At 30.6% G+C, this 144,179-nt stretch overlaps 16 protein-coding genes and 2 non-coding genes across 21 annotated transcripts; 4 read left to right on the top strand and 14 right to left on the bottom strand.

Annotated features, from left to right (window-relative positions):
• Positions 1-705: 705 nt before the first annotated feature.
• TRNAN-GUU lies at positions 706-777 on the top strand. The gene has a single exon. It is a non-coding gene; the product is annotated as a tRNA-Asn (tRNA).
• Positions 778-7,420: 6,643 nt separating this feature from the next.
• On the top strand, positions 7,421-7,493 carry TRNAN-GUU. The gene has a single exon. It is a non-coding gene; the product is annotated as a tRNA-Asn (tRNA).
• A 10,535-nt stretch (positions 7,494-18,028) lies between these two features.
• LOC124942999 (putative disease resistance protein RGA3) lies at positions 18,029-19,225 on the bottom strand. The gene has a single exon (XM_047483566.1). It carries the CDS (start codon positions 19,223-19,225, stop codon positions 18,029-18,031), a length of 1,197 nt encoding a protein of 398 aa, XP_047339522.1.
• A 112-nt stretch (positions 19,226-19,337) lies between these two features.
• Positions 19,338-20,186, bottom strand: LOC124942998 (putative disease resistance protein RGA4). Its single transcript, XM_047483565.1, has one exon. The coding sequence runs from the start codon at positions 20,184-20,186 to the stop codon at positions 19,338-19,340; it is 849 nt and encodes a 282-aa protein (XP_047339521.1).
• A 7,520-nt stretch (positions 20,187-27,706) lies between these two features.
• Positions 27,707-31,564, bottom strand: LOC124942997 (putative disease resistance protein RGA3). The gene is made up of 2 exons (XM_047483563.1): positions 28,019-31,564; positions 27,707-27,866 (listed from the first exon to the last, which is right to left on the bottom strand). Exon 1 carries the CDS (start codon positions 31,562-31,564, stop codon positions 28,028-28,030), a length of 3,537 nt encoding a protein of 1,178 aa, XP_047339519.1. The 3' UTR covers positions 27,707-27,866; positions 28,019-28,027.
• A 15,219-nt stretch (positions 31,565-46,783) lies between these two features.
• Positions 46,784-50,221, bottom strand: LOC124942996 (putative disease resistance protein RGA3). Its single transcript, XM_047483562.1, has one exon. The coding sequence runs from the start codon at positions 50,219-50,221 to the stop codon at positions 46,784-46,786; it is 3,438 nt and encodes a 1,145-aa protein (XP_047339518.1).
• A 7,897-nt stretch (positions 50,222-58,118) lies between these two features.
• On the bottom strand, positions 58,119-64,788 carry LOC124942995 (putative disease resistance protein RGA4). Its single transcript, XM_047483561.1, has 6 exons — positions 61,730-64,788; positions 61,282-61,319; positions 61,127-61,192; positions 60,033-60,140; positions 59,537-59,686; positions 58,119-58,222 (listed from the first exon to the last, which is right to left on the bottom strand). The coding sequence occupies exons 1-6, from the start codon at positions 64,786-64,788 to the stop codon at positions 58,119-58,121; spliced, it is 3,525 nt and encodes a 1,174-aa protein (XP_047339517.1).
• A 2,608-nt stretch (positions 64,789-67,396) lies between these two features.
• On the bottom strand, positions 67,397-77,539 carry LOC124942993 (putative disease resistance protein RGA3). Its single transcript, XM_047483560.1, has 4 exons — positions 77,144-77,539; positions 76,189-77,037; positions 75,591-75,758; positions 67,397-67,612 (listed from the first exon to the last, which is right to left on the bottom strand). Exons 1-4 carry the CDS (start codon positions 77,537-77,539, stop codon positions 67,397-67,399), a joined length of 1,629 nt encoding a protein of 542 aa, XP_047339516.1.
• Positions 77,540-77,668: 129 nt separating this feature from the next.
• On the bottom strand, positions 77,669-79,108 carry LOC124942992 (putative disease resistance protein RGA3). Its single transcript, XM_047483559.1, has one exon. It carries the CDS (start codon positions 79,106-79,108, stop codon positions 77,669-77,671), a length of 1,440 nt encoding a protein of 479 aa, XP_047339515.1.
• Positions 79,109-85,313: 6,205 nt separating this feature from the next.
• On the bottom strand, positions 85,314-87,092 carry LOC124942991 (putative disease resistance protein RGA3). The gene has a single exon (XM_047483558.1). The coding sequence runs from the start codon at positions 87,090-87,092 to the stop codon at positions 85,314-85,316; it is 1,779 nt and encodes a 592-aa protein (XP_047339514.1).
• Positions 87,093-87,199: 107 nt separating this feature from the next.
• Positions 87,200-87,949, bottom strand: LOC124942990 (putative disease resistance protein RGA3). Its single transcript, XM_047483557.1, has one exon. The coding sequence runs from the start codon at positions 87,947-87,949 to the stop codon at positions 87,200-87,202; it is 750 nt and encodes a 249-aa protein (XP_047339513.1).
• Positions 87,950-95,144: 7,195 nt separating this feature from the next.
• On the top strand, positions 95,145-99,923 carry LOC124941936 (arabinosyltransferase XEG113). The gene is made up of 13 exons (XM_047482322.1): positions 95,145-95,551; positions 95,650-95,919; positions 96,000-96,205; positions 96,321-96,426; positions 97,127-97,383; positions 97,657-97,792; positions 97,878-97,972; positions 98,065-98,118; positions 98,376-98,489; positions 99,019-99,117; positions 99,229-99,348; positions 99,425-99,511; positions 99,587-99,923. The coding sequence occupies exons 1-13, from the start codon at positions 95,392-95,394 to the stop codon at positions 99,752-99,754; spliced, it is 1,872 nt and encodes a 623-aa protein (XP_047338278.1). The 5' UTR covers positions 95,145-95,391; the 3' UTR covers positions 99,755-99,923.
• A 1,649-nt stretch (positions 99,924-101,572) lies between these two features.
• Positions 101,573-104,725, top strand: LOC124942786 (pentatricopeptide repeat-containing protein At4g19220, mitochondrial). The gene has a single exon (XM_047483341.1). The coding sequence runs from the start codon at positions 101,671-101,673 to the stop codon at positions 104,503-104,505; it is 2,835 nt and encodes a 944-aa protein (XP_047339297.1). The 5' UTR covers positions 101,573-101,670; the 3' UTR covers positions 104,506-104,725.
• Positions 104,726-105,470: 745 nt separating this feature from the next.
• Positions 105,471-108,077, bottom strand: LOC124942529 (annexin A7-like). The gene is made up of 3 exons (XM_047483050.1): positions 107,940-108,077; positions 106,650-106,954; positions 105,471-105,954 (listed from the first exon to the last, which is right to left on the bottom strand). Exons 2-3 carry the CDS (start codon positions 106,936-106,938, stop codon positions 105,686-105,688), a joined length of 558 nt encoding a protein of 185 aa, XP_047339006.1. The 5' UTR covers positions 106,939-106,954; positions 107,940-108,077; the 3' UTR covers positions 105,471-105,685.
• Positions 108,078-111,618: 3,541 nt separating this feature from the next.
• On the bottom strand, positions 111,619-119,739 carry LOC124941403 (AT-rich interactive domain-containing protein 4-like). Of its 3 annotated transcripts, none has more exons than XM_047481720.1 (16): positions 119,583-119,739; positions 118,902-119,118; positions 118,434-118,622; positions 117,712-117,765; positions 117,352-117,440; positions 116,855-117,131; positions 116,499-116,555; positions 116,328-116,359; positions 115,611-115,746; positions 115,327-115,500; positions 113,850-114,455; positions 113,455-113,592; positions 113,273-113,371; positions 113,073-113,173; positions 112,819-112,909; positions 111,619-112,179 (listed from the first exon to the last, which is right to left on the bottom strand). In XM_047481720.1, the coding sequence occupies exons 2-16, from the start codon at positions 119,037-119,039 to the stop codon at positions 112,081-112,083; spliced, it is 2,280 nt and encodes a 759-aa protein (XP_047337676.1). In that variant the 5' UTR covers positions 119,040-119,118; positions 119,583-119,739; the 3' UTR covers positions 111,619-112,080. The 3 variants fall into 3 exon arrangements, with proteins under 3 accessions (XP_047337676.1, XP_047337677.1, XP_047337678.1); XM_047481721.1 differs by having other exon boundaries at positions 119,587-119,736; XM_047481722.1 differs by having other exon boundaries at positions 119,526-119,724.
• Positions 119,740-120,690: 951 nt separating this feature from the next.
• On the bottom strand, positions 120,691-123,063 carry LOC124941404. Of its 2 annotated transcripts, XM_047481724.1 has the most exons (5): positions 123,015-123,063; positions 122,563-122,721; positions 122,212-122,319; positions 121,064-121,128; positions 120,692-120,948 (listed from the first exon to the last, which is right to left on the bottom strand). In XM_047481724.1, the coding sequence occupies exons 2-5, from the start codon at positions 122,650-122,652 to the stop codon at positions 120,801-120,803; spliced, it is 411 nt and encodes a 136-aa protein (XP_047337680.1). In that variant the 5' UTR covers positions 122,653-122,721; positions 123,015-123,063; the 3' UTR covers positions 120,692-120,800. The 2 variants fall into 2 exon arrangements, with proteins under 2 accessions (XP_047337679.1, XP_047337680.1); XM_047481723.1 differs by lacking the exon at positions 123,015-123,063 and having other exon boundaries at positions 120,691-120,948; positions 122,563-123,002.
• Positions 123,064-124,947: 1,884 nt separating this feature from the next.
• LOC124941553 (F-box protein SKIP31) lies at positions 124,948-127,656 on the bottom strand. The gene is made up of 9 exons (XM_047481893.1): positions 127,431-127,656; positions 127,093-127,344; positions 126,929-127,002; positions 126,595-126,670; positions 126,252-126,362; positions 125,721-125,895; positions 125,526-125,644; positions 125,358-125,415; positions 124,948-125,262 (listed from the first exon to the last, which is right to left on the bottom strand). The coding sequence occupies exons 1-9, from the start codon at positions 127,509-127,511 to the stop codon at positions 125,192-125,194; spliced, it is 1,017 nt and encodes a 338-aa protein (XP_047337849.1). The 5' UTR covers positions 127,512-127,656; the 3' UTR covers positions 124,948-125,191.
• A 1,967-nt stretch (positions 127,657-129,623) lies between these two features.
• Positions 129,624-134,336, bottom strand: LOC124942722 (ABC transporter G family member 14-like). The gene is made up of 6 exons (XM_047483274.1): positions 134,125-134,336; positions 133,655-134,044; positions 132,452-132,860; positions 131,601-131,780; positions 131,326-131,513; positions 129,624-130,449 (listed from the first exon to the last, which is right to left on the bottom strand). Exons 1-6 carry the CDS (start codon positions 134,260-134,262, stop codon positions 129,805-129,807), a joined length of 1,950 nt encoding a protein of 649 aa, XP_047339230.1. The 5' UTR covers positions 134,263-134,336; the 3' UTR covers positions 129,624-129,804.
• Positions 134,337-144,179: the final 9,843 nt, after the last annotated feature.

Raw genomic sequence — 144,179 nt, 5'->3', positions numbered from 1 at the left:
GGTAAATTTGAACATACAGACTTCAAATTACAACTTTTTATGAAAATTGACGTTTGAATGCAAACAAGCCTTGAACTGGTTGTTCGGTACATTCTGTCCAATAGAAATAGTATACTCAAAATTTACGATTTTCCAAACTAGTCAATTTAAAAGTGTTGGATCATCCAAATTTTGAGTATTTTTGAAAATTGGCGTTTAAACTACTCTCTAAGGGTCATTTCTGAAAAGTGTTTCTAATTTTTGTTATCCCTGTTCAATAATCAAGTATGATCATCATACTAGACCAGGAAGACTTATTTTAATTTTGTAAAAATAAGATGTCTACATAATGACCTTACAAGCATGAGAGTTTAAGTTTTAGCACCAGCATATACTATTTGATTATGTATCTTCTACATTGAAAATGAACAAGAGGTGGATATTCCTAGCCTTCCTGAGGTCCTGGGCTTGAGTTCGTCAGACGGCCAGTTTTGCACATGCTTAAATGGATAAGTGTGTTTGCGGGCTATATGTTTAACTCGCGGAATGGAATTGGGATATGGATGGAATATAATGAACTAGAGCCACTTTGAGGTTCCCTATGAAATGAGGCATTAAAGGGAGACACTATGAGGAAGTTCCGGGAGTTACGAAGGAAGTTTCGAGTCATATTGGTAATGGGTTGAGAACGGGAAATGAACTCTATGAGATCAAATCTCTTGTTGTTCCTCAATAGCTCAGTGGTAGAGCGGTCAGCTGTTAACCGATTGGTCGTAGGTTCGAATCCTACTTGGGGAGATTTGATTCATTATGAATTCTTTAATTCAGAATGGAATGAAAGGGCTCGATTTGACCAATAAGAGGCAGGATAAGTCGATAAGTCGCACTCTAATAGAGAAGTGGAATTCAACTTTCTCATTTTTTTGAAATATTGTTATATTTACGATAAAAAAAGGAGTTAAGGTAAAATATGGTATATTTCAAATAATGTTTTGAATATAAAGATATTTTAATAAATAATTTAACTTGAAATTGATAATGAGTTTGTAAAAAAAATGAATAATATCACAAAATATATCTATAAACATGGTTCGAACCAAAATGACGTCTAATTTATACGTTAAATAATGGCATGGGAATGCACTGAATAGCAGACGATTTAGTTAAATCGGTGACACAAAAGAATAGTTTGATTGTTGCCTTTGATATCTGAGACAGAGTAATTCCATAGCCAGGGTTATGAGATCCTCATTTCAGTTTATATTTAGATAATTTAGATGGATCCCTTTCATTAAATTTACAAGTCATTGATGGTGGATGTGTTTTTGCTGAAGAAATATGATGGGAAAAATAAACATTGTCAAGATTGATTACAATGTCACCAACAACTCTTTTGGTGATTTACCTTGTGAAACCTATTTCTTATTCAAAAAGTGTTAAGAAAATAGTTGGAAATCGATCATGACATGCTTAATTGGTATAATTTAGAACAAGAGTAGGTTGATGGAATTATTGCTCATGATATGGAAGATTTAACTCAAGTTCACACTTCCTTCAAAATCTCGTCTGTCAATGTTCTGCTTTTTTTTAATTAATTCTAAGAATCATCAAGAAAAAGAGAAAATAATCCGTGAATAGACTAGTTTGATAAATTTTTTTTTGATAGAAACAATTTAACGTTATTTTATTAAAAATTCCTAAAAAGGAAAAAAACCAAATGAGTTTCAGTATTAGAAAATTTTAGTTCGTATCAGTATAATGAATTACACGTTTAATAAACAAATCAAAAACGTTTATCTAACTAAAAAGTTTTCCTTTCTCGTGATTTCTGTAAAATTGTTATAAACAGAAAATGGTCTTTAGTCTAATCTCCCGATTTTAGGTTTTGCAAGAACAATTTCCTATTAAAGGGGTTCAAGTTGATGCTATAATTCCTTCAAGATAGATTCATGATCAAATATATGTTTTTTTAGTATGTAACAAATCACCTTAATTTCTTTCGGAATGTTTTTTGGCTTGCAATGTTAGAATATGGTTAATACTGATACATTTATTTTGTGTTAGACAATTTTAGAAGGATTTGAGTCTGAATTCAAATTTTGTGTTTTTTCTGTGATTAAAAATGAGGGAGGCAGTGGAATGATGGAGAAATAGATCAAATGTTGAATGGAGTTGGCAATGAATCTAGGATATTCTTGCGTACTAAACGTGGTTGATGAAGGTCTTTTTATGAAAAAATTACAATCTTTGAAACTAAATTACCTTTTTTTTCCTTGAAAGAATATCTCATTTACAACGATTTATTATTACTTTAGGACAATGATGATCTGACTAACTCACTCATTCAACATGGTTGATTCTCCACCAACAAAAAATGATGATCATGTTGTTGCATTGTTTGGTGTTTGATCTTTCATAAGTTTTTGTGTATTTATTTTTATTTAATATAATTAATATATTTTTTTCTGATATAATTTCTTAATTTAATTTATCTGAAAATAAATTTAATAATGTAATAAAATATTTATTGGATATATATATATATATATATATATTAATGTTAATTTTTATTAATATAAAATAAAATATTAAATAGGGATAATTTTAATATTTTAATTAATAAAATGATTGATTAAATTGATGATGTGATAGTTGAAATTTGAAATAAAATCTTTTTATTTCAATACTTAAAGATCAAACAAGGCCGCATTGAAATTTATTCGTTACACTCTTCCTATTAAATTGGTCAGGTAAAAACATCTGTGCTGTAGATTCAATGGCCTTCATGCATGATTCCATGTGTTAAAAATGATCAGTGTAATAATAAAAACATATTTCCAGCTGTAAAACCCTAATTTAAACTGTCATTCCCGTGACTTAAATTGAAATTTGTTGGGATGCATTTTAACTCAATTATAAGAAATGACCTAATAGTCCTCCCGGAGAAACCGATGAAAAAATATTTGTTTTCTATCTAAAGACTCTCTCATACTCCAATTCTCTTCTCTTTCACTACCACTAACATTGCTCTGTTCTTACTATTTCGCCATGATGTAAGTGATTTTTTTCCTTTTGTTATCATCATAATCTAGGTTACATTCTAAGCGATTATGTTTTTCATTAACTTTCTGGGTTTTTCAGTTTGTCCATGATGTCTCCATTGCTGCCGGATGAGATTGTAACAGACATTCTCTCTCGATTGCCTGTTAAGTGCCTTCTCCGTTCAAGGTGTGTATCTAAATTTTGGCTTGCCCTAATCACTAGCCCATATTTTATCAAATTGCATCTGAACCGATCTGTTCAAACCATGGACAACCTTAGTCTCTTCATGTGGGATGAGTATCTTTACCGTTTGAATTTTGATTTCATCGATGACCACGATCTTCCTCCGACTATAGTCGATTACAGTCCTTTTAGGTTTAAGGATGGGTCCATACTCCATGGCACCAGTAATGGATTGGTCTGCATGTCAACTTCCATGGACATTTTCTATATATGGAATCCATCCACAAGGAAGTCTATACAACTCCCTTTCTCACCACTTCAGATGACAGAACATCCTCACATTTTTCAAGAGCTTACTTACGGATTCGGTTATGACCGAATCAATGATGATTATAAGGTGGTGAGACTTGTGGTGTTTAAAACGGATATTAATGAAGATTTCATCAATTTCGAGATTGAGGTTTATAGTTTGAAAACTAATTCGTGGCATAAGGCGCAGAAATTTCGTCACTATCCCTATCCGAACTTGTGCGGAATTGGAGATTCAATAGCCGGAGGAGCTATGCATTGGATCTCAACTGTCCCAACTGTGGAATCAGAATCGGAAAGTAAAAGTTTGATTGTTGCCTTTGATATGGGGACAGAGAAATACAGAATAATTCCACATCCAAAATACAACCCAGGTCCTCTATTCTGTTTATGTTTGAATACTTTAGGAGGATGTCTTTCTTTAAGTTGTCATTACTGCTCAATGAATGTGGAGGTGTATGTGCTTAAGGAATATGGTGGGAAAAATGAACAATGGTCTAAAATAATTACACTACCGCCATCAAATTTTTCTGACCCTTTTCACATCGTGAAAACTATTGCTTATTCAAAATGTGGTAAGAAAGTACTGTTAAACATTGATTTTGAGTGCCTGGTTTGGTATAATTTAGAACAACAGGCACTTGAAGAAGGTGTTAGGGATCATGACACAGACCAATTCTTTGAAGTAGTCACTTGTTTGGAAAGTCTAGTCTCTTTCAATGTTCCAGAAGCTGTAAATAATGCTAAGAATCATCGAGAAGAAACAACAAACATGTGAGTAAATAGATATATGATAAATTTTATTTACAAATCCAAAATGGGTTTCTTTTTAATCTCCAAATTTTGGGTTTTGCAGGAAAAATTTCCTATCAAAGGGTTTCAAGTTGGTTCTGTAATTCCTACAAGGTATATATGTATTTTCCTCTGTATACAAATGTATTTGCTCATTTTTTTTTCCAATTGTTGATTGATGTAAAGCTAATTTTGATAATGCATTATCTGAAAACACCTTTTAAGTATTTCCAAATATGTTCAATTGTTGTCTTATACAAGTCCTGGTTTTAGAATATGATTGATATTGAGACAACATGAAACAAGACAGAGGAGTTGTTTGACTCTTAATTCAAGATTTGTGTTTTTTTACAGAGAGATGAAGAAACTGATTAAGTATTGGAGGTGAACTGTAAGATGGTTGCTTTGGCAATAAATTGGAGATATCCCGAATGAAGAATTTATTTTACCTATTTTAAAGTTGAGTTATTATAACCTTTCTTATTATTTGAGAAGATGTTTTTTACTGTGCTATTCTGAGAGAAAATACATTTATGGGCTGAGGTGAGGTGGGTCAAAAAAAAATGTTTACCTTTTTCAATGCATGTGTCTTAATTTATACATAATTATAGCTTAATTTTTTTTTTGAAATGATAAATTTAACGAAAAAAATTTGAGAAAACAAGTTCATTAATCTACTTGTATGCAATGTGGGTAGTAATGAGGAAATTTTAAAAATGTAAATATGTAGGAGAGAGAAATAAAAATATCTCAAAATAAATGTGGGACTTGCTTTGCTGATTTTTTCCCCTGAATTCCTCGTATTTATTCCACTACTATATAGTTGTCAACTTAATTATTATTTATTTGATATTTAAAATTGATTTTTATTTTTGTTTGATTGAATGTAAAACTTAAGAAATTTATCACGTTACCTATTACTTAATTTTTTTTTCATCTTTACACTCTAATTGTTTAATAAAATGTTTATATAGTTTTTTTTATCGTTACATTTTAATTGTTCAATAAAATAAATACTCACTTAATTTGAGTAGTTAAGTTTATCTTAAAATTCAATATAAACATAATTTGAGAGTTAAATATTTAATTATTTGTCCAAATAACATTGTATAATAAATGATGTATAAATAGATAAAAAAAAATATAACATCAATCTACTTAAAATATATATATATATATATATATATATATATATATATATATATATATATTTATATCTTATTTTTTTAGAGATATTATTAAAATAATGGAAGTCCTTCACCCATTCTCTCTACCCTCCAAAACTAATTTATTGAAAATCTTATAATTTCATCTTTCAATCTAGTGAAATTTTTTATCATTGTCCAAATAAAAGAATTAAGGCTAGATTACATTAATTCAAGTTTATCCCCAACTCTAATATCTAGATCTATTCTGTTGTAATTCCATAGTTTAATTCATAATAATAAAAATCAAGAAGTAGAAGATATTGTAAATGATTTGGAATGAATTGTGTTGGATATCCTCTTTTCAAGATGAAAAAAAGAATTTATATTAGTATGAACTTCATCCAACATGTAAGATCTTATGCATTATGTTTCTTAATCTGATATGAAAGATGAATGTTTTATTATGGATACTAAGAACTCAAGTGATGGCTTTGAACAAGAATTCGTCATGCGACAATACTGGTCGATGGATTTGAGAAAACATCACCTAACTTTGTTAGAAATACAAGAGGTTTGTAATCTATAATACTCCATCCCACAAATTATGAAAATATTTCAAAGGAGATTTTGAGTGTTTTAAAGAAGTTCTATATTTTAGTGTATTTGAAGTAAGTCATGATATGTAATATCAAGATTTACATTACGTGGATGTCTAAAACATCTTAGATACTTACAAAATTTTCTCATATTAAGGTAAGAACATTACCTAATAGTATTTGTGATTTCTTGAACTTGACTTTCAATCTCGATTATTGTAATAATCTTGAAAATTTGCCCAGAAATATTAAAGACCTTATTAATATGCATCATTATTCGAATGATTATAATAGAATAAAATACATGCAGAAAGGAATGTATTGAAAAATCTCAAGATGTTAAGATTGTTTGTGATAGGCAAGAAGAAGAGAGACTAGATGAATTAAAGGAATTGGAGATTGACAAATCATTGAAAATTAAAAACTTTTAGAAGAGTTAGTGATGCATCTATTACAAGAGAGGTAAGTGTGACTAAAAAGTCAAGTGTCATAAATTGGATTTGGAATGGACATATGATGATAAAAAGTTATGTTGACTTGAGTTGACTAAGCCTCGAATAACTTGGTTTGACTCGGTTTTTGTCTTTTGGTTTTTCGAAAGCCTTCGGTACAAAATTGCCAACAACAATATTATACTCAAAATTAATATTTTTTCAAAAGGTGAATTTGAACATACAGACTTCTCAAATTCTAACTTTTTATGAAAATTGACGTTTGAATGCAAACAAGCCTTGAACTAATTGTTCGGTACATTCTGTCCAATAGAAATATTATACTCAAAATTTACGATATTCCAAACTAGTCAATTTAAAGGTGTTTGATCATCCAAATTCTGAGTATTTTTGAAAATTGGCGTTTAAACTACTCTCTAAGGGTCATTTCTGAAAAGTGTTTCTAATTTTTGTTATCCCTGTTCAATAATCAAGTATGATCATCATACTAGACTAGGAAGACTTATTTTAATTTTGAATTGTAAAAATAAGGTGTCTACATAATGACCTTACAAGCATGAGAGTTTAAGTTTTAGCACCAGCATATACTATTTGATTACGTGTCTTCTACATTGAAAATGAAGAAGAGGTGCATATTCCTAGCCTCCCTGAGGTATTGGGCTCGAGTCCGCCAGACGACCAGTTTTGCACCTACTTAAATGGATAAGTGTGTTTACGGGCTATATGTTTAACTCGCGGAATGGAATTGGGATATGGATGAAATATAATGAAATAGAGCCACTTTGAGGTTCCCTATGAAATGAGGCATGGAAGGGAGACACTACGAGGAAGTTCCGGGAGTTATGAAGGAAGCTTCGAGTCATATTGGTCATGGGTTGAGAACGGAAAATGAACTCTATGAGATTAAATCTCCCGTTGTTCCTCAGTAGCTTAGTGGTAGAGCGGTCGGCTGTTAACCAATTGGTCGTAGGTTCGAATCCTACTTGGGAGATTTGATTCATTCTGAATTCTTTAATTCAAAATGGAATGAAAGGGCTCGATTTGACCAATAAAAGATGGGGATAAGTCGATAAGTTGCACTCTAATAGAGAAGTGGAACTCAACTTTCTCATTTTTGAAATATTGTTATATTTACGATAAAAAAATGAGTTAAGGTAAAATATGGTATATTTCAAATAATATTTTGAATATAAAGATATTTTAATAAAGGAAAAAAGCTCACTTAGACGTATGTACTTGTACAACTAGCTCACTTAAACGTATGTACTAATAAAAACTCATTTAAACATATGTAATATCAAAAATTGGTTAATTTAGTCTCATTTAATAACCATGGTTAACTTTTATTTTTAAATTTATATATTTATTAATTAAATATTAATATATTTTCTCTCTCCTTCTTTTTCATTAATTAAACTAGGTAATTTATTTTATTCTTAAATTTTTTATTATTTTAATATTAATTTCTCTTTTATATTTCATCTTTTTTTTATTAGTTTTTATTTCTTATATTTCTTAAATTTTCATTTTTTTAAAAAAAATTAACAACTTATTTATGAATTTTATGTTTTACTATAATATTTTTTTAAAGATTTTTTCTTATTTTATTTAATATAATAAAAATGTAAAAGGGTTTTTTCTTATTTAGTTTAATATAAATAAAAATGAAATTAATAATTTTTTATTTAATTTTTATTCACGACTTACTTATATTAGTAGTAAAGGAATTATTTTGTAATATTTGATTATTACTCTTTTAGTGTTTGATGAATGAGTTTTTATTATTATTCAATTATTAATTATTAATTAATTTATTTTTGTTTTTGAAGGATTTTTATTGTTGAAAGAATTTTCATTCTTATATTCAATTATTGGGATCAAACAATTTTAAAATAATTAATAATTAATGTGAATATAAAAAAATATATAAAATATAGAGTTAAAATAATTAATAATTAATGTGAATATAAAAAAATATATAAAATATAGAGTTAAAATAATTATCGATGAATTAAAATTAAAATAATCAATCATAAATACTCATATAGAAATAATAATAAATTATAAAAAAAATAAAAATAGAGAATTCATTTATTAGTAATAAATGAAATAATAAATGAAAAGGAGAGGGAAAAAATATATTAATATTTAATTAATAAATATATAAATTTAAAAATAAAAGTTAACCATGGTTACTAAAATTGTAGTACATACGTTTAAATGACCTTTTATTAGTACATACGTTTAAGTGAGCTTGTTGTACAAGTACATACGTCTAAGTGAGCTTTTTTCTTTTAATAAATAATTTAACTTGAAATTGATAATGAGTTTATAAAAAAAAATGAATAATATCACAAAATATATCTATAAACGTGGTTCGAACCAAAATGACGTCCAATTTATACTTTAAATAATGGCATGGGAATGCACTGAATAGCAGACGATTTAGTTAAATCGGTGACACAAAAGGATAGTTTGATTGTTGCCTTTGATATCTGAGACAGAGTAATTCCATAGCCAGGGTATGGAGATCCTCATTTCAGTTTATATTTAGATAATTTAGATGGATCCCTTTCATTAAATTTACGAGTCCTTTGGTGATTTACCTTGTGAAACCTATTGCTTATTCGAAAAGTTAAGAAAATACAGTTGGAAATGGATCATGACATGCTTAATTGGTATAATTTAGAACAAGAATCAGTTGATGGAATTATTGCTCATGATATGGAAGATTTAACTCAAGTTCACACTTGCCTTGAAAATCTCGTCTGTAGATGTTCCAGCTGCTGCTTTTTTAATTAATGCTAAGAATCATCAAGAAAAAGAGAAAATAATCTGTGAATATACTAGATAGATAATTTTTTTTTTTGGAAAAACGACTTAACGTTATTTCATTAAAAATTCATAAAAATGGAAAAAACCAAATGAGTTTCTGTATTAGAAAATTTTAGTTCGTATAAATATAATGAATTACACGTTTAACAAACAAATCTAAAACATTTATTTAACTAAAAAGTTTTCCTTTAACAAACAGAAAATGGTCTTTAGTCTAATCTCCAGATTTTAGGTTTTGCAGGAACAATTTCCTATTAAGGGGTTCAAGTTGATGCTATAATTCCTTCAACATAGATTCATGATCAAATATATGTTTTTTTAGTATGTAACAAAGCACCTTAATTTCTTTCGGAATGATTTTTGGCTTGCCATTTTAGAATATGGTTAATACTGATACATTTATTTTGTGTTAGACAATTTTAGAAGGATTTGAGTCTGAATTCAAATTTTGTGTTTTTTCTGTGATTGAAAATGAGGCAGTGGAGTGATGGAGAAATAGATCAAATGTTGAATGGAGTTGGCAGTGAATCTAGGCGTACTAAACGTGGTTGATGAAGGTCTTTGTTATGAAAAAATTACGATCTTTGAAACTAAATTACCTTTTTTTTTCTTAACAGAAGATCTCATTTACAACGATTTATTATTACTTTAAGACAATGATGATCTAACTAACTAACTAACTCATTCAACACGGTTGATTCTCTACCAACAAAAAAAATGATGATCATGTTGTTGCATTGTTTGGTGTTTGATCTTTTATGTGGAATGTATATTTCTTTAATAACTTTCTATTCTTTTATTATATTGACATATTATAGATACATAAAAGGAGAGAGAGAGTTTTAGAAAATATCTCTTTTTCTTTTTTAGGTTTTTTAATTAGGAACAAAAAAAGTTGTGAGTAAATTTGTTGTATAAAATACTTTTTTTTTTAGATTTAAATTAAAAATAAAATTTGCCAAAAAAAATTACTTTAAAAAAAACGCAAAACAAATGCTGGAAACAAACTGCAAAAAAGGTTAAAAGAATAATGTCGGTTAAAAATTATTGTTGTAAAATAAATACTTTTAGCGACGCTTAATGTAATACGACCGCCGCTAATATATGCGTCGATAAATTTTCGACTATAATTTTAGCGACGCTTAAGAAAACGTTGATGAATTGTTTAAGGACGTTTTTTAGCGCGGAAGAAAGTATTATAGCCTCCCCTGCGAAGGTCTACAATATGGTGTAATTTTCTTCTTTAACTAGGTATAAATTCGATTTTAGGAAACTGATAGAACTTTGATTTTGTTATTGAAGAATTTTGCATGTTTGAACATGTAAAATACATTAAGTTTTATTTTTAAGTTTCGAAATCATTATTCAAGTGACATTCTAAACTCGACGGTTGTCATTTTTAGATGAAAACATATATCGACAAACATCACAATTTCAATCAGATCATAAAAGATAACAGCCCATTTACATCAATCAGATCCATCATAATAACATCCCAAAGAAAGTTTGATGGCTATCAATTACAAATGAAGAGTCCCAATAACAACAAACAATTTTATGATCAACAGATAGATCTAACTATATATGCATGAAATCAAATATGTAAAAATAAAAATTGAAATCCAATTAAAGATGACAAGAAAATTAGATCAAATCCTTGTATAGAACATTTGACTTTTATCTGTTGCGGTTTGGTGCATCAACAACTTTCGCACTTTCTACCAGCAGAAAATTCCTGATGCAAGAGATTATATCAAATGTTATATAACTTTCCTAAATTGTTTGACATATAACCACTAAGTACTAACCCATATCATAAAATGAATTTACAATAAAATAAATTTACAGCGAACTAAGAAATATTCCATCATTGACTAAATATTTACTCACAAACAAACTAATCTCCTTCAATGTATATGAAAATCCTTCATTCTATTATATATAAACATCATCACTGATTCTTCAAAAGAAAATTATCTGTAAAATATGTATATTAAGTTAGATTTGAATGTATATGAAATTAAACACAATTCTCTGAGAGAGACTTAGATCTTCTACACCTCAAATATCAAACAAAAACCTAAATTAGTAACACAATTTAAACCATTTAAATAAAAGTATCTATGGAGAATGGAATAAAGCTCAGGTATATATTGTAGCTCTATAAATTAATCACATCACAGTTCTTCTGTTGAAACAGAATTAACGCTTAAAATTGTAGATTATCATCATTTAAAGTAAATGAATGTCTAAAGTCGTCTAAAAATGATCACAGTCCGTTATTACGCTCAGAAATATAAAACATCCCAAATTATTAAACATCTAAAAGTCTAAACCGTCTATTTTACAGATCTGAAACCTAATAGCTAAAAGTTTAGATGTTCTAAGAAATTTGTGGCTATCAATCATAAATAAAGAGTCTCAATAGCAGCACATTTACATCCTCCACAAAACAAGTATTCTAACTGTAGACATTTCTGATCAACAAATTGATCTACTATATCTATGCATCAAATCAAATATGTAAATAAAATTAAAGCCGCGAAAAGAATTAGGACAAATCATTTTATAGAACATTTGGCTTCTACCTGTTGCGATTCGTAGTTTGGCGTATCAACAATAACTTCCCCACTTTGTCTAACAGCCTGAATTTTCCTGATGCAGAAGATCAGATAACATATGTTATACTGTGAATATGGCATTATATAATGGAAAGTGGAAACCAGATGATGAAATAAACAACCGAAAGTTAGAATTATCTTTTAGTAATTATAAATATTTGGTTTAAAAATAAAATCATAGAAAGAATGCTCTGCAATACAATGGAAGAATGTAATTGTTTAGCTACATACCAATTTTCTTATATGACCACTATGCTCTTCCTCTTCCTCTTCCTCTTCCTCTTCCTCTTCCTCTTCCTCTTCCTCTTCCTCTTCCTCTTCCTCTTCCTCTTCCTCTCCTACATCGAAGTTCTCACGACCAAGTCTGGTTCGAAGGGAACGAAGGAGTTCCATAACATCGTCCGCATCTTCTGAAGACACCAACTTAGGACAATTCGTGATCCTCAAACTCTTTAGTGAATTATTAGTATTGAGGATTCCAAATTCCTCAAGTGATATCATCAACTCGGGACACCCGTAAATATCCAATTCCGTGAGAGAGTTGATGAGACCTCTTGTTCTTTCTGTATGTCCTTGAAGATGACGATGATGGTTTTGTTGGTTCTGGCAGGCACTAATCTGTAATGTCTCTTGCATTATCATTCCCTCATCAAACAAACGCCTTAACTTGGGGCACCACTGGATAGACAGGGATTGAAGAGATTGGAAATTTGAGCGTACTCCTAGTTGTGCTTCATTACTATTATTGTCCGCAATGGTTGCCGATGATGATGGTATCTCATCATCAAACATTAATGCCTTACCAGCTCCAAATAAAACACTTCTTTCACCCATAAAACTTAGAAAGAGACGAGTGAGAGCACAAAGATTTGAGATGCTATATAACAATTCATCCGAACATTCACCCAACACAGTTACATGTTTGAGTGATTTGAGATGCGGTGGCAAGGCCCCTAGCTTTGGGCAATAAGATATGTGCAGCGTGCATAGATTATGGAATGCTCCAATACTCCAACAGCTAGGTGACACCAATTCCCTCAAATTCGTCATGCCACCAACAACAAGTTCCTCTAACAAAGGGAATAGTACTATCATTTCATTGTCATCGCTGCTACTAGCAATAGTATTCACATTGTCCAAGCCCTTAAGCACAAGGAGTGTTAAGGAAGGAGATGACTTTCCCACCCATTTAGGGATATTCACACCTTTGTAAGAATACATTGTCAATTTCTTCAGCCTCGCAGTTGAAACTTCTAGAGCTTCACCTATTTTCTCATGTCTAAACTCATTCTCATCAACTTGATTGGTAGATATCCATTCCAGATGCAATTGATCAATTCTCGACATTTTAGACATACTTACCCCTCTTGCCATAGATGCATCATGTTAGAGTTTGTGGCCCGAATTCTTGTTGGGTCAGCGGGCTTTGCCCGCACTATATGGACCTGTAGTCTTAATGGGTTTGCCCCCTTTTAATTTATATCATATTCTAGGGTTAGACAATATATAGAGATTGTGGCCGTCTTTTCTCTTTCGAACAGTTTTACGTTGTCCACCAAAATTCTGTACAATCTTCGTTATAGTGAAATCCTCTCTTCTGCCCGTGGTTTTTTCACCCGTAAAGGGTTTTCCACGTAATCTTGGTGTTCGTTCTTCTTTATCGTTTTTTTATCCTTGTTTATTGTGGTTTAGATTCTAACAAATTGGTATCAGAGCCAAATTTGTTTGTTTTATTTTTTGGTCATGACCACGATGAAATACGACATTCCGCTGCTGGATCGTAACACCAGATTTGCGTTATGGCAAGTGAAGATGCGAGCTATTTTGGCACAGATGGATCTGGAAGATGCGCTATATGGCGCTGACAAGATGCCGTCTTCGTGGACTGATGAAGAGAAGCAACGAGCAGATCGTAAGGCTCTATCGCAGATTTATCTGCATCTGTCGAATCAAATTCTTCAAGACTGTTTGAAGGAAAAAACAGCTGCTGCACTCTGGCTAAGATTGGAGCAATTATGCATGACGAAAACGCTGACTAACAAGCTACACTTGAAGCAACGCTTGTATTCCCAACGTATGTCTGACGGTACGTCTTTAGAAAATCACTTAACTGTTTTTAAAGAAATAGTCTCTGATTTGGAATCTATGGAGGTTAAGTACGATGAAGAAGATTTAGGGCTCATATTATTGTGTTCACTACCTCCTTCGTATGCTAATTTTAGAGATACCATTCTCTATAGTCGTGAGACTTTGACTCTGGATGAGGTTTATGATGCACTCTTCTCGAAAGAGAAGATGCATAAACTTGTTGGTTCAGATAATATGGCTGAAGGCCTTGTTGCACGAGGCAGACAGCAGGAGAGGTATTCTAGCAGCAATAACCGTGGCAGGTCAAAATCCAAGAACAGAGATAAGACGTGTAGGTACTGCAAGAAGAAAGGTCATATTGTTGTTGAGTGTTATAAGTTACAGAATAAAAATAAGAGGGCTGGTGAGGATCATAAGAGCAATCAACCAGAGAAATATGGCGAAGCTGATGTTGCTGAAAAGTACAATGATGGAGAACTTCTTGTTACGTCTGATATTGATTCGAAACAGAGCGACGAATGGATTCTTGATTCTGGATGCACGTTTCATATGTGTCCTAATCGGGACTGGTTCTCTACATATGAAGTGGTCTCTAGAGGTACCGTTGTGATGGGTAATAATGCATCTTGCAGAATTGCTGGTATTGGTACGGTTAGAGTTAAGATGTTTGATGGCACTATTCGAACACTTGGTGATGTAAGGCACGTTCCTGACATGAAGAGAAATCTGATCTCATTGAGTATTCTTGATTCTAAAGGGTACAAATACACTGGTGAAGGTGGAGTTGTGAAGGTCAGTAAGGGGTCTCTTGTTGTGATGAAGGGACTCAAGAAAACTGCCAATTTATATGTTCTGCAAGGCTCTACGATTACAGGTGATGTTGTTGTTGCTAGTTCGTCTTTGTCTGATTCTGATGCAACAAGATTATGGCACATGCGTCTAGGTCACATGAGTGAGAATGGCATGATCGAATTGAACAAGAGAGGGCTTCTTGATGTGCAGGGTATTACGAAGCTGAAGTTTTGTGAACACTGCGTTTTTGGTAAGCAGAAAAGAGTTAGGTTCTCGGCAGGTATTCATAATACGAAGGGGACACTAGACTACATTCATTCTGATTTGTGGGGGCCTTCTAGAGTACCATCTAAAGGTGGTGCGTTCTATATGTTGACTATTATAGATGATTTCTCCAGAAAGGTTTGGGCATTCTTTTTGAAACAAAAGAGTGACGTGTTTTCTACCTTTAAAGAGTGGAAGTTAATGATTGAGAAGCAGACAGGGAGGCAAGTGAAGCATCTCCGAACTGATAACGGTTTGGAGTTTTGTTCTAATAAGTTTAATACTTTATGTAGAACTGAAGGTATTGTGAGACATCATACAGTTCGACATAATCCTCAACAGAATGGAGTTGCAGAGAGGATGAATAGGACTTTGATGGAGAAGGTGCGTTGTATGCGCCTTAATGCTGGGCTACCGATGTCGTTTTGGGCTGAGACCGCTGCGTATGCATGTCATCTCGTTAATCGCTCTCCTTCGACTGCTATTGATAAGAAAACTCCACAAGAGGTATGGACTGGTTCTCCTGCTAGTTATTCTGATTTAAAAATTTTCGGATGTCCTGCGTATGCTCATGTGGATAATGGGAAGTTAGAGCCTCGTTCGGTGAAGTGTGTGTTCATAGGGTTCAAGCAAGGTGTGAAGGGATACAAGTTATGGTGTCCTGAGACTAGTAAAGTCGTCATCAGTAGAGATGTTGTTTTTGATGAGACTAGCATGCTTCAGGGGTCTCCATCTTCAACTCCCTCCAATGGAAATCAACAGAAGTCAAGTATTGAGGTGGAGCTTGAGATTGGGTTGAAACCTACACCAGAGCAAACTCTAGAGCCTATTCCAGTTTTAATGGATGATGCTAGCTCCTCAGAAGCACCTCCACAATATTCAATTGCTAAAAATAGGCCTCGTAGAGAAATTAGACGCCCTCAGAGATATGCAGAGGCTGATTTAGTTGCGTATGCATTAAATGTGGCTGAAGAGATTGATTCAGAAGAAGAACCTGCGACATATTCAGAGGCGATTACCTGCGAAAACTCTGGTATGTGGATGATCGCTATGCAGGAAGAGATAGAATCGCTTCACAAGAACGCTACATGGGATCTAGTGAAGTTACCAAAGAGCAAGAAGGCTGTTCGCTGCAAATGGGTGTATAAGAGAAAGGAAGGTACACTGGGAGTTGAAGAAGCCAGGTATAAAGCCAGACTTGTTGCAAAAGGATATAGTCAAACTCCAGGTGTTGATTTTACTGATGTATTTTCTCCAGTTGTGAAACATAGTTCTATTCGGGCTTTACTAGGTATTGTGGCATTCCACGATCTTGAGCTTGAGCAGTTAGATGTAAAAACTGCATTCTTACACGGAGAACTTGAGGAAGACATCTACATGCAGCAACCAGAAGGATTCGTAGCCTTAGGAAAGGAGGACTATGTATGTCAGCTGAAAAAGTCTCTTTATGGTTTGAAACAGTCACCGAGACAATGGTACAAGAGATTTGATACATTTATGACCACTCATGATTTCAGGAGGAGCAATTACGATAGTTGTGTCTACTTTAAAGTATGTGATGATGGGTCGTTCGTTTACCTGTTGTTGTATGTTGACGATATGCTAATTGCCGCTAAAGATCAGAGAGAGGTCAGAAAGGTGAAAGCACAGTTGAGTAGCGAGTTTGAGATGAAAGATTTAGGTGCAGCAAAGAAGATGCTTGGAATGGAGATTCTTAGAGATCGACCGGCTGGTAAATTGTACATAAGTCAAAAGAGGTACATCGAGAAAGTCCTTAGTAGGTTTAACATGCAAAGTGCCAAGCCGGTAAGTACTCCATTAGCTGCTCATTTTAGACTTTCGTCTTCTTTGTCACCACAGTCAGATAGTGATGATGATTATATGTCGCGAGTGCCATACTCTAGTGCTGTTGGCTCCCTTATGTATGCTATGGTTTGTTCACGACCTGACTTAGCATATGCAGTTAGTGTTGTTAGTAGATATATGGCAAACCCTGGTAAGGAACATTGGAAAGCAGTTCAGTGGATTCTCAGATACTTATGTGGTTCTACTGATGTTTGTTTACAGTTTGGGAAAAGTAGAGATGGAGTTGTCGGTTACGTTGATTCAGATTACGCTGGAGATCTTGATAAGAGAAGATCATTGTCTGGTTATATTTTTTGTGTTGGTGGTTGCGCTATTAGTTGGAAGGCTATGTTGCAGGCTACAGTTGCTTTGTCTACTACAGAGGCAGAGTACATGGCGATTACAGAAGCTTGCAAAGAAGCAATTTGGATGAAAGGCTTGTTTGGCGAACTTAGTAATGATTTGTAGATTTCTACAATATTTTGTGATAGCCAGAGTGCTATTTTTCTGACAAAGGATCAGATGTTTCACGAGAGGACTAAGCACATTGATGTACGGTATCATTTTGTGCGTGATGTGATTGCTCGTGGTGATATTGTTGTGAGCAAGGTGAGTACACACAATAATCCTGCAGATATGATGACCAAGTCACTTCCTATTACCAAGTTTGAGCATTGCTTGAACCTGGTTGGTCTTCATTGCTGAGTTATGCCCTTAGGGGCTTTGGTGGAAGAGGTTTGATTTTGTGGTTATGCTATCAAAGATTGGAATTCGTTTCAAGGTGGAGATTGTTAGAGTTTGTGGCCCGAATTCTTGTTGGGTCAGCGGGCTTTGCCCGCACTATATGGACCTGTAGTCTTAATGGGTTTGCCCCCTTTTAATTTATATCATATTCTAGGGTTAGACAATATATAGAGATTGTGGCCGTCTTTTCTCTTTCGAACAGTTTTACGTTGTCCACCAAAATTCTGTACAATCTTCGTTATAGTGAAATCCTCTCTTCTGCCCGTGGTTTTTCACCCGTAAAGGGTTTTCCACGTAATCTTGGTGTTCGTTCTTCTTTATCGTTTTTTTATCCTTGTTTATTGTGGTTTAGATTCTAACACATCACTAACTCTTTCAAGGTTCTTAATTTTCAAAGATCCGCCGATATCCAATTCTTTTAATTCATCTAGTTGGCAGTTTCTCTCCTTGTTGCCTAACACAAACAAGCTTAACGTCTTCAGATGTTTCAATTTCCCCAACCCTCTAGGCATATATTTCAATCCATTACATCTCTCCAAATAAAGATGCCGCAAACTAATTAGGTCTTTTGTATTTCTGGGCAAACTTTCAAGCAAAGGACACTGATTGAGTTTCAAAGTCTGTAAGTTAAAGAGATCACAAATACTATCAGGTAATGCTGTTATCTGATTATTCCCGGAAATGTCTAAGTATCTAAGATGTTTTAGATATCCCATATAACGCAAATCTTGAGTTTGCGCATCGCAGTTTAGTTCAAGGACACGTAAAGCCGGAAGTTTCTTCAAGACACTCAAAAAAATATGTTTTGTGATATTTCCATCAACAACTTTGCCATTGACCATTAGTGATTGCAACCCTCCAATTTTCTTAATAGAACGAACTGATGTTTTGTCACATCCATCAACCATTGCCGTTACATGACGAATTTCTCGTCTTAAATCATCACTTGAACCATTAGCATCCAACGTATAATATTCATCTTTCATAATAGATTGGGCAAGATCGTGCATCTTACATATTTCATAAAGTCTATACCGATCTAATTTCTCGTCTAGAAAAAAGGATCTCCAACACAACTCTTTCCAAATTGCATTCCCAATATCTTCAACTGCTTGGTTTTTAACTGTAGGGATTAAATCATGGGCCATCCACAATTGGATTAATTTATTCTTTTTGATTTCAGCATCCTTGGGAAATATAACACAAAACACAAAGCATCTTCTCAAATGATAAGGGAGGTCATAGTAACTCAACCTTAAAATAGGTAAGAGATCAAATTCTTCATTTTGTGATATCTCCCATATCTCATTATCTCTTATTTTACACCATTCGTTTATATCACTTTTGAAGCCCAACTGACTTCCTAATGTCTTGGCAACTAAGGGAACACCCTTACATTTTTTAGCTATTTCTTTTCCAATATCAACAAAGTTTGGAGTTTTTGGTGTTCCACACATAAATGCACGCTCTTCAAAGAGTAGCCAACAATCATCCTTAGAGAGCAATGATATCTGAAAATGTTGAATCGTTTCCATAATTCTTGCCACATTTCTTTTCCGTGTCGTGGTAAGGACGAACGCACCATTTGATCCACAATCAAGGATATATCTCAACTGATCCCATGCCTCAACGTTTTCATTCCAAACATCATCCAATACAATCAAAATATCTTTTCCCGCTCAATTTTTCTCTAACTTTTTTCTGCAATTCTTCTGAGCGTGCTTCAACCGTTTCTTCTAATATGGCTTTCATCACCAATTTAATATCAAATTCATCAGAAACACAAACCCATATTTTGGTTTCAAAATACTTAGCAATCTCCTCGTCGTTGAAGACCATTTGGGCAAGTGTTGTTTTACCAAGACCCCCAATTCCAACAATGGGTAGAACAGATAGTTTTTTATCAACACAAGCACTAGATGTATTATTGACTAGAATATCAACAATCTGTTTCTTCTCCTTATCTCTCCCATATACTTGATTACAACTAGAAAGAGACATGGTTTCACGCCAATTACTAGTAAACTTGTCTATTTTTGAGTCATGAATAGATTCACTCAAATGTAAATTTTTGCGCTCCAAAGAAATTTGGTCTAGTTTCTCTTGAACCTCTTTAATTTTTTGACCAACTCTTCTACGCGTCCAAGTATTGCTAATAGGAAGGGCGATACAGTTTGTTACCTGGATCCGGCTTGAAGAGGAGGAGGCATTACGCCTTTTGACTTGAAGACGAAGATCTTCAAAGCTGCACTCATCCATGATGTCTCGAACCTCGTACGCCACATCTTTGAGTTTCCGCAACCAATCTTCCGATTGTTTGTCCTTCTCCTGCACATTCTTTCTCTCTGCATCCTCAAGTACGGATCTAATTGAAGATAGGGTGCTCGATAGCTTTTGAACCTCCTTCTTAAAATTCCAAAACAACGAGAATTCATCCTTAATTAGAGGTACCAACGACTTTGAAAGCAAACCACTGATTATAGCTGCATCAATCATGGTGATATTTTTTTTCTCTCAAATGAAATCTGAGAATCAAAGTTGAAATCAATCCATACAAAAATGGCTGCACTTTGTGACTTGTTAGCATGTGCTGATGCTGCATTTTTTACTTGTCCCCAAGCAGTAGAAACATAAATAAAATAGATCTATTTGCAAGTGGCTTGTTCACCAAAAGAAAATTAGATTGCAATGTATACAAATTTGAAATCCGGGGACTTTTCATAAAATAAAAATTAAGTCATTTAAGCCAAAGAAAAGCAAATCCACTTTCTAAGAAGGCATAGTAAAAATCCACTTTATATCCCTAAATAGTAAATACATGCAATTTAAGAACTGTTAATTACAAAATAAATTAAATGAATAAGGTAACAAAAGGTGCTGCTAAGAGTCCAAAAGTCAAGAATAAATGGAGTAGGCCGAACACATTTTTTTTTTTTAATTTGTGAAGGTAAAGTGTTAACATTACCACAAAGTCACACCCTCTATTTCAGCCTAAGACGTTTTAAGTTAAAATCGAATCTCTCTTAGACACCGATTCTTATTATTTGAACTATGTCGGTGGGTTATGCCAACTATTGTTAATTGTAAAAATACTTCTTTTACCTTTTTTTTCATAGTAGGAAGTTAAGAGGGCACCTCTTTCTTGAGACTTTCAAATTTAATTAGGTATACCATCCATAAGTAAGACTGATTCACAAGTAATCATAAGTAAGATTTATGTATATTCATATATAAATAAAAGATTAATGTCACTAATTTAATTTTTGAATTTCAGCAAATTAAGGGTTTTGATTACCGATTTTCTAAAATTCGGTAGTCAAAACTCTCAATTCGTTGAAATTATGTAGTTAAGTTAGTGTCATAAATATTTTATTTATTTATTTATAAATACCCATATATAATAAGTTAACTACGTTTGAAATTGTTAAGATAAAATCTCGTTTTTGTAAAACTTTAACAATAATGAGTCCATAACTGTGAGGTGGAAAAGAAAAAGTTTAATTTAAAATCTCAATTAATCCAATAAAGAGCACCAATTTTATAATTTGACAAAAACAAATATTTATATGTAGTTTTCTCTCAATTCAATGCATCGACATGCGGCACGAATCAATAAATAAGAAATAGACCACAATCTTTGTAGAAAAATTAAATTGCAATGTATAAAGCGTTTAAAATCTGAGATAAATATTAGTCTAAATCAAACTTTTCTAACTCGTAATAAAGCTTTAAGGGTCTAAAGGAATACAAATACAAGATTTAGGAACGTGTATAATAAAAAATACTTATTTATAGCTTCTTCTCAATTCAATGCAACGACATGCGTGGAACAAAAAAATGACAACACTCCTTCATAGAAAAATCAAATTGCAATGTATAAAGAGTTTGTCCCAAGACAAATATTAGTCTAAAGTCTAAACCAAAGTTTTATAATTGTTAGTAAAGTTGTAAATTAAGGCATCACATGATATAAAAACAAAGTTTAGGAATTTGTATAATAAAAATACTTAATTGTACTTTTCCTTCATTCAATGCTACAAGCACATGCCACATGCATGCGCGGACCAAGAATTGGACAACCATCTTTATATAAAAAAATTGTCATGTAAAAGTGTGATAGTTAATAAATATTTTATTATATTTCCTCTTATGTTCAATGATATTCATTGCTAAAAAGTGGATGGTCATCCCTTTATATTATTTTGATGGGTGATGGAACTGAAAAAGAACAAAGATATGCAACCGAGGTCAAAATCGAGAATTTACGTAAAATTATTACCCAATTGTAAATTCGTAAAGAGTTTACTTGAAATCGTAAGAGTTTAATTTGAAAAAACAATAGTTATATATTATTATTATTATTATTTATATATATAATTAAATATCTTATATATTTAATCAATTTTAAAATTTTATATATTTAAATATAAAATTAATTAAAAAATAATAATAAAAAAACACTATAAAAAAATTATACTTAAAAAATTAATTATATTAACTAATTTATTTGAATAAATAATAATTTTTTTTTTAATTTTTAATTTTTAAATATAAATATAAATATAAATTTATTTTTTAAAACGTAAAATCATATAGAATCGTAAAATCGAAATTGTTTATAAACTTGTAAAATCGTAAAATCTTATTATTGTAAATTTAAAATCGTAAAAGTTTACCTATTTAAGAGTTTACTTAAAATCAGACTCGTTGACTTAACGTGAGATCGTAAAATCGTAAGATTTTAAGAGTTAACTCGAGATTTTAACATCCTTATATGTAACCAATATAATATAAGAATAGTTTGAAACAAAATAAAAACTTTTCAAAATATTTGAGAACCAAATCTTATCGGAGAATATTAATTCACTAATAATAAGTCTTATCGTGATCTAAAAAAATATCTTCAATTCAAGTTGTGTTTTCACATCCTCTACTTTTTGTTTTTGGTTAGTAGAAATTAAACTATAGGTCATGTATCCAATTTCTTTTTCGTTTATGTTATTATTGTGATGAATTATTCTCTCACGAGTTTTTGTGTGTTCGCAACAATATTTAATGAAATTATTATATCTTTTTCTAAAAAAAGGCATCATTTAGAAATATAATAACATAAACAAATTTTTGATAAGAGATCAAGATCATAATAACTTAACTTTTAAATAAACAAAGTTATTATTTTTATTTTTTCATGTGGTATATCTCCCATTTATTGATATCTTTCATTTGGATCATTATGGATCCAAAACTAAAAGAATATTTAAATTTTCTAGGTAGTTGTTTTTGTGCCCTCTTACATTTACATTAGCACAACTTTCCTCCATCATCCTCTTTAAAGTTAGAATGTTTTAATTTTTTTTAGACCATTAACATTTCTTAATTGGACTATCATATTGGAATCTTGCAGCATGATGATTGTGTTTACACTCAAGAATCACAAGAGGGTACAAGTTCTCAAGAAAGCCCGGAAGATCATGTCGTTCTCACTTGTTGAGATAATCTTTTTGGATTTGTGTTCATATTTAATATATCAGAAGTTATAACTATGGAAAGATCGTTGATCTGTCCTTTTGAATTCAAGATGCTCTTCTAGCTAGCATTGCAGAAACATAGGAACATACGGAATTAGCTACACGGGTCTCCACATGGAAACAAAGAATAAAACAACATTTGGAAGAATATGTTTGTTTTATAGACGAAATCTTCAACTTTTTAGAAAGGATGAAGATTATTATAATAATACTTATACATTGTGAATGAATCGCGTCCAGAATTTGATATGAGAGAATAATCATTCAAAAAATCCATTACTTTCTTCTCCCTCACTATTTGGAGAAGGAAGAGATATGTGGAAGAAGAAGATATGTGGAAATAGAGAAGATGTCGGGGAGGAGGAAAGTAAAAAAATAAAATTATGATACGTTTGAATGAGTGGAATTGACATTGGCATTGAAATTTCACCATGTTGGTTTCTCAATCAAACAATGAGATGAATAAACTTCTCTCAAATGTTATCTTGGAACTTTAACATTCAATATGTGTGCCAACTGGCTGGCTGCCTAGGAACACCCCGGGTACCCCAGCTTTTTATAAACTATTATATTGAGGTTTGATCCTAGACTTTACTAAACAATAATTTTTTTTCTTGTTTAGGCATCTCAAACTTCGGACCAGGACTGCCTTCACAGGTGTAGACCATAAAAATATAAAGGTCTCTCATAGCATGCATTAAGATAATAAAGTTACTTTAATAATGGTATGAAAGGAATCCTATTCTCACATGGACTAAAAGTTTATAATTGAGGTCCAAAATTTAGCATTTTGATATTAATACACACCTGACTTCTCTATTCTTCTTCTTTCAGTGAAAATTATTACCCTAAAAATGAAAACGGAATAATAAGAATCGTAGTGGAATACAGAATAATAGCATAAAAGTAAGAAAGAACGAAATAACGACACAAGAATCTTACTCAGGTTCGGACCAATAATGTCTGACGTCCTGATTTTGGAGAATCAATTTAATAGAGTTATAATAGGGATTACAAACTCTAAGGGTGTGTTTGGTTCAGATAAGGGAATGCGAATAGGAATGGGATTGATAAAGGTAGAGAATAGGAATGTATATGATTGATTGAAGTGTGTTATTTGGTTGGAACTAGTTAATTATTATTATTATCATTGATATGATAGTGTTTGATTAAAAAATAAAGAACACAATTCCACGACTACTACCACTGATTATCAATAGAAGTACCAGCTCTGGTTCGAAGACAACATGGACAACAACTTCCTCTGCCATCTCTTTCGCCTCCAGGAGCCGCCGTATCAGGCAGCGACTCCCGCTGGGATTCAATCAAGAAGATCAGATCTGACTCTCCCTCCGACCAACTCTCATTCTCAGACCTCCGATTCCTAAAATGCTTCGGTTCTGGCGACATCGGCACTGTTTACCATGCCAAAGTAAAATCCTCCGCAGCTTCCGATGCGCCTTTATTTGCGGCCAAGGTAATGGACAAGAAGGAAGTAGCGAGTTGTAATAAAGAAGGAAGAGAGAAGACTAAGAGAGAAATACCCGAAATGCTTGAACATCCATTTTTCCTACACTCTACGCCGCATTGGAATCACCAAAATGGTCATGTTTATTGACGGAATTATGCCCTGACGGAGATATCTATGTTCTTCGGCAACGTCAGTCTTGCCGCCGGTTTCACGAATTTGCAGTTAACATACCAGCTAAGTTTAGGGTTTGTGTTATGCTCGTGCCAAAGGTAGAAATATAAGGAGAACTGATCAGCTGAAGAAAATGATTATAATTCTAGAAAGGAAGTTAGAGAAAATGATTGATGAAAAGAAGAAGGCGAAGAGAGAAGAAGGCTCGAAAATGAAATGGAAAGGAATGAAAGAATAAAAATTGGATTACCCCCAAATAAGAGAGAATTGACCGAATCCTTGAAATAAGGGAATGATTTTACTATTCATTAATTATATATACTATTACCAAACATCACTTATTATTTCTTTTCCCATTTAATACAACAACCCTTAAACAAGCATACCCTAACTCTTTGTTTGTTCTAGGTTTAAGTGTCACACACTCGTTTACAATATATATATATATATATAGGCTTTTAGAATTCATAATTAGGGTAAAGATCATGTGATATCATTGACATCTCCACCATAATATGATCTCGGCACGATTTAGTTGACATTTCTATAATAATACGTTTTGATTGACATCTTCACAATTATGTTATTTCATGCATTTTTGAATCCAACAAATAATCACAAATATCTTCTTTCCCTTTTTTTACTTAACATTGAGGCACAACAAATTTGGCCTCAAAACTTTAGATCCAATTTCACAAATTCTCCACATTGTCTCTGTGTCTATTGTTAAACAAATGAGTCTAATTTGCATATTAGTATAACTTTATAAATTTACTTTATGTTAAAGTTATTTTATGTATTAATTCATGTTGTAATTATAGAAGGATGGAATTATTTATACTAATGGTCTAACAGTTTCATCATGATTAATTCATATCATTTAGGGTTGCTAAGATGTGAAAAGAGTTACATATTGAGATGGATTAACTATGTATTCCATTTGATCATCCTAAATCCATACACAAACTACATATGCTTGTAGTCTTAGTCCTAATCAAAGGAGAAATTCTTCAACAAATACTAACATTTTGGCACACAACCACCACCCAAAGACTTAGTCATTTACTTAATTGTATTTATTAATTAAAGTTATATTTTCATCATCAATAGGTCACGGTTTTGATTCTATTTGGAAGCGCTTTAAATGAAAAAAAGGGTCATGGAAGTGGGTGTCGTGCTTGTTCTTCTTATTAAAAAAAAACAGTTTATATTTTCGATGTATATTAAATTATTTTATTTAAAATAGAATTTTATGAAATAAATATTTAATTGATTGACCTTTTAGAATATGAGTAAAAGGAATATAATGTTTTGATAGTTAAAAAATTACAATTTAATTTTTATATTATAATATATTAAAAAATAATAATAATAAGGATTAAAATATATTGAATGGATTTACCGGCGCATAATATTCTTTTACTGGCGTATATATATGTCGGTAAATCTTCTTACCGGCACATACTTGCCTCTTAACGACACACACTTATGTGCTGGTAATATTTTGTGGGACATATATACGCCGGAAAATCCTATTTTATGTGCCGCTAATAAAAGTTTGTTGTTGTGATGAACAAATCTACGCTTAAATTAGCGCCGAAAACCTATGTCGCATTATAACATGGCCTATTTTTAACACTTAAAATAATATAGTGATATATAATATTTTAACGTTAACAATAATTATTGATACCTTGAAAAATTCTCCTTCTTTTATTGCGTGATCGTTTTGAGGGTGTGACGCTACTTTAATGTATAGATTGTATCACCCTAGATTCGATCCCGGTAGTCAGCCTACTCAAATTTTCAATTTTTTTTATAGTGCTATTATTATGATCATAGTTGAGGTACTTACCGGGGTCACGGGTTGTCGGGTGTTTGCCAGATTTGGTGGAAGATCTGATTATTAAAAATGGGCTTTGCTTTTCATTTTTTTTAGGTGTTATGTTTTTTGTTTCGTGATCTCATACTCATTCTTATTTTATACATGTACCGTTTCCTTTTACTTACAAAAGTAAATAAATTGATCATATTGTCCCGGATTTCAAATTCTTATAAATTGCAATAAAATTTTATTTGGATCCACAAGCCACATGCATTTAGATCTATTCAAGTTTTATTTTACTCTACTGGTTTGGCTCCATACGAACAATTAGTAAGTTACGACACAAAACATAAGAAACATAAAAAACAACGAGTTTCAAAGATTTACAGTTATTGAATGTATTGTCATCTACAGCACAAACAGAATTATCATCATTCATATAGAAACAAACATTGAAAAAGCAGGACACACCGAAAGCAATAATAATTGACAATCCAGATTGGATTTGAATTTCAAGACAAAAGTTTATTCTTCTTACAAACAAAATCATTATTTGAAATTGAATATATCAATGGAGTAAGGATTCCATTCAGCTTTGATGAGGGGATTTCCAACAAATTGAAGGACCCAATAACAAATAGCAGCCGGGATCTTACATCACCCAACATCCTGGATTAACGTGAAATTTCAGCAGCAAAAAACATAGATAATGAAAGATTCAGATTGTGGTTGGACATAGACAACTCAAAAAACAGGAAAATGGAAAAAGAAATATTTTCCAAAATCTTTCATTGATAAGAAGTGAAACTAAATAACCAAATAAATAACCAGAAATTGTAGTTCTAAAAGATTCATGGCAATCAATCATAGATCAAGAGTCCAAATAAAAACTCATTTACATGCTTCACAAAACAAGTATTTTAACTATCACCAAACTGTAGACAGTTTCTGATCAACTGATAGATCTAACTATGCATGAAATCAAATACGAGAATAAAATTGAAATCTAAAGGCTGCAGGATATCGAATGCAAAGATCAAATCTGCATAACTTGGCTTTAAGGGTGTGAGTGATTGATTGAGTGCTTTCATGGTTTCAGATTTGGCTGCATCGCTGAATCAGAATGTAAGATCTGCACGCAGTTTGGCGGTATAGACAATAACTTTAGAAATGAGGTCCCCCTGATGCAAAAGATTAAAAAGAATATATAAGGCATCATAAGTTTGAAGGATATATAATGGAAACCAGATATGTTGAAAGAAACAACATATATATATTTGGTTAAAAAGAAATCATTGAAACTATGAAAGAATAAAATTCTTTGTCTACTTACCAAATTTTCTTATATGCTCTGCTCTTCCTCTTCCTTTAGAACATCTACTGTGAAATTCTGAGGACCAAGTCTTGTTCGAATGGAACGTAGGAGTGTGATAAAATCGCCTGCTTCTTCTGAAGACACCAACTTGGGGCAATCCTCAATATACAAACTCTGTAGTGAATTATTAATATTGAGGTTTTCAAATTCCTCAAGTGATATCATCAACTCAGGGCATCTCTCAATATGCAATTTCTTGACAGCTCTTGTTCTTTCACTTTCTCCTTGAAGATGATGATGCTTTGGTGATAGAGACACTAGTTTCTCGCAGCCAATAATCTTTAACGTCTGTTGCATTAATATCATTCCCTCATCAAACAAATGCCTTAACTTGCAGCAGTTCTTAATTTCCAGATATGGAAGAGATTGAAAAGTTGACCGTACTCTCTGTGCTTCATAGTTGTCTGCAAGAGCTGACGGTGATATCTCCTCCTCATCATCAATCCTTAATGCAGATGGAAATAAAACATTTCTTTTGTCCATGTCATAAAGACAGAGATGAGTGAGACCACTAAGATTTGAGATGCTGCATAACAACTCATCCGAACATTCACCTTCAAGGATTACATGTTTGAGCGATTTGAGATGCGGTGGCAAGGCCCTTAGGTTTGGACAATAAGATATCTCAATCTTGCATAGATTAGGGAATGATCCGGTAATATGAATAGTAGGAGACACCAGTTCCCTCAAGTTCTTCATCTCACCAATAACAAGTTCCTCTAACAAAGGGAAAAACACTACTTCAATTCCATTCATCTCATTACTACTAGCACTAGTGTTCATGTTGTTGAATATGTGCTTCACATTATACAATCTTGAAAGATGTAGACGTTTGAGACCATTAAAATTTGAGATGCTATATAAGAGTTCATCAGAACATTCACCTTCAACGGTTAGCTCTTTGAGTGCGTTGAGATGTGGTGGCAAGTTTCCTAGCTTTGGGCAATCAGATATCTTCAGCACGTATAGTTTAGGGAATGCTCCAGTACTCCAATAGCTAGGTGACACCAATTCCCTCAAATTCATCATGAGAGAAATATCCAACTTGCAAAGATTAGGGAATGGTTCGGGACTAGGAATAGTAGGAGACACCAATTCCCTCAAATTCATCATCTTACTAATGGAAAGTTCCTCTAGAAAAGGGAATAATACAGAAGGAGATGACATTCCCACCCATTTAGGGGGATTCCCACCTTTGTAACCACTCATTCTCAATTTCTTCAGGCTAGTAGATTGCACCTCCAGAACTTCACCTATTTTCTCATGTCTAGTCTTGGTCTCATTATCATCATCAGATAAACAATATCTTAACTGATAAGATGTCCATCTTAACTCCAACTCGTTGATACTTCTCATACTTATCCTTCTTGCAATAGATGCATCACTAACTTTTCCAAGGTTCAAAATTTTCAAAGATCCGCAGATATCCAATTCTTTTAATTCATCTAGCTGACCGTCTTTCTCCTTCTGGCCTATCACAAACATGTTTAACGTCTTTAGATGTATCAATTGTCCCATCCCTTTAGGCATATATTGTAATCCATCACAACCTTTTAAATAGAGATGCCGCAGGCTAATAAGACATTTCGTATTTCTAGGCAAACTTTCAAGCTCATAACAGTAATTGAGGTTCAGAGTTTGTAAGTTCAAAAGATCACAGATACTATTAGGTAATCTAGTTACCTTAATATGAGAAAGATTTAAGTATCGAAGATGTTTTAGAGATCCCACGTAACGCAAATCCTGATATTGCACATTACGGCATACTTCAAGGACACGTAAAGACGGAAGTTCCTTCAAGACACTCAAAATCTCCTTTGTGACATTTCCAACATCTCTGCCATGGAGCATTAGTGAATGTAACCCTCGATTTTTCTTAAGAGAAGAAACTGATGTTTTGTCTACCTCATCAACCATTACTGTTACATGACGAATTTCTCGTCCTAAACCATCACTTGAGGTATTAGCATCCATTTTAAAACATTCATATTTCATAAAAGATTGCGCAAGGTCGTGCATAAGATCGTGCATCTTACATGATGTATAAACTCTTTCATACCCATCTTGGTTCTCTTTTTCATCTTGAAAAAAGGATCTCCAACACAAATCCTTCCAAATTATATTCCCAACATCTTCCACTTCTTGGTTTTTAACTGCAGGAATTAAATCATGGGCCATCAACAATTGGATTAATCTCTCCTTTTCAATTCTAGTATCCTTAGGAAATATAGCACAAAACAAAAAGCATATTCTCAAATGATACGGGAGGTCATAGTAACTCAAACTTAGAATAGGCAAAAGATCAGATTCATATTGGGATATTTCTGATATCTCACGGTCTCTTATTCTGCACCATTCATTTGCATCACTTTTGAACCCCAATTGACTTCCCAATATCCATGCAACTAAAGGAACACCCTTACATTTTCTTGCTATTTCTTTTCCAATAGCAATCAAATTTGGAGTTTTTGGTGTTCCATACATAAATGCACGTTTTTCGAATAGTAGCCAACAATCATTTTCGGAGAGCGATGATAACTCAAAATGCTGAATAGTTCCCATGATCTCCGCCACATTTCTTTTACGTGTAGTGGTAAGGACGAATGCACCATTTGATCCACAATTTAAGATAGATCTCAACTGATCCCATGCGTCAGCATTTTCATTCCAAACATCATCCAATACAATCAAATATCTTTTCCCTCTCAATTTATCTTCAAGCATTTTCTGCAATATCTCTAAGGAAGTTTCAATTTTTTCAGTTGTTGCTTCTATGATATCCTTGATCACCAATTTAATATCAAATTCATCAGAAACACAAACCCAGATTTTGGTATCAAAATGCTTAGAAACTTGGTCGTCATTGAAGACCATTTGGACAAGTGTTGTTTTACCTATACCGCCAATTCCAACAATGGCCAGAACAGATAGTTCTGTAGAAACACTAACACTTGATGTATTATTGAGTAGAATATCAATAATCTCTTTCTTCTCCTTATCTCTCCCATATACTTGATTATTAGAAATAGACACGGTTTGACGCCTACTACTAGTAAACGTCTCTATTCTTGAGTAAGAAAAAGATTCACGCAAATGTAACTTTTGGCGCTCGTAAGAAATTTGTTCAAGTTTGGTTTGCATGTGCATAAGTTTTTGACCAATACGTGACCGAGTTATAAAACGATTGGTTACCTGGATCCGGGTTGAAGAGGAGGAGGGATTAAGCCTTTTGACTTGAAGACGAAGATCTTCAAATGTGCACTCATCCATGATGTCTCGAACCTCGTATGCTACATTTTTCAGTTTCCGCAACCAATCTTCAGCTTGTTTGTCCTTCTCCCGCACGATCTTTCTCTCAGCATCCCCAAGTACTGCAATAATTGAATATAGAGTGCTCCATAGCTCATTAACCTCCTTCTTAAAATTCCCAAACAACGAGAATTCATCCTTAATTACATGTACCAAGTTTGAAAGCAAACCACTGATTAGAGCAGTATCAGCCATGGTGTTTATCTCTCAATCAATCAGATGAATAAACTTCTCACAAATCCTTAATGCTACTACTGAAGAACATAAATCAAATACACTTTACAGGTATAGACCACAAAAAAATAAAAGTCTCTCATGGTGACCCATAATTTTTTAATAGAATAAAGTTACTCTCACATGGACTAAAAGCTTATTGATGAGTTCTTAAATTTGGCATTTTTATATTAATATACATCGATCTGATTTGTCTTATATCTTTTAGAGCCGAATAAATCTCATTTGTAATATAAATTGAGGTAATTTTTAAATATATATATTATTTTATATAATGTTTAGTTTTTAGTTGGTCAAATCAAGTATCAACTAATTAATTTTTAAAAATATTTTACAAAATGAACAAAATATATTTAAAAATGCAAACCTATTTAAATTTAAATAATTTAAGTGAATAAAGTTTTATGTATTTTCTTGTTGATAACATTTTAGGTGACTAGGATTTCTTTTTTCAATTAAAAAATCTATCTTATAAATATTTCATTAATGTTTTGTTTGAATTAAACTTGACCATAAGACAATTAGCTCAATAAAAGTACTCAATGGAAAACAAGATGCGAAAATCTTATGAATTGAACATGAGGAATTAAATATTAAAAGTATAGGTAAGTGGAGTTCACTTTTTTTTATTATTCTTGATGATTATGGTGGTCTTTTATCTTTATTTTCACACGACAATTGCGCTCCATTATGCATCATGTGATGGCTTTCAATTTAATTAAAAATCTTTCATGAGTCACAAAAATATTCTTAGATTTAATTTGTATGAGAATCCAAACATTTTCGCTAATTAATTTATCCTACAATTGAAAACATCATAGTTGTAAAACATATTACATAATTTGTTTTTACAAATCAATGACAAAATTCACTGCAAAAATTCCCATACAAAATTACTTTGCTTAAAACAAGTTATCAATGTATTAATATTTTAGCTAGTTTTATACAATGTGCAGTTTCATCCGGTTAATATTAAAGAAATTATGTTTTTTTATTGTATAATACTAAATATGATACGACAATTAAATATTTAATTACTAACTACGGAATAATTAATAACTATTGTAGTTGAGTTCTTCTTTGAGCTCACACTCTAAAAATGGATAGAACCACAAAGTTGATCGATTATTAATATAAAGAATATTATTTATTTATTCTACATCATTTTATTGGATAAATATGTCGAAACATTTTCTTTTTGAAAAATGATTATTCAGAGACTACCAAGAAATTTTAATTTTTCCGGCATAGTCCATTTGTCCTAACAACACGTGGGGCTATCTAATCTTTTTAGATATTACCAAATTGACTCGATTAACACATAAATACGTATTTTTTTTACGAGCAATACTTTGATTTTATTAATTATGTTTGAAAATCCTACTATGAAATTTTTAAGTTGATATGAAATTTTGCTTAACACATCTCATATCTTTCATATATAATTGGAAAATAAGTCTTAGTGGGATAGCTTACCTAATTAATTTGAAGGGGTAAAAAACAAGGTGATGCACTCAATAAAATATATGAATCAAAATGAAAAAGAAATCTCACCAAAAAGAAATTGGAGAACCTTATAACAAATTGGACTGAATATTATAAAAATAAAACAGTTATTGAGAAAATATTGATGTATTAGACAATTTTTTCTATGCCACACAGCACAGAATATATATTAACACTAATTAAACACCAACAAATTTCGGTGAGACGAGCAACCCGACTTCTCACGACTAATATCCATTTGAAGATAAACTTATTTTTTTTAACATAAACCTGCAATATCGAGAGATAACGGAAATCACAACAGAGATCATTATCGGATGAATACACATTAAGAAAATCATAAGGAAGATGATAAAATCCTTAATTTGACTAAAAACATTGATAATTAGTCTTTATTTTGTTTATGCCCTGTTTGACCAAAATGTAAGGTCACGATACTAAATATTAAAAAATATAAATTAAATATTTGATTGACCAAAGTGAAAGTGTAAGGTCATGAGATAAGAGATTCATTCGGAAAATAAATGTAATGAGATATGTGAGAATATAAGGTGTTTTACCGAAATGAATAAAATGTGGAACGAGAACGTTTTATTTTTTAATTATTTTAATATATTATTCGTGATTTTTAAAAAAATTTAAACATTAAATACATATTATTATAAATTTTTTTATTAAATTTATTTTATTTATATTTTTATCTATATGAATTACACTAGAATTTTTCTAGTTTAATAATTTATATTATTCTAAAAAAAAATCAAAGAGACACTCATTAATTTTTAATTATTATGAAACAAATAAGTGAATATGTCTAAAATGAAAGTTTATATTTAAATTATTTTTCTCTCTTTAATTTGTGGCATCATTTTATTTTATACCTAAATAGGTAGAAATAATTATCTAACTCAATCCCTAATGAGTACAGAGACAATGGAAATTATTTTATTCAAATGAGCATCTTTTTATTATTTAAAAAGAAAAGAGAGGATATTCAAATGTGAGAGTGACCCATGGCCTAATTTCTTTGACTTATTAAAGTGATGATCAAATAGTACTACTTAATCATTAACAATAAATAAAGAAATAAAATCATGAATAAGAAATGAAGAAAAAACAAGTAATAATACAAAATGTGGAAAGACTTTAACGAATATGATCTTTTAAGTAATGACATCTTATTTATTTATTTTTTTATAAATAGTCTGAATGTGAATACTCAAACTCATAATATTATCTTCTATTATTGAGTTACGAGTCTCTAGATAAAATAATTACATCTCCACACATCGAGTTTACTTGTGCCGTCAAACCTTTTATACAATCAAGAAAGAGCTGTAAAATTTTCATTTTTGTTATGGTAAAATTCACAAGAAATTGAATGGTAAATAAATGAAATAATAGATTTAGGTTGTAAATATTTTATTTTAGATAAAGAGACCCAAATTACACTCATTGCAACGAATTGGGCCTAAATGACATACCCAATTATTCTCTACATGAATGAACGAGAGTTATTCCAATTTCAAGAGAAAAATCTTCATCGGCATCGTCGGGCTTCGGGGTGGTCGTCCACGCCTTGGGTTATTTGGGTTTGGATGTTTTTTTCTTTGGGCATGTAGTTTCTCGGATATAAAATAGGAAGATCATGTCCAACCTATGGACTCTAAACTTATTGAAATGTTAAAATGAATGTATTAGTCTCCAAGATAACACACAAAAGTAAACCTATAACTCAAATTCACATGTTAGGGTTTTTATTCAAAAAAAAGTTTAAAATAAACAAAATCCGATAAGATATTTCCATATTTAATTGTAATTTGAAATCGATCATTGTATTTTATTTTGTTTACGTTTTCTCGGTTTATCTTTTTTTTTAAGTTAAGGAATTGGGCCAGTTAGACATTTGGGCCCATGGGGTGTACCATTAAAAAATCATTTAATGGTGAAGCCCAAAGCCCCGGACCATCAACTTATTTTTGTTATGTAAAGCTCAAAAAGTTTTCGTTACAAAATTTTAAATTTCATTTTTCATTGATTAATTATAGTGTGGTTGAATTTTTTCTATAAATAATACACCAAACCAGAGTTGATAATAATTTATTACCTACTAAATATATATATTCCAACCTTTTAAATAATTACAATGACTTGTGTTACAAAATTTTTAAAGCACAGATGAGTTTCATCCTCTCTAACTATATATTATTATTTTTCTTTCACTTTATTTAATTCATTCTTATATTTTTTTTTTCAAACTTCATTCTAACTCTGATTATTAGAATATATAAAAAAAAATGATATTAAATATTATTTATTGAGTTAAATAGATTATATTTATTACATTATACTTATAAAGAAATTAATATAATCATATATATATATATATTATCTCTTTTTGTTTAACACTTTAATTTTTAACATTTTTCCAATCATTTTTTCAGGCAATCAAATTGCGCCACGTTAATCCATCTCCCAAATAGTGCACGTTATCCCGTCTCCCAAATTCCTTCCTCAATCATTTCTCTTTAAAATTTTACCATATTTAACGATTTTAAATAATATCTGGATTTTAAAGGTTTATTATCAACATGCATTTTATTTTTATTTATTTAAGTTTGTTTATTTAATTGGATTATACTCAAAGAAAGCCCAGCCCAATGAAAAGTAAAAATAAAAAAGAATGTCTAAACATAAAGCCCAACCCAATGAAAAGTAAAAATAAAAAAGAATGTCTAAACATAAAGCCCAGCCCAATTATTGTTTTTAAAAATTAATTTTGATCTTTAATTCATCGGTAGCCCAAACCAGAAGAAAAAAAATGGGCTAAGAGAAAATGATAAGTTCATACTAATGTGTTAAAATCGAGAATTTACTTAAAATCTTTCATCAATTTTAACTTGTAAAATCTAAAATTTACTTGAAATCATAAGAGTTTATTTAAAAAAAATATTAGTTATATATATAATAATAATAATAATAATAATGTATTTTATACCTAACCAATTTAAAAAATTTATATATTTAAATATTAAATTAATTAAAAATAATAATAAGTAAATAACACGAAAAAAATAATAATTATATTTATAAAATTAATTATATTAATTAATTAATTTAAATAAATAATAATAAAAAATTAATTTATAAATATAATTTTATTTGTTTTTAATGTAAAATATTATAAAATCGTAAAATCAAATTATTTATAAATTCGTAAAATCTTATTATCGTAAATTTAAAATTGCAAGAGTTTTACATATATTTAAGAGTTTATCTAAAATCAGACTCGTTAATCTTATATGAAATTGTAAAATTTTAAGAATTATCTCTAGATTTGAACCGTTTTGAATTCCAGACCATCATCATATTTTTGTTTTGTTTTTTTGGTATGTAACCAACTTTAAAAAAAATCGCATAACAAATTCTGGAAAAAAGAGAGCATAAGTTGAGAATAAAAAAAAAGGGCCGGTTATATTAAAGTTTTGATTATTTGGATATATTTGTTATTATTTAATTTGTCTAATATTTGATAATTTGTAAAAAAAACATATAATGAAGTTTGGTGGTTGATGAAGGTCTTATTATGAAAATAATTATTATGTTTGAAACTAATTACTTTTCATTCACACATCGTTGATTTTCCACCAACCAATAATGATGATCAAGTTGTTGTATTAATTGTTTGGTGTTTATCTTTGATGTGTAATGTATATTTCATTAGTAACATTTTAGGCTACGTTTGGTAGGGGTTACAATAATGTAGATAAAGTATTGATATATATACAGTAAATTAAAAGGATTGTTTGGTTAATTAATATTTATATGTACAGTATTAATTAAGTATGATTTATACCTTATAAGGGGTATAACTTAATACCTACCTAAACTAGTTACAATGAGTTATAAAATTTAATATATTCTTTTAATCTTAATTTTATTAAATTATTAAAATTTTAATTTCTTTATTTTATTTTAAAATATAATAATAATAATAAATTATATTTAATTATTAATTTAAATTTAACAATGTTTAATTTTCAAACTTAAATAATAATAAATATACAATTACTTATTTTTATTTGATTTTTTTAATTTATATATTTTTTAATTTCAATAAATAAAAATTATATTATTTTAAGTATAAAATTTTTTAATGTGATAATTTTTATACATAATTAAATATAATTATTATTTAAAAATAATAATAATGTTAGTTAAAAATAATAGTCATATATAAAATTAATTTATAAAATAAAATTGTATTTCATTATTAAAATAATATATATAAATTAATTATATAAATGACTGATATTATTATTATTATTATTAATTAATACAATTTATATATATATATATATAATTTATTTCTGAAACTAATTTATAATTATAATATTGGAATTTTAAATATTATTTTATTAAAAATATTATTATTGTTTTATACAAATAATTAATATTATTTCAATATACAAATATTTATAATAATAAATAAATTTTAAAATTAAATATTAATTAATATATAAATAAGTTTTATTTATAAAATTATATAAGTTAAATTATAAAGAATTTAATATAAAATAATGTAAACCATGTAATAATATTATTTATTTAAAAATATATTTATACAATAATTATATATTATTTTTTATATAAATTCATCTAATTAATAATACAAACTACTTATAATAAACATTAAAATAATAATTATAAATAATTTTAAAAAATATAAAATTAAAATAATCATTTATATTTCTTACTATTTTCTTATACCACAAACCAAACACAAAATAATAAAACATATATAACTTATACATATATTTTACTCCCGACCAAATACTAATAACCTATATAACTTATACCTCCTAATACTTACTTATAATTTATACCAAACACTACCCTATTATATTGACATATAATAAATGCATAAAAGGACATAGAGGAGCTTTGGAAAATTACTTTACTTTTTCTTTTTTACTTTTTTAATTAGGAACAGATCATTCAATTATAATAAAGCTGTCAGTAAACTGTTCACCTAAAATACTTTTTTTTTTATAGATTTTAATATTATTTTAATTTAAAAATTATAAATACAAAAAAAAAACTAAAAAAAATCGCATAACAAATGCTGGAAAAAAATTGTCAAAAAAAAACTTTAAAAAAATCTAAAAACATTAGCCGGAAAAAAGATTAATGAATAGTGTCGGTAAAATATTATTAAAAATTCTATACCTTTAGCGACGCTTATTAAGTATGAGCGGCGTTAATATACGTCACTAAACTTTCGCTTACCAGATGATGGCGACACTTAAAAAAACGTTGAAGAATTGTTTAGCGACGTTTTTGAGCACCCAATAAAGTAAGTCAGATTTATTATAGTGATCAAAGTAATAATATATATATAAGATTTATTATTTTGAAAAAACAAAATTTAAAGATTATATCAAATGATGTTGACATCAATTTAGATCATATTATTAAGAACAGGGGCGAATATAAGTGGGTCTCGAGTTTGCTGAAGACTATCCCGAAAAAAGTCTATTTTTATGGTATAAATATGACATTAATTATTCTTATTTTCTTACAAGTTTTAATTTAACATTTTTTTAATGTAATTTAAAAAATAAATAAAACTTATCTTTATCTATCTTGTTTCACCCAATAGTTGAGTATATATAGGCTCTGGTTAATTAGGTCTCATAAGTCATAATTATTAAAATGGTTAGATATAATGATTGAATATATATATATATATATATTAATTTACAAAAAATAATTATTAATCTATTATCAATTATGAGAACCCAACTCATCCATTACGTACGGATCAACAATAAATTTCCTAATTATATGTAGGATTAATAATTAATGATAATTATAATTAGTGCTTAGATTTGTGTCGCCCATTATAATAAATATGTAACGTAATACCTAACCTCTTTAATATTATTGGCAGGATTAAAATTGAAGTAATTAAATTAAATATTTATAGTTGTATTCATTAAACTTGTACTAATTTATACTTGTATTAATTATTTTTTCTTCTTCTTTTTCTATGAGATCTTTTATATCATCTTTATAAAAAATCAAAAAATTCTTACCGAAGCTTATTATGGACTGATTTTAATTTCACTAAGCCCAACTTCAAAACCTACTTCTATGCCCAATTCATCTATTTATTTGTTTTTTAATATTTATATTATTTTGGCCAATGGATCAATAATAAATTTTCTATATGGAGGATTAATAATTAATGAGAATCATTAGTGCTTAGATTTGTGTTTCCCTATAATTACTTAAAAACATTTTGTGATTTCTTCACAAAATTAATCTGGGTTTCTCTTTAATAGTATTGTGAGGATTAAGATGAAATATGTATAGGTTCATTCATTAAACTTGTGTTCATTTATTTGTCATTTTTAGAACAACTGATATTTAAAGTATGCAAAAGTAGCTTAACTGTTTTTTTAACAACACCTTGTATTTTGGAACACAATCTGACTTTATTAATAAGATATGATCAGAAGCAGTTGGCATGTTTGAACATTTAAAAAAAAAAAGTTCTTTTTAAGTTTCAAAATTATTCCTCAAGTGACATTCTAAATCGACCTTTATCACCATTTCAATTAGATGATAAAAGATAACAGCTCATTTACATATATCAATCATAAATGAAGAGTCCCAAATAACAACAGCTCATTTACATTATTGACAAAAACAAGTATTTTAACTCTTACAAGACAGGTCTAGAATGATTTTGAAGTCGTAACATTCTGAATAAAAGATAAAAAGCTAAAAACGTAAATGAATTATCTGATTACAATTTTTCAATTCTAGTGAGTTTAAAAAACGGTAAATTCCAGTCCTACAGATATTTCAGTTCTGCTCCGTGCTTGGAATTCTTCTCCACGTTCCCGCGAGGGTGCTGCAATCTGATACAATATATTTCCATAACTCTTCAACACTCTTGCGAGTTCTGCCATATACTCTTGCATTCCGTTCTTGTCAAATGTTATACACCACTACTCCAAAACCGCACTAGAACACGTTTGTTGCAAATCTATTTCCCTTGGCTTTGAGTAGTGCTGCATTTTTTATTTCATTTCATTCGCTCGGGAAACTGATCAGCTCCAGGCTTTTATAGAATCTATCTCAAAACTCCGAAGCAATACAACAGCTCCCGAATAGGTGATCTATGGTTTCTTCATTTCCTCTACATAGAAGACAGCTCGCGTCCGGGATGCTAATATATTTGCTGATACGATCACGAGTGCTAAGTCTTTCCCAGAAGACGAGCCATATGATGAACTGGTGTCTAAGGATAATCTTTGTTGACCATACAAGAGGAGTCCATTCTACTTTCTGCGCTTTTTTCCCGAGTTACCTCCCATATTTTCTTCAATACCAGCTTTCCATTATCCTCAGCTTTCCATTCATGAATATCCGGTCTATCGTGTAATTGTATTATACTTATATGATCAAGTATCATTTGTCCTTCTGGATTTCTTCTCAAGAGTGAGTCTCAATTCTCGTCTTTAATGTCTCTGATTTTCGCTTCTGTGCAGTCCCTTCTGATGCGAGTATTTTAAAACTCCTCCTTATGGATGATAGACTGATTTTCGAACCAGGGGTAGTGCCAGAATAAAGTGCATTTCCCGTCCCCTAGCCGAATGTCATAAAGATCTGCAATATCACTTCTTAGTTTAAGAATCTTTTTCAGAGACTAGCTCATACCTTCATGAATTTTGCAGGTCCAGATGCTGGTTACGTTTGAGTTACTATTACCACCGTTTAAATAAGCCTTGTTAAAAGTCCCTATCTGGAAACGCTTAAATCAGTAGTACCGACGCTTAAATAAATGTTGGTAACTTGCGCCCACCTTGCTTCCTGCGATGCAAGAATAAGTGTCAGTAAAAATTTTGGCGACGCTTTTAAGGGTTGGTAGAAATCTTATTATGCTTCGCCGTAAATTTTTTTGTTGTAGTGAATGAACAACACATATAAGCAATAATGAACAAAATTCATGTCATGATCACAAATTTTCCTATATAAGCAAAGATATATAAATTTGTGAGGGCGGAAAGTTTGAATCATAACACATAACATATTGAAGCATACTTTTCACATAACATCATATTTAGCATTTTTAGAACAACTGATATTTAAAGTATGCAAAAGTAGTTTAACTGTTTTTATTTTTATTAACAACACCTTGTATTTTGGAACACAATCTGACTTTATTAATAAGATATCAGAAGCAGTTGGCATGTTTGAACATTTAAAAAAAAGTTTTCCTTTTAAGTTTCGAAATTATTCCTCAAGTGACATTCTAAATCGACTTTTATCACCATTTCAATAAGATGATAAAAGATAACAGCCCATTTACATCAATCAATCATAAATGAAGAGTCCCAAATAACAACCGCTCATTTACATCATTGACAAAACAAGTATTTTAACTCTTACCAGACTGTAGACATTTTCTGATGAAAATATAGATATAACTATATATGCATGAAATCAAATATGTACAAATAAAATTGAAATCCAATTAAAGATGCAAAAAAAAAAAAAAAATTAGATCAAATCCTTGTATAAAACATTTGACTTTTATCCGTTGCAATTCGTAGTTTGGCGCATCAACAAGCAAACCTCCCTACCTTATACTATAAATATGAAATTATATAAATAAATAATTAGCCACAAGTTTGATAGATAATAGAAAATTGAAACCAGATGGTGAAATAAACAACATAAAGCATAAAAAGTTAGAATTATCTTTTAATTAGTACATAAATATTTGGTTGAAAAACAAATTTGGCATGTAGCAAATGATTCTATATTTTAAATTTGGTTATATGGAGTCGTCTTTCTTTTGGAATAGAATATCTACTGTGAACTTCTGATAACCAAATCAATCAGATTAATTAATTAAGAAAGCATTACAAAATAAATAATTTGTCTAGTTATAATAAAGGTACATACATACATACCTTGTTGAGTCTGCTACTCACTCATATAGGTTATCTGCCTTGAAATTATTATATATGAGGCCAACAATTAATTATTATTTGTTTAATATATATACTGGGCTAGTTAAGATTTGGGTTAATTTGTTTAATATATAAGATTTGGGTTAATATAATAACCTGGTTATTTGAAAAAATAATGATCGGTGATAAATTTGAATAAGTGGGTATTTTGTTTTAGTAATTTGATAGGAAGGAAGAGAGAGGAACAGGGACGTGATCTAGAAATTCGTATTTGGGTGGGATTGAATTTAAATAATAAATTATATGTCATATATAAATATATAAAAAGACGCTATATTATAATGTTTAAATAATTAAGTTGGGATTTACGAGATTTTAAAACATAAAACTCATCTAAAATAAAATCTATAGCTTAACTAAATCTCGTTAAATATAGAGAGTCAAATAGTCTACAATATCCTCTATTTTATTGTGAAGTTTCATATTCTCCTCTTTATTATTGAAAATGTTTGCTTAATAATAACGGTAAAAACATATAATGTTAAAAAATATGAATTAATTTAGTTAACCTAACATAAAATTTTGATCATCCATTTTTGATCAATTGCTGACACAACTCAACAAAGTAGAAACTTTTAAATTTGTGAAAACAATTTTAAATGAAGTTCGTTATTAGAACTTAGAAGAGAAAATTAAAAGATTTTCACTTAACTGATTTTGAATTTTAGACCACGTGAATAGAATTTTCACTAGTTTGATATTTTTTTAAATAAGGATATCAATGTCTTTGTCTCCAGCATATTGATATTGATGTTATAATTTTTTATATATCTATGTTTATAATAAATTTTAAGATAAATTTACTATTCAAATTAATTGATTAATTGAGTATTTTATTAAACAACTGATGTAAGAATTACAAAAATAAAGGAAAAAAAATAAGTAAATATTTTTATCAAATAATTAGAAGGCACCAATAATTAAAAATATAATAAAAATTAATTAATATTAACTTATAAATTCTCAAGGTTATACATTCAATAAAAAAATCAAATGTACATAAAAATCAGTTTTAAATATTATATACATAATTAAGTTAATTATGATAATACTAATTAAAAATATTAAATTAGAAAAGAAAATTAGAAGAAGAAAAATATTAAGAAAGGAATAGATTTTACCTCAGTAAAAAATTATAAAAATAAATATTATTAATTTAGATGGAAATAATTAGTGGAATATGAAATTAGTGAAATAAAATAATATAGATATGATATTAGGGTATATATATATGGGAAATAGCTTATAAATTAACTATAGAAGAAATAAGAATTAGGAAATTTAAATTTGAATTAGCAGGCTATTCATCATATAACACTATACACAAAATTATGGTACATGAAAGAACTAGAATTAGAGGAAGTCGTTGACTTTTTAAATTTATTTTATTTTATATATATAATACATATATAATATTAAAAAAATTAAGAAAATCAGGGATGGGCTTAAGCCCACCTCAGCTCCTACTTCCATTCGTCTATGGGGAGGAGTGATGCGATATTAGTTCGTTTTGGTTATTCAAATAACCCAAACGAAATAAAGACCATAAATGCAATGGATGAGTAATCACGGGATATAATTATTACTTTTGAGTAATCCAGAATGAAGTGTCTATACTAATGACATATTTGTTGTATTTGTATATACACATTTTTATTGTTTGGTTTCATGTTCAAATCCATATTTTATTGTTTGAAAACTGAATCGTGTATAAAGCAAATACGAATTTTATTTGCTTAAAAACTGAAATATTTTCAGCAACATGTGATATAAAACTAATTATACATTCATATAAAACAATTTATATCTTCATATAACATAATTTAGACATGTAATGTGATTTACTACCGTGTTTAAAAAAAAAATTATAACCATTTAGAGTGCTTGTTTTCATGTTCAAATACGTACTTTATTGTTTAAAAACTGGATGGTATAAAACAAATACAACTATATATATAAGGCATGAAAACTGAAATATTTCTAACAAAATGTCATATACGACTAATTATACCTTCATATAAAAAAAAATATACCTTCATATAAAGCCTAATTTTACCTTTATATAAAAAGATTATAATTAAAATAAAAGATTACTGAAATATAAATAATAAATATAAAACACATTCATATATATAAAAAATGTCATATAATGAATAATTTTAAAATTGGCAATTAAAATTGTCATAGGTATTAATTATACATTTGCATTAATTATACATTTGCAGAAGATTTTAATATTTCTTGGCAACTTCCGTTCATCTTTTCCCTCAAATTGTTTATGTTCGAATCCAGGATAGACACCATGTAATTTTCTCTAAGCGTATTTATTCTAATATTGACAACTCCACTTTTTGCTCGATCCTGTAAACGTCTCCGTGTGGTGAATGCAGTAGACACCACAATCAGCAAAAATCTGTGATCATGCCATGGCATTTTCAAGACATTTATTTCGAATTCGGAGACTATCAATATTAGAGTAGTTTTTGCTCTTCAAAAATGTCAAAAACTTGTCCTTCTGTTTACAATGATGAAAAAGAAATGATGTCAAGTAACATATATTTATTCTCAAATGATAAAAAATAAAAGATAAGATTAGTGTATTACCAATTCTATTACCAGCATATATTTATTCTCAATTGATACATTCAATTTCTGGTTGTCAATTATTTGTATTTTTCATTCTGTAATGTTCTAGAATATTAGATAGAAATGTTCGCGGTAACATATAGGAAAAAATATCTGGAAAAATGAAGTATTGAATCTTTTTATAAGAAGTATTGCATCGTTTTAGATGAGATTTACTTACTAGGTTCGCATTGTCCATGTTCTTCTTGGAAATTTTGAGCTTCCAAATTTCTTCAATCAGCGTGGACTCGAATTGACCTTCAGCCTCATATAATTTCTATATGCTTATAGGAGAGTGTGTGTTATACACAAATACAAAATGTATAAACAATATAATGTTAATATAATGTTAGTAGAGCTTACACAAGTTTAGGTGGTGAAGTAAATCTTATGTTTTTCGGGTCTTGTCTATTGTCTACAATTCAGCGTCAACAAAACCGCCCAAGCATACACTATACCACTGTCGACCCATTTAGTGTTCTTCAGGTGAGAAAGTCATAGCACTTCAAATTCACCTTCGCACACTCGAATAATATTTCACTGTAAAACACAATAACATACCATAACATATTTCAGGCTGAACTGAGGTAGACGGTTAATTTTTTCATGTAAAGAAGTGTGAATAGAGAATATTAATTTGGTTTATGTCTTTCTTTAAAGATCAACTGCAAAATAACCTTATGCTTTGCGCTCAATATTTTCACATCCTGAGTCAAATCAGTGTAGAAGGGGATTTCAAAGCCTTAAGCAATTTTATCACCCTTTTTTTTGCACTATGAGGGTGGAGGAGCCGCCATTGTTTCTTTTGGCATTACCAAGATTAGAATCGGTGAAGGAGGACTATTGATGAATTCGTTAGGAGGACTATTGATGTCTTTGTTAGGAGGAACATCCACTGATACAATTGACATGCGCTGTATGGATGTTCCTTCATTAGGAGGATGTATGTCTTTGTGAGGATGTCAACGATGTCTTCGTGGGCAACATTCTGTTTTCTGTAAGGCATTTAGAAATGTTTGTCTAAGCAATGAATTCCAGTTTATGAGCCTGCAAAGAGGTTTAATATGACTTCTATAATTTCAATTGAAGCTGTAATTATACATGGTTAACAAATATGTGTTGTAACATTTCTGTACCGTCTGCCAATATTTGAGTAGCTTCAACAATTCTTTTTATTGTATAGGAAAGAGTTGGTGAAATCCCATAGTAGGCCTATTAGGCTGCTCCTTCTCGGTTATGACAGTTGAAAATGTCTGAAATCTGATTTATTTCAAATGTGTTATGACCATTAAAAATTATGTACATCCCATTTGTTGGAATTGTCAATACCAAGTCTAAGCATATGTAATCGGATATAATCTAGATTGAAAGAATTCTGCAAATGAAAATGATGGATACAAATGAATTTCACATGTTTTAATTCATCTACCTTCTCTTTCCAATGTTCTTTCACTATTGCAGACTTATAGTGAGTAAAAACTTCACAACAAATGTTTTCCTTTTTCAATCTATTGTAAAAACATGAAACAGTAACTTTTATTACCTTGTCCCCCATCGAACATTTTTCCTAAGAGCTGATAGTTTGGCGAATCAACAACAACTCCCCCACTTTTCTACTAGCAGAAAATTCCTGTTTCAAAGGATTATATAACATAAGTTATAGTAGTGTGAATATGGAATTATAACATAAGTTTGATGGATAATAGAAAGTGGAAACCAGATGGTGAATGAAACAACATAAACGATAGAAAATTAGAATTATCTTTTTTTTAGTAAGTAATAAGTATTTGGTTTGAAAATAAAATCATAGAAACAGAGCTCTGCAATGGAATAATGTAATTGTTTAGCTACATACCTTGTTGAGTCTGCTACTCACTCCTTTAGGTTATCTGCCTTGAAGTTATTATATATGACCTTAGTTAGAATTTGGGTTAATGTTATTGGAAAAAATAACGAATAGATGAATATAATTGTTATTATTTTTGTACGTACCTTTCTTCTAATTGATATGGACATGGAAGTTCTCAGGACTCAATCTTGTTTGAAGGGAACTTAGGAATGCGACTGTTTCTTCTGAAGACACCAACTTAGGACACTTCTTAATATTCAATCTCTGTAGTGAATTATTAATATTGAGGTTTCCAAATTCCTCAACTGATATCATCAACTCCGGACAATTATAAATATCTAATTCCGTGAGAGAGTTGATGATACCTCTTGTTCTTTCTGTTTGTCTTTGAAGATGATAGTTTTGTTGGTTCTCGCTTCCACTAATCTTTAATGTCTCTTCTTCCATTATCATTCCCTCATCAAACAAACGCCTTAACTTGGAGCACGACCAGATGCGCAGAGATTGAAGAGATTGGAAAGTTGAGCGTACTCCTAATTGTGCTTCATTATTATCTCCCAGGGTTGACGATGAATCATCAAACATTAATACCTTAGCATCTGGAAATAAAATAATTTTTTTGTCCATGCAACAAATAGAGAGATGAGTGAGAGCACTAAGATTTGAGATGCTATAGAACAACTCTTCCGAACATTCACCCAAAACACTTACATCTTTGAGTGCTTTGAGAAGCTGTACTGGCAAGGCCCCTAGCTTTGGGCAATGCGATATCTCCAGCTTGCATAGATTAGGGAATGCTCCAATACTCCAACAACTAGGAGACACCAATTCCCTCAAATTCATCATCGTATTAATGACAAGTTCCTTTAACAAGGGGAATAACACTACTTCAATTCCATTAATGTTGTTGACGGTGAATATGTGCTCCACATCATTATTCAATTTATAAAGATACAGACCTGTGAGACCATTAAGATTCCAGATGCTATTTATCAATTCATCCGAACATTCACCCCAAACACATACAACTTTGAGTGCTTTGAGATGTGGCGGCAATCTCCCTAGCTTTGGGCATCTTCTTATAACCATCTTGCATAGATTAGGGAATGCTCCGGGACTAAGAATAGTAGGAGACACCAATTCCCTCAAATTCATCATCTCACTAATGGAAAGTTCCTCTAAAAAAGGGAACATTGCTATCATTTCATTGTCATTAGCATTTAGGGAAGGAGATGACTTTTCCACCCATTTAGGAAGATTCACACCTTTGTAACCACTCATTTTCAATATCTTCATCCTCCCTGTTGAAACCTCCAAAGCTTCACCTATTTTCTCATGCCTTGTACTCTTGGTCTCATTATAATTATCATCATCATCAGATGACCATTCCAACTCCAACCTAGAGATACTCGTATTTTTAGCCATACTTATCCCTTTTATAATAGATGCATCACTAACTCTTTCAAGGTTCTTAATTTTCAATGATCCGCCGATATTCAATTCTTTTAATTCATCTAGTTGGAAGTCTCTCTTCTTCTTGCCTATCACAAACAAACTTAACGTCTTGAGATGTTTCAGCTGCCCCATCCCACTAGGCATATATTTTAGTTTATCACAACCATCCAAATAAAGATGTTGCAAGTTAATAAGGTCTTTTGTATTTGAAGGCAAATGTCGAAGATTATCACAATCAATGAGGTTCAGAGTTTGTAAGTTCAAGAGATTACAAATACTATTAGGTAATGTTGTTTTTCCACTCTTGGAAACGTCTAAGTATCTGAGATGTTTTAGATGTCCCAGATAACGCAAATCTAGATAGTGCATAAAGTTACAGTTTACTTCAAGAACACGTAAAGACGGAAGTTCATTCAAGACACTCAAAAACTTATTTCTGATACTTTTATAATTGTTGACATTGAGCATTATTGATTGCAACCCTTCCATTTTCTTAAGAGAACAAACTGATGTTTTGTCTAACTCATCAACCATTACCCTTACATGACGAATTTCACGTATTAAACCGTCACTTGAGTTATTAGCATCTATCGTATAACATTCATCTTTCATAAAAGATTCGGCAAGATCATGCATAAAATCGTGCATCTTACATGTTTCATAAATTCCATACCTACTATTTTTCTCTTTTACATCTTGAAAAAAGGATCTCCAACACAACTCCTTCCAAATTGTATTCCCAACATCTTCAACGTCTTGATTTTTAACTGTAGGAATTAAACCATGGGCCATCCACAATTGGATTAATCTCTCCTTTTTAATTTCAGTATCCTTAGGAAATATAGCACAAAACACAAAACATCTTCTCAAATGATATGGAAGGTCATAGTAACTCAGCCTTAGAATAGGCAAGACATCAAATTCTTCATTTTGGGATATATCCCATATCTCACTATCTCTTATTCTGCACCATTCTTTTGCATCACCCTTGAACCCCAATTGACTTCCCAATGCATTGGCAAGTAAAGGAACACCCTTACATTTTTTAGCTATTTCTTTTCCAATATCAACAAAGTTTGGAGTTTTTGGTGTTCCACACATAAATGCACGTTGTTCGAAAAGTAGCCAACAATCATCGTTTGAGAGAAATGATAACTCAAAATGTTGAATCGTTTCCATGATTCTTGCCACATTTCTTTTACGTGTCGTGGTAAGGAGGAATGCACCATTTGATCCACAATCTAAGATACATCTCAACTGATTCCATGCCTCAACGTTTTCATTCCAAACATCATCCAATACAATCATATATCTTTTCCCTTTCAATTTATCTCTAACTTTTTCCTGTAATTCTTCTAAGAGTGCTCCTACCTTTTCTTCTTTTAAGATAGCTTTGATGATCAACTTAATATCAAATTCATCAGAAACACAAACCCAGATTTTGGGATCAAAATGCTTAGAAACATTGTCTTCATTGAAGACCATTTGGGCAAGTGTTGTTTTACCAAGACCCCCCATTCCAACAATGGGTAGAACAGATAGTCCTTTAGCAACACTAACACTAGATGAATTATTGACTAGAATATCAATAATCTCTTTCTTCTCCTTATCTCTCCCATATAATTGACTACAACTAGGAAGAGACATGGTTTCACGCCAATTAAACTTGTATATTATTTTTGAGTCATGAATAGATTCACGCAAATGTAAGTTTTGGCGCTCTGAAGAAATTTGGTCTAGTTTCTCTTGAACATTCTTAATTTTGTGACCAACTTTGAGACGCTTCTTAGTATTGCTAAAAGGATGGGTGATAAAGTTGGTTACCTGGATCCAGGTTGAAGAGGAGGCATTAAGCCTTTTAACTTGAAGACGAAGATCTTCAAAGGTGCACTCATCCATGATGTCTCGAACCTCATACGCTACATCTTTGAGTTTCCGCAACCAATCTTCAGTTTGTTTGTCCTTCTCCCGCATGATCTTTCTCTCAGCATCCTCAAGTACGGCATTAATTGCAGATAATGTGTTCAATAGCTTTTGAACCTCCTTGTTATAATTACAAAACAAAGAGAATTCATTCTTAATCAAAGGTGCCAAATTTGAAAGTAAACCACGGATTAGAGCTGCATCAGCCATTTGTGATTTCTCTCTCAATCAATCAATCAATTAGATGAATAAACTTCTCTTAAATGTTATTTTGGAACTCTAACTTTGAATTTATTTGTGCCTTAGCCGGGCACCTATATTTTTGTTTGTTTGTTATAATATATCGAGTTTTGATCTTAAACAATAATTAAGATAATAAAGTTACTTTATTAATTGTATAAGATAATCAAGTTACATCAATAATTGTATAAAATAATCAAGTTACTTTAATAATTGTATGGAAGGAATCCTATTCCCACATGGACTAAAAGCTTATAACTATGTTCCAAAATTTAGCATTTTCATATTAATTTACACCTGATTTCTCTATTATTTTTTAGCGGCTAATGTTTGATGTATATTGTCGTTTACTTACAATGAAAAGTATTTAAGTTCTTCATTATAGCTATTTGTTTGATCTTAATTAAAAAAACTATTTGCTTGATAAAAAACCTAACAATGATTATGTATTTTCTTGTTGATAACATTTTTAGGTGATTAGGATTTATTTTTTCAATTAAAAAATCTATCTTATAAATATTTCTCTATTGAGTATTTTATAAAAATTATCTTATATTTTAACTTTTCCATTATTAACAAAAGAATATCACCACTAAAAGGTAAGAAGGTGCTTAGAAATCCAATACTATAGATATTTTAACGTCGGGCACTACTTTATGGGACGCTTAAAAGCGCCGGTAAATATTGTTTTTAAATACAATATGTTTAGCGGCGCCTAAATTAGCGCCGGTGTATTGTCGCTAAATCTAATTTCTTTTTTTTGTTAGATTTTTAACTGTTTTTTACTAAAAATATAATATTTATTAAACCATAATACAAAAAATGTCAAATACGAAAAATTACAATGTACATATTTATCATGTTATCTATCAAGATATAGATATATATGTCAAATACAGAAAATATCAAATACTAAAATTGCAGTGCATTTCATTTATTTTTCTACAAAATTTTAACATGACCTAATTTCAAACTAATACAAGGTTTATTTTATCATGTTTTAGGTGCTTCTGCTGTAATTTCTTTTAGTTTATCATGTTTTGGTCTTAATATAGGTGTCCCAATATTAAGCATGCACGCGCTTAAATGGTCGAGAGTAAATTGCGGTAATAAATAGTTGAAAATGCATTTGCATATCGAATCCTGTTTCAGTTGGAAATTCTCAAATAATTGGCTAAACAATATTTTTATTTATTCATGACACCAGTAATAATAATAATAATATTCAACATTATAAAATATTATGAGGTAAAACTATAGATTTTTAGTTTGGTTTTCTTAATTTAAATGATACCATAATCGGACTTATATCGGAACAATTAACCAATTAAATGTTCGATTAGTCGATTATTTATATATATTTTATTGTAAAAAATTATGGAAAGAAGTTAATTAGAAAAACCTCCTCATCATAATTGAGTAAAAAGTAATTACAGTTTTAGTTTATAATAAATTATTTAATAAATTTAATAAGATATCAAAATTTTCACGTTCGAATCTAATTAAAAACGTTGTGAATGAAAGTGATGACATAGCTACCTAGTAGTGGTCAAGTTTAGTTTTCTTAAATTGTAAAAACAAATTAATATAAAAACACATTATACATATCAAGATACTAAAATATAAGAAATAAAATTGCAAACAACCAACGGTCATATCCAAATAAATTAATTGTAATCAAACTTAAGAAATATGCCCTTAGATCTTGTTTGATGTTGGCTATATGAGAGTTTTTAATGAATTTTACTAAAATGTTGTTCGATAAAAAAAAAGTAAGTTATTTGAGTTTTTAATTTCTCGAATTATTATAATATAATTTGTATTTAAAATATATAAAATTCAAGAAATATATATTAGTATATATGTTGGCTATGCCGCACAACTCAGAATATAAACACTAACGAAACACCAAGAAAGCAACCCGACTTCTCATAACTAATATACATGTGAAGATAAACTTAATTTTTTCAACATAAACTTGCAAAATTATCGAGATAAAGGGAAATCGCAATGAAGAGTTCATTATCGGACGAATACACATTAAGGAACCATGTTTTCTCACAATGAAGATGAGAAAATCCTTAATGTGACTAAAAACATTGATAACTAGTCTTTATTTTGCTTATTCCATGTTTGACCTTTAGCCTTCTCCAATGATATTTGGTTGATCATTTCTATCTATCTTTTTATTTTGTGCTTATATTCTTCACGAATTTAATAAATCATATTAATCCACACAAAAAATCAAAGAGACACATGACTTATTAATTTCTAATAAATATGAAAAAAAATAAGGGAATAGGTCTAATTAAAATGAAAGTTTATATTGGAATTATTTTTCTCTCCTGACGGACTCGAAGCCAGGAACTTAGAGTTAGTATCCACCTTTTTTTACCGCTAGACCTACCTAACTAGGTAAAAATAATTATCAAACCCAATCCCTAAAGAGTGCGTGCGGTGACAATGGAAATTATTTTATTCAAATGAGCATCTCTTTATTATTTAAAGAGAAAAGAGAGGATATTCGAATGTGAAAATAGAATACAAATGGATCTGTTTGATTAATGTGAGAGTGACCCATGGCCTAATTTATTTGACTCATTAAAGTGGTGAATAATATTACTTAATCATTGAACAAGAAATAAAGAAATAAAATCATGAATAAGAAATGAAGAAAAAACAAGCAATAATACAAAATGTAGAAAGACATGAATGGATATGATCTTCAAATAATGACATCTTTCTTTATTTTATTTTTATAAATGCTCATGAGTGTGAATACTCAAACCGATGATAACGAGTATATGAGTAATTATGTTTTATTATTTGAACTATGAGTTTCCACACCAAATAATTACATCTCTACTCACCGAGTTCACTTGTATCATTTCTTTCTTTCATCAATGATTCTCCAATTTGTTTAAAATTTTGTAGGATAACAAAGACGATTATTCTCATGAAATGTCGATTATCGCCAATTTTTTTTCTCTATCTTCAAAAGATAAAATGAAAAGAAGATTAGAATATAAAACTTTAAAATGCAAATTTTGAATTTTGAATCGTCACTCAGATTTTATTCTGAGAAACCGAGAAAAAAAATACATAAAAAGACAAGTTTAGATATCTTTTATCTTTTCAGTGTTTGGTGACACTCGAGAAAGATCTCTAACGCAGAGTCCGTGGTCTCTAGGAAATGTATTTGATCATTTGAATGTAACATTTTCATTTTTGTTCTTGTAAAATTCACAAGAAATTGAGTGGTAAATAAATAAAGTGGTAGATTTAGGTTGGGAACTTGGGATGACATACATATTATATTTTAGATAAAAAGACCCGAATGACACACAATGCAACGAATTAGGCCTAAATGACAATACCCAATTATTCTCTACATGAATGAGTATAATTCCAATTTCAAGAGAAAAATCTTCATCTACATCTTCAAGCTTCGGGGTGGTCGTCCATGCCTTGGGTTATTGGATTCGGATTGTTTTTCTTTGGGCAGGAAGTTTTTCCGAGATAAAATAGAAAGATCATGTCCAACCTAACCTATGGTGTCTAAACTTATTGAAATGTCGAAGTGAATGTATTAGTCTCCAAGATAACACACAAAAATAATCATATAATTCAAATTCATCGTGTTAGGGTTATTATTCAAAAATAAACATATAATTCAAATTCATCGTGTTAGGGTTTATCTCTTTTTAAGCTTAGCAAATGGGCCTTGACTTACCGTTGCATTTTGTTTTTATTTATTTAAGTTTGTTTAATTCGTTGAATCATACTCAGAGCCCAGCACAATGAAAACAAAAATCAAACAAATGAAAATAAAATAAAATAAATAATGTCTGCTGTCATATATTTTTTTTTATTTTTAGGGTGTGTTTGATGAGAGGAATTGGAATTGAAATTGGTAATGGAATTCTAATTCTAATTCCATGAGAATTGACATTGAGTTTCAATTCAATTCTTTTGTTGGAGAAAATTATAAAATTATAAAATTGTAATTCAATTCCAATTCTTATGTTTGGAAAATGATAGAATTGTAATTCAATTCCAATTCCTATGTTTGTAAGATAAAATATCGGTTCAAAATGTTAACTTCTTAAATATGTTTTCACGTTTTTGACACGTTTAATACGTTTTTAACATGTTTAACATATTTAACACGTTTTTGATATTATAACACGTTTAACATGTTTTTTACACGTTTAACACGTTTTTGGAACGTTTAAACACGTTTTTGACATGTACACATTTTCACACTTAAAACACATTTTCACGCGTTTAACATGTTTTTCACGTTTTTGATATGTTTAACACGTTTTTGACATTTTTAATACGTTTAACATATTTTCACATGTTTTTGATAAATTTAACACGTTTTTCATGTTTTTCATGTTTTTCACGTTTTGACACGTTTAACACGTTTTTGACATGTTTAACACGTTTAACATGTTTTTGGCACGTTTTACACATTTTTGGCATGTTTAATAGTTTTTTAACATGTTTAACACGGTTTTGGTACGTTTAACACATTTTTGGCACGTTTAACACATTTTGGGCATATTTAACACGTTTTAAACATGTCACAAGTGTGTTTAATGGGCCAAAACGTATTAAACATGTCAAAATGTGGTAAATGTGCCATAGTTTATCAAACGTCTTAATTGTGCCAAAAATGTGTTAAACATACCAAAACGTATCAAAAACATGAAAAACGTGTTAAACGTGTCAAAAACGCATTTAACATGCCAAAAACATGATAAACGTGTTTAATGTGATAAAAACGTGTTAAACGTGTCAAAAACGTGAAAGCGTATTAAACGTACCAAAAATGTGTTAAACGTGCCAAATAAGCGAAAAATTTGTTAAACATGCCAAAACGTAAAAAACGTGTTAAACATGTGAAAAACGTGTTAAACGTGTCAAAAACGTGTCAAAACGTGTTAAATGTATTAAAAATATGTCAAACGTGTCAAAAACATAAAAAACACGTGAAATGTGTCAACGTGTTAAACATGTCAAAAACATGATAAACGTGTTTAATGTGTTAAAAATGTTTTAAATGTGTTAAAAACATAAAAACGTGTCAAAATGTGTTAAACGTGCCAAATATGTGAAAAACTTGTTAAACATGTCAAAACGTGTTAAATGTGTCAAAAATATGGTAAACGTGTCAAAATCGTAAAAAAAACGTGTTTAACGTGCCAAAAACATGATAAATGTGTTAAATGTGTCAAAAACGTGAAAATGTGTTAAATGTGTATAAAACGTGCAAAATATGTGAAAACTTGTTAAACGTGCAAAATGTGAAAAAAAAACTTGTTAAACGTGTCCAAAATGTGAAAATCGTGTTAAACGTGTCAAGGACGTGAAAAACATGTTAAATGTGTTAAAAACGTGTTAAATGTGTTAAAAACATGTTAAACGTGTCAAAAACATGTTAAACATGCCAAAAACGTGTTAAACGTGCCAAAACATATTAAACGTGTTAAAAACGTGTTAAACGTGATATAAATGTGATAAACGTGTTTAAAGTGTAAAAAAACGTGTTAAACATGTAAAAAAGGTAAAAACGTGTTAATTTGGAATTACAATTCCGACTTAAAAAGATTGGAATTGAAAACTATCAAATTACACTATATTGAATTCAATTGAAATTCTAATTCAAATTCCAATTCTTAATATTAAAGTGTCTAACAAATATAAGAATTGGAATTGGACCCTCCAACCCCAACTCCAATTCCAATTCCAATTCCAATTCCAATTCCAATTCCAATTCCAATTCCAATTCCAATTCCAATTCCAATTCCAATTCCAATTCCAATTCCAATTCCAATTCCAATTCCAATTCCAATTCCAATTCCAGGGTTACCAAACACATCTTATATAGTTTTTGATTCAGTTAATTTTGGGTTTGAACTCATAGGCCGCCCAAACCAGAACCAAGAGCAAATGCTGAAGCCCAGACCATCATCTTATTTTTGTTTTGTTTTATTATGTAAAACTAAACCGACAGGTTTCCATTCATTGGCAATATAGTAGAGAGGGCTCAAGAAGTTTTATGGATCATAACTCTAGCTCTAATTTCTGGATCCGTTTCAAGATCACCTCCACTTTCGAAAATGATCTATATAGCAATGTACATCATAACCGTTTTCTTTTGTTGGATATGACCAGATCGTTCGCTAGTGTAACTTAAATTCGCTAGTAGACATTACAGTTGTAGTCTTATTTAAATTGTTTGTATTATTAATATTAGAAGAAGAAAACAACTCTTTCAGACGGATGAATTATTAAAAACACATTTATACTTATTAATTAGGTGAAAATGACTTCAAAAAGAGCCTAAGTTGAGAATTTTAAAAAAAAAGTTATTTGTGCAAAACATCATGCTGTTTGGTGGCTGATAGTCTTGTTATGAAATAATTATGATCTTTGAAACTAAATTACTTTTTTTTCTTCTTTTTATATTATTAACAGAAGATCTCGATACAACAATTTATTATTACTTTAGAGCATCTCAAACCAATACCTAAACCACCTTTTTCCTCCGACCGATACCCAAACGCAAATTAAAAAAAAGTTTTTCACCATTTACTCTCTCTTCCAATGGATAAATGTGTTTGTACTATTCATAAACTCAAAACTTTTTTTCCTTCTAATTCAACTCCTAAACTTAATTTAGGTATATTTTATATATTAAACTTATTTATATAATTTATTATTTTAATTAATTAATTTAGTTTATTTATATAATTTAATTTATTTATATAATATTTTTTATATAACATAAATTTTAATAATATTTAAAATTAATAATAATGTTCAAAATAAAATATTATAATAATATTCAAAACAAAATATAATAATGTTAAAAAAATAATTTTTAGTTTGTGTATTTTAATTTTTGAATTTTTAATAAATTTTTATAATTAATTTATAATCAAATTTAAAATATTAGAGTGTTTTTAAAATATTTTGAACTAATTTATAACATTATAAAATATATGGGGTGATATTAAAAAGTTATAAAATTTATGGTAAAGAAAAATATTATAAGAATATTTTTTTTGGTTTGAGAATGGTTTTTCGGTTGGAGAAAAATACTGTTTAACGTGACATTTCAAACTAAATGAGTTTGAAAATAGAATTTTTTTTTGTTGGAGATGGTCTCAGGACGATGATGATCTGACTAACCAACTCATTCACACAGGGTTGATTCTCCACCAACCAAAAATTATGATCATGTTATTGTATTGTTTGGTGCTTTATCTTTTATGTGTAATGTATATTTTTTAATAAAATTTTATTCTTTTATTATATTGACATATAATAGATACATAAAAGGAGATAGAGAGGTTTAGAAAATAACTCTTTTCCTTTTTTAGGTTTTAATTAGCGACATGTTTCTATATAAAAGTTGTGAGTAAATACTTTTTTATAGATTTAAATTAAATTTATATTTTAATATTATTTAAATTACATTTTGAAAAATATTAGCCACCCTCCAAAATATCGACTCACTAACTAAAAACATGTCAATGCGATACTGAGACAATCCACAATTGTCATTGTCTATTCTGAACATATACCGTTCTCTTTCAAGTGACAAATCCACAAGTTCTAGTTTCTCAATAGTATCAGAGAACTCTCTCATTTGACTAATAAATCGTCTAAAACCCTTTCTTTCAAACGGCTCCCTCACTTCGTTCATATCACCAACAAAGATGATTGACAGATCCCATAAGCTAGTCACTCTTGTCAACTCGTTAAAGAACTTCGCTTTTATTTCGTGGAGTACCGGTCCCGGTCCATAAACTTCTGACATCACCCAACGGAAGTTATCTCCCTAATTCTTAAGTTACACGCTATCTGAAAATCTTCCAACATCATCATCCATCTTCTCGAATACGTTATCATTCATAGCAATTAGAATCTCACCCGACGCCCCGATAGAGTCAAGTGCTACCCATTCACAAAATTGCCAATTACACAGCTCTCTAACAATCTATTGATCCATCTAACGAATCTTCGTTTTACAAAATAACATATTTCACTTCAAATAGATCTCGCAAGAGGTTTAAAAATACAACGATTCTCGTTATCATTAAGCTCATAAACATTTTAAGCTAATATTTTACCAATCATTAAAATAGTCTTATTCAGAGTAAAATCTAATTTGGCTTCAATACACGTTTTCCTATTGACAAGAATCTAGGGGGTAGATCACCAATCTTCTTGAGCTGACACCTCTTATTATATGTCAATGTGGTAAATTCGTGAATTTTGGGCCACACCTCCGACTCTTCATTATGAATCTCTCTAACAAAAAATTTGTTTTCATCCAAAGTCATGTTGTGAGTCGAAAATGCCACACATACCTCATCATCGGCGTCATATTCTTCATCTGACTCAATCGACTCTTCCTCCGATACCTCATGTACTCTAATAGGCGGATCATTCTCATTCTCAGGTTACAAAGATCTATTGAGGCTTACTTGAACCTCATTTTCTATGGGTGATTTTTTTTTTTACATTCTGCCACATTAATTGGCTCACAATTAGCTAATTAGCTTGATAAAAAAACTATTTGGAGCATATTACTAAGAATGTTAATTGGAGGAGACTCCTCAGATATCACTCGCAAATCCTATTCGGAATTATAGGAGGGAGATGATGATTCATGTACCAACCCAAAGGTCAATCCTCCCGTTGACTTACACTCGATCTCGCAATCCCGATCTTCCTTCTCCATGGCGCATGCTCAATTTTATGGATGAATATGTGTATTGGCTAGCTTAGAACATGTATAGTTGATTAGTTTAAGTTCCAAAAGCTGAGGAAATGATTTGGTAAAGAGTTGGACCAGTCGTTATAGGCTTATAGCGATTGGTCATATATCAATCGCTCTCAATCGGCAGAAGCCTTCTCGTTGTTGCCTTAATTGGCAACGACGATCGGTAGATGATCAATCGCTATAGGCCTATAACGATTGGTTTAATAACCAATCGCTACTACCCAAGCGAAGACTACGGCGATTTCGCTATAGACTTTTTTTATAAAAAAAAATCCATTGATCAATTGCTTACTTCAACACAATAATCAAGGAGAATGTAACTTCCTTGTTATTAAGATTTCCTAGACCTTCGCAACAGCTTTTTATTTCGAACTTTAATATTTAAAAAGAATAAATGCTACAAAATATACTATACTCTGGAAGATAACCAATGTAATAGAGATAAAATAGTGCAGGAAAGATCTTTGACCTAAGAAGTTCACCGGTAGCTCCAATGACAGCAATAACCACAGAAGACCCTGAACTAGTGAATACATTAGATGTTTGCAATGATGGCACGGATACTAAAGAAGTATGTGTTGGAGTGGAATCGTAATGTTGTGAATTTGCATCTAAAAGTTGTGCATGTTTCCCTATTAAATGAGCATAATTATTACAAAACTAGAAGATTGAAATAAATATTTTAAGGAAAATAAGTGGAATAAAAAAAACTATATGTTTTTTCTACACATATTATATAACCAATCCAATTTTCTCGTGTACGAAACAATAACTAACCACTTAGCGAACTGATAGGTGCTGTTTTCTCATCAATACGTTATTCATTGGTTGGGGATGCTTCATTAAACTCTTTTGGCTGATTTGTGTCTAGAATCTGCAGACTTTTAAATTCACTCTTTCTACTCTTCTTCCAAATGTTTATGTTTCTAAGCATCCAAAGCCGCCAGCCACATAATGTATTGCAGAAATTCGAGGAACCTCCTCCATTGAATACACGGCTGCTTCCATTTACATTGAAAAGTGAAGCCACCTGTCCAGATGAATAAAAGATTAGTGAAGAAGCTGCATTATCTATGTGTTCCCCATCTTGAAAAAAACAGGAAAAACACTGGCATCTCAGATCAAATGAGAAAGCATTTGTAAATAATTTCAAACTCTAAGTACAAACCATATTATAAGATAAAGTAATGAAAACAATATTTATTTAAAGATGTTCAACCAACATATAATAAGAAATGTTATTTTCAATTATACTAAATTACGAAATATTATTATAATCTCATTATATAACATTCAAGATAGGAATGTCTTTGTTTCCTGCTACTATTAAGAATTTGTCTCCACTCTTAATGCTTTGTTACTCGCTCTTTATTTCGCAAAATCGAACATCAAACAATCTAAAAGAAACAAATGATCAAACAATCACAAAACAATCCAATCCAATCCAATCAAACCAAGTGATCAAACGGTCCAAACAAGACAATCATCCATGTACCAACAAATGACAAGTTCAAGATGATGTCCAAAAAAAGGAAAGATTAAAACCAAACTATTACAAACACCAATAGAAGATAAGACCAAACTTTACCTCTTTGACCACCAATAGAAGATAAGACCAACTTTACCTCCTTGAGGTCAAAAGAAGGACCCTAGTTTTACCTTGAATCATTTTCTGAAGAGCATCAATTGCCAAAATATCTGAAGAAATGAAAAGAGGATTCTTGTCATAACTTTACCTCCTCGCTATTACCCCGTAAAAATACTAATTAAGATGAAAACATATATTTACAAACATATATTAAGATAACAGTCTATTTACATCAATCATAAATCAATCAGATCCATCATAATAACATCCCAAACAAAGTTTAATGACCATCAATTATAAATCAAGAGTCCCAATAACAACAGCCCATTTACATCATTGACAAAACACGTATTCTAACTCTTACCAAACAACTGTAGACTTTTTTTGATCAGCAAATAGATCTAACTTACTATATATGCTTAAAATCAAATTAGATGAAATCCTTGTAATCATAGAAACAAAGCTCTGCAATGGAAGAATGTACCAAATTTGGTTATATGGCCACTATTCTCTGCTCTTCGTCTTTCTTTTCCAATAGAACACCTACTTTCTGACAACCAATTCAATAAGATTAATTAAGAAACCATTACAAAATCAATAATATAATTATTTGTCTAGTTTAGTAATATAGGTACTAACCTTGTGTTGATTCCACTACCCACTCCTTTAGGTTATCACTGCATATCAAGAAATTACAAGTCCTTTAGATTTGATGAAGATCTTGAAGGAAGGCTAGCCACATTTTAATTATTTGTTCTTCATTACCAACATTTAGCCTATAGTCATTTACTTCATTTTGAACCTTATCTACTAAATCGTTGTTCTATGTTTCTTAAATGATTCATACAAATGATATAAAAACCATTGAAGCACATTTCTTAATTGTGTTCATTGATGTCAACTAACCTTAGAATCACTTCTAAATTGACGACGTTGCACACCTTTAATTGCTTTTGTTCACCTCAAACCTATAAAATTTATTAAACAACAGATATAATTATATATAATAAAATATATATGTTACATGGACCATTTAAAAAAAACATATATGTTACTGAATGAATATAATAGATGTTTGCCTACATACCAAATCTGCTCTCCCTCAAAAATATCTACTGTGAACTTCTTATGTCCAAGTCTTGCTCGAAGGGAACCTAGGAGTACCATAACTTCGTCTTCTTCTTCTTCGCACACCAACTTAGGACAACCCCTGATAGTCAATCTCCGTAGTGAATTATTAATATTGAGTTTTCCAAATTCCTCAACTGATATCATCAACTCCGGACACTCGTAAATATCCAATTCCGTGAGAGAGTTCATTAGTCTTATTCTTTCTGTTTGTCCTTGAAGACGACGATGATGATGATGCTTTTGTTGTTTCTGGTAGGCACTGATCTTTAATGTCTCTTGCATTATCATTCCCTTGTCAAACAAATGCATTAACTTGTCGCACCCCACAATAGACAAAGATTGAAGAGATTGAAAAGTTGAGCATACTCCTAATTGTGCATCAATATTGGGCACAGGGGTTGACCAACCATATGACTTTAATGCCTTAGAAGCTGGAAATAAAACACTTCTTTCATCCATAAAACTAAGAGAGAGATGAGTGAGAGAAGTAAGATTTGAGATACTATATAACAACTCATCCGAACATTCACCTGAAACAGTTACATGTTTGAGTGCTTTGAGATGTGGTGGCAAGGCCCCTAGCTTTGGGCAATCGGATATCTCAATCTTCGATAAATTAGGGAATGCTCGGGGACTAGGAATAGTAGGAGACACCAATTCCCTCAATTTAGGGAAATTCACACCTTTATAACCACTCATTTTTAGTATCTTTAGCCTTGAAGTTGGAATCTCTAGAGCTTCACCAATTTTAACATGCCTAGTACTCTTGGTCTCATTATCATCAACTTCATCTTTAGATCTCCATTCCAAGTCCAACTTATTGATACTCGACATCTTAGCCATACTTATCCCTCTTGCAATACATGCATCACTAACTCTTCCAAGGCTCTTAATTTTCAAAGATCCGCGAATATCCAATTCTTTTATTTCATCTAATTGACAGTCTCTCTCCTTCTTGCCTATCACAAGGAAGCTTAATGTCTTCAGATGTTTCAATTGTCCCATCCCTCTAGGCATATAATTTAATCCATTACAACCCTCCAAATAAAGATGTCTCAAGTTAATAAGGTCCCTCATATCGCTAGGCAAACTTTTAAGCTCATAACAATAATTGAGTTTTAGAGTTTGTAAGTTCAAGAGATCATAAATACTATTAGGCAATGCTGTCATATGACTATAGGAAATGTCTAGATATCTAAGATGTTTTAGACATCCCACATAACACAAATCTTCATATTGCACACAACGTCTTACTTCAAGGACGCGTAAAGACGGAAGTTCCTTCAAGAAACTCAAAATCTCCTTTTTGACATTTCCACCATCTCTGTCATGGAGCGTTATTGATTGTAACCCTCCAATTTTCTTAAGAGAACAAATTGATGTATTGTCTAACTGATCAACCATTACTGTTAGATGGCGAATATTTCGTCCAAAACCATCACTTCTAGAGATGTTATCATTCATTGTATAAGATTCATCTTTCATAATAGATTGGGCAAGATCATGCATAAAATCGTGCATCTTACATGTTGTATAAACTATATCATCCCAATTTTTGTTCTTTTTTTCATCTTGAAAAAAAGATCTCCAAAACAATTCTTTCCAAATTGTATTCCCAACATCTTCAACTTCTTGATTTTGAATGGTAGGTATTAAACCATGAGCCATCCACAATTGGATTAATTTATCCTTCTCAATTTCAGTATCCTTGGGAAATATGGCACAAAACACAAAGCATCTTCTCAAATGATAAGTGAGGTCATAGTAACTCAACCTTAGAATAGGCAAGATATCATATTTTTCATTTTGAGATATCTCCCATATCTCCCTATCTCTTATTCTACACCATTCCTTTTCGTCGTCCTCACTGAACCCCAATTGACTTCCCAACATCTTGGCAACTAATGGAACACCCTTACATTTTCTAGCTATTTCTTTACCAATATTAATGAAGTTGGGAGGTTTTGGTTTTCCATGCTCAAATGCACGTTCTTCAAATAATAACCAACAATCATTTTCAGATAGCGACGATAATTCAAAATGTGGAATTGTTTTCATGATTTTGGCCACACTTTTTTTACGTGTCGTGGTAAGAACGAACGCACCATTTGATCCACAATCTAATATAGAACTCAACTTATTCCATTCATCTCTATCTTCATTCCAAACATCATCCAATACAATCAAATACCTTTTCCCTCTCAATTGATCTTGAATAATTTTCTGCAATTTCTCCAAAGAAGTTTCATTATTTGATCCTATGATTGCTTTTATCACCAACTTAATATCAAATTCATCAGAAACACAAACCCAGATTTTGGGATCAAAATGGTTAGAAACCTGGTCATCGTTGAAGACCATTTGGGCAAGTGTTGTTTTACCTAGACCCCCAATCCCAACAATTGGAAGAACAGATATCGTTTTGGCAACACTAACACTCAATGTATTATTGAGTAGAATATCAATTATCTCTTTCTTCTCCTTATCTCTCCCATATATTTGATTATTAGTACTCGAAAGAGACATGGTTTCGCGCCAACTACTAGTAAACTTGTCTATTTTTGATTCATGAATAGATTCACGCAAATGTAAGTTTTGGCGCTCTGAAGAAATTTGGTCTAGTTTCTCTTGAACATCCTTAATTTTGTGACCAACTTTTAAATGCGTCCAAGTATTGCTAAAAGGTTGGGTTATTGAGTTGATTACCTGGATCCGTGTTGAAGAGGAGGCATTAAGACTTTTGACTTGAAGACGAAGATCTTTAAAGCTGCATTCATCCATGATGTCCCGAACTTCATACAATACATCTTTAAGTTTTCGCAACCAATCTTCTGTTTGTTCGTCCTTCTCCCGCACCGTCTTTCTCTCAGCATCTTTGAGTACAGCATTAATTGCAGATAGTGTGCTCGATAGGTTATGAACCTCCTTCTTGAAATTCCAAAACAACGAGAATTTATTGTTACTTAGAGGTGCCAAATTTGAAAGCAAACCACTTATTAGAGCTGCATCAACCATGATAGTAATTGATTTATCTCTCAATCAAATCAGATGAATAAACTTCTCACAAAATATTGGTATTTTGGTACTCACAATATTGGTGCCTACTGGAGAACATAAATTGAAATAAATCACATACAAATTGGACTACACTTTCCGTGTGGACCATAGCCTGCATGACTCACACCACAATTTCCTTGAATTTTCTGAGAATAAATTATTGACAGATCTTAACTTAGTGATTCAGTGAACAAATATATACTTTTATATTAGCATAAATATTTAATATATATATATTCTAACATGAAGAATTAAGTATAATAAGTTAATATTGGTTTATAATTTTATTTCAAATCAAAGCTTAAACTCTTTAGTTGACGAAAAGATAGTCACCAAGATCGTTTAACATGTAATGTCCAAAACTTTAAATATGTGAGAAGAAAAAGAAAAGAAAAAAAAAGAAGTCATAACATTAAAAAAAAAAACGATTTGATTACTTAAGAAATCAGGGACGGTTGATTCAAAGATCTTCAAGCTAACTAAATTATTTGTTTTTTCATTTATTAAAAAAATTTATAAAAATTTATATATTTAGAAAGTTGCATAAATTTCAATTTAAGGTATTGAGAATAGTTTTGTAAACATGACTCTTCAACACTTTTAGTTATTTTTGGCCGATTAATATAAATATTTATATTTTGTTTTAATAACTACTAAAATTATATTCCAATTCTGTTGGAGATATTAAACTATCTTCACATATAGAAAATACTTTAATTTAAGTTAAAAATATAAAACACTATTGTTAAATATTATTTCACCACTATAAAAAACTATTGTTAAATATTATTTCACCACTTTTTTTTCAGGGCACCTCTTTGTTGACCCTTTCAAATATAATTAGGTATATCATGTCCTAAGTAGGGGACATGTTTTTTTAATAATGAAAAAAAAAACTTATTTATGGTTTTTCTTCAATTTAGTGCAACTACGATGTATAAAACATTTGAAATCCGATACTTGTAATAATAATAATAATATGAATAAAAGCTTGGTGTGTGTCATATCATAGAGTATTTTGGTTCATTATTAAAAAAATATTTAGATGGAATTGTTGAATTTAGATAATAATTCAAAAAATTAAAGATAAAGAAATTTGCTCAAATAAAAAAAATACAGTACATATGGCGACACTTAAATTAATTTTACCGGCGCATAAATAAGTGTTGCCGTAACCTACAATTCTGCTACCACGACACTTTTATGCGCTGGAAAAGGTAGAGGAGATATAATATGCTTGAACTAAAGTTGATCATGACACACCCACTCAAGAACACGAGATGCAAAAATCTTATGATTTGAAAATGAGGAATTAAATATCAAAAGTATAAGTAATTGGAGTTAACTTTCTAAAATAAAAATATAGACATTTTTTTATTATTATTGACGATTGTGGTGTTCTCTTTAGCTTTATTTTCACAGGGTAATTGTGCACCATGATGCATCATGTGATGACTTTCAATTTAATTAAAACCATTCATGAGTCACAAATGCTTAGATTTAATTTGTATGAGAGAATTCAAACATATTAGCTAAACCAGCAGATATTAAGGTAGTTGTAACAAAATTTTCAAATCAATAACAAAATTCGCTGCGGTTACAAAATTACTTTGTTTAAAACAAGTTATCAATGTATAGATGTTTTATCTAGCTTTATAATGTGTAGTTTCATCTAGTTAATATTACAAGAATTTAATTTAATGGGTAAAGTAAATTTGGATATGACAACTAATTGAGATAGTTTAATATGATTATGTTAGGAAATAGATAATATTTACTTTGTTTAAAACAAGTTATCAATGTATAGATGTTTTCAAATGAGCATCTCTTTATTATTTAATGAGAAAATAGATAATATTTAAAACTGAAAATAGAATACAAATTGATTTATTTGATAAATGTGAGTGTCCTAAATTTTTAATTCATTAAAGTGGTGAATAGTACTACTTAACTATTGAAGTAGAAAAGGATGAATAGTACTACTTCAATACTTAATTTAAGTATTACTATTATAATTGAGTTCATCTTTAAGCTCACATTCTAAAAATTTATAGAACCAAAAACATGATTGGTTATTAATATATATTAGCATTTGCACGAGTAATTAATATATACAAATATTATTTATTTATGAAATTGAATAACAAATAATTCTCTACTTAATTATAAAGGTTAATTAAGTAGTAGAGTAGAAACTCTTTAAATTAATATTGGGTAAATTTATAAACTCTCTAAAATAATAAATTTGTCCAATCTCGACTTAGGCCAATGTAAAAATTTGAAAAACTTGATAAAATAATAAGATAATATTTTTTTCGGGAGATCCCTTTATAATTTTCGGTCCCAAGAAAAAATCATAAAATCATAAATTCATAATTCATAGAAACTAAAAACATATATATTAAACTCTATTGAAATGATTCAATAGTTGTCTAGTTTCCTTTAAAGTTCAAATCTATTTGGAGTTCATCTCTAACTTTTCTTATTGCATCCACTAGCTCAAGTGTTGTGTTTTGTATTGTATCATAAAGTTGTGAAGATTGTTCGATGTCATAAGTGCTTTCTTTCACTTAATAGGCTCCAAAGACATCGTATCATCTTCGCCGTCATCCTCTGTATTGTTATCAATCATAGTACCCACAATATCAGATAAACTCTGAACCTCCGAACATGTTTCATTATCACTTGAGTAGTTCATTAGATTGTCAATATCCATCTTATTACGATAGCCACATCGATTGATTATAGTCTCGAGGTCTTGAGTTTCTTCGTCAACGTAATTCTAAGAGGCATAGATTGTTCGCTACAACATAATTCTAAGAGGCATAGCCTAATTTCCCTTTTTGTTTGGTATGTATAATTATTTATTTTATACGAGTATATGAATTATACGTTAAATCGGTTAAAAACTCTTTAAATTAATAATTATTAATTTATCGATAAAATAATAATTATTAATTAATCGATAAATTAATAACTTTTTAAATTAATAAATTTATTTGATCCCGACATTATTAATTTAAAAAAAATTATCTGCTAGTAAGAATGTTATAAACGAAAAAGATGACTTAGTGGGATAGTTTACCTAATTAATTTGTAGGGGTCAACAACAAGGAGATGCACTCAATATAATATATGAATCAAACTGAAAGAGAAATCTCACAAAAAAAAAATGGAGAACCTTATAACAAATTGGACTGAATATTATAAAAAAAATATTGAGAGAATATTGATGTATGACCTTTAGACGAATTTTCCTATGCCGCACAACTCATATATAATATAAACACTAACGAAACACCAAGAAAGCTCCGGTGAAAAAGCGACCCGACTTCTCATAACTAATATACATGTGAAGATAAACTTAATGTTTTCAACCTAAACTTGCAATATCGAGATAAAGGGAAATCACAATGGAGAGATCATTATCGGATGAATACACATTAAGGGACCATGTTTTTTCACAATGAAGATGAGAAAATCTTCAATGCAGCTAAAAACATTGATAACTAGTCTTTGTTTTGCACCTTAAGCCTTCACGAATGATATTTGGTTGATCATTTTTATCTATCTATCTTTTTATTTTAAGCTTATATTCTTCACGAATTTAATAAATCATATTATTCTACCCAAAAAAATCAAAGAGACGCATGACTTATTAATTTCTAATTAATATGAAAAAAAGGAAGGAATAGGTCTAAAATGAAAGTTTATATTTGAATTATTTTTCTCTGTTTAATTTGTGACATCATTTATTCTATACCCAATCCCTAAAGAGTGCGGAGACAGTGGAAATTATTTTATTCAAATGAGCATCTCTTTATTATTTAAAGAGAAAAGAGAGGATATTCAAATGTGAAAATAGAATACAAATGGATTTGTTTGATTAATGTGAGAGTGATCCATGGCCTAATTTCTTTGACTCATTAAAGTGGTCAATAGTACTACTTAATCATTAACAAGAAATAAAGTCATGAATAAGAAATGAAGGAAAAACAAGCAATAATACAAAATAATTACATCTCTACCCGAGTTCACTTGTGTCATTTCATTCTTTCATCAATGGTTCTCGAATTTGTTTAAAAATTTGTAGGATAACAAAGACGTTTATTCTCATGGAATGTCGATTATCTCCAAAAAAATTCTCTAGATAAAAAGAAAAGAAGATTAAAAGATAAAACTTTGAAAAATGCAAATTTTGAGATTAGAATCGTCACTCGAATTTTTCTTTGAGAGACGGAGAAAGAAAATGCGTAAAAACACAAGTTTAGATATCCTTTATCGTTTCGGTTTTTGGTGACACTCGAGAAAAAGCTCTAACACAATGTTGTTTGTGGTCTCTAGGCAATGTATTTGGTCATTTGAATGTAACATTTTCATTTTTGTTCTGGTAAAATTCACAAGAAATTGAGTGGTAAATAAATAAAGTGGTGGATTTAGGTTGGGATGACATAAATATTCTATTTTAGATAAAAAGACCCAAATGACACACATTGCAACGAATTGGGCCTAAATGACAATACCAAACTATATATTCTCTACATGAAGGCGTATAATTCCAATTTCAAGAGAAAAATCTTCGAGCTTCTGGGTGGTCGTCCATGCCTTAGGTTATTGGGTTCAGATTGTTTTTCTTTGGGCAGGTAGTTTTTCCGAGATAAAATAGAAAGATCATGTCCGACCTATGGTGTCTAAACTTATGGAATGTCAAAATGAATTTATTAGTCTCCAAGATAACACACAAAAGTAAACATATAATTCCATTTCACGTGTTAGGGTTATTATTCAAAAAAGTTTAAGATAAATAAAAATCCGAATACCTAGTCGGAATATTTCTATATTTAATCCTAATTTGAAATCGACTAGGATTTGATCGTCGTATTTTATTTTATTCACACTTTTCTCGGTTTATCTCTTTTTAAGCTAAGCAAATGGGCCTTGACTTACCGTTGCATTTTATTTTTATTTATTTAAGTTTGTTTAATTCATTGAATCACACTCAAAGAGCCTAGCACAATGAAAACAAAAATCAAACAAATGAAAATAAAATAAAATGAATAATGTCTTCTTTCTTTCTTTTTTTTTTTATAATTTTTTTTAGGGTGTATTTGATGAGGGGAATTGGAATTGAAATTGGCAATGGAATTCTAATTCCAATTTCATGAGAATTGACATTGAATTACAATTTAATTTCTATGTTGGAGAAAACTATAAAATTGTAATTCAATTCCAATTCCTATGTTTGGAAAATGATAGAATTGTAATTCAATTCCAATTCCTATGTTTGTAAAATAAAATATCGGTTCAAAATGTTAACTTCTTAAATATGTTTTCACGTCTTTGACACGTTTAATACATTTTTAACATGTTTAACACATTTAACACGTTTTTGACATTTTAACACGTTCAACATTTTTTTACACGTTTAACACGTTTTAGGCACATTTAAACACGTTTTTGTTGACATGTTTAACACATTTTCACACTTAAAACACATTTTCACGCGTTTAACATGTTTTTCATGTTTTTGTTATGTTTAACATGTTTCTGACATTTTTAATACATTTAACATGTTTTTCACATATTTTGACAAGTTTAACACGTTTTCTCATTTTTGGCACGTTTTGACATGTATAGCACGTTTAACATGTTTAACATGTTTTTCACACGTTTAACATGTTTAACGCGTTTTTCACACGTTTAACATGTTTTCATGTTTTGGCACATAAAACACGTTTTTGACATATTTAACACGTTTTTCACATGTTTTACACATTGTTGACACATTTAACACATTTTTCACGTTTTGGCATGTTTAACACGTTTTCACACGTTTTTCACGTTTTTGGCACATTTAACACATTTTTGACATTTTTAATACGTTTAACATGTTTTCTCATGTTTTTGATAAGTTTAACACGTTTTCACGTTTAACACGTTTTTGACATGTTTAACATGTTTAACATTATTTCACACGTTTAACATGGTTTTGGCATGTTCTACACATTTTTGTCACGTTTAACAGTTTTTTAACATGTTTAACACGGTTTTGGTACGTTTAACACATTTTGACATGTTTAACACGTTTAACATTATTTCACACGTTTAACATGTTTTTGGCACGTTTTACACTTTTTTGACATGTTTAACAGTTTTTTAACATGTTTAACACGGTTTTGGTACGTTTAACACATTTTGACAAGTACAACACATTTTTGGCACGTTTAACATGTTTGTCACGTTTTTGGCATGTTTAACACATTTTGGGCATATTTAACACGTTTTGAACATGTCACAATTGTGTTAAACAGGGCAAAACGTATTAAACATGTCAAAATGTGATAAATGTGTCAAAATTTATCAAACGTATTAAACGTGCCAAAAATGTGTTAAACATACCAAAACGTGTTAAACGTGCCAAAAACATGAAAAACGTGTTAAACGTGTCAAAATGTGTTTAATATGTTTTAAAACGTGTCAAAAACGTGAAAAACATGTTAAACGTGTCAAAAACGTGTTTAACGTGCCAAAAACATGATAAACGTGTTTAATTTGATAAAAACGTGTTAAACGTGTCAAAAACGTGAAAGCGTGTTAAACGTACCAAAAATATGTTAAACGTGCCAAATAAGTGAAAAATTTGTTAAACATGCCAAAACGTAAAAAACGTTTTAAACGTGTCAAAAACGTGTTAAAAATGTGTGAAAAACGTAAAAACATGTGAAAAATATCAACGTGTCAAAAACGTAAAAAACATGTGAAAAATGTCAACGTGTTAAACATGTCAAAAACATGATAAACGTGTTTAATGTGTTAAAAACGTTTTAAACGTGTTAAAAACATGAAAACGTGTCAAAAACGTGTTAAACGTGTCAAATATGTGAAAAACTTGTTAAACATGTCAAAACGTATCAAAAATGTGGTAAACATGTCAAAATCGTAAAAAAACGTGTTAAACATATCAAAAACGTGTTTAACGTGCCAAAAACATGATAAATGTGTTAAATGTGTCAAAAACGTGTTGAATATGTGAAAACTTGTTAAACGTGTAAAATGTGCCAAAATGTGGAAAAAACGTGTTAAACGTGTTCAAAACGTGAAAAATCATGTTAAACGTGTCAAAAACGTGTTGAACGTATCAAGGACGTGAAAAACATGTTAAATGTGTTTAAAATGTGTTAAATGTGTTAAAAACGTATTAAACGTGTCAAAAACGTGTTAAACGTGCCAAAACATATTGAACGTGTGAAAAACGTGTTAAACGTGACATAAACGTGATAAACATGTTTAATGTGTAAAAAAACGTGTTAAACATGTTAAAAACGTGAAAAACGTGTTAATTTGAATTTACAATTTTGACCTAAAAAGATTGGAATTTATAACTATCAAATTAACACTATATTGAATTCAAATGAAATTTTAATTCCAATTTCAATTCTTAATATTAAAGTGTCTAACAAATATAAGAAATTTTAATGCCAATTCCAGGATTACCAAACACACCCTAATTTTTGATTCAGTTAATTTTGGGCTTGAACTCATAGGCAGCTCAAACCAGAACCAAAACCAAGAGCAAATGTTGAAGCCCAGACCATCGTCTTATTTTTATTTTGTTTTATTTTTTTATTTTTTTTGAAAACAGTTTAGTGCCATTTCATTAAAAAAACCCAAAAAAGTGAAAAAAATACAAAAGTTTAAGATCAGATCTAGACAATTTCTAGATTTAACAATGAAACAATAATTGAATTACAGACAATAATAATAATCAATTAGAGCCTACATCGTTTTTACTTTTATTCTACTTGTGACCTTCTCAAATGAAATATCTCATATCTGGCAGAGCTTTCTATTCTCTTCATTCTTTCGATTCCTCTCCAGGATTGAATGAGTGCATTTCCATCTGAAGTTATATCTCTCCAAATATCTTCAGCGGTTCTACTTCTTCCACTGTGAGTTCTTGAATTTCTTTTTTTCCAGATATTGTAGATTACTGCTTCAAAATAGCATTTCAACATTTACATAGAAGGATCTTCTTTTTGCTTTATTCTTCATCCACTCTTGGATTTCTTTCCATATTCCTGGAAAATTGATGATGTTCATGTTTGCAGCATACATCTTCCAGATTTGTATTACAAAAGAGCATTCCCCAAATAAATGATTTATGCTTTCCTCAACTCCCGAACATAGAACACAATTGATATCAGGATTGTTTATGTATTTTCAAATTCTGTCTTTTGTTGTCAACCTTTTCCTGTATACCAGCCAGAGAATAAATTGGTCAATTTCCATTCATTGGCAATATAGTAGAGAGGGCTCGAGAAGTTTTTTGGATCCTAACTCTAGCTCTAATTTCTGGATTCGTTTCAAAATCACCTCCACTTTCGAAAATGATCTATGTAGCGACGTAGATCATAACCGTTTTCTTTTGTTGGATATGACCAGATCGTTCGCTAGTGTAACTTAAATTCGCTAGTAGACATTACAGTTGTAGTCTTACTTAAATTGTTTATATTATTAATATTAGAAGAAGAAAACAACTCTTTCAGACGTATGAATTATTAAAAACACATTTATACTTATTAAGTAGGTGAAAATGACTTCAAAAAGAACCTAAGTTGAGAATTTAAAAAAAGGTTATTTGTGCAAATCATCATGCTGTTTGGTGGTTGATGAAGGTCTGGTTATGAAATAATTATGATCTTTGAAACTAAATTACTTTTTTTTCTTCTTTTTATATTATTAACAGAAGATCTCGTTACAACAATTTGTTATTACTTTAGTACGATGATCATGTTGTTGTATTGTTTGGTGCTTTATCTTTTATGTGTAATGTATATTTTTTAATAAATTTTTATTCTTTTATTATGTTGACATATAATAGATCATAAAAGGAGATAGAGACTAGAGAGCTTTAGAATATCACTCTTTTTCTTTTTTAGGTTTTAATTAGAAAAATATTTTTATATAAAAGTTGTGAGTAAATACCTTTTTATAGGTTTAAATTAAATTTATTTTAATATTATTTAAACTAAAAATGCAAAAAAAATAATACTTTGATAAAAAAAAAAAACGCAAAACAAATGCCGGAAACAAATTGCAAAAAAAAAAGCTGGAAAAAAGGTTAAAAGAATAATTTCGGTAAAAAATGCTTGTAAAATAAATTCATTTAGCGACGCTTATTTCTATCTGAACGGCGCTAAAATATATGTCGCTAATAATTCGCCGAACATTATACTTGCGACGCTTATAAAAGCGTTGACGAGTTATTTAGCGACGCTTTTGAACACCGAAGAAAGTAAGTCAGATTTATTATAGTGACCAAAGAAAGAACATATATAAAGATTCAATATTGTGAAAAAGTAAATTAAAACTTAAATCTATATGTTGTTGACATCAATTTAGATCATATTTTCAAGACATAAAATACATTTCTAATTATAATTTATTAATTATATATTGAATTTTTTTTCTTATATCCTTCAAGTTTCATTGTTTAAGATCATATATCTGTAATATTTCCGCACCCAAGCCAGGCATAAACAGAGAATTATCACCTCTATATGAATAAGGACCTGATTATGTTAACCTTTTTTTTTTACAGATAAGATGCCATGGGAATTTGTCAAGCTTCTCATTTTCTCCTTCATCACCGTCTCGTCGGAGCCTCCCTGCGAAGGTCTTTAATCATATTTAGCCTCGTCGGAGCCTCTATATTATACATATTTGTATTGAAGACTATAGCAATTTTCCTATATGAGAAAATATGTGTTGATTAAGATCAATCAATCAATCTTATCTTTTAGCGTAGTTAGTTTGAATCATATTTTGCACATAACATCACATTTTTATACAACCAGTAAGCATTTTGCATGTTTGAACATGTAAAATACATTAAGTTTTCTTTTTAAGTTTCAAAATCATTACTCAAGTGACATTCTAAACTCGTTAGTTTTCATTTTTAGATGAAAACATATATTGGAAAACATCACCATTTCAATCAGATCATAAAATATAACATCAATCAGATTCATCATAATAACAGCCCAAAGAATGTTTGTTGGCTATCAATCATAAATCAAGAGTCTCAATAACAGCCCATTGACATACTTGACAAAACAAGTATTCTAACTGTAGACATTTTATGATCAACAGATAGAGATCTAACTATATATGCATGAAATCAAATATGTAAAAGTAAAAATTGAAATCCAATTAAAGCTTCAAGCAAAATTAGATAAAATCCTTGTATAGAACATTTGGCTTTTATCAATTTGGCGCATCAACAGCAACTTCTCAACTTTCTACCAGCAGAAATTACCTGATGCAAAAGATTTTATAAATAGTTAGCCATAAGTTTGATGGATAATGGAAAGTGAAAATCAAATAGTGAAAGAAACAAGGTATACCAGAGAAAGTTAGAATTATCTTTTAGTACATAAATATTTGGTTTTAAAATAAAATCATAGAAACAGAGCTCTGCAATAGAAGAATATGTACCAAATTTGGTTATATGGCCACTATGCTCTGCTCGTCGTCTTTCTTTTGGAATAGAATATCTACTGTGAAATTATTTCTCTAGTTTAGTTATATAGGTACTAACCTTTAGGTTATCTGCAATGAAGTTATTATATAAGCTAATTACAAGTCATTAACTAATAATAGCAGATAATTAATAATAGATGCAATTAATGGATGAATATAATTATTTTTGTATGTACCTTGTAATTGACTCTGATCTGTTATTCCCTTATGATATCTACATAGAAGTTCTTAGGACCAAGTCTTGCTCCAAGGTAATGTAGAAGTTCCAATACATCGTCTGCTTCATCTGAAGACACCAGCTTAGGACAATCACTGATAGTCAAACTTCTGACGACCAAGTCTTGCTCGAAGGGAACGTAGGAGTGCCATAAAATTGTATGCTTCTTCTGAAGACACCAACTTAGGACAACATCTGATATACAAACTCTGTAGTGAATTATTAATATTGAGGTTTCCAAATTCCTCAAATGATATCATCAACTCGGGACAATTACTAATATACAATTGCGTGAGAGAGTTCACGAGTCTTGTTCTTTCTGTTTGTCCTTGAAGATGATGATGCTTTTGTTGCTTCTCACAGCCACTAAACTTTGATGTTTGTTGCATTATCATTCTCTCATCAAACAAACATCTTAACTTGCGGCACCACACAATTTGCAGAGATTGAAGAGATTGAAAAGTTGACCGTACTCCTAATTGTGTAGTTGGAAATAAAACCCTTCTTTCATTCAATCCAACAAGAGAAAGATGAGTGAGAGCACTAAGATTTGAGATGCTATACAACAACTCATTTGAACAATCTCCCCAAACACTTACATGTTTGAGATGCGGTGGCAAGGACTGTAGGTTTGGGCAATCAAATATCAGAATCTTCCATACATTAGGGAATGCTCTGGAACTAGGAATAGTAGGAGACACCAATGCTCTCAAATTATTCATGTTACGAATAGTAAGTACCTTTAAGAAAGGGAATGACACTGCTTCAATTCCATTCTTGTTATTGACGGTGAATATGTGCTCCACATCATTATTCAATGCACCAAGTTCGAGATAAGTGAGACCCTTAAGATTCAAAATGCTATATAACAATTCATCCGAGCATTCACCTTCAATACTTACATCTTTGAGTGCTTTCAGATCTGGCGGCAACCTCCCTAGCTTTGGGCAATCAGATATCTTTAGCGTGCATAGTTTAGGGAATGCTCCAGTACTCCAATAGGGTGACACCAGTTTTCTCAAATTCATCATGTCAAAAATCTCCAATTCCTCTAGCAAAGGGAATAGTACTATCATTTCATTGTCATTGCTAATAGCACTACTATAATTACTTTTAAAATGTGTTGGAGAAGGAGATGAGTTTCCCACCCATTCAGGGGGATTCAAACCTTTGTAACCAATCATTCTTAATTTCTTCATCCTGGCAGTTGAAACCTCTAGAGCTATACTTATTTTCTCATGTCTAGTCTTGGTATGATTATCATCAACTTCGTCATCTTCATCAGATCTCCATTCCAACTCCAGTTTATTGATACTCGACATTTTAGCCATACTTATTCCTCTTGAAATAGATGCATCACTAACTCTTCCAAGGTTCTTAATTTTCAATGATCTGCCGCGGATATTCAATTCTCTTAATTCATCTAGTTGACAATCTCTCCTTCTTGCCTATCACAAACAAGTTTAACGTCTTTAGATGTTTCAATTTCCCCATCCCTCTAGGCATATATTTTAATGCATTACAATCCTCCAAATAAAGATGTCTCAAATTAACAAGGTCCCTCATATTTATAGGCAAACTTTCAAGTTTAGGACAATTATTGAGTTTCAGAGTCTCTAAGTTCAAGAGATCACAAATACTATCAGGCAATGTTGTCTGACTATAGGAAATGTATAAGTATCTAAGATGTTTTAGATATCCCACGTAACGCAAATCTTCATATTGCACACAACATCTTACTTCAAGGACACGTAAAGACGGAAGATACTTAAAGGCACTCAAAATCTTATTTGTGACATTTCCATCATCATCTCTGCCATCGAGCATTATTGATTGCAACCCTCCAATTTTTTTAAGAGAACAAACTGATGTTTTGACTAACTGATCAACCATTACTGTTACATGACGAATTTCACGACTTAAACCATCACTTGAGCTACTAGCATCCATCGTATAACATTCATCTTTCATAATAGATTGGGCAAGATCATGCATAAGATCGTGCATCTTACATGTTTCATAATGTTCATACCGATCTGATTTCTCTTCTTGAAAAAATGATCTCCAACACAGCTCTTTTCAAATTGTATTCCCAACATCTTCCACTTCTTGGTTCTTAACGATAGGAATTAAACCATGGGCCATCCACAATTGGATTAATCTCTCCTTTTTAATTTCAATATCCTTGGGAAATATAGCACAGAACACAAAGCATCTTCTCAAATGATAAGGGAGGTCATAGTAACTCAACCTTAGAATAGACAAGATCGAATTTTCATTTTGTGAAATCTCCCATATCTCGCTATCTCTTATTCTTATCCATTCTGTTTCATCACTCTTCTTCGACCCCAGTTGACTTCCCAATGTCTTGGCAACTAAAGGAACACCCTTACATTTTCTAGCTATTTCTTTGCCAATACTAATAAAGTTCGTAGATTTTGGTTTTCCATGCACAAATGCACGATCTTTGAATAATAACCAACAATCATCTTCAGAAAGAGATGATAATGCAACATGTTGAATAGTTTCCATGATTTCTGCCACATTTCTTTTACGTGTTGTTAAAAGAACGAATGCACCATTTGATCCACAATCTAATATAGATCTCAACTGATCCCATGCCTCAACGTTCTCATTCCAAACATCATCCAATACAATCAAATATCTTTTCCCTTTCAACTTATCAATAACTTTTTTCTGCAATTCTTCTAAGCAAGCTTCTTCCTTTAATTCTAAGATGGATTTTATGACCAACTTAATATCAAATTCATCAGAAACACAAACCCATATTTTGGTATCACAATGCTTAGAAACCTCGTCGTCATTGAAGACCATTTGGGCGAGTGTTGTTTTACCAAGACCCCCAAATCCAACAAGGGGAAGAACAGATAATTCTTTAGAAACACCAACTCTAGATGTATTATTGACTAGAATACCAATAATCTCTTTCTTCTCCTTATCTCTCCCATATACTTGATTACTAGAACGAGACACGGTTTCACGCCAACTACTAGTAAACTTGTCTTCTTTTGAGTCTTGAATACATTCAAGACAATGTAACTTTTTTGAGTCATGAATAGATTCACGCAAATGTAACTTTTTGCGCTCTGAAGAAATTTGGTTTAGCTTCTCTTGTACATCTTTAATTTTGTGACCAATTTTGAGACGCGTCTTAATATTGCTAAAAGGATGGGTGATCAAGTTGGATACCTGGAGCCGGGTTGAAGAAGAGGCATTACGACTTTTGACTTGAAGACGAAGATCTTCAAAGTTGCACTCATCCATGATGTCTCGAACCTCGTATGCTACATGTTTGAGTTTCCGCAACCAATCTTTCGTTTGTTTGTCCTTCTCCCGCACGTTCTTTCTCTCAGCATCTTCAAGTACGGCACTAATTGAAGATAACGTGCTCGATAGCTTTTGAACCTCATTCTCAAAACTCCAAAACAGCGAGAACTCATCATTAATCAGAGGTAGCAAGTTTGAAAGCAAACCACTGATTAGAGCTGCATCAACCATGATGATAATTGATTTCTCTCTCAATCAATCAGATGAATAATCTTACAAGTTAAGTTGTTTGTTTAGTGAGAAAATGATAAATGATAATACATTTCCAATCTATATAAAATAATTTAATACAAGAACTTACACGTTGGATTCGTTAGTTACTAGTTGTCTCCAGCAGAGGTTGACCTCAAAATTTAAAAGCAATTTAAGAATGCTTGTTGTATCATGTAATACTTATTATTAATGATTGTGGTTGTCCATGATGTATCATGTAATTTCTTTCAATTTAATTAAAGGGGTCAACAAAATAGAATATTATGAATCAATTTGAAAGACTATTCATCTGATTGTGAGAATATTGATATATCACCTTTTATCAATTTTTCAATGGCGCACAACTCAGAGTATGAACACCAACAAAGTTTCGATGAAACAGAGTAACCCCATTTCTCATAACCAAAAACATAAAGGAAGGAAGATGAGAAAACACTAATGTGACAACAAACTTTGGTAACTAGCCTTTGTTTTGCTTATGCCTTGTTTGGCCTTTAGCATTCTGGAATGATATTTGGTTGATCATCTTTATCTATCTTTTTATTTTGTGCTTATATTCTTCTTGAATCTAATCAAACATATTATTTGACCCCAAAAGAAAACAAAGATACCCTTAAGTCTTAATTAATATGTAAAAAAGAAGGTTGTTTACAAAAAAAAAAATTATAATTGATTGTTTTTTCTCATTTTTCGATTATACAATTTATAAACAAAAATCACTTTTTATCGCGTCAATCATGCTAATAAAAGTGCGACTAGAAAATCCTACATATTATAGTCCAAATATCACCCAAATAAAGAGCATCATATTAATCCCATTAATATCTAAAAATCTAGAATGTTTTATAAAAATTATGTCATATCCATACACGCAAACTTTTACAGATCCAAAACTAGATAACCAGATACTTTAGTTCTAATTGAGGCCCAATAACAGCCCATTTACATCTTTCACAAAAAGTATTCTAACTCACCACCAAACTGTAAACATATGCTCAAGAGATATAAGTGAGACCACTAAGATTTGAGATGTTATATAACAACTCATCAGATAATTCACCAAAAACAATTACAACTTTTGTGTGATTTAAGATGCGGTGGAAAATCCCCTAGATTATAAGTTATAATCTGATGATGCATAATTTGGAAACACTCTTTCTATCATATTTATCATGGGGATGTTCATTCAGATGAGATCACATTTCAAAATTTATTGATAGTTTCTATAACATGATTGTTTTCAAATATGAAATTGTTGTGCTATAAAAGTACAAGAGACACTGCTATAATATTTTGGAAAAAGACTTAAGAGAATTATATTTTATTATTGTTTTGATCATTTGACTTAAATTATAAAGTCTAAACTGAAAAAATCTTATTAATCAATATGAGAATTCTAACGTTTTGCTCCTAATTGATTTAAACTAAAATATAAGAAAATAATGTAATTGATGGCTAAGATTCTAATAATATCTAATAAATGGTGGAGGTTACACTATATTAATTGTCGGATTCCAAGTTTAGCTCGATGTTTTGAAACATTTCTCTTGGAAGTGCTTATGTGAGAATGTCATATACCTGTTCTTCAGATTGACAAAACTCATGTTGATTTTTTTTTCTATCCTTCGTCGGATAAAATGATGTCTGTCTTTGTAGATTCATTTGTCACCAATGACTTTTTGTCGGTTGGCTTGTCAACGAGATTCCATGTCTGATTCTTCATGATCACATGGATTTTCTCCTCCATTGTTTTTATCCATGATTCTTTTTTATTGCTTCTTCAAAGTTTTCGGGCTCAACTGAACAATAGTTGTATGTAGCATATATATTGTCTATTGATCTGTACCTCTATGGAGTTAACCATGGAAATGAGGAGTTTAATGAAGTCGGATTAATTGAGTCATGACTTTCTTCATTGAGGTTATCTAAGCTCGGATCTGGTGTACTTGGTATTGATGAAATATGTTCATCATTGTTAGTGTTGATTAGAATGTCATTTTTCTCAACTTTATTTTCTTCCTAAATCCACAAATAATTTTCATCAACTTCAACATCTCGGCTGATAATAACTTGACATTCTTTTAGGCTAAACACTCTATAGAATTTTGTCATGGTATTATAGCCAACAAAAATACATTTTTCGCTCGATTTGTCAAATTTATTTCGTTTCACTTTTAGAATTTGAGAATAATACATACTTCTGAATACCTTGAGATGGTTTACCGATGGTTTTCTACCACTCCATGCTTCAAACGGAGTCTTGTTTGGTACGACTGTGATTGAACATCGATTGAATAGGTAAATGACAATGTAGACTGCTTTAGCCCATAAGGTTTTGAGTAAACATTTCTCACGAATCATTGATTTTACCATTTCAACAATCGTCTGATTTTTCCTCCACCATTTTGTTGAGGAATGTACATTATTGTTAGTTGTCGTTCTACTACTCCGTATTTAAAAAACTTGTGAAACTCCTTAGAAGTTCATTTCTTGCCTCTATCACTTCGTAGGATTTTGATGAAGCATCCACTTTATTTTTCAACGAGACTCTTGATTTTTTTGAATATTGTAAATACTTCGGACTTTTGTCTCTTGAAATAGACCCAAGTCAAACGAGTGTGGTCATCAATCAATTGAACAAAATACATATTTTGAGCATGAGAAAGGGAGTCCATTGATCCGCAAATGTCTGTGTGGACAAGTTCCATTTTTTCTTTAGCTCTCCATTATACTCCTTTTGGGAAAGAAAGTAGACGTTGCTTTCTGAACACGCATCATTCGCATACATGACTCCTTGAGACTTTGTAAGTTGAAATGGCCAAGTCGTTGATGACTTAACGTTGAGGTTTGGTAATTTGAGGTAGAAATTTGGTGAGTTTTTAAATCTATATAGTTGATGTTGAGAGCGAAACTTCGATTGACCATGCATTCTAATTTTGGTGAACACCTTTGACTTATTTTGTCTATCAAATATAATACATACATTGTTATTTAATTAGAGCTTATAACCATTTTCCACCAATTATCTAAAGCTGATTAAATTTTGGCTCAAGCTCGACACACATAGTACATTATTAATATAACTCGGTCATTCCTTAGTCTTAATGACGATCCTTCCAAGTCCTTTTAATTTTGCTTTCTCTCCATTCCCGAATTGAATATGGACATTGGAAGTTTATATTTTAAAGGCCGGTGTCATGTGGTTGTTGCATCTATTGTCTAATAACCATTCTCCTCTCTCTTTTTCACTAGCTATGTGACACACATAGAATGTTCCATTTGTCTTTAGGGTGGTTTGATTTACCTCAGCCTGACTTGCTTGATGAGTGTTTCCACTTAGACAGTATTTGTGAGGTGACCAAATGACATTTGTTAGATTGACCTTTGTACCAACCGTCCTTCTCGGAGTGGTTTGGCTTATTGCAGTTATTGCAATTTGATGTGTTATCTTTGCCTTTGCCTTTTTGAGCTACATTCACCTTGTCCTCTTGAATATCTTCCGTCAAAATGTCATGAACCGCTTCCACCTCATCAAGAATATTAATCTTAGTTTAAGTGTATCGTCCTTTTTGAGATTGAGACAACCCACAATTGTCATTGCCTCTTCTGAACGTGTATCGTCCTCCTTCAAGTGGCGGATCCACAAGTTCTAGATTCTCGATAGTATTAGAGAACTCTCTCATTTGGCTAATAAATTGTCTAACACCCTTTATTTCAAACGGGTCCCTTAAGTTAGCCACTCTTGTAAACTCGTTAAAGAACTCCGATTTTAATTTGTGGAGTATCAATTGATAAACTTCCGACATCACCTAAAATATATGAATAGCAAAAAAAATTTTTTGTCTAAATGTGATGTATATATATATTGTTAAAAAATATAAAAATATTCATTAGTAAAGAAAACCAACAAAATTATTAAAAGTAAACAATCTTGAAAATAATAAATCTATAAGTTACAAAAAAAAATACAACTCAACAGGGATTAGAGATGGCAATGGGGAGGTTCGAGGCGGAGAATGCATTTATTATCCCGCCCCATTTTTATGAGGAGTGATAGAAGAAGGGAATTTGTGAGAGGGAATGGTATGTCATAGTATCACTAACTGAAAAATGATAAGAGTTGAGGAGAGGGAGAAGAGAGAGAAAATTTGTTAATTTTTCAGCAAATCAGATTGCGCCACGTAATTTCATATAAAATTCTCTCCCCTAATCATTACTCTCGTTTTTATTTCGGGATTTTTTAATACCATCCTTGCTCCGTTCGGTTTCAGGGAATCCCCGCGGGGCACAATTTATAAAATATTTTAAAAAATAAAAATATATAATAAAATTATATAAACAGATTTTTTAATATAATATTGATTGTAATATATTGAAATTTTATATTATTATAAAATAATAAACTTACCCCTTCTATAAAATAAAATGAATAAATAAATATATTAGTGATTTTATATATTTAATTGTGTTTATAGTGTTCGGGACAAAATCAGGGTGAGATCGGACGCAGGACGGGGACACAAATATCATCATCGTCCCATTCTCATTCGATTTTGGGGGAAAACCGCCCCAAATAGGGTAGCTCAGATCAGTTATCGCGAGCCAGTTTCAAATTGTAATCTTAAAAGGATGGAAGGAGTACATGATACCCACGTGTATTCCCTGATGGGTCCGTAATAAAGAGTAAAACTGAAATATCCATTAAGTCCGGGATAGGTAATTGTTGATAACTACCTCAACTTACTTTTTTTTATATATATATATATATATGAATTATTTGTTTGTGACATATCTCTTTATTTTTTATTTAATTTAATTAATTATTTGTTTATCTAAATTATAGATAAAAAGAGACCATACATATATTTATCTACTCGTTTTATTATAATTTATTTGTTTATATATATATATATATATATTTGAAAATTATTATTCTATGCAGCTTTCCTATTCCCTAATCTCTTCATCTAATATTGAGTTTAGTACTTTTTCATCTTCTTATTCCAAGTTGTCAAGCTATAAAAAAAAAATCAAGGATAATAAGCGCATAGTGGATCCCATATTAATGAGGATTGATTCGATAAATATAAGATACATGTCAGAGATGGGTCAGAGTTGGGTAACTATATTGAAATTGGGTGGATCGGATACAATACTACCCGTTGATCCCTAAACTCAACAAGATTCTTTACTAACCATATAAATCAACAATTACAGATTCCACGACTTTATCTTATTTGCTACTAAGAAAGGTACCTGCATAGTATTATAAATAAAATTATAAATTAAACTACCCTTCAAATATCAAAAGTCTTATTTGAAATAAACAAAAAGGAATGATAAATGATGCTGATACAAATTATTTTAATTCTCTTAGTAAGAAAAAAGGGGTGGGTAACTTACACGATCTACCATCAATAAATTACAATCGATTGAACTTGGTTATCTAATAAACTCTCCACCTTCAAAAAACATTGACATTTTCCAAACATGTTTTGTAATCATTACTAAAGATACAGTTTAATTAAACTCGACAGTTGTCATTTTTAGATGAAAACATATATTTACAAACATCAGCATTTCAATCCGATCATAAAAAGATAACAGCCCATTTACATCAATCATAAATAAATCAGATCCAACATAATAATAACATCCCAAAGAAAGAAAGTTTAATGAAAATAAATCATAAATGAAGAGTCCCAATTCCAACAATGAACAGAAACCTCCCCCACTTTCTACCAGCCAGCCTGAATATTCCTGATGCAAAAAAAGATTATATAACATATGTTATAGAAGTGTGAATATGGCATTATATAAATAATTAATTAGCCATAAGTTTTATGGATATATAATGGAAAGTGGTTATACCAGAGAAAATTATAATTATCTTTATGGTAAATATTTGATTTAAAAATAAAATCATAGAAACAGACTTCTTCTTTCGCTACGTACCAAATTTGGTTATATGGCCACTATTCTCTGGTCTTGGTCTTTCTTTTAGAATAGAATATTCTGACAACCAAGTCAATAAGAATAATTAATTAGAAACCATTGCAAAATCAATATAATTATTTGTCATGTCAAGAAATTACAAGTCATTAAGTAATAATTATTATTATTTTTGTACGTACCTTCCTTCTAATTGACTCTTCTTCTTCTGCTATTCCTTTAACGCGGGTACTATGAACTTCTGACGACCAAGTTTGGTTTGAAGGGAACGTAGAAGTGCGTCCCCTTCTTTTGAAGACACCAACGTAGAACAACCAAGGATCCGTAGTGAATTACTAATATTGAGGTTTTCAAATTCCTCAACTGTTATCATAAACTCGGGGCAACTCAAAATACTCAAATTGCTGAGACCTCTTGTTCTTTCTGTTTCTCCTTGATTTTGTTGCATTATCAGTCCTTCATTAAACAGACGCCTTAACTTGAGGCACCAAACAATTTCCAGAGATTGAAGAGAATTGAATGTTGAGTGTACTCCTACTTGTGCTTCATTATTATTATTGTCCTCAAGGATTTGACTTGACGATGATGGTATCTCATCATCAAACATTAATGCCTTAGCACCCGGAAATAAAACACTTCTTTCTTTCATTTTTTGAACGGAGAGACTAGTGAGAGCACTAAGATTCGACATGCTATTTATCAACTCATCCGAACATTCACCAAGAATACTTACACTTTTTAGCGATTTGAGATGAGGTGGCAAGGCTCCTAGCTTTGGGCAATAATATATGTCGAGCGTGCATAGATTAGTGAATGCTCCAATACTAGGAATAGTAGGAGACACCAATTCCCTCAAATTCTCCATGTTAGAGAGATCAAGTTTCTCTAGCAGAGGGAATAGTACTATCATTTCTTTGTCATCTTTAATAGCACTATTATCATTACTCTTAAGACGTGTTGGAGAAGAAGATGACTTTCCCACCCATTTAGGGAGATTCACACCTTTATAACCACTCATTCTCAATATCTTCAACCTCGCAGTTGAAACCTCTAGAGCTTCAGATATTTTATCATGTCTAATACTCTCATTATCATCAACTTCATCGTTAGATCTCCAATTCAACACTAACTTAATTATTCTCGACTTTTTAGCCATACTTATCCCTCTTGCAATAGATGCATCACTGACTCTTCCAAGGTTCTCAATTGTCAATGATCCGCAGATATCCAATTCTTTTATTTCATCTAGTTGGCAGTCTTTCTCCTCCTTTCTTATCACAAAAAAACTTAACGTCTTGAGATGTTTCAATTGCCTCATCCCTCTAGGCATATATTTTAATCCATGGCAGCCCTCCAAATAAAGATGTCTCAAGTTAATAAGGTCCCTCATATTTCTAGGCAAACTTTCAAGTTTAGAACAATCATTGAGTTTCAGACTCTGTAAGTTCAAAAGATCACAAATACTATCAGGCAATGTTTTCATCTTACCATGGGAAATGTCTAGGCATCTAAGATGTTGTAGATATCCAACCCAACTCAAATCTGGATCTTGCACATCGCGGAGGCTTACTTCAAGGAAACGTAAAGACAAAAGTTCCTTCAAAACACTCAAAAACTCCTTTGTGACATTATATATATCTTCATTAATATAAATATCGAGAATTATTGATTGCAACCCTGGAATTTTCTTAAGAGACCGAACTGATATTATGTCTAACTCATGAACCTTTCCTGTTACATGACGAATTTGTTGTCCTAAATCGTCACTTGAGCTATTAGCCTTCATCGTATAACATTCATCTTTTATAACATATTGAGCAAGATCGTGTATAAGATCGTGCATCATACATGTTGTATAAAAGCTATCACCCACAGCTTCATTCTCTTCTTCGTCTTGCAAAAAGGATCTCCAATACAACTCCTTCCAAATTGTATTCCCAACATCTTCAACTTCTTTGTTTTCAACTGTAGGAATTAAATCATGGGCCATCCACAATTTGATTAATCTTTCCTTATCAATTCTAGTATCCTTGGGAAATATAGCACAAAATACAAAAACATCTTTTCAAATGATAAGGAAGATCATAGTAACTCAACCTAGCTTAGAATAGGCATGATAGATTTTTCATTTTCGGAAATCTTCCATAGCTCACTATCTCTTATTCTGCACCATTCCTCTTCGTCGCCATTGAACCTCAATTGACTTCCCAATGTCTTGGCAACTAAGGGAACACCCTTACATTTTAGAGCTATTTCTTTACCAATATTAATAAAGTTTTGAGTTTTTGGTTTTTCGTGCTCAAATGCACGTTGTTCGAATAATAACCAACAATCATCTTCGGAGAGCGATGATAACGTGACATGTTGAATAGTTTCCATGATTTCCGCCACATTTCTTTTACGTGTCGTGGTAAGAACGAACGCACCATTGGATTCACAATCTAAAATAGATCTCAAATCATCCCATGCCTTAACCTCTTCATTCCAAACATCATCCAATACAATCAAATATCTTCTCCCTCTCAACTTATCTCTAACTTTTTTCTGCAATTCTTCTAAGGAAGCTTCTGCCTTATCTTCTAAGATGGCTTTGATGACCAGCTTAATATCAAATTCATCAGAAACACAAACCCAAAATTTCGTATCGAAATGGTTAGCAATCTCCTCGTCATTGAAGACCATTTGGGCAAGTGTTGTTTTACCCAGACCCCCAAGTCCAACAATGGGAAGAACAGATAGTGTTTTAGCATCAGTAACACTAGAAGATGTATTATTGAGTAGAATATCAATAATCTGTTTCTTCTCCTCGTCTCTCCCATATACTTTACTAGAACTAGGAAGAGACATGGTTTCACGCCAAATACTAGTAAATTTGTCTATTTTTGAGTCGTGAATAGATTCACGCAAATGTAAGTTTTGGCGCTCTGAAGAAATTTGGTCTAGTTTCTCTTGAACATCCTTAATTTTGTGACCAACTTTAAGACGCGTCCAAGTATTGCTAATAGGAAGGGCGATATAGTTGGTTACCTGGATTCGGGTATGATGTCTCGAACCTCATATGCTACATCTCTGAGCTTCCGCAACCAATCTTCAGTTTGTTTGTCCTTCTCCCGCATGGCCTTTCTCTCAGCATCCTCAAGTACGGCACTAATTGAAGATAGGGTGCTCGATAGCTTTTGAACCTCCTTCTTAAAATTCCAAAACAACGAGAATTCATTCTTAATGAGAGGTGCCAAATTTGAAAGCAAACCACCGATTAGAGCTGCATCAACCATGTTGGTTTCTCTTTCAATCAATCGGATGAATAAACTTCCAAGTTCTTAGTTAAATTGTTTGTTTGATGAGAAAAGGAGAATGCATTTCTATTCTATATAAAATAATTTAATACAAGCAGAGGTTGACGTCAACATAATTATTTCCACACGTCAATTGCGTTCTATGATGTATCATATAATCTCTTTTAATTTAATTAATTTGAAGGGTTCAACAAAATAAAATATATGAATCAATTCCAAAGAAATACCCAGAGACAATATCAAATCTCACAATAGAGTATTATCGAAAAATTATTGTAAGAATATTGATATATCACCTTTATTCATTTTTTTTATGTGGTCTAAATTGATGTGAACATCATATAGATATAAACTTGATTTCTTGTTTCCTCAATAATGAATTTTAATCCATAAGCCCTTTCTTTGCTTAACAAACAAAACAATCCAAAACCGTTGAATAAATATTTTTTCTTTGATAACTTGTAACAAATGTTCGTTTTACTAACATTCTTGACTCTTCTACGCGCTATTCTTTTAGGACATCTAAAACTTCCCCGATATTTCTGCTTCAGAAAATTGCAACCTGGATACAATGTGTGATTTGAAGCTTCAATCAGTAAAAACTTAGTTCAAGCAGATCCAAATAGAAGTATGACTAAATGGATAATGTGATGCACATAATCAAATATTTCTTCATACTTGAATAAATATACAATATTAAGTAAAATAGCAGTATGTTGGGAACAATCGAAAATAAATATGTAAAACAATCAAATAAGTGATCATGATCAGTTGTTTGTTATAGAATCATAGATAGTAATGTTTTGTACACTCCTTGTTCCATTGTCTTGAGATTTTGGTATACCGTGATTTCGTTATAACGAAATTTTAGTACGATATATATCGAAAATTTCGGTATACCCGATTTGAATAAACATTTTGGGTATACCTTAATAATATAAAGAAGTCCTATGTCAAATAAATCTTTTATTCATATTAATGTTATTAGTCTCGAATTTCAAATATTTTATACACTATAATTAAAATTTTCTAGTCAAAAGCGGTTGCTTTGATGCATCAAGTAGAGGAAAAATTGCACACATAAATATTTTTATTCTACAAGTTGCTAAATATTTTATATATTTACTTACTCAAGAAACGAAAGAGACCCCCATGGTAAATAATTTTTTATTATACAAGTTGTTAAAAAAAATTATATATATTTTTTTCACATAAAATCAAGGACTTTGATAAGTATTTTTTATTATACAAGTTGTTAAACCATTTTATACATATAAATTTTCATGAGGTGAGCTTAATAAGTATTTTTTTTATACAAGTTGATATATATATATATATATATATTCACACCAAACTTACGATATATAGCTTAATAAGTAATTTTTATTATTCAAATTTATATCTATATATTCACATCAAACTTATGATAAATAATTTTTATTATACAAGTTGTTATATATACATTTACACACAATAGGTAAGACGTTTGATAACTATGTTTTATTATACAAATTGCACACGAAACAGAAGGTCTTTATAATTAATCTTTATTAATCAAGTTGTATTCACACAAAAATGAGGAGAGCTGGCATTTTTATTATACAAGAAAGCTTTATAAGTATATTTTTTTATTATACAAATTGATAAATCTTATATATGTATATGCATCTTTTATTATGTCGGTAAATATTTACTGACAAATATGTATCTTTTACTGGCATAAAGTATATGTCTGTAAATATAAATATATATATGTCGGCAAATCTCATTTACTGATATATTTATCTTTTATCGACATAAAGTATGTGTCAGTAAATCTCTTTACCGGCGCATATTTATTTATTTCCGGCATAAATCATATGTCGGTAAATCCCTTTACAGATTGAAGTGTTTTTTATGGCTGGAAATAAATCAAAACTCCTATAAAGATAAAAATGCTTTGATGACTTGAAATCAATCAATGAAAGTATGAAATTGGTGCAATATGTTTCACGATATTGACATTTTTTATGCAAGTTGTCACAAACATATAAAAATTAAAAATATACATCTTTCGGTAAGATAAACATATATCTTATGAATAGTGCATAATTGATGACAATTAATCAATTTAATTGATTGATGCAGATTTTATTTTTATATATTTAATTAGTCAAAACCTTATTGTAAGGTGAGTCATAATTAATTAGTGTGGATTGTGGATTGTTTATTGTATAATTAAATGATTAATTCTTAAGTATACTAATGGTTTTTGTAAATTGGATTGCTTATTTAAAAAATAAAAAATAAATAAAAATTAAAAAAAAAAAATCTGATTGTTTATTGTACAATTTATTTATTAAATTGTGAATTTTTTATTATAAAATATTTTAGTATATTAGAACTCGCTAAGTAGCTCAAATATCACAGTTCGATCCTACTTTTAAGGTATAATGTTCAAATTACAATATTAATTAAGGGACTTTAATAATTTGTAAGTACTAATTCTATTACCTTAATGACCTTTATGGAATTAAGGTTCTATAAATTTGTATTGACTTTATGTTATACAATGTGTATTTATAAAATTAAAATATGAACTCTAAATTGTATTAAATTATAAACTTTAATGAAAGCTTAATTCATTCATTAATGAGTAATATATTCTTGAGAGGCAAAAACAAAGTCAACTAATTCAAATGTCTAGTTGTCTTTGGTGATTTGTCAAATATTAATTAATAAACCATAATGTAAAACTAATCATATATTAAATATATAATTAATGAGTAGTTAACAAATGTTTGTCCTAAATTAGTGAATTGTGTTACCCGTGATTAGTCCTTTTCATGATATCATGATTCCCATCTCTTTAAATTATTGTTTTTCTAAGTGAACCGAAAATTAATTGAATCAGCAATTAAATAACACGGTTTTTGTTCATTTTACTAATTCAAGCTACGATTAAAACGCTATACTAACTCATATTGAGATTAAAAATTTGTTAAACTTTGATAATTATCCTTATTTTTATGTATAAGAATTCATTTATGCAGTTTATTTTTTTTTCTTTTTTTTCTTGTTCATATTTTAGGTATAATCATGATTCATAAATAAAAAATCTCAATGTCAAAAATTTATCAAGCATTAGGGCTCTGGTTAATTAGGTCTCATAATATTTAAAATGGTTAGATATAATGACTGAATAAATTAATTTGCAATATAATTATTAAACTAGCTATTATCAATTATGAGAACATGATAAAAACCTACTTCTAAACTCAATTCATCCAGTACGGATCAATAATAAATATCCTATTTATATGAAGGATTAATAATTAATGAGATTTATTAGTGCTTAGAATTGTGTTTCCCTTTATATGTAATTAATCTGGGCTCCTCATTAATATTATTACCAGGATTAATTTATACTTATATTCATTAAATTTTTCCATTCTTTTTCTATGAGATCTTTTAATAAATTATCTTCAAAAAAAGGCTTACCCAAGCTTATTGTGGACTGATTTTCATTTCACTAAGCCCAAATTCAAAACATACTTCTAAGCCCAATTTATCAACTTGATTTTTTTAATATCTAAATTATTTTGGCCTATGGATCAATAACAAATTTTCTAGTATGGAGGATTAATAATTAATGAGAATCATTAGTGCTTAGATTTGTGTTGACATATAATTACTTAAGTACTTAATACCTAATTAACCAACAAACTAAGTACCATATTAGACAAACTTTGTAATCCAATGTCACATAAGTTTGAGCAATTTGATTAATATTTTTCTTCATAATATTAATCTGGGTTTCTCTTTAATAATACATAATATCCTATTCAAATAGAACTTACAAAATAAGAAACACATATAAACCATGAACAAAATTCATGTGAGGAGACACCCATGATAAAAAAATTCTACTTATTTTTTTTTTATAACGGAGGGACAGATCTATGTTAGGGCTTGGATGGGCCGAAATCCACAACGAAACAAATAACGGTGAAAATGTGATATCATCCCTTTTAACTCTTTTTTTCCAATTTAATTCACTATTTATTTATTTTATTATTAAAGAATTGACAAAATTTACATTTATTCACTCGTTTTATTCATAATTTTTTATTAAAAAATTAAGTTCACCCAAAAAAAAAATTCACGCAAACTTTAATTCAAATTCCTAGATTCGTCTCCAATCATAATTCAATTTGATATGAATAACCCAAAACTAATAAGCTTATTGGATCTAGATCTTTCCAAAAATACCCAAAAAAAAATCACTTAAAAAAGTGCAACATATAAATTCCCAAATTAATTATTTCTCAACAAATTTGGTCAATTGTCTAGTTCATTGTACATTTTCTCCAACATAATATCATAATTTTGGGATACCATTGAAAATTGTTTAGAGTTCGCGCTAATTAAAATGTTGCTTTAGGTCTTGCTTCGATAAGAAATACCAATAGCACGAAGAGGCACGATGTCATTGGTAACTCCCAAAAATATAAGGGTTGTCTCGAAATGTTCCTCAAAAGGTATAAATTTAATCAAAATGTTGCTTTAGGTCTTGCTTCGATAAGAAATACCAATAGCACGAAGAGGCACGATGTCATTGGTAACTCCCAAAAATATAAGGGTTGTCTCGAAATGTTCCTCAAAAGGTATAAATTTAACATGAAAACTATTTTATTTGATTTTTTATTTTAAAGAATTCCTCACTCTTTTGTAGAGTTCTCAATTATGTAGTGTTTGGGCTATTCTTTCTGCATTGTTTAACTGCACAAGATAACACTTCTTTGAAGGTTATAGAATTTTTGTTCTTCAAAAGCAAAAGTGTATACATGTTCTTTACTTATCATTCAATCTTTGATTTTATTCCAATTTTTGGAGCTCTTTTAATATTCATATATTTATCTATTCTCTTCTAAAATATTGCTTGGATATATAATGTAGAACTAGCTTGATGTTTGGTATTTTTATTTTATCAAAAATCCATCTATCACATGGTATATTTATTTTCAATCATTCAATCATTTATATTATTAACTTAGATATTTTTATTTTATTTTATTTTTACAAAATTTAAATTTTAAATAAAAAAATATTATAATAATTTAATTAATTAAAAACTCAAATAACATAACTATATTAAAATAACTCAATCAAATCCCCCAAGGCATATGACATCTTCAATCTTTAGAAAATTTCTTAAGTCTATCCTTTGTCTAGATTCCCAACAAAAAAAGCCAACTAGAGACATTTATTTTTTGTAATTTTTTGTGTCAAATTATTTTAATATCTTTAATATTTTATACTTTAGGATGTAAAAAAAAAAGAGAGGGTAATAATAGTTATTATTTTAGTTTATCTTTGTTTGATATTGAATTTTATGAAGTTTTTTTTACAAAGTTAGACTATTTGAGACTTCTTTTTTTATTGAACGAGCTATTAAAATATTTTCTATATTTAATATATTTTTTTTTTTTGTAAAATGATCCTTGAGTAGAATTAAAAATAAAATAAAAATACAAATAGGTTATCCCACATATTATCAAACTCATAAACTCATAAATGCTTAAGAAAATCGAATACATCCCGACTTATTCCACCGACTTTCCAGGACGAATATCATAAAACATAATAATAATAATAATAATAATAATAATAATAATACGAAAGTATGCATCGGACGACTACCATCATTAAAAATTCGATATCTCTCATAAATGCTAAAAAGTTAGATTATTTGAGATTTTGATCGAACAAGCTACTAAAATATTTTTATATTTAATATATTTTTTATAAAATGGTCCATGTATATTGAACATTATAAGAATCATTTAAGTATAACGATAAAACCTGACATTAAAAAACAAAATAAAAAAAAAACATGAAAATAAGAAAATACTACAAATATGTTATCCGACAGATTATCGAACTCATAAATGCTTAAGAAAAACGAATACCTTCCCGACTTACTCTCTGACTTTCCAGAACGAATATCATAAAACGTTATAATAATAATATTACGAATATTACGTATTGTACGACTACGATCATTGAAAAATTTGATGATTTCTCTCCAACTAGATAGTCCGGTACCATAAAGTAATTGGGATCATAACCAAATATGTATTCATGTCATATTAGTCGTCTCAATCCAAACTTTACCGTAATTATTTTTCTTATATTTAAAAAATAAATACAATAAAAAATAAAATAAAAATATTTTAATTAATTAATTAGATGATTTAACAGTTAAAATAATAATGGTGCTGTACAGAAATAATTTAAAAATAAGAATAAATTCAAAAAATTCAATATCAATCCATTAATATTGAATTAATTTTTGAGAAAAATAATAAAAAATAAATTATTATAATATAACATAAGATGATAGAAAAAAAAATAGTTTAGAAATCTATATCTCAAATTCAACTCTTGATTGTACTATTGTACAATGATGTTAACTTTTTTTAATTAAAAACTAAAACAAATCAATTATCTAATGTTAATTGAATGAGTTATATTAATTTATTTAAATCAAATGACTCTAAAATTTGTCACATCATCATTCAACATGACAATATAAAATAAATCACATAATTTAACTGATTATTATTATTATTATGCAGTTTTTTCTACATTTAATCTTAAGAAGAATAATATTAAAAACATACAAATTCAAGTTTTCAAATAACTTATGATAAGAATATTACCAAAATACAAATACAGCTCATTTTTTATTTGACAATTTGTAAGAAGTTGACTTTCTCCTATAGTTAACCAGCCAGCCGCCTCCAATGATCTACTAACATTTATGAATCAATGTTGATCCTTTCTCTCTAATATGATTCTGAATCTGATTAAAACCCACAACCCATTTCCGATTTCTAGGGTTTCTTCGAATCTAGCATTTCTACACAATTGGGGATGCTGTTGATGATGATGATCTTCGAGTTTGTTTGAATCTACTGATATCAATCAATTGCAGTCTAAAAAAGGAAAATGGCTTGGAAAGAAGTTGCTAATTCCAAGCCGTTGTTCCTTACAGTTTATGCTACGGTCATAGTTGGGATCGTCTTCTCTTCTGTCTATGTCTTCTCCGCTATTTATTCTTCAGGCAATTCCTCTGTTCAGTCTTCATCTTCATGGCTACTCCCTTCAAGTATGCTCCTTTTACTCTCTTTTGTTTGTTTAATTGACATTTGTATATGATGTATGTTGGTTTGTGAAGTATGAAATCATCTATTAAACTTGTATCAGATGGGGATTCTTCAAGTTTGCGTCAACGTTCCAATGTTTCAACACCTGCCCCAACTCAGAGAAACAAATCTGGAAAACATATTTGGGAAATTCCACCTCCTGGTTCAAAAATGCCCCCATTGAAGACCTTTGCTTTGAGGAAAGAACTGATTGAGAAAAGGGTTAAAGATAATGTCATTGTAGTGACATTTGGTAACTATGCTTTCATGGATTTTATTCTCACATGGGTTAAACATTTGACTGATTTGGGTGTTGATAATCTTCTAGTTGGTAAGTTCTTAATGATTCCAACTTGGAAATTGTTTTATAAGCTTTAATCTGTCTTTAATGCTGGTGAAATATTGATACAGGTGCAATGGACACAAAATTGCTTGAAGCTTTGTATTGGAAAGGTATTCCAGTTTTTGATATGGGTAGTCATATGAGTACGATTGATGTTGGATGGGGTTCACCAACGTTTCATAAAATGGGAAGAGAAAAGGTTATTCTAATTGATGCCATTCTTCCATTTGGCTATGAGTTACTAATGTGTGATACAGACATGGTCTGGTTAAAGGTGTGTTTTTTGTCTGTTTTCGTTTCATTGACATTTTAAACTTTGACAAAATAAATTAAAATTTGTTTCATTGTCTTTTGTTTCTGAATGATACGAGCTCGTTTTCCTGATGCAGAATCCACTTCCTTATTTTGCTCGTTTTCCTGAAGCTGATATCTTAACATCGACTGATCAAGTTGCACCTACTGTTGCTGACGATGGATTAGACTCCTGGGAACTAGGTGATGACTCTGAAAGAAGCATTGGCTAAACACTAAGGATATTTTGATCATTTTATCCAAATAACTCACTTTAACATCAAAAAGATTCTTATCCAAATAACCCAGGATCAAACAAGGCCTAAATGTTTGTGAATGAAAATTCAAGGACTGAATGAAGTTGTCATCTATTGCGAAATTGGAAAGTAATCAGATTAAACAAGAGCACCAGATCCTTAATCATGGTGCTTTAGCTATATAGTTGACACTACAACTCTAGAAATGTAAAATGTGGTTTAGTTCTTTGCCACTGTGAACTGTCTTTTTGTCCATAGTTTTCATCTTAGCTCTATCTTAAGACCAGACAAGATATACCTATAGTGTTGAACTGATTGATAATTGGTCTGGTTACTTAAATAAATTGATTATTTCATGAGGCTTATTTTCAATTATTGTTGAGTTGCTACAATGGCCCAATCTGGAAACATTTATTACTTCTGTATTTGGATTCAGCTACAAAATTGTTTGGAAACTAAACTTAGTTAGGGACATTCAAAATTTTATTTCTATATTTGTAAATGCAAAATCAGATTTAAAAGTGTTTTCAAATGGGGCCAATGTTTATCTCTACTTTGATTAACCATAGGTTTTGCAGTCCATTGGGAAACAAATTTTGTTTTTTAGTAGTAATTTCACTGTTGAGATTCTTTCTATATTTACACAGCTGGTGCTGCTTATAACATTGGAATTTTTCATTGGCGGCCAACGGAACCTGCTAAAAAATTGGCAAAAGAATGGAAGGATATGCTTTTGGCTGATGACAAGATATGGGATCAAAATGGTTTCAATGACCTTGTGCATAGGCAATTGGGACCAGCTGTTAAAGACAGTGATGGTCTTGTTTATGTTTATGATGGAAATCTCAAGTTGGGACTTCTTCCTGCAAGTACATTTTGCAGTGGACATACATATTTTGTCCAGGTAGGGTTTAACAACCAATTTCTTCACAACTTTGCTCAGCCAATTTCCAAATAATTTGTTTTTTTTTCTAAAATATTGTTTGATACAAAAAAGTGGTTTATTTGGATTATTTGGTTAAATGGCCAAATATCCTTATATTTTAAAAGATAATAAAGAATAAAGTAAAGGTGTACTGGTATTTGAATTGATGATTGAAATTATTTGATGGAAGCAATGATTGATGATGGGATAAACCACATCATACAAGCCTTAAGTTTGTTATTGCATTTGCAGGGTATGTATCAGCAACTCAGGTTGGAGCCGTATGCTGTGCATACAACATTCCAGTATGGAGGAACTGAAGGAAAACGCCATCGACTACGAGAGGCGATGCTTTTCTATGATCCTCCCGAATATTATGATTCCCCAGGTAAATCTGCAAAGAAGCTTTTTCTTTCTGTCCCTTTTTGTCTTTTCAACTCTAAATTATTCTGCTTGTTCTGTTTCTTATGAAGGCGGGTTCTTAACCTTTCGGCCATCAATTCCTAAGAGGTTGTTATTTGAGGGGGTGCATACTATTGATACACATTTTTCTCTTGTCAATTATCAGGTAAGCATTTTTGTCTTTCCTCTCCTTTATTTTCTTAATACTTTACTTTAGTTATTGGCACTTGACCAATTGTTTTGAATGGTTCTTTTCAGATTAAACAAATAAGGACAGCTTTAGCTATTGCTTCATTGCTGGGTCGTACTCTGGTGAGTATATCTACATCTTAGGGACTTTTACAATTTCTTGTTGTGAGATGTGTATCATTGAACTCCAATCTCATAGAAGGAATCAACATGAGCATGGTCAGGGTGTATTTTTCGTTATCTAAATAGCAATTAGACATGCTTGTTTCTGATGCTTTCTTAATGTACATCACAAACTCATCAATTAGAATCTGTCTTTCTGTTTTTTTTCATAATGAAGACCAATTCATAACCTACTATTTCATTTTTTATGATTTCAGGTTCTGCCTGAACTATGGTGCAGGTTGGACCGGTTATGGTTTGGACATCCTGGAATTCTACCCGGGACCTTGACTAAGCAACCTTTTATATGCCCTGCGGATCATGTATTGGAGGTAATATTTATATACTGAGGAATTGGGCAACTTTCTTTCGAGAAAACTCATAACCTCTACCTCTATGTTTGATTAGATCCCAAGCTTTAGCAGAAGAATACAAGTCGTTTATTTCAGCTAACCAATCAGAAAAAATCAATAGAATCATAGTTCATATGCGTATGAGCAAAACATTAAGAATAGATCTCCCAAATGTTGTTTATCACTTGGCCTTGTTTGATGAAGGGTTATTTGGATTTAAATCATTCAAATTATCAACCAAAATATCAAATTTTTGTTTATTTTAAATATTAAATACAGCAGATATTTAGTAATTTAACGCAAATAATCAACTTTTTCATCGAACAAGGCCTACTGAGGTTAGTGTATTATGTGTTACTCTTATTTTTATATGACATTGTAATAATCAATTTGATTGGATTCTTGGCTTTTCACCTCAATTTCTCCAAAGTCTACCAAATTCTATAGATCTTTAGATATCAATTCAACCCAAAGAGTTGGTGTCTAACAAAATGTTCATTTCTTTCAGGTGAATGTAATGTTAAAGGAGCTTCCTGAGGACGAATTTGGACCTGGGATCAAGTTCAGAGAATATTCTTTCTTGGACAATCCATCCTTACCTACAAATGTAAACAAGCCTATCTAATATTTCCATCATCTTTCATAATTGTCTTTTACAGCTATCATGAATAGAACAAAATGACCAAAACCTAAGAAAACGCCTTAAATTTTATTTCAGGTAAAGCAATCATGGCTAAATGTACAGCTCTGTGAAAGCGGTTCTGAAGGCTGTGATGTGTCTAACAATACAACTCCAGGACACCCATTAAAATTTCCTAAGAACAGTAACGAAGAAATGGTAAAAATTACATTCAATGTCGACTTATTAAATTTCAGAGTCAGGATTTTTCGTTTAATTTGGTTTCCATGTGCAGTACAAATCAATATTCTCCTCGTTCAAGGATGTTAAAGTAATTCAATTCTCGTCAATGCAAGATGCCTTTGCGGGTTTCACTGACAAGGCAAGGGTCATTTATATCTTTTTCATATATGTTTTGTACGTGGCTCGCATCTAAATGTGTGATTTTTGTTATCAGAAAACGGAGGAGAGATTCAGATACAGGGTGAAACGATATGTGGGTATATGGTGTTGTGTGGAGAATCAAGCGCCCGGACACATATATTACGATATGTATTGGGATGAGAAACCTAAATGGAAACCTCTTCCACCACAAAAGCCAGAAGATGATCATCCTCCATGGTGATAATATCCTCATTTTACCCTTGCAAAAGAGTTGAAATTTAAAACAGAAAATTGGATAATCAAAGGTAAAAGAATTGTCATAATTTTATAGATGAGGAGTAATGTTATGGGACATCAACATGTACTTTTTTGTTATAATGCAAATTGAAATCTCAACGAGGGAAGCTGTACAGTTGAACTTCTAATCTTACTTTTTTTTTTTTTTTTTACCTTTTTACCATTTGGATAAACAGAGAGCTATGCCATTTTAAATTTCATCTTTTACTCTTATCTTAAATTTATTAAATATTAAAACAAGTACTTTAACATACTCCCCTAAATTTAAAATGAGAGCTCATTCGATCAGGATGTTGAAGACCCGACTTGACCGAATAAACATGATTCGATATAAGTTTCTTTTCTCATTTTATTAATAATTTTGAGTTTTTTTTTCCGGAAAATTCTGGTTCTGCAATTATTTCGGAGTGTGATGGATTCCTGCGGGTTAAAATGTAGCCCGTAAATACAATTAACCAAATGTGTCGTTCTCCGCACCAAAAAAAATTGAATTTAGTTGATACTAGTTGAAGTTTAGGAGGCTATTTGAACCCATAGTACAAGGTTAAGGAGATATTTGGGTATTCATTTAAGGGGTTATATGGGCATTAGTTAATGATGGGCAGTGATGTGAATTATAATCCATACTACGATTTTAGATGATGGTATGATATCTGAATTGTCTGTTAGGAGCGATTTGTCTCCAATTTAACTGGTAGTTGGTAGTTGATGTTAGATGATGGTATTTGTGTTCATATTTCAACTCTGCTCCAATTTCAACTCTGCTCCAATTTCATCTTGATTTTGCTTCGAACACTAATAAACATAATTAAATATATAATATCACTAATCTATTTATTTATTTTTCATATTTTATAAGAGTTTTAAATTTATTTATTTATAATATTAAAAAAATTATTTAATGTAGAGAATATGGTATATCGATGTTTGTATTATTCTTCAAAACTGAATGGAACATAAATCAATAGAATTAAACGCGATAAAATCGAATGATCAAAACTGTGTGTTGGATGGATATAGTGACAGTAACTGATATTGTTAAAATCAATAGAATTGAACACGATAAAATATTAGGATCAAAACTGTGTTGGATCAATATAGTGACGGTAACTGATATTGTTAAAATATTTATATTTTATATATGATCTTAAAATATGTATATTTGATTTAGACAAAGGTGGGGATACTTTAGAAAAAAAATAAAAAAATAAAAAAATTATATATTTAGTAGTTAAGTTATTCAATTATTGAATTATTTTAAAATAAGAACTATAAAAAAATTGTTTTCAATCTTTACCTTTAAGGGCTCGAGTGAGCTGAAATTAATTCCGAAAAAAAAATATAAAAAAAAAAATTTATATGTCATATCACTTATAATTTATTTTTTATTTTTTTATATATATATATATATTTTTAATGTAATACACTATTTTCTTTATCTAATTAAAAAAAAAACATTTATCCACTTATTTTTTTCACAACTTTTTCGTTATTTTTTTAAGCTCAACCCAAATTTTGTTTAAGTCCAACCTAATTCGATTGGTTAGATCCGTATTAATGATAAATATCGATTAACTATATCTTCTAATCAACCAAAATGAGCCAGCTCAAAACAACCTATGTTTAAGTAATATCATTTTAAGAAAAACTAATAAAAGTTTACGGGTTAATATTAAATGCTTCATATAAATAAAGAGTCAATACGAATTTTCCTCTATCTTCTTCATTCGCAAATAGTTAAGAATTTTAATGGTGGAATTAGCAGATCAGAGCTCCTAAAAGAAACTTAATCAATTCCTGATGAAGTAGCATAAAATCGAAGAAAATATACTTCTCTGATAACCAGTCTAATCTCAGCGCATGCGCAATTGGGTAATTCAGCCCAAAGTTCTCATTTTCAGAAGAACGGCGGCCACAAGTAAACTCAAAATAGCCTGTTTTCCAGTTTTCCGTCACAGAATCACTCAATTTTGTTTCCCATTTCATTTCCCATCATTTTATGGCTACCCAACACAAAGAAATGCTTTCTTATCGATCAAAACCTTCACATCATTGCCGGGTTTTTGCCAATATTCTGGTCCCCACCACCTGTTCGATAAAATTCCGCAGAGAGAAATGTGCTTTCAAAATGTTAGTTTTTCTCATGTTCTTGATCAAATTAAGTTGTCTGCTGCGAAACCTACCCATTTGAGTAATGCGAAACTCCATTGCTTAGCTTTGAAGGTTGGTTTTCTTACTTATTTACCCATTTGCACCTCAGTATTAATGGCTTATTCTAAAGGTGGGTACTTTCATTTTTCTAGAAAGTTATTTGAGGAGATTATTCATAAGGATGTTATAATTTGCAATGCGATGATGACTGCAGCTGTTGAAAATGGTTACTTTGAAATAACACTGATATATTTTCGTAAAATGATGCAAAATGGGAATTGGTTTGATGCTACAAGTGTTCTTATTATTCTATCTAATTTATCTGATCATGACAAAGAAAGAAAAAGTTTGTGTTTACACAGTTTAGGTTTAAAATCTGGGTTACTTGTAGATCATTGTTTGTGTAATGCCTTCATTGACATGTATGCTAAATGTGGCGATTTGAACTCATCTGAACGTGTATTCACTGAGATGCATTCGAGAGATCTTGTTTCTTGGAATGCTATCATAAACGGTTGTCTTTACAATGACAATCCTGAGAAGTGTCTTGTATATTTCAGAAAGATGACATTTTTTGATGAGTTAGCAGACAATGTCTCTCTTTCAAGTGCCATTGCAGCCTCTACTTGTTTGTTTGAGTTTGAAAACGGTCAAGCAATCCATGGTTATGGAATTAAATTGGGTTATATGGATAATACCCAATCTTCAGTTGCGAATTCATTAATATCGTTCTATTCTCATTTCGGGGATGTTGATGCTGCAGAAACTATTTTCAGACGAATGAGTTTTAAGGATATGGTTTCGTGGAATTCGATTATTGATGGATTTGCTTCAAATGGAAATGTCTGGAAAGTGATTGAGATTATGTCTGAAATGTCTAGACCTGATGAGGTAACTATACTCACTATAATTCCTCTTTGTGCTGAATATATACTTTTGAGAGAAGGAAAATCGGTACATGCTTACTCAATTAGGAGAGATTTTTCATTATGTTCATCTGTTATCAATAATCTGATGGATATGTACTCCAAATGCGACGAGATTAACGCTGCTGAGCTCTTATTTAACTCGACGAGTGCGAAAGACTTGGTTTCGTATAATACTATGATGTTTGGATATTCTATGAACGGGGTTAGTAAGAAAGCTCATATGTTATTTAAAGAACTTCTTTGGTTGAAGCCTGAATTCAGTATTTCAACTGCTCTGGCTATTCTTTCTTCCTGCAATTCCTCGGAATTTCGTGAATTTGGAAAATCGAGCCATTCTTGGCTGTTAAAGGTGGGATTTTTACGCGACATTCATGTATTGAATTCATTGATGTCTATGTATGTTAATACAGGAGATTTGAGTTTGGCTATTTCAGTCTTTTCTAGAAATTATGATATTATGGATACAGCTTCTTGGAATACAATTCTTGCAGGGTACATTTGTAATTTTCGATTCGAGGAAACGCTGACAACTTTCAATAAAATGAGGAGAGAGTCGCGTTTTGGGCTTGATTCGATTACTCTAGTGAACGTTATCTCAGCTTGTGGGAATCGTGAATCGGTGATTGAGGGACAGGTAATTCACGGGCTGGTTTTTAAAACTCGGGCAGGTGTGGATACCCGTGTTCAAAACGGGTTGATTACAATGTATGGAAGATTGGGAGAAATTGACAATGCGGAGTTAGTTTTTATGTTGTTCGAGAACCACAATTTGAGTTCGTGGAATTATTTGGTTTCTGCATTTTCTCGTAACGAGAGAGGTAAAAGGGCGTTAGAACTATTTCGTGTTATGGATTTCGAACCGAACGAAGTCACTATCGCAAGCGCTCTCTCGGCTTGTAGTCAGATAGGTTTCTCGAGACACGGTAAGGAAATTCACGGGAGAGTTATTCGAGTCGGATTCGATAAGAATCCGTTTGTTCATTCGGGTCTAGTTGACATGTATAGCAATTGTGGGATGTTGGAAAACGCAAAACAAGTGTTTCGAATTATTCCCAAGAAGTCGGTTTCGGCTTGGAATTCGATGATATCAGGTTACGGGTTTCATGGGGATGGTTTTAAGGCGATGGAGTTGTTCGATGAAATGATTAGGTTTGGTTTGAGTCCGACTAGTTGTACTTTTACTAATCTTTTGTCGGTTTGTGGTCATCTCGGGCTTATTAACGAAGGATGTTTTTATTATGATAAAATGTTGGATGAGTTCGGGATTGAACCTCAAACGGAACATAAAGTTTGCATTGTCGATATGCTTGGTCGAAATGGGATGCTTATAGAAGCTTATGAATTTATGAAAGGAATGGGAACTATACCCGAGGCGGGTATATGGGGTGCGCTATTGAGTTCTTGCGGTTATCATGAGGATGTTGAGATGGGTAAGGAAGTTGCGAAAGTGTTATTTAGGTTAGAACCGAAGAACATTTCGAATTATGTTTGTCTCTTTAATATGTATGTTGGTGCGGGTAGATGGTTTGAGGCGGATGAACTAAGACGGATAATGGATGATCTTCGAGTAAGGAAACCGGCTGGTCATAGTCTTATCGATGTTGGTATGGGATGAAAGATCTTGAGTTGGTTGGATAATTTGAATTAGAGTTGTAACTAAAAATATTGTTATGATTTTATTAGGATTGAAATTGAATTAACATGTTTAGAAAAATGTAAAATAGGGTAATATGATCATTTTATTTGTTGATTTGATTGCATGATGAAATAATGTATATTTGTTATTAATTCAAGAACAAATAAGAATTTAGTGCTAATTAAAAAACTAAAGAAGATGTATTTTTTGAGTATTTGTTTTAATTGAGTACAATTTGAACTAATTATTATAGGCAATGAATACTCAATACTTCTCATGATAATCTATTTTGGGAGGACATAATTTGAATTTTAAATGATGTTAATATTGGGCATTTGCTAACTTTTATTAATGTTTTATAATGCTGTTTGATTAAATATATTCCAAAACCAAACCTATATCAACTTGTAGGTTACAAATGTAGTGATACATATGATGAATATTGCATAACCAGTTTATCGTTTTTTATATAGAAATTTTGCTTATGGAATGCAAATCAGATCGCGACCACTAAACCTTTTACCCAATAGAGTAGTTGTTGGTTGAACATTTCTTGAACTAAGTCATAACGGTTCAGTTGTTCGGTTTGAACTCGGAACAACTTATTGGTCCAATATTCACATTTCAACCAAAGCTACAATGTGATTTTATTTTATTGAGAGAGTTCTTATTACATTCCTATTTGTTATAAAAAAAAATTATTTGGTCAAAAATCAAAATCAATTATGTTTCCTAAAAAATGTTGATTAGAAAAATTGTTATGTAATTTGATCTAAAAATTTATCAAAAATCATTTTTTTCATTCACTCTTTTATTTACAAATGTTTCATCTAATTCATTCAAATCTTTCTTATCAAATGATAATTTTATCCCTTTCTTACCAAATGAAAACAGAATTATTTTCTGATCATCATGACAAAATATTAATGAACCAGACATAGATGTAAATTTTAAATAAGTTCATTCATATTATATATATAAAGCAAGCAATTGAAAGTCTTACATCATAATGAAAAAAAAGCATTACATAAACATAATAATATATAGATAAAATAACAGTCAAATATCATTCCACTAAGAAGATAGAGCAAGTTTTGTTTTCTTTGTTTGTCCGCGGAGAAGACCTTATTATAACATTAGAAAAACTTGGAAAAATGGCTTATTTCCACTTCTTGAACTTGCCACCACCATGTTTGCCGTGTTTTCCATGCTTTCCATGCTTGAACTTTCCATGCTTTCCGTGCTTACCTCCATGACCCACTCCATGGCCGTATCCTCCGTGTGCAAATCCACCATGTGCTCCTGGTACACCATAACCTCCGTGCGATCCACCATGCGATCCACCGTGGGCTAGATGGGATGCACCGTAACCAGCAGCCGCTGCAACTGCACCACCAGCCAGCATTCCACCAACACCGATTCCATGACCTAAATTTAGAATTACACAACAAATCAGCAAGGCTTCTCAAAGTAAGAGATGATTTTTGATATAATAGAGTAAATATGGTTTTGATAAAAACAGAAATTAAGTATTTGTTGAGTGCTGAACTTTAAATGTGTTGAATAAACCAATGTCTATAATTTAAAGTATTGATAAGTTGATTTGATAAAATGCTGATCTAATGTCCGAAAACACTAGTAGTGACTTAATTTGATAAATTTTGAGGAATTAAAGTTGTTTTTTTACACCCATTCTGTATTATCGAGTTCATGCTTCTGAAAGTAAGAGACACCCTTTTTTCCTACCTAGTTAGGATATAATATAAAGAGTAATCGAACTTTAAATGACATGTGAAAGATAAATGTTGAATAAACAAAATGCATATAAATTTGAAGTATTTGATATGGAAAATGATTTGATAAAACATGAAACTAATGTGAGAATAATGTCGGAAAAGTCGTGAAAGACTAAATTTTACCCTCGTAGTGACGTAATTTGATTAGTTTTGAGGAGTTAAAGTTGGTTTTTGTACACTATATTACCGAGTTAAGTCATATTCTAACATAATTTGAGCTGAAACTAAATAACAATGATCAAATGAACTTCATTATTTAGATTGAGGGATGAGTTATTTTCAGATTTTATTTGATTATATTAGATCAAAACACATAAATGAATATACCTCCTTGATGAGGAGCAGATGAACCGGGAGGGTATCCACCATGTTGAGGGTAGCCAGAGGGTGGGTAACCTTGTTGAGGAGGGTAACCTGCAGGTGGGTACCCTTGTTGAGGAGGATACCCTTGTTGTGGAGGGTACCCTTGTTGAGGAGGGTATCCGTGTTGAGGAGGGTATCCTTGTTGTGGAGGATATCCGTGTTGACCAGGTGGGTATCCTCCCATGGCATGACCAATTTGAGAGAAAACACCTCTGTCATCATGTTGTCCTTCATTGTCTTTGTCTTTCCCCATTGCTTAAAACAATAATCTATATGATCAAAAGATTAAAAACTGTTATTTATCAATGACAGACAAATTATACAATGGCAAATTGGCAATCTTACATACTTTGGAATCTGTTACAATTTGATGAAATTAAGTTAACATAACTAATTAAGTAAAGAATGGAATAGACTTCTTGAAGAAACACTACTACAAGGGAAGTCGATTCTCCAAAATGTGTTTTTCATGAAAACAAATTGATGCTTAAGAGACAGTTGTCAAGTTTAAAAACACGAGACTCAGTCAAAAACAAAGGAGAAACAGTCTTACAATATTGTTCCTAAACACCAATTTCAAGTTATGAATAGCATTACTCGAAAAGCTCATAAGGAATGATAATGTCAATGATATAAACTGGTTAAAGAAAGATGATTCATGTCTGTTGTCAAGTTCAAAAGCACGAGACTCAATCAAAAACAAAGGAGAAACCGAGAAACAGTCTTAAAATATTGTTCCTAAACACCAATTCAAGTTATGAATAACATTACTTGAAAATCTCATAACAAAAGATAATGTCAACAGATTTAAATCGGTTAAAGAAAGATGATTCATGTCTATTGTGTAGTAGTAAAAGAGAAACCCTTAAACATCTTCTATTGTCAAGTCCTTTTACTATTGAAATTTGGATCAAGTTTGAATATTGATGCTAAAATCACAATCAAATGTATAAATTCTAATCTGATCCTCTCATCTCAACATAAAAGCATAATTCAACACAAACAAAATCACCAAATTCAAAACCTAAACTGCATATAATTTACTAAAATGATCAAAGTCCAAGCCTTTTAAATCCATCGCAATGAAATTCTAACAACCCAAATCTGCAATCAGACCCACAAATCTATATCTACTTTCCCTTATCCATTCTCATCAGATCAACAATCTAACACAAGTTCTTTCCTTCTAAAACAAAGTTAAGAAACAAAAAAACAAGATCTACAAAAATGAAAAACGCGAGATTAGTAAGATACCTGATCTGGGTAGAGAGAGATTGGTTGTAAGATGATGAGAGTGATTGAAGAAAATGGAAATATTTATAACTCCGGTTGTGGGGGGAACGAACGCGGTGTACCGCAATTTTTAATTGAAAGGATTCTAAGCGTTTGAATTACGCGTTTGCGATGCCTCCGGGAACGCTCCTAATGATGACACGTGGATTATCCAAATCTTTATTATTGGTCCACTATGACTTTTAGAAACTCTTTTTCTTTTCTATTTTCTCTCCATTATCTTCATCTTGTTTTGTTTTTTTCTTTTCTTTTTTTTTATTTATTTTCTTTTTATAATTTATTTCTAGATTCATTATCCCCACTTTGATTTTTATTTTTGTGTAAAAAGTGTTATTGAAATTTACTTTTATCAATAAAATTTAACATTTTGGTTTCTAATTATAAAAATTATATTATCAGGGAATAAATTTGTTCTTGTTTTTTTTAACTTGTTATATTAAAATATTGATAATTTTATATTATATTTAATATTAGTTTAGTTAGTTAAATGGTATAATAATTTTTTTTTAAAAAAATTATTATTCAAAATTTAATATATATGTGTATTTATTTTTTCAATCAAGACTTTTCTATTTTAATTACTTTATTAAGTTATTATAAATAGTTATTTTAAAAATAGAATCATAATCAAACATATAGAACTTGTTGGTTGAGATATAAAAAGTTCTATGTTAATCAAATATTATTTCATTAATTCTCTAATTAATTAGATCACTTAATTAATTAATTAAAATATTAAAATATCTTTTATTTAAAAATATATATTTTATTATTATATATTAATATTAATATTTTTAAATTTTGTATTAAATAATATTATATCTCTCCTAAAAATCAACCCCACTCAATATTATTTCAATAATTTAGATTTATTATAATAAATTCATAATGGACAAGATCATGCATTAAGATATTCAACAATGATTCTTATTTTTATTTTTTATATTATTTTGATATAAACTCTTATATATTTTGATAATGGTGTCATTGATGTGTGTTTGATAATTATATTTTAATTTAATCTTTATGTAGTGCTAAGTTTTTGGTAAATTTATTCACAAAATAGAACTTAAAGAAACATACTAAGTCTAAGAGAAATACATAAATGTTTTTTAATATATTAAAAGAACATGGTTGCTTATAAGTTGTTGGTCCCCTTAATTCAACTTAGTGGGTAAGCTACATGTTCCTTTATGAATATTTATAATTTAATTTTCTTAACAAATATATTTTATATATTATAAAATATCATATAGCCCTCAACTTGTATATAGTATGTAATTTAAGCCCTCTATATCATTAATTGAATATATATATTTTAGCTACTTGTATAAATGTTAGGTAAGATGTGGTGGTCAATTACATACTGTAAGCACAAAATTGCATAAACTGAAATAGACATCAAATATATGTTTGTTATTTATAGTAATTTTCACTTCAATTTAGGTTCAATTAACATTATCGAGTCAATAAAAGAATAAAATCTTAGGTGTAACAAGTTTATATAGGGTGAATCTCCATTAAAAAAAGTGAGACACAATGCCTAGATGGAGTATGAAATACATAATTATTAATATAATTTTTTTTAATAGTAATGGTAACAACTCAGACTCATTACCACAATTCCTTATCTTATAAAATTTAATGATTCAAATATATTATAATTTGAAGTTAAACGTTTCTCAAAATCAAAAGACTTGAGCTCGTTTTTTGATTCAAATACTCATCGATTTCTCGATTTTGTAGTCACTATCAAAACTATGTAAAACAATTTGTTAAAAAGTTCATGCTTTACACAATTTGTATAATATTATGTGTAATCGATTTGATTGAAAAGTTCTCTACATGATAAGTTGAAACTAGTTATCTTTACAATTCTTTAGGATTATTGAAAGTGACTTACTTAAATTAAATTCAAATAATTTAACACCCTATCAACTTATATTTTCTATAAAATTAATTAAAATACATGTAATAAGTAGATGAATAATTTCATTTTAAAGAAAATACTCTAATTTTATTATTTAAAAGAGCAAATACTAAAAATATATTGATTATTTTACCTTAATAATTCCTTTTCATTGAATAAGAATATTTTCAAATAATTTAATTATTTGAAGAATAAGTACTAAATGTTGTTTATTTGGAGTTGGGACTTTAAACTTTCGTCAAATAAAGACATCCAATGAAATAAGAGAAATTATTGTCTCATATAGACCATCTTCTAAAATAAAACATACCAATTGACATTTTTTTTTCACTTGATCAGACAGCATTATTGAACATCTTTATCAAATAGATAATGTTAAAATTAATATTTTATCCATTTTTTTACTTATTCCAATTATATGAATCCAGTTAAGAAATTCTTCTATAATATTTATAAATGAAGACAATTCTGAAATTTTAATTTATAAGTAAAAAAGTCGTTTAATTGCTATATATATATAAAAAAAATTGATTGGTTCTTCGTTATCACGACTTCAATTTAAATATATATTTACTTAGTTAAGTTGATAATCTCAATTTAAGAATAATGTATAATTTCCATTTATATTAGTAGTTTAAGAAATGTTCAATGTGTTAAATCATATAACAATTCAGTATTGAATGGTAAATTAAATACTAAACCATATTTTAAAGTCATCTCATTTGAAAGAGTCAAAATGGAACTCCTCTCCAAAGGCCTTAAGTTTCAAATCATGATTTTTTTTAGTAATATAATTTTGTTATCAATCACAATCATCTTCACGTGGAAGATGGCATTTAAATAATATAATGAAAGTCAAGATGAGGCCAAAGATGTCTAATAGATGTTCACAAAAAAATCTTCAATTAATCTATTTGAAAATTCAATTAAAACTAGCAAACATTTCAATATTATTATCCACAATAACCCAATTCAAATTAAAACAATTTCATGCAAATGTTTTTAACTAAATTACATCTTAACATCATATAATGTTGGTTTATTTGCAGTCTAGGAAATTTATATATATATTTATAACTTTTCTAAAAAAGTATAAATAAAAAATCTAACCTCAAGTTTGAACTAAAAATATTTACAATATAAAAAACTAACAAAGACCAATTATATTATAAGGGGATTTCCTTAGATAACATTTTTTATTTATTTATTGAATTAAGAACCATTTACCATCATGACATGTAACTTTGTCAACAAAATATAAGGTACAAGATGTTATAAAGTGTCATTTGAAAACATTTTGTTTATGTATACATATCGATTCGATTCCGAAGAAATTGATAAGGGCCTGAATCAAAGCCGAGGATCTTTTAAAAGTTAAGGATGATATCATCAGGCAGATGAAAACTCTAATTCAAAGACGAGAAGATAGAATGTGCCAGGATGGAATTATCTTTTTCTTCGATCAAATGGCTCGGGAAGAATAAAAAAGGTTAACTTTGAGTGTTCAAAGGAGCTTACCTACTGTCTAAACTTGGTTTCCATAACATTTTCAGATACAGAGACAAAAACAAAAGTGTTTTCAAGTGAACTAACCATTTGACTTAAAAAAACACATATCTCTGTTTGGAAGCATTTGTTTCAACAGCAAAATTACAGTTAGCTTACAAGTCAAAAGGCAGTTAGAGATTTAAAAGAAAGTCCAAAAGTAAATGAATGGAAAACATTTATCCCTATATATACTATAGTAGAACACAAGTTCTACAATACAAAGGTCACCTATTTATCCAATCTTTAATCAAATGTCGACAATCAATAACTCGGTTTTTAATTAACCAACAATATTAATAATAAACCTACAATATTTTACAGAAAAAAGAAGGTAGAACCATCTATTTTGCTGCTTCAAATCCTCCATAGTTCTTGTCCCACTAAAAAATCGGTAATATTTCCTGCAAATCCCTTTATTCCTCTATTTCTCAATTCTCCAGTCTTCTTCTTCCTCCACCTCTTTGTCTGTTATCACAGGAAGAAGTGGCGAAAACTAAATGTTACATTTACTTTTTACACCATTAGCAGATTCCATAGGGTTTTTTTCTCCCTTTCCTTCCGAGTTCAGAGGTGGTGGGTGGAGAAGAGACGTACAAACAGTGGGATTTGTCAAATAAAAAAAAACTAAGAATAACCGTTGGATGTTTTCGCCACTTTCTTCTTGAAATTGGAAATGCTGCATTGAGGACATATGTATTCTAGACCATCTGTCTTTGCATAATCCTGCAACAATCAAAACAAAACTAAATATATATTCTTTCTCTACCTCTCTCCAACTCATTTTACAAACCCATTACATCATGCTGGATCTTAATCTAATGGCTTGTTTGATACAGATAATTTACGAAATAAACTTGTTTTTTACAAATCTTGATAATGTAGGGGTATTTTGTATTTTAGATGACAATTTGAATGAGTTGATGAAAAAAGTGATTGATTATGAGGAGGTTATTCCAAATACTCCCACATCAAACCAGGCGTAAGTCTTGGATTATGTTATAGGATAAAATGACATATATATACATAAATTTTACCTAAAGCTGCAATATATGCATGAACATCTAAAAAGACATACACCACTCAATACTGGTTAGCTCAATGGTTGAGCGCAAAAACTCATGTGCCTAGGTCACGGGTTCAAGTCTTCATCCAGATCATTTTCAAGAAAACAAAGTACATTAAGTGATGCAAATAAATTTGTCTTCTTTCCACTAATACAAGAAAGAAAAATTAGTTTGTGGGTATATTTTTCATTCTAAGGGTTCAGCATATATTTGTCCCTTTTGATAACATTCATTTCCCATTGATTTTTTTACTAAAAAGATCCATTTGATTATTATGGAGCTAAAGAGATATATTTACCTTGAATGCACCAAGACCTTGCCTCCTATCACAACCAAAATGGGCCCACTCGCCACATATCCCACAGTTAACCCAATCACCAGCTGCGCTACTGAGGAAACAAGAATAAATATCATAATGTAAGGTACAGGACAAGGATCATATACTCAAATATAATTTTTCGGTGGATGATGTGATAGACTCCACCAGGGAAATAAATTCTGGTCTGAAATAAAAAGGTAAAAAGTAATGCATAAGTTCATAAAAAAAGGAACCTGTGACACAAGAGGCAACATTCTCCATCTACATCTTCATGGGCTAACTCATACTCCAACAGATATGTTTCATAATGTCTCTTTAATGTGTTCCCTACTCCCTGTTACATCAGATATGGTCTTATATACGGCACCTCAAATATGGAGAAAAATAAATAAATGTAAAACTTCAGAAGAAGCATTAAGAAGGACAAACATACAGTCATTCTATTGGTGACAGTATGGTTGCTCATCTTTGAGAAAACTTGCCCTTTCCAATTGATGCCATTTCCCACATGAAACCCACCTCTTGAAACAACCTAAGCAATAAAATGTAAAAAAATAAGCTGCAAAATCTATCTGATCGTCACAACTTAAGACATTTTTGACATTAAAAGTTTACCTCTCTATATAAATTGAATAGGTCTAGTCGTTTAGCATTAAGTATGGCATCTGGGAACTCTGCTAGTCCACCTTGAGGAATGAGGCGGTTATGTCCTCTGAGGATAAGAAACTGCATCACATCCTTCAGAAACTCTTCCTATAAGAATATTAATAACATTCAAAACATAAGATGACACAATAGAAAATGGAAAAAAGAATAAAAAAAAAAGAATATGATACTAAACTTCTAAATAAGATATGTATAACAGGGAAAACTTAAGGGCTGAGAGGACTCAGGTTCAGGTTTGATTCCCACTAAAAGTACTTTGATTAAAGCGGGGGTCATAACAGAGGTCTTTTTCAGGGATAAAACTCTGGTCTAGAAAAAAGGACAACAGGGAAAATTAAGCTCACCTCTGTACAAACGTGTATCGGACTTCTTCCACAACCATGTTTTTTAAGAGGCAGGGGATTCAGCGGAACGAAATGCTGCTTATTAGTTTGGGATGATCCTGACTGTAGTTTCCGGTGGCTAATTGGGGTAGATCCAGCTAAACCATGCTTTAAAGAAGGAACAATGGCCATGCTAGGGTTTATTTGGCTTCCATCATATCCATTTACCTCAAATGTTGTGGAAAAAGGAAGCATCTTCTGATGACGTACATGAGGAATGGGCCTCATTGCAGCTACGTTAGATTTGTTACATAAAGGAGTCAAATGTATTGATGTGCCATTTGGTAACCCAGTCCCATTATCTGATTGAATGCCATTACAAGGACTTGGACTCATTTTGCACTTTGCAAATCTGTTTATGTTAGGAGGAGGTGGTCTCAACCAGTTAGGAACATCTTTGGGTAGAGAATTGCTCGGGTTTGGATCTTTGCCTTGCCTAGAACAGAAGAAAAGAAGTCGATTTGCATCGTGTTTCTCAAATGGTGCAACAGCTATTCCTTGTACACCAGCAATCCCGAGTGCAACTAAGCTACGATATGAAACATCTGGGGCTAGCTGACTTAAAACCTGAATAGAAACATACCAAATGTATGAGAAAAAAGTGCATAACAAACATCTATGGTGAAGATCATTTTTATTATTGTTCTTCGAAGAGGTATCAGTATTTTAGTGAAAAGAAATGTGGAGATTGCTTTTCTTGGACCAAATAAACTCAAATGATAGGCATTTTACATGAATGATATCCATGTCTTCTTCACTTTAGGTAAGATACAGAAATTCATTGGTATGGATATCTAAACAACAATCCAACGATAAAATAAATTAGATGCACAATAAAGCATTTTTTGAATGCTCAGTGGCAGCTTAATATATATATTTCTCTCTGAGAACATACTTTTTCCGTGGAGAAAGCTAGCACCACATCCCACAGTTTCAAATGGGAATCGAACTTGAGATCTCAACATCTTAAGTAACACTTTTACAACTTGAGCTATTCTGGGTCGATAATGATAACTTAATAGTACAAAAAAGAATATGCATTATCTGCAATTTATAATGCAGTGCTGGTTGTATCCTTTGACACCCAAGAACAAAGGAACTATTAAACTGGAGGAAAACAAAACACTTTCTTGGTGAAAATATAAGGTTATTATTAAGATATTCTCCATTGCAGAAATCACAAGCAAAACATCTCCAACTAAGAGCTTTTTATGTCGGTTTTCTTTTCTTTGAAGTAAACCATTCTTTAGGGAAAAAACTTAGTTGGATGAAAAAGTGGATTATTTGGGTTAAATAACTCAAATATTTAATATTTTAAAATGTTATAAAAAATAAAGATATTTTAATTCATAATTTGATTGACGATGAGATAAGGAGTTATGCTCTTCATCAAACAAGGCCCAAGATTTCATGAATAGAAAAAAGATTGAGGGAAAACCTGGGAAGCCCATGTCGGAACCTTCATGCCGACCTCAAATATTGTTGCACCACAAGCAATTGCGTCCGACTTCCGTGGGTGTGAATGGAACATTTTGTCTTTCTCACCTTCCGGAAGCAAATGGGCCAGCTGGCTTTTCTCAATAACTTCACTCTTTATGTGGTTTTCCATAAGCTAAAAGCAAATAGGTGAAAACTGAATTTCTTAGAACTCCAATTACTGTGCAACTCATACCAGAAAAGAACTTTAACGTATGAATACCACAGATATCATTTAGAGTTTACCTGATCATCAAAGCAGGTTTGGGCACTACCTGACACCAAAAGTGAAATATGGGCAGCACTAGCTGTTGTTATATCACATCGCATTGTCATAACGCTACGTGAAAATGTTGGTGCTTGCAAAGGAGGTGGTAGAGCACTGCAGAGAATAAAGCATGAAAGAGATCATTTAGAGCTTTCGGCGTAAATTAAAATTAACCGTGAGGTTGAATACAAGGTAGAGATGGTTAAGAATATATAAAAACAAATTAAAAAGGAATCCAAACTAAATGATATTACAGCTTATGTCAGAACTGTATAAACAAGAATAACATGTGCCATTCACAAACTGAGTAAGGCCCTGTTTGATAAAACTGAAAATTAAGTGTTGAATGCGAAATACTGGTGCCGAATTAGCCCAAGTGTTTAGAAAATCAATGTTGAATAAACCAAAGAAAATATCTGAATTCTTAAGCACGTGGTATGTACGTTGATTTAATAAAACATAATAAATTACTAGTTTACCCTTATAGTGACAGTAATTTTATTAATATACTATAGATACCGAATTAAGCCTAATTTGAGTTGAATCTAAATAAGTGATTTTAAATAATAGCTAACAAATAAGCACTTGATTATTTAGATTAAGTGAGCGCCTAAAGGTAAATTATCTGCATTTTTTTATAAAGGGGAAAACAGATAGTTATACTATGTATCTATTGGTTTGAGACTTTTACATACCTGACTCGACTATGGAGTTTGCTCCCACGCATCTAATACAGTAGAAAATAGAAAAGAAGGTCAGTATGAAATAAAACAGAAATTGCAGAAACTGATGCCATATGAATACTCCTAGCACAAACTTTTACAGGGAAAAGCATAATAAAAAGGTAATCCACTATCCAAACTTACTTCTATCCTCAAGAGAGCATTCAGGCCATCTTCCAAAGCACCTAAACAGCCATCATCCTGAAACCAATAGAGGTGTCAAGAAATTACTTTGTACATGGAAAAACTAGTTCGCATCTGTACTTGGAGCTTGTTTGAACTTGGTTTTATTTTTTTCCTTTATTTGTATTAATTGGGTAGAATTACTAAAATATCCTTAGTATTTAATATTTTTAACTGTTATAAAAATAAAGTAAGCGCATTTTGATTCATGAATTATAAGATTTGATGGAAGAAGTGATTGATAATGAATGGTGATTTTTTTTTGGAAATCACATCAAACAAGCACTTATAGAGTATATACAAGAATATGAACTCACCAATATACTAGGCTCTCCACATACAAGAAGCCGAATATTCACATGATCATCATATATTTTTATAGCCAGGTGATCATCTGAGGAGCCTTCCTCCTCATCCTCTTCACCTATCTCAGGGAGAGGAACATCAATCTTTGGAGGCTCTCCAAGAAGAGAGGGACCCAACTTTCCTTCAGCTTTCTGGTTATTAAATGGAAGGACTAGACTGTTTTTCGCACAATAGAGCCTAAATGAAGCTTCTGCAACATGGAAAGCATCCCATGTATGGCTGGAAGAACTGTAATTCAAAAGGAGAAAAAAAGAAGACAACTATGTCATCTATCACAGCAATTTTCTAATACAGAACAATTATCTACACAAACCCAAAGGGTATCTGAGCAGTCAAGATTCAGATTTTCAAAATTGGGGGATCAACATCACAACATATCTCAAAGAGTTACCAGATCAATGATTTTCAAGAAGATAGTAAGTAATGATTGTAAGAAATGGTAATGTACCTCTGGATAACTGATAACAATGCATGACGAAAATGGCAGGCGGCAAAACGTGAGAAGTCACTGTTCCAGTATATCACATAAGGAACTCCCTGGCAAAACAAATACAGAGAAAAATATCACCAGATCAGTTAGTTGCAAACTTGTGGATTAGTTTTTATTTAATTTTTTAAAACCAGGGTTTTTCCCTGAAACTCCCACAGCCATGGTCCCCACTTTAATCAGGGAGTTCTTAGTAGGAATCAAACCTAAGACCTCTGGTCTCTCAGGCAAGACTCTTTAGACTTGAACTACCCTGGTGAATTACAACCTTATAGTTTACTATCATATAATGTCTCCATAATTAGATACGGTATATATCACCTTTGCCTCAATTGCCTCAGCTAACTTTTCACCCTCTGGAATCTCCAGATAAACCTGCATAAACATACAATAATAGATCACGACAACAATTATGACACAAAGAAGTAAATAAAATGGAAAATTGGTCGATAGAAATCTACACTATTTATTTAGTGGAAGTTGATACAAAGAGACCAGGACATTTTGTGACTAAATAATAAAGCAAGTGTATTGAAAAGGATATGCATACAAATTTAAATATTAGAAGTAAGGAGAAAAGGTAAGAAAAAAGAGAGATCAATACAAAGTACTAACATTCCCTAGCTCGCACCCCTTATTCATACTCCATTAAAAACAGTATTTTTAGTTGGTTATGTTGTTTCTTTTGAATTTTATGTTTATGTGCAGATGAAAAATCAAAAGCAACAGTATAAGCAGCTTTGAAATGGGCTAATACTGCAGATGTATTGAGTAAATAAACAAGATAACAAGAAAAGGCTTATCCATAACCAGAAAAACTAAAAATATGAAAAAACCTAGGACTTCAACAGTAAGAAGAACCAAATATATAAACCACTAATGATGCAAAAGGTGAAAAGTAAGCCGAATAAATTACAATGAATAGCCAGATGAGTTTATGAGGAAGATCATAGAAACTCAATAAAATAGCTGAAAATTGCTGTAGAAATAAATGCAACAGTCAATGAAAAAAGGATGGCATATTCATGAAAACTGTAGCTTACAGTGGTTGGAGTTGATGTATCAAATAGCCCAGCCACCATTTCTTCACTGGAGAAGTCAACCCCTGACCACGAAAGAGGTCCAACTTCATTGTTGGAGCGCTGTTCTCCTTGAAGATACACAAAATTAGGCTGAAATGCATCAAGAGCTTTCCTGAAATCCTCTATGCTTGGACTAGTCAGAGTTTGAATCTGCACATCATCAACCAAGAATGCAGTGCAAAAAAAATTAAAGAACAATCAACTAAAACTGGAAGGGAATTCAAGGGACAATTCCTAGGTTGTTGGGTTTTTGGGTTTCAAGGGAAGATGATAAGTTTGTAAGGGTTCACTTGGTTTAAAGTGTACATGCTTTTGTCCTTGGGCTTAAACGAAGATTTTTATTAACGTGTAAGCAGGTAATTCCAAACAAATAACTCTGTTTTTCAAAAAATAACAAATGTAAGAGAATTCACACACAAATATTTGCACCTCAAGACGTCCAAAAGAAGTTATCTCTGGAAAAGGATAACTCAGTCTGCTATCTACATCAAGCTTTTTATCATCTTCAGAGACCTTCCCACACAACACAACAAGGAGACTGCAAGAATTCCTTGAAGCTCCTTGCATCTTCTACTCTTCAACAAAATTATCCCAACTATCTTTCTCAGAAGCTCGATCAATCCATCCACCTCCACGAACTGATAAACTGTCACCCAATACATAAAAAATTAGTTCTCCAAAAAAAACCCAATAGTAGAAATTAGTAAAATTCATTCCCAGAAGCTTGCCAAAACTAAACATAGAACATATGTTAAAATAGACTGAAGTTCCAAACTCTTTCACAATAAACCCAGCAATAAAAAGTATTCATTATGTATTTCCTAAGCTTCTAGCCATGAAACCCATGAAACCCATAAAAGGAACTTAGGGTTAACATCTGAAATCGAACTCCCCGACTGATCCATGAGAGAAAGAACCAGTATAACAACATTGACACTCAAAGATGGTAAAAAAATGCTCAACGAACCAAAAAAACTTAAGGGAAATCGTCCACATAACAATCTGAAGATCTTAAACTTAGAAATCAAAAGAATGCAACACAATGATTCTTACATGATCAAATCCGAGTGAAAAATGTAGAAGAAGATAGAGAGAGAGAGAGAGAAAGACCTACGCAATTGTTAGTAGTCGAATAGGCATTCCAGAAAGCAAAGATTTCAACTTTAAAGTCGGCAATGATCAAAAACCAATTGGCTAAAAATTCCCAGCCCTAAGCTTCGATTTCTGCTGATTCTGTGTATGATGGATAACCCGGCTCGTTCATGAACGGTTTTTTTTAAAACCGGTTTATATCAATTCCTTTTTAACTTTGAATTTAATTAGATTAAGCACCTCAATTTAATATATTATAACTAAAAATATACTCTAAATCTTTAATTATTTTAATTTTGATATATTAAACAAATATGTATAAACAATAAATATATATATTATCTTAAAGATAATTTTAGTAGTTCATAACATTTATCTATATTATTATTATTTAATGATAATATTAATATAGAGAAGATGCATAAATTAAATATTATAAGATATTGTTTTTTTTTATCTAGATGATCACTCATTTTTTTAGGCATTTAAAACTCTTAATTTCCTCTCTTTATTTTGTTTTGGAAAGTATAAATCTTTTAATTGATTCAAAATATAAAATAATATATAAAAATAGATATTTTTTTATTTCCTTAAGTGTATCAAACACTCTGGATATATTACTTTTTGTTGTAATTTATTTATTTTATTTTATTCTTGTTAAATCTTGATATACATTTAATATATATATATATATATATATATATATATATATAAATATTTTATTATTAAAGTAAAAAAAGTAGAATATTTTATTTGATATAAAAGATCTTAATGAATTAGAATTATTTTTTAGGTAAAAAGTGAATAAATAAAGTATTTTTTTGATAAATTTTTAGATCAAACTAGAAAAAGTTTATTTGATCAACTTTTTCTAACAAACATTATTGTTTATTATTTTAGACAAAATCATTTTTTTTTAGCAAAGAAGCTATTATAATCAAGATTAAACAAGTGTAATTTTTTTTATATAAAGATACCCACTAAAGAAAATTGCTCAAATAAATAATTTTATTTAAAAGAACAAATATCTCAAACACAATTCCACTTTAGGAAATGTTAGTTTCTTTTTTTAAAGAAGAAAAAATAACTAGCCAAAGCTTTTTTTAATGCAAATTGAGAATACAAAATAATATTTTATCCTATTAAATTTAAGGTAAGTGTTTAATTTTACAAGAAAATTTGAAATAAAAAGACTAGATAACAAGTTAACAACAAGAACTTCGCCTTCGCCATCAATCATTTTCGTCTTGGGGGATCGCGATTGAGTCCATGCTTCTTAAGTATATTTATATAACTTCTCATGAGGTTGAACTTTTCGCTCCCAAGATAATAGAAATAGTCCCAAGTATAGATTCCCGTCTTATGCAAGTCATCAAACAGTATCCTGTTGTATTTAAACAACCAAAAGAAAATCAATCTAAGAAAAAACATGGAATTTACTTGCTAACTCCAATAGCTATAGATGGATAGAAAATCAGCTTCTAATCTGTTAAACGCACCTTACGCCATAGTTCCCTATTGGTTCTGCAGACATGATCCCAACAAGGCGACGTCCAGATATGACCTAATCAATGCATGAAAAATAATCCTCTTAATCTTTCATTTGAGATCTTTTTCATGCAGTTCATATTACACTCATGTACAAGAATTGATACCAAAGGAGAATTGATCCATACACATATTTGAAAAACTGATTCCAAATGGGATCCAAACGATAAACTATCAATCATTTTCTTTGAAAATATTATCAGGCATATATATCTGGATGAAACTATGCCTAATAAGGATTAAGAAATTTCTTGACAAATTTTCATCTGAATTCGGATACATTTTCAGAAATTATTTCCAAATGGGCCCAAATGATCATACAAAGTTTGATGTTTCATATGGTATTAAAGCCTCAAACAGAAATCCTAATGGTAAAAACTCTTTCTCTTTGTGCAGATTTCTCTTACCATTGGACAGAGATTCAAAAATTTATCGATTATTTCTCATCTAGATCTGAATACATATCTACATCCAGAAAAGTGTTTCCAAATGGGCCCTTCATACAAAGTTAATGTTTCATATGGCATTCAAGATTTGACAGAAGACTGATGGTTACAACTTACAAAGCCTCAAAAATAAATCCTAATGGTGAAAACAGTTTTTTCTTTTTAAACACGCCAAGTAGAGTCAAACCAATGACCTTCCGCTTAGGAATAAACACTTAACCACTGAGCTACACCTACACTACATTAGCTAAAACTGTTTTCCCCTGAAGGAGGCGAGCGCAACATCCCATCACCATAACCCTCCACTTTAATCGTAAGAATCGAACATCAGAGAGTTCAGCTTCTTAGTTCAAAACTCTTACTATTTAAGATACATTGGGTGGGTTGTAAGTAAAAAAGGTTTTATGGATGCTTACAAATGCCCTGAGTAAATAATACACTAACAATAAATCATTATCTAACATGGGACAAACAGTCGATTTCTGAAGTGAACTTTGTTTTTTCCATCAATTGATCAACATGAAAACTCCAATAAGCACAAGGTCCAGCGACAATGCTAGAGAGTTCAACGCGGTCATTTTTGTACAGAAAGAAAAAAGCTTGCTAATTGTAAATAATAATAGTGAAATTTGTTCTGTTGTATTTTTCATTACCTTATCTCCTCCAATTGATCTGATCTTGCCATCAACAGCCGGGCTATATATTCTTAGAAACTCTGCTGACAAATTATACACGTTACCATTAGCATATTCCACCTCTACCTGATTACGAGTTTCATGATATGACAAGAATATCAGTCCCCACAATGCCACAAAAGTCATTCAACATTAATTCATAACTAGAACACGATTTAGTTAAACATTAAACAAAAAGATGGGTAATAATCAATGCAAGTTCTTCAATGTCCTAATTCGATTTCAATGCAATAATGAGAAGAAATGAAAAGTTCAGTCAATCATGCCAGAAGGGTATTGATGAAAAGTAAGTTCTTAAGATAGGATCACATTTTTTGGAGGATGCAAAGAGAATCTGATCAATCTGGGGGTCTCAACAGCTGCGTGGATGCTTCGAAGTGTTCTCTGCAAAGTTGACATTTTCTCCCTCTGGTATCAATCTATAGGTTCCCGGAGGCAGGTTTTGAAGATGATCAAAGGATGGTACACCTATTATTGATCACAAGATGGTACGCCCAGAATTAGCATTTCATCAAATTATAAGTTTCCTAAACTTCTAGCTTATGAACAGTTGAAACCCATGAAAGGAACTTAAGGTTAAACGTCTAAAATCGAACTCCCAACCAGTAATAATGATATTGACACTCAAAGATAGTAAAAAGATCAGCAATTTTTCCACTTGGATAGAAAATTGATAATAAATACTAAAGGGAAATCGTCCTCATATCAATCTGATGATCTTAAACCTAGAAATCACAAGAATTTAGCACATTGATTCTTACATGATCAAATCCTACGGAGGTCCTGAAAAAACCTAGGCTTCGATTCTTAGCTGGTTCTGTTTATGACGTATAACCCGGTTTGTCTATGAACCGGTTTAAACCGGTCAACATCAGTCAATTTAGAGCCTATTTGTTTTTTCTTTTTTCCTTTCTCTTTTTTCTATTTAAATTTGAATTTAACCAAAACAAAATCTAATAAATCAACTTTATTTTATAAGAGTTTTGTGAACTATTTTTAATTATATTTTTTTTTATCTTTTTACTATTTTATAATAAAAATACAATTTTAATAGTTAATTAGTTTTTATACTAAAAATTGGTTGAATGGTCAAATTTCCTCCTTATTTGATTTTATTTTATATCAATTGTTATTTCGTTTCAAAAGTTAATTTATTATTTACATGTTTTACAAATAAATAAATAAATAATATTACTAATTTAATTATTGAAATTAATCAAATTAAAGGTTTTGAATACAAAATTTTAAATTAAGTAATTAAATTCGGTAGTAAAATAAGTGTGACATTTTAGTCTGTTAATAAAAACCTACATCTTTAATAATAAATTATCTAAATGGTGAGGTTTGAAAGAACCCGCTTACTTATAATCGACGAATTTATAAAGATTTGATCCTTTGTCGTTTGATAAAATCACTTGTTCTGATGGATGATTGAAGCCTAATTCTAGTCGGATTCAGAGGATAATGAAAAACCTTTAAGATTGATCTAATCTGAGCCTTATTGCTTTCTTTTTGCCTCTCCCAAACAGCCCACGAAAAACCCTATTTTTTTTTTTTTATGTAAACCCTATTCTTTTTGGTATACATCAAGTGCATTGAATGTCTCAAATGAGTATCAAAGTGATACGGGGCGAACAACAAGCAACCAGATTGCTTGGTTAGTTCCAAACTTATCTTACTAATAATAATTAAGGGGCAAGTCAAAACCTATTCTTCACAAGAAAAAAAAACTTTTCTCGCGCTAGCATTTTCCTTTACGTCTAAAGGGGCCGCTAGTTGTAGCGCGTAGTATACTAGTTAATAGGAAGAGCGAATTGAGATCTATCATAGTAGCCAAACCGAAAGTTATTAAGAAGTTTTCAATAGTGTAAAATGAGTTCCACAGTTGAATGAGATTATTCACTTTTTACCCTATATTTAGGGAGAGAAATGCTTTCCGTGCGAACCACTCCGCGTAACCAGCTCTGGGGAACTTTCATGCTTCGACAAGAATTAGCATGAAAATTGAGTCGATTTATTATGTATTTTATTTTCTTCTTCTTTATACTTAAAAAAGCACTCTCTAAGTACAAATTTAAAGATTATTTGATATTTTAAAAAATGGAAGGTCCGATCTTTACGTACAAGTTCAGAACTTGATATTTGTTCTTATTATTAAGATCTCTTTAAAAAAAAATTGGAGTTTATTTAATATTTAAAAAATGGAAGGTCTGATCTCTATGTACAAGTTCTAAACTCGAGATCAACCTTCCTTAATCAATTTAAAGACCGCAACCTCACAGCTGTTGGATGGCTCACTTAATAAGGTTACTTAATTATCGTCGAGCTTAAAGACCGCAACCTCACAGCTGTTGGATGGCTCACTTAATAAGGTTACTTAATTATCGTCGAGCCGAGCAAAAGTTGAAAGAGTACACAGCAGCTCGAAAACAAGGTACTAACGCTTACCGCGCTATACTGCTCCCTAGCACACGTTGCTACCGCGCTCTACCATGGGCTGCTTGCCATTTTCTTTGAAGACTTTCAACCAATCGAAAAGCAGCTTTTGCTAAAGCTCGAGCTGTTTCTTGAGAGACTATTCTATTCAGCTAGCTTCCTTTCGATTCAGTTCCTGAAAGACTAATTCGATGTCCAGTTCAGACAATATCCTAATAAGATCAAACAACCTATTAAAGGGTGAATAGATCAAAGATATTCTGGAAAACATAACATTATTATAACCTTTGTTCTTTAATTACATAAGATCATATAGGCAGATATGGCATTAATACTACTACTCACTAGCTTCAAAGGCAGATATGACATTAAATATTAATGCTACTACTCACTAGGTTCAAAGAAACAAATACCAGCAATAAAAAGAACAACAACAACAACAAGATATTCAATCCAGACGTATGAAAAATAAAAAGATGTATTAGATAGGATTGTAAGTAAATCAACAAAACCGCAAGCATTGCTCAAGTTCCTTCTCGTCAGCACAATTATAACCCAGAAGATAAGCTCGAGCTGAAATAAATAAGATAAACGATGAGTTATCATCTTATATAAAAGAAAAATGAAGCATTTAATGATGGGAAATGAATGGAGGCTCGTTATATTACCAAACCGGCCAGAACCCATGAATGGCTCTGCTTCATCAGCACCCGATTGCTGCATTTCCTGCAATTAGCAGAAAGATCAAACAGTAATACAATTATAGAAAAATCCCTCTTCCTGGGCAATGAACAGAATTGAATAGAATTGTAGAAGCTAGTCCAGATTTGTCTTACAGTGTCTGGTTCCATTTCAGCTGGGGAGAGTAGCCTGTCGGAGCAGTAACCAGATATAGTACAAACAAAAAGCTCGTTCGAAGGATCCAGAATGGTCTCTCGGCAGTTATCATCACAAACTACACCACCAACGACAAGAATATATGTATTAATAATGAGCTCAGTCATAAACAATTGTTAAATGTTCTTTCATACCATGAACATTTCCTGTCTTCTCACAAACAAATGCATTCTCAATAATGTAATAAGTACAGGTTTCTCCTGAACATGCATGGTCAGTTATCACTTTATCCGATAGCCCTTTGCTACTTTTCCACAATGATATTTGGTCAGCAACTGTCTTGTCGAGAATGAATCGGTTATCATTCACCTGTTGTAAAACCAAAGAAATGGTTGGGAAAATAAAGATTAAATTTGCTTGTGACCATTATACCATTCTGAATATGGCATACACTCAAATGCAAGATAAGGCAGTTTTTTTGTTTGGGGCAGAATATGAAGAAGGTTTGTCCCCAATCCAGATCCATACGAAAAACCACAATAAATTTTGAATCTGTGTTTGATTAAGTACCGTCGCCAAATCTAATAAAAAAAAATGTTTCCATATGGTCTATAGCTCATTTGAATTCAAATCCAGATGATAAACTGTTAACAATCTTTTTTAAAAATTTGTGTCAATGAGAATATGTTCTGTTTCCAAAAGATAAACCAATCAGATTGATCTACCTGAGACAGGAGAGGTGCTTGGCTTCTCTTCGATTCATGCATCTGAACATAGTATTCTTTGAACTCAGGCGGGCAACTCCTCACTGATTCAACCAAGTCCTCTTCATCACGCTATAATGAAGATAGGTCAAGTTTAGAAGAAGATAATGCCACTCAACAATATCCAAATAGGCATGCCAAATTGGATATCTTTTGTAACCAGTGTTTTTCCCTCGAAGAGGCTAGCACTACATCCAACTGCCATGACCCCAATTCAGTTAAATTGTTTTCAATGAAAACCGAACTTAAGACCTCAAATTTGAGCCAAAAAAAGAGGAGAAAATTCTGATATTCTAAGGGTTACCTGAATGTAAAGACTTTTCCAAGGACATTTACGCAACTTCTTCGTAGGTGGTAACAGACCCCATCGCAACAAATACCTAATGAAACCCGCTATTAAAAACTGTAATATACATTACATACTTGCTACAATTCAACAAATTAATCGAGTCCCATGACTGGATTTTAAGTTGGATGAGAGATTAAATATCAAAATTGATCCACCAGATTAAACAAATGGATAAAAGATGGAAATTGAAAAGCAAGAACATAAAGCTTTAACTTTTCACACATCAAGCACAAAGACTATAAATTAACATTATTTCAGTGAGACTCTAATTCAAAATGGAAATACTCACAGCCTACGCCACAGAGATTCATCAGCAGCTGCAAAACTTAGAAATCTACAGACCAACGAGCATGAAACAAGATCCTGTTGCATTTCTTACTTTATAAGCAATCAATTGAACAAAAAAAAACACGAAAAATCTGTATGGAAAGAAGCAGAAAGAAAAGAGAATACCTCTGAAGATAGAAACTTGAGGATATGATGAAAGATTTCAGGAGGAATCTTGCTAAAAATCCCTGTATGAATCCTCCTCGGGACTGCTCGACTGTTCACAAGATTTCGACTTTCTGAACACGAATCTGGACCAGATTTCAGCACTGATGAAGGTTCTATCGAAGTACTTATTACATCTTCGTATGAATCTGTTCGTAACTTCTTCTGCTGCGGTTCCAAATTCTCCTGTTCCTCTTCTCTTTCATCACTTTCCTGCAATAAAGATAAACAATTTCGACATCACCCAGTTACGTTTATGGAATACAACACGAATATCAATCGGATCTAAATATAAAAACCTGATCTGACCCTCCAGCGAGAACTTCCGATTCGAGAAACTGAGCGAGGTATTCATCGTCGTCATCGTCAGAGGAAGACATGGTAGATCGGAAACTGCCGTCGGTGGCCGGAAAATAATGACGGCAAAACTCAGGCGAACGCGAGCGACAATCTATCTAATGGATGTTTTGAGGAGGGGAAGAAGGGAGGGACAAACGGGTGGGTCGTACGAGAGAATCCGTTTTTTGTCGGGTCGCTTGTGGGACCATGTTATGTAAAGTTGAGCAATTTCTTCTTTATTTAAATTTAAATTTTTTTGTAAGAATAGAATGAGTCAATTCCAAACCTAGCAATTCGTAACAAACTTTATTTTTTCCTACTTATTTATTAATAATATAAACTTTATACTCTATCCCTTAAATTATATTAATAAATAAAGTAATCAACTTGCAAACTAAATAAAATCTCTAGGATACAAACAAGTCAAACCTTATTTTTAGTTCTATTCAACGAGTTTATAAATTTGAATAGTTAAGCTGGATTGGAAAATTTGAATTAAATTAAATTTTCAAATATTTGTAAAAAAATATTTATTTTAATTTTAAATTTTAATATTAAAATAAAAAAATATATATTAATTACTAACAAATTTTACAAAATCATTAAACAAATCTTGTGGACTCAAACTTTGTTAAAGTCACTCAAGTAGAATTTAATTCAAAATTAAAAAAAATAAAAAAAATTCAATTGATGGATGAAAAGAAATATGTATTGAGATTGTTATAAAATTTCTTTTCTTCGTAGAATTGATTTTTTTTTTTGGGTTAATTCCATGTTAGAGCAAAAACAATATTAACTATGAGAAATATGAGAAAGTTGAAGCTATTATAATTTATAATTATAAATCATTTATGAAAAATGATAAACTCAACGGAAAAAAATAAGTGAAAACAACGAATCAATATGGCATCACTAACATGCCATATAGGTATGAGGGAGGAAATCTTAAAAATGTCTCAAAACGCTCATTTTGGGTCCCGAAATGGGCATTTCGGAAAAACAAATTGTCCCAAAATGACCGTTTCGAAACCCAAAATGAGTGTTTTTAGGACGTGGGGACAACCTGACAGACCACATCGGATTCGTGGACTTGCTCTCGTTAATTTTTTCGTTGAGTTTATCCTTCCTCATCATTTATTATAAAAAATAAAGTTAAAATAAAGGGAAAATAGAAGTATCTAAAAGTCTAAGAGAATATGAAATCATTACTCCAAATTAAGATTCTCAAATGAACTAAAGTCACCATGAGACTTAATTTCCATGGATGTGTTGTGGAGTGTCTACATCTCTTTATCGAGTTTAGTTGGTACAATTTTATCTTTTATATCAATGTTCATTTTACGCTCTAAAAGAAGATTTTGAACAATACTAATGGATCTTTAATTATTGGCTCTACCAAATTGAAGCAAGACTTTTTATGAAAGGAGTTTCCCTTCAATGCACATGCCACCCTCTCGCTCAATTCACATTATTTGAAAATGTTATTTTCTTATCATCCTCAACCTCTTGCCCAAAATTGGTTCATAGCTGCATTGATGAGATTTGGTTCACATTTAGGAAGAGACGTTGTAGAATCGAGGGATTGCATGTATTTGTTTTAACTAAGAAGTTTTTGCCTAATTGATTGATGTTCTCAAACTATTGTTGTGTTGTGCATCGCAAGGACAAATCTAAAAGTTATAGTTAGTATGAGATTGAAAAAATGAAAGAAAAAAACTAAGTAAATTTTTCATGATAGTAAAATAGATTGAAAAATAGAAAATTATAAAGTAATGTCAAATTTCTACGTTAAACAAAAATATATATATTTGACACCTTAGCCCTAATGTAAGTCCGCCCTGGTGCATTGTATGGTTGGTTATATAAGTTGGCAGTAACCGAATTTTATAAATTATATTTCGTCACAATCATATTAATATTCTCCTAAAAAGTTATCAAAAAAATAAAATTGAAGGGAGTTCTTTTTGTCTCATTTGGTCATACATTATTTTCTAATGTGATTGTATTTTTGTTCATTTTATTATGAGATTTCCATTGCTTAATTTCATATATAATATTTATCGATAAACATTACAAAAAAAATTATTGCTAAACATGACAAATATGACTTATTTAAAATCATGGTTACCAAAAAAAAGTTGCATTAATAAAAAAAAAAAAAAACTCACTCTATTATCAAAGTGGGAGATGAAAACATGATATGCCTTATTGACATCTAAATTAATCTACATTTTGATTCTGTTATTCCTCTTTTTGGAGAATCAGAAATTACCTGAAATCAGACCTTTTATCATCTCACAAAATCTCTATTTCCCTCAAAAACATATTTTTAAATCACCTTACCCTATTTAATGCAAGATAAGCAAGAAATCTATAACCAATAAGCATAAGGGCCATAACCGCAACATCCAACCACATATGGCTCAACCCAACCGAGCTCACTGCTGGAAAATCCGCAACTCGACAATATTCCCCTTTCGAGCACTCGTAAACCTCGTCCTCACTATATTGAACACCGAGAAGTAGCTTATAACAGTAGTAACTGTAACTCAGATATTTCAACCAAACGATGAAAGGAGGTATTTGTCGGACATAGTAACCGCCCGCGATGAGAAAGACCAACGTTGTCACGGAACCGAGTGTTGTTGCTTTCTTAACGTCCATTAGGATGGCTCCAAAGGCTAAGCCAAGGCTTTGAGACACGAGGACACTATAGAGGACGATGAGGAGGGAAAGAGCAAATGTGAGAGGGCTTGGTTTGAGGCCTCCCATCCAGTAGAGAATGAACGTGAAGGCGGTTGGAAGGGCTAGCTCGAGTGGGAGGTCTCCGACGGTCTTGGCTAGGAAATAGGATGATAGTCGGTACATTCCCGATGATCGTTCTTTGATTAACATGCTTCGTTCTTGGGGGAAGGTGAAGACCGCGTTGTATAGAGGGTAGAAGCCCCAAAAGACGGAGAAGAAGAAAAGCATGGCAATCTACAAAAGAAAAAAACATTAATATTAGAAGTTTCAATTGAGTAACATTTTGAAATTAAAATATATGATTTTATGACAATACATTGTCATAATAGTCTACTCGAGAGTGAATAAATTACGTTGTGAAAAAAAAAGAACGATAAAATGTCGTTAAGACCTAATTTGAGGACCCTCGAAAAGGGTTACTAGAAATTATAGCAAAGAAATGTAAAAACAAGTTGTTAACCATTAAATTAACAAGTTCATGGGCATAATCCAAAGCTCTCGAAGTTTGAAGGTTTTTAAGAATGCAAAAGAAGTTTGAGGGCCAAATTATATGTTTGGTCAAAGTCATTTTTGTTAGTTGACTACCAAAAAAATATTGTCACAAATTCTCAATCAAACATATATTTTTGTGATTTTATGTACAAATGGAAAATTATAAGTTTTTTAATTTTCATATTCTAGTTCTCGAGCCGTCCAAAGGTTAAGACCGACCTTATTTATATAACCTAAATTAGACGATAATGCATATGAAAATAAGGTCTATACAAATTTAGTTTAACTCGATTTCTCAATCAGATTCAGATTCCGATCCAAATTTGTTCAATATTTTTAGTGGAAGAAGTTGTTAAAACCGATCATTTAGCCTTATTGATATCTGGATGAGAGGAAATGTCTCATAGTGGTGTTTTTTTGAAAATGAAATGTCAAAAGTAGCCAATAAAAGGGGACAACTAGTTCTCTCTCTTATCTATATATATCTTTATTTCAATGCTTTCCCTAATGTACACTACACTCAATTTCATTTAGCACTAAATTTTTTAAACTATTGATTCCCTTATCGGCATATTATAAGGATATTTCCATGTTCAAATTTATTAAAATTATTCTCACCTGATCTTCAATATGTGATATTGGGGTCTGCCACCATAATAGTCCACCAAGTATAGCAACACTTGTCACCTGAAAGATACGAAGCCGATTAAAGGCTTCGTATCTTCTCTCTCGAAGTCCCCTCATCAACAACACCTTAAATTGATACCCCCAACTTGTACACCATTGTTCCACATTCACTTTATTCCCTGAAAATATCGTTTTCACAATATAAATTTCCCACGAAAAGGCGAGAAACTAGATTATTGTAAAAGGGTTCAAAGATGCTTAATTACTTGTAGTTGCATCTTTTCCATAGGTAAAGTTGTTAACATCTGAAGAACATAGTTCAACTTTCAATATGGTGGAGATATTCTTGTCATATGATGAAATGAGGACATCTTGAACCGCCTTCTTCTCTTGCTCCGAGCTATCGCCTAGATCTATTGCAATCTTTGAGTCACTTGGCTCAATTCCTGCAAACGCGGTTCACAACTTTTACATTATTAATAAGGTAATACCAAAAAGGAAAGAAAACAAAGTTTGTATCATGACTTTAACTTCTTTTTTTTTTGTTTCAAACCGAAAACCATTTCACTAGTCACACAATCGTAACATCGTGAAAGAGAATTCGAAAGTAAAACAGTCTAAACTACCCAAATGATAAACATAAAATTAACAAAGATAAATGACTAATTATATAATTTCTTATACTTCAAACCAAACAATAATAATACATTCTTCTACCTTATGTGGAAAACAATCTAATTTTTTTTATGAGTCTTCTTTAGATTTTTTTTCTTCTAATTATCAAACCATTCATTTCACTAATTAAAAATACTAAATACCATGATTTTATTCTTATAAAATTTAAATACAAAAAATGTATTATAATAACTCAATCAATTAAAAACCCAAATAACCCACTCTTTCATCAAAAAAAAGTATTTTTTACAAAATCCCAAAAATTCTTTGTATAACCTACATCAAACAAGCTAACTAACATTAATATATATAGTTTTTAAGTATCATTTGATCAAAAATGAAATAAAATTAGGAATATTGTACCTATGACATAAAAAGGTAAAGGATTAAAGACAATAATCAAAGAAATGCTAATAAGAATTTAAGGTTAGTAATTAATTACCATTAGCAAGATCAAGCAAAAGATCAGCAGGATTGACAGTAATAGAAGTTGAGAATCCAATGGATGAGAAATATTCCAGAGCAGTTGATGCTGGACCATAATAAATAGGAGAACCTTCTGAAAGTAGCACAACCTTATTAAACATATGGTAAAGGCGACTCGACGGCTGGTGAATGGTGGTCACAACCGTGCGACCGCTACTCGCTAGCCGTTTAACCGTGGTCATAATCCTCATGGCTGTTGTTGAGTCTAAACCTGATGTGGGTTCGTCTAGAAGTAATAGGCTTGGGTTAATAAGCATCTCTTGACCTATACTTACCCTTTTCTTTTCACCACCTGATATTCCCCTAAATAATGGCCCCCCTATCATACTGTTTCGACACTTTCCCAAGCCTAATTCGCCAATAACCTTTATTAAGACATGAAAATAATTATTAGGGTTAATAATAATTTTACATAAATTAAAAAAATTCTTTCATTTTCTTTGTTTATTAGAACTAGTTTAATTAAGTTTTTTTTATTATTATAAATGTTTACTCAAAACTCCACTATCCTATCCTATATATCTTTTAAACTATTAAATCACATAATTTATTAATCAAAATATTAAAATATTCTCGCTTTACTTTAATAAAGTTTAAATTTTAAATTAAACAACCCTATAATAATTCAATCAATTAAAAACTCAAATAACATATTTTTTAATCAAACAAAATTATTAATTAAAACTCTCAAATAACCAACATTAAACCAACTCTTAAAAAGACAAATACAAATAGAATTTGACACCTCTTTTTTATTAAAAAAAAATGTATATTTTTTAAACTTATTCCTAAGATACCATATAATTTGATTCTAACTAAAATCGTTTTAATTTAAATAAGGAAATTCGACGATGATGGTTTTGCAATAAAAAAATTAATTCCAAAACATCAATTGAGTTAGTTAAATTAAAATTTGATTAATAACAAGATTAAGATTTGATTCCTAGTTAGATTCAGATTTGAATTATATTTAAATTAATATTTATAAATACCATATACAATCACTTTTTCAGTTTGGACTAGGGTTTAAGATAAAAAAAATAGTAAATTTCATGTTTTATAAATTTAAAGAAAAAAGTGTGTTTTCTAAATGGGTATATTAAAATTTAAAACCATATAGATAATACTAAATAATGATTTTAAATAATAAAATACTAACCTTTTCCACATGCTGGACTTTCTCATCATCAGTTAATGTATTGGGTAGCCTCAATAGTGCAGTAAAAAACAGTGTCTCGAAAACCGTCAGATGTGGGTAAAGAACATCGTACTGCGCCACAAACCCTGTCCGGCGTTTGATTGCTCCAGAGAAAGGAAGACCGTTGTATGTTATCTTGCCGGATAATTTTCCGGTAAGTCGGCCGCCTAGGGCAGTTAAAAGAGTAGTTTTTCCACTTCCTGATGGACCAAGCATTGCAAGTAACTCACCTGGACAAACCATACCACTAAGACCATTTAATATTGTCTTGTCTGAACTTGTTCCTGCGTTAGTTCCATAACAAACCCCTTTTGTCTTGTCTAATTTCACTTTGTAAACTACTTCTTCAAACTGAAATCAAAAACATTAATTAGAGATTATAAGAATTAAGAATTGAAATGGGTAGTTTAAAGAATTGATTTTTATGTAACCTTGAGTAGGATTGGGAATAAAGAGAGTTGAAGAAGGGATTGAGGGAAATTGTTGTCTGAAGAAGCTTTTGGTAATTCTGCCATGGCAGTGTCTGTTTCTTCTGGTTTTGGAGATGTACTATTATGAAGAAGGGCCATTGATTTTGGAAGTGAGAGTGAAGAAGAGAGAAGTTAAGACAGTTGATTTTAACTTGGGTTTTTAAAGTGAAGTGGACAAAGCACCCAATTTATAAACACTCAAGATTACACATACATACACATACTAATAAGTAGTGGGTTCTCACTTTTTTTCTTTCTTTTGAGTAAAATATTTTAGTGATATAGTTAATTAGTATACCCAGCTTTTTATTTGATTCCAATTCTCTTATTTTTCATTATATATATATATATATATATGGATCATTTAAAAAAATAAGTAGACATTTTGTATGAACTTTTTCTGAAAATATTGTATCCACAATAAATTTAGTGATGCAAATGAATAAAAAACTAGTAAGATGAATTCACTCTTCCTTTTGAACAGTTCTACCGTAGGTTGTTGTCTCGGATATTGAAAAACAATTTATCCTAAATCCTAAACCCTAAATCTATTGGTTATCAAAATATTCCATGAACTTGAATGATTGTCAACGGATATATATCCAATGGTTGTCGGAAACCATTGATATGTGTTGGGAAACATGGATTGAGACGGCTATATTTGCGGGTATAATAATATGACTATGAGGCTATATCTATATTATTTTCTAGTGGATAATTTGGTTGGAAAGGAATTATAGAACATTCAACAACTTCAATCGCTGTTGCAGATTCTTCAAAATGCTATCATCTTGACATTAGATGATGTTCGATCTGGAAAAACCGATAGATTCGGTGGGAATCTCATTTCTCGTTTGGATGATTGTCGCTCACATTAATTTTTATTTATTTGTTTAATTTTTCTCACAATTATTATGCTTTTTTCGTTTTTGCTTAATCGACTATCATTTTATAATATAATTTTTCATCAATCGTTTTCAAAAGATAATTATTATCATCGGAAAAGTTATAGTACGATATACAATCACAACAAAGACAATCAATTCATGAAACTACTAAGAAGTAGAAGTTCGACCCGGAACTTCAAATTCATGCAATGGAAAGATGATTATTTTAGAAACTTTAATGGGGAATAGAAATGTTTGGATTAGACTAGAGAAACTCAAGGGAAAAAAATAAACTTGTCTTTTCAATTGAATATATCCAATTAATTGACTAATAAATCCTTCTCAGCCTAGGAAAATAAAGTAATTAAAGACTAATTCTTAATTCAATCAATAGTATTTGCATTGATTGCATTTGGAATTCATGGTAATTTATGTCTTCTAATGAATACATTTCCCTTCTTTTAATTTGCCTTATATCCTTGTGGTTTGATTAAATTCATAGTCAAGAAAAACAAATAGCAGAAAATTATTCTCTTTCGTGAGTAAAAATAAGATTCTTATCAACATACCAAGTGTTGACAGTTATAAGACATCTCAAATTATTGTTTTTTTTTTCCAATATGAGATAAAGACACTTCATTTTGTTATGTTTTTTTTAATGAGGACACATTCACTATTGATTTTATTCTTGGAACAAACATAGTTACATTTATTATCGCACTTAACTTTTCTATTCATTTACTATAAGTCAACTAATTAAATAGTCCAATTCTTGCCTATTTGATAATACCATAGGATTTTTTTTATTAATAATATGAGTTTGTAAATAAATTAATATGTTATTGTTACATGTTCAAAATTGGTTCGATATCTTTTTTTGGAAAATTTAAGTTCACATTTGGAGCGATGCATTTTTACAAGAACTAGCCTTTTCGAGGGTGGCTCCCAATGTGGAAATTGCCTTTGTATCTATGATCTATGAAAATTGGATGGAACGAACCAGTCTTCATGAAGTTCATGTTAGAAATTTCCAAGTAAAAAGGAAAGATATCATCAAATGTGCATTGATCTAAAATGTTGCTTGAAAGTATCCTAATTCTCAAACAAATTGGACAATTTGTAAAGAATGAGAAATTAATAGTGGTAGATTGATTGAGATGATCAAAGATATAAGAGATAATTTTGATAATTATTAAAAATAATTTCTCTTGGTTTCAAAATGTGAAACTCTAATGTAGAGTTGTGTTACTTTCTACATTAATTACGTTATGAAAAGACGACCAAGAGCAAAATGTAAACTTCTGCCTGACAACCTTTTCTTGAGCAATTCGCGGGAGAAAAATGAAACATACAAAATTTATAACAACGTTAACTACATCTGAAAAAGTGTCGGTAGACGACTTACAGTGAAAATGAATACACCTTGCTTTTCTTGTTCTTCGGAGTTTTGAGTTTTGTTTTTACTATCTGAATTGATCGTACAAGTGTTTGTGATATTCTTGATGTTATTTTAAAATGTATCCATTTTTGGGTATTTCCACACATTACAAGTCACCTTCGCATTAACATTGAAAATAGTTAATAAAAAAACAAAAACTTCTTCTCCATCAATCTCCATGGGAAATGCGAATAATTGTTGGTCCAATATGAAGTCGTCAATAGAAATCATTAACAAAGAGATTTCTTTTGTCAAGACACGACGAATGTTATGCCTTTACGACAATGGTAATAGTTAATTTCCATTTCATTTTCATTGTTGTCATCCTCATTGTAGTCACCTTGTATCCTAATATGCTATAATTTATTTGTTCTGAGATCCTTATATAGTGGCACTAGCTAGCTAGGGAATTATATAGGATGCATGGCTTGTCAATTGTCATGGAGGAAAGAGCCAAATTGAGCCAACAACAAGAGGTGGGAAATGAGCAGCATGCCACTGATCATGAATATTGTTCTACATGAAGAAAATAAAAAGTTACATATTCTACTCATCAAATGGATCATGCGACACCAAAACAACCCCCCCCCATTATACACTTGATTTCACACAATGCAATCATACATTTTGGAACAAGTGGGATCATCTAAAGCTTTTTGGGTTAAATATTTATAATATATATGTATGAACCAGGTAAATATTTGTAATAATTGGACTATGTCGGCAATGATCATAAGCGCGGTTAATTTCCACAAAACTTGCTAGTTGTTTTATTGTGGAATAATGAAATTATAAAAAGTTATTCCCTCTTGAGAAAAAACAAATGTTAAGTTGTATGGTTGTGTAAAATGACTTAAAAACAGAAATGAACTCTTTAGAATTCGAGGACACCATTTAGATTTGGTTAACCCTAAATTTCTAGGTTCGAGCCCGTCAGACGGATGATTAAGTATGTTTGCGGGTTACATATTTAATATGTTGTCCCATTTTATCATCTCTTCTAGCCTAGTGACAATAAAAGGTGAATAATAACCCTAAGTTCCTAGGTTCGAGCCCGTCATGCGGCAAATTCTGCGCTTTGTTAAATGGTTAAGTGTGTTTGCGGGCTATATACATAATCCGTTGTTCTATTTTTTTATCCCCTCTTCTAGCCTAACGGCAATAAGAGGTAGATATCTCCGGTCTCCCTAAGGTCCTGAGTTCGAGCCCATCAAACGACAAGTTCTGCGCCTAATTAAATGGTTAAGTGTGTTTGCGAGCCATTCACTTAACCCACGGGGATTAGTCGCACTCCATAGGAGAAGCTGAACCCATCGTTTAAAAAATATCGAATGTTTAGATGTTCTAAGCACGAGTAGCATATTTTTCGTCCAATGTATATCATTTTGTGCTATAGGAAGGAAAATGACAATGTTTTTTTTATAAAAAAATATTTAAATGACAATGTTAGTCAATATAAATTGGGATATTTTGTTTGTACATAACTGTTGCATCTTTAACTAGAAGCATGTATGATCTTGATTTTTTTTTCAAGGTTTTTTTTAGGATTTTATCTATAAAAAACTTTGTTGGGTAAAAATAAGTTATTTGAGTTTTTAATTAGGGCGCTTGTTTAAATAAGTGATTATGAATATGAATAGAGTGGATAAATGCGGCGAATGAGAATCAATATGATTGATAGAAATAAATTATTGTTTGAATTTATTAGAGAGAAATTATTATTATTATTTTGTAATTCAAAATTTATTTACTTTTTTATTCTTTGATTAATCGTGATGTCTTTTCTTTTATTGGTAAGTTAAAACTTTTCAGTATAGAATTTGTACCATGTACATTTTTATATATCGAAAGCATAGAAGACTGAAGTTTATTAATATTTTAATTTTATTTTTTACTATATTTTTTTATATACTAAATATTGGATCAAAACATATTTAGGTTATAAATATAACATTTTACTTACTAACATATATTATAACATGGTATAATTTTTTTAATAACAATTTTTATTAAAATATTTTATTTTTTAATGTTTTTTAAATAACTTTTTTTATATATAATTATTATTCTTATATTTTAATTAATTTATTATAATTTTATTATTAATATATAATATTTAAAATTAATTATATAAAAATGACTAATTAATTATATGGTGGAATCAAACCCATCAACCAAACACCTTAATTTATTTTCTTTTTCATTCCTCATTTCTGAGTACAAAAATCATGTATCCAGGTTCATGCATTTTAATTACTAAAATATTATTTTATATTTAAATTTAATAAAGATAAAATAAATATATTTTATTACTTTCGTTGATGAACGAGCTTTAGGTGTCTACGAGTCCATAATACTAAGTAACTCAATGCTAAGTAAATTTGAGTTTAACCCATCTAAAGTAACTCATGTGAAAACAATTTAGAACTTGAGAAATTAGGTTTTAAGTTCAACTTAACACATGGGGTGGTTATGGTAGTGTGAATTTGATGAGAGTTTCTACTTAAAAGAATACATCATATGGTTCACAATTATAAGTTCGTTTTTTTAAAATTAGGATCGGAATTGAATTTCATCTCATTCTTTAATTTGTAATGTACAAAAGTTTTAAATAAATAAATAAAACAGTTAGTGGTTTCCTATTGTTTTAGTGCTTGTATGATCATCCGTACAAATTGTGTTTAGTATTTGTAGTGCTATTTAAATGTATTTCTTTTGATTTTTCTAATGCATGGACGTTATCTCTTATATAGTTTATTATTGAAGCACTTGTAGCTTACACCATTTCAATTACACCAAGAGTTGTATGCTTAGAACTTATGTGTTTGTCCTTAGGTTTGCTGACACATACCTTTTTAGGTATGTGGATCAATATATATTTAATTTGAAAAAAAAACAAGTGATAATATTATGTATTAGTTCCATATCAAATTCTAAACTTATAAAACGTATATTAGACGACAAATTACACACTTTGTTTCTCATTTTTTGAAATCAAAGTTTATTCTTTAGAGAAAGTTAACACGTTCTTCCAATATGATTCTCGAACTTCAACTGAGTACGTTCTTTGTGAGATTACAAACTCTTACTCTTAATAATACTTGTTTTTCAGAGTATTCATTTTTTTTTGATATATCATTTGGTTTTCTAAAATTTTGATTGTTTGTAACTAAGATTATAATGAAAGATTTTATTGGATGATACGTGGATAAAAAAAAAATGGTATTATGGTAAGTCGTTGTCATATGTGTTATAAAGAGGTAAAATGACGAATTACTTATTTTTGCATTTGTCGAGGGGTGGATAATATTGAGAGTTTTTTTTTGTAAAGTATGATTGAGATTCATTGGGTGATGCCCGAGTCTTTAAATACTTATTGAAAAGTTTGGATTATGACGACTAATATGATAGGCCTATATGTTTGGGTTACTATCTAATTATTTTCTGGTGGATTATATAGTTGGAGAGAAATTGGCGAACCTTCAATGATAATAGTTGTCATATGCGTATCATTGATAATGATATTACTATGACATTTTTTTAGAATCGTTCCGAAAAGTCGGTGGAGTCAGTTAGAGAGTTAATCGTTCTTTTCGAAAACTTACGAGCTCAATAACTTATTGTATAATGTGTTTGTATTCATTTCATATTTAATGTTTTGTGACTTATTTTATTTTATTTTCTCATGTCATTCTTTATCGTTGTTCATAAATAATTATTATAATAAATATTAAGAAAAAAAGAACTTTTTTTTATATTATTTACTTTTTATGATGGTCTATTATTGAAATTTATAAAACTATTTATCTGATATTAAATGTTCAATGTTGTATGTATTTATATTTTTTATTAATTTATCATTAAATTAATATGAAATAAAGTGTCATAAAAGATAATATATATACAGTACTAAAAATATAGAAGGCATCACTAAACTAGCTGTTAAATAGTAAACTTAGTTATAAATATTGGAGTTGATACAAAATGGTAAATAAGTGTCGCTAATACTAAAATTAACTGCTAAAAGGATAAATGTCGCTAAATACATACTAATTGCTAAAATAAGACACCGTCGCTAAATAAGTGATATTGTTGTATTATGCGTCTTATATAAGTGCCGCTATAATTATTTTGTTCCATGTGGAGAAATGATTTATTTTGATATATATTATTTATGTTCAATTCAAATATCTATTCATTTTTCTCATCATCTTGAACACATTTAAAAAAACTAAAATTTATAAAAAAATTATTTTAAAATTTTAGCACGTTATAATCCCACTTCATCTTAAAAGGCTTTCTATGAATCAAACTTAAAACACATATTATAATTTTAATAATCAATTAATCCAAGTCTGGTTTGTTTTGGATTATCCGATCCAATCAAATGACTTCATTCAAATTATCAACTATTAAAAAATTTCTTTTATTTTTTAAAAAAAGTTATGTTTTTCATTATATATAAATTCTTAATGTATTTTAATTACTCAAATAATCTTAAATTAAATTTTTTTAATAATTCAAAAAGTAGATATCTAATTATTGATCAAATAATCCAAAAATGAACAAGGGCCTACATATTTTAACATATTAAAAAATTGTTATAACAAACAAACTAATATATTTCGTAGTAAAGCTAATAATATAGTATCAAAATCTCTTTTTCTACCTTTATAATTTGTGTTATTAATTAATTTGGAAATGATCATTAAGACTTGACTTCAAAAGTATAATGAGAGGCTTAACATGGGCCAATATGATTAATTCTGAGCTGTCAATAATTATTTGTCACATTTGACCGTAATTTAATTGACAAACTGGCAAGCATAACATTGCAATCATCCAAAATCATTAATTTACTAAAATATTATTTAAAATAAACAAAATGATATATCTATCCGGAAGATATAATTAAGATGTATCTGCTTGGAAAATATTCTGAGTGAGTGTCAATATCCCGGTATCACTTACATTTTGTTTTTTGAAAAGGTGAAATAAATTTCATTAAGCCATCTTTTTGCGAAAATCGCAAAAACAACGAGTTAAAACACATTAAAAAAACAATTTCGTTTAAGTTATGATATGATTTATCATATAAATTTTCCAAAAGAGAAAACAAGAAGAGAAAGAAGAAACATCAAATTCAATCAAGATCTAAAGTACTTGTGTCTCAAAATCATGTTAAATTCGAGAAATTAGAACATCGGAAAGCTAAGAGATTATACGTTACCTTCGTTACCTTCTATGCAGGGTCCTCTTTCCGCTCCCTTTCGAGCGTAGTTAACGTCACTGCGAAATTTGTAAGCTTCTTTTTCAGCGTACATTTTCTTATTCCTCTTTTTTTTCAATTTGCTTTATATGATCTTCAACGTGCTTCTCAGATATACTTGGATTGTAAGACATTATCAAATCGATCCTAATGTTTTTTTTTTTTTTTTGGAAAAACGACTTAGCGTCATTTCATTAAAAATTCCAAAAAATGAGAAAAAACCATGAGTTTAAGAGATCATTCTAGACAGGCCTAAAATGATTTTGAAGTCGTAACATTCTAAATAAAAGCTAAAAATATAAATGAATACTTTCAATTCTAGTGAGTCACAGGTAACATACAAGTTAAAGGTCGAACATTTAATCAAGAAACACATGTAACATTTAAGTCACAGTCTAATGAAAATCAATTAGTTGTGAAAAATTACTTATAATTTTTTCTTGAAACATATTCCAAGTTTTAGATAAATCTATTTTCACATAAAAACAACTTGTATTGCAATAGTTGAAATTGTATTTCACAATAATTCATATTAATACAAGTCTTAATTCTTTGAAAAGAAGAGAGAATCTTAATTTGCATAATATTTATAAGTAGAATATCTTTTCGGCCTACAAATCTCAATATTTTGGTGAAAGTTTATAAAGAGGAACAATTGACTTCAAAAGACAAAATTCCATTGAGATTAGCTAGCCAAACCTGTGTGCATCACTTGTCATTTCTAAGTGAGAAAAGAAGCATAGAAAATTCATGATTTCTAATGGTGGAAAGAATCCCTCTTTAAGTTATTACAAAGAAGAAGTATTCTTTTAAAAAAGAGTAGGTCAAAGACAAAGGCTTAGGCCTTAGAGAAAGCAAATCCAGGGCTGTCAATTGAAATATGTTATCTCTAAAGCCTTTAGTGATTAAAAAAGCTAAAGTAGTGGTGCTTTTTTCTAGTAAAATCAACTGATTCATTTATTCCCCATTCACAAAATTTGTCTACTAATTCTTTTTCATTTTTAGTGGTTTACGGAATTCATCTAATTTACCCTTTTTCTAGAACCAAACAACTCATCTGACATACTTCAAACATCTATTCAAAGGCAAATAATACAACAGTGAAATCAGAAAATATGGAATATGACTAAAATTAACAAATACTTATTTCTCCGTGTAGAATTCTCGTATTTGCTTAAATAAGCTTCAAGTAAAATCCCATTTGCGACGGTTTTATCATGACATGAATCGCTTTGATCTCAATCGAGTTGCAAGTTTTTACTCTCTTCTTACATTGATCTATTGTCTCCGCAATTCCAAATCAAAAATTGAGACTAACTCCTCAAAGGGAGGGAAGTTATAACATCATTTGTATACACCACACTCCATAACTAGATAAATAAATAAATTTAGGAGGCAATATAATTCTAGGGATGGCAGGGCAACCCCGACCCCGACCCCGTCCCCCAATAGGTACTTCATATTTAATCCCCATTCCCAATAATTTGTCAAATTGAAATAAGAACGAAAAAAGACAAAAAGAATTCTAAATTCAATATTAAAGAGAAGAGATTTAGGAATGATATGAATGTTTCAAATATTGCATAATATATATATATATATATATATATATATATATATATATATATATATATATGAATGAGTTGTTTTAATGTATGAATCAATTATAAGGATAGTAATGGAGCAGTTCGGAGCGGGGAATGCATTTATCATCCCTGTCCCGTTCAGTTTTGTTCAGTTTCGGGAATTTCCGCAGGACACCGTTAATAAAATATTTAAAAAAATAAAAAATAATATTATATAAACAGAATTTTTAATATAATATATATTGTAATATATTATTTTATATTATTATAAAGAAATCCTCTTATAAAATAGAGTGAATAAATAAATATATTAGTGATTTAATATATTTAATTGTGTTTTATAGTGTTCGGGGCATACTCGGGGTGAGATCGGGGCGGATCAGGGCAGGGGACACAAATACCATCCCTGCCTCATCCCCGTTCAGTTTCGGGGGAAATCCATCCCAAACGAGACAATTCAGTTTGATTTTTATGGGCGGTTTCAAATTGGCATGCTTAGAATCAAATATGAGTTTCGGGGCAGTTATCAGTCACTACCTATCCCTCAAACATGAATTCAACGGGTATTTCATTTCTAATTTCTATCCCGACACCAAACCCGATTTGAATTACCATCCCCGTTCGGTAAATACCTAGAAATATCTTTTTTTTTACCATTGCCATCCCTAAATATAAGACTCTAAATGTCTCCTTAGTCTTTTTTTTACTTTATTGAAAAGTATTATCTTTTTTTTTGTTATGATGGGAGGAATCATTATTCCTCCATAAGATTAATTTTGTGTTGTGTTCTTATTGTTATAGAGGCTCAATCCAAATTTTATCACAAGAAGTTGTGA

The sequence above is a fragment of the Impatiens glandulifera genome, chromosome 6, assembly GCF_907164915.1.
Source record: "Impatiens glandulifera chromosome 6, dImpGla2.1, whole genome shotgun sequence".
Taxonomy (NCBI): Eukaryota; Viridiplantae; Streptophyta; class Magnoliopsida; order Ericales; family Balsaminaceae; genus Impatiens; species Impatiens glandulifera.
This window is presented reverse-complemented; position numbering and strand designations above follow the sequence as displayed.

Excerpts from the sequence above, each read along its gene's own strand:
- LOC124942999 (XM_047483566.1), bottom strand. The coding sequence starts at position 19,225 with ATGGAAACGATTCAACATTTTCAGATATCATTGCTCTCTAAGGATGAT.
- LOC124942998 (XM_047483565.1), bottom strand. The coding sequence starts at position 20,186 with ATGATTGATGCAGCTATAATCAGTGGTTTGCTTTCAAAGTCGTTGGTA.
- LOC124942997 (XM_047483563.1), bottom strand. The coding sequence starts at position 31,564 with ATGGCTGATACTGCTCTAATCAGTGGTTTGCTTTCAAACTTGGTACAT.
- LOC124942996 (XM_047483562.1), bottom strand. The coding sequence starts at position 50,221 with ATGGCTGATGCAGCTCTAATCCGTGGTTTACTTTCAAATTTGGCACCT.
- LOC124942995 (XM_047483561.1), bottom strand. The coding sequence starts at position 64,788 with ATGGTTGATGCAGCTCTAATAAGTGGTTTGCTTTCAAATTTGGCACCT. Across the intron at positions 61,193-61,281 it reads GGTAGTGGAATCAACACAAG|AAAGTAGGTGTTCTATTGGA; the intron begins GTTAGTACCTAT and ends ATTGGTTGTCAG. Across the intron at positions 60,141-61,126 it reads TGGCCATATAACCAAATTTG|ATGGGGAACACATAGATAAT; the intron begins GTACATTCTTCC and ends GTTTTTTTCAAG.
- LOC124942993 (XM_047483560.1), bottom strand. The coding sequence starts at position 77,539 with ATGGATGCTAGTAGCTCAAGTGATGGTTTAAGTCGTGAAATTCGTCAT. Across the intron at positions 77,038-77,143 it reads CTATAAATATGAGGGACCTT|GCAAGAAGGAGAGATTGTCA; the intron begins GTTAATTTGAGA and ends TGTTTGTGATAG. Across the intron at positions 67,613-75,590 it reads TTGGTCCTAAGAACTTCTAT|AATTACGTTGACGAAGAAAC; the intron begins GTAGATATCATA and ends TATGCCTCTTAG.
- LOC124942992 (XM_047483559.1), bottom strand. The coding sequence starts at position 79,108 with ATGGTTGATGCAGCTCTAATCAGTGGTTTGCTTTCAAACTTGCTACCT.
- LOC124942991 (XM_047483558.1), bottom strand. The coding sequence starts at position 87,092 with ATGGCCCATGATTTAATTCCTACAGTTGAAAACAAAGAAGTTGAAGAT.
- LOC124942990 (XM_047483557.1), bottom strand. The coding sequence starts at position 87,949 with ATGTCTCTTCCTAGTTCTAGTAAAGTATATGGGAGAGACGAGGAGAAG.
- LOC124941936 (XM_047482322.1), top strand. The coding sequence starts at position 95,392 with ATGGCTTGGAAAGAAGTTGCTAATTCCAAGCCGTTGTTCCTTACAGTT. Across the intron at positions 95,920-95,999 it reads TGTTGATAATCTTCTAGTTG|GTGCAATGGACACAAAATTG; the intron begins GTAAGTTCTTAA and ends ATATTGATACAG. Across the intron at positions 99,512-99,586 it reads TTGCGGGTTTCACTGACAAG|AAAACGGAGGAGAGATTCAG; the intron begins GCAAGGGTCATT and ends TTTTGTTATCAG.
- LOC124942786 (XM_047483341.1), top strand. The coding sequence starts at position 101,671 with ATGCGCAATTGGGTAATTCAGCCCAAAGTTCTCATTTTCAGAAGAACG.
- LOC124942529 (XM_047483050.1), bottom strand. The coding sequence starts at position 106,938 with ATGGGGAAAGACAAAGACAATGAAGGACAACATGATGACAGAGGTGTT. Across the intron at positions 105,955-106,649 it reads ATCTGCTCCTCATCAAGGAG|GTCATGGAATCGGTGTTGGT; the intron begins GTATATTCATTT and ends TTCTAAATTTAG.
- LOC124941403 (XM_047481720.1), bottom strand. The coding sequence starts at position 119,039 with ATGCAAGGAGCTTCAAGGAATTCTTGCAGTCTCCTTGTTGTGTTGTGT. Across the intron at positions 116,360-116,498 it reads ATGCTCTCTTGAGGATAGAA|ATGCGTGGGAGCAAACTCCA; the intron begins GTAAGTTTGGAT and ends CTACTGTATTAG. Across the intron at positions 112,910-113,072 it reads TGTTGCCTCTTGTGTCACAG|TAGCGCAGCTGGTGATTGGG; the intron begins GTTCCTTTTTTT and ends TTGTTTCCTCAG.
- LOC124941404 (XM_047481724.1), bottom strand. The coding sequence starts at position 122,652 with ATGTCAACTTTGCAGAGAACACTTCGAAGCATCCACGCAGCTGTTGAG. Across the intron at positions 122,320-122,562 it reads CTTTGCATCCTCCAAAAAAT|GTAGAGGTGGAATATGCTAA; the intron begins GTGATCCTATCT and ends ACTCGTAATCAG. Across the intron at positions 120,949-121,063 it reads ATAGGGAACTATGGCGTAAG|GATACTGTTTGATGACTTGC; the intron begins GTGCGTTTAACA and ends TAAATACAACAG.
- LOC124941553 (XM_047481893.1), bottom strand. The coding sequence starts at position 127,511 with ATGTCTTCCTCTGACGATGACGACGATGAATACCTCGCTCAGTTTCTC. Across the intron at positions 127,003-127,092 it reads TCAAGTTTCTATCTTCAGAG|GATCTTGTTTCATGCTCGTT; the intron begins GTATTCTCTTTT and ends GAAATGCAACAG. Across the intron at positions 125,645-125,720 it reads GAAGACAGGAAATGTTCATG|TTTGTGATGATAACTGCCGA; the intron begins GTATGAAAGAAC and ends TTGGTGGTGTAG.
- LOC124942722 (XM_047483274.1), bottom strand. The coding sequence starts at position 134,262 with ATGGCCCTTCTTCATAATAGTACATCTCCAAAACCAGAAGAAACAGAC. Across the intron at positions 134,045-134,124 it reads TATTCCCAATCCTACTCAAG|TTTGAAGAAGTAGTTTACAA; the intron begins GTTACATAAAAA and ends TTTTGATTTCAG. Across the intron at positions 131,514-131,600 it reads TGGAAAAGATGCAACTACAA|GGAATAAAGTGAATGTGGAA; the intron begins GTAATTAAGCAT and ends CGATATTTTCAG.